This window comes from Erythrolamprus reginae, chromosome 2, assembly GCF_031021105.1.
Source record: "Erythrolamprus reginae isolate rEryReg1 chromosome 2, rEryReg1.hap1, whole genome shotgun sequence".
Lineage (NCBI taxonomy): Eukaryota > Metazoa > Chordata > Lepidosauria > Squamata > Dipsadidae > Erythrolamprus > Erythrolamprus reginae.
This window is the reverse complement of record NC_091951.1, coordinates 166,290,225-166,434,403: the sequence shown is the minus strand read 5'-3', so window position 1 is coordinate 166,434,403 and position 144,179 is coordinate 166,290,225. Positions and strand designations below refer to the sequence as shown.

The 144,179-nt window shown below is 39.6% G+C and overlaps 1 protein-coding gene across 2 annotated transcripts; it reads left to right on the top strand.

Moving 5' to 3' along the window:
* Window positions 1-71,726: 71,726 nt before the first annotated feature.
* Window positions 71,727-143,802, top strand: LOC139161326 (ABC-type organic anion transporter ABCA8-like). 2 transcript variants are annotated; one of them, XM_070740308.1, is made up of 39 exons: window positions 71,727-71,946; window positions 72,588-72,703; window positions 74,798-74,999; window positions 75,887-76,081; window positions 80,759-80,859; window positions 81,267-81,493; window positions 84,238-84,376; window positions 85,042-85,227; window positions 85,542-85,674; window positions 88,767-88,938; window positions 90,607-90,665; window positions 91,184-91,294; window positions 94,427-94,602; window positions 98,283-98,402; window positions 98,834-98,972; window positions 100,115-100,205; window positions 101,603-101,742; window positions 103,895-104,014; window positions 105,106-105,289; window positions 108,951-109,063; window positions 110,206-110,333; window positions 111,511-111,648; window positions 112,624-112,737; window positions 115,884-116,060; window positions 119,838-119,951; window positions 120,651-120,776; window positions 122,099-122,170; window positions 123,070-123,161; window positions 124,710-124,833; window positions 126,144-126,276; window positions 129,630-129,721; window positions 131,388-131,554; window positions 131,825-131,900; window positions 133,427-133,521; window positions 135,074-135,193; window positions 136,123-136,263; window positions 140,278-140,357; window positions 140,706-140,761; window positions 141,428-143,802. In XM_070740308.1, the coding sequence occupies exons 2-39, from the start codon at window positions 72,599-72,601 to the stop codon at window positions 141,503-141,505; spliced, it is 4,836 nt and encodes a 1,611-aa protein (XP_070596409.1). In that variant the 5' UTR covers window positions 71,727-71,946; window positions 72,588-72,598; the 3' UTR covers window positions 141,506-143,802. The 2 variants fall into 2 exon arrangements, with proteins under 2 accessions (XP_070596409.1, XP_070596407.1); XM_070740306.1 differs by having other exon boundaries at window positions 108,900-109,063.
* Window positions 143,803-144,179: the final 377 nt, after the last annotated feature.

The following is a 144,179-nucleotide window of genomic DNA, read 5'->3' as shown; positions in this document are numbered from 1 at the left end:
TGTGTAAATTGGCAGTGAATAGGAACCGAGACGTTCCTGTTGCCCGTCCCAGGCCACCCCAGGCACCTTGTCAGGGCTGTGGGGGCAACCATCTGAGGTCCTCCTGCCCTTCCCGTGATGCAGTGTGTTGGCATTGTGGTGCCAAAGGGCACCTTTCCAGGGTCTGCCGTTCACGCAGAGTTTCTACAGCCACTAGCCGAGAGCAACGGGAGCCCCAGAATTTTATTCCCCGATGGCAGAAAAAATTTCCCTCCAACCGGCGTGAGGATTGCAACGCTATCTATAGTCGGCCACGTTGGGCTACCACTTTCGTGCAGAAGATGTCCAGTTCAGCGGAGAAGATCTTGTTGGAGGTCCAGTTGGGCACTTCGAGGTGCCCTATGCAAGTGGACACTGGATCCGCTCATTCCTTAATTTCCTGGGCAACGTTGAAGCGCTGTTTTCCAGCTGTCAGCAGAGGTCGCCTGTCTCCATGCTCTGTGCAACTCAAAGACTATCAAGGGACACCAATACCTATTGTGGGGGAGGGCCGTTTTCCAGTCCGTTACAAAACTTTCGTGGGCAAGTTGCCTCTTATTGTTATTAATGGGCCTTTCTCTAATCTTTTAGGTTTGGACTGGTTCAAGGCTTTGGGACTCTCTGTGACTGGGGTAAATGCTGTAAATGACATGGGAAGGTTTGAGATTTTGGCGCGGGAGTTTCCTACCGTATTTGATGGTCAGTTGGGCTGTTATAAGGGAACCCCGATATCATTCGGTTTAAACCCACAAGAACCGGCGGTTCGTTTGAAAGCCCGCAGGGTGCCCATTCCCCTCCGGCCGAAAGTTGATGAGGAACTGGACAGACTGATTGCCCAGGGGGTGCTGGAGCCGGTGGATCAGGCTAAATGGGAAACCCCGGTTGTCATTGCATTTAAGGGGGATGGGGGAATCAGGCTGTGTGGGGACTACAAATGTTCCATTAACAAAGCGTTGGCACACCATTCATATCCGTTGCCAGTGGTGCAACAGCTGCTGCACACCTTGGGAAAGGGTCGGGTGTTCGCGAAGCTGGATTTATCCCAGGCTTATCAACAGCTTCCAGTTGACCCCCTGGCTGCAGAGGCGCAGTCAATCATCACCCATCGGGGGGTTTTCAAGTGTCACCGTTTACAATTTGGGGTCTCCATTGCCCCAGGACTATTCCAAGGCCTGATGGAGAGGTTGCTATATGGGCTCGATGGCACGGTGCCATACTTCGATGACGTCCTGGTGTCGGGGAGTTCCACTGACGAGTTGATGGAACGAGTAAGGAAGGTTTTGTCCAAGTTCAGGGACGCGGGGCTTAAGCTAAAGGAAAAAAAATGTGTTTTCGGTGTCCCAAGGGTGGAATTCCTGGGCTTTATTGTTGATGGGAAGGGAATTCACCCCACCCCTGAAAAGACACGGGCGATTAGGGAGGCCCCCAGGCCACGATCCAAGGCTGAGCTACAAGCCTTCTTAGGACTTTTAAATTTTTACGCGATATTCATCCCGCATAAGGCGTCGGTGGCCGAACCTTTGCACCGGCTTTTGGACAAACATGCGAAATGGCACTGGGGAGGAAGGGAGGAATCGGCATTCAATGGGGTCAAGGACTTACTGCTGTCCAATAATGTGCTGGCCCAGTACTCTCCAGGTTTACCCTTAATTTTGACCTGTGATGCTTCACAGCATGGGGTGGGCGCTGTCCTTAGTCACAGGTTGCCCAATGGAGCCGAAGCCCCCCTGGCATTTTTCTCTCGCACATTGGCGCCAGCTGAAAGAAACTATGGTCATATAGACAAAGAGGCGCTGGCACTTATTGCTGGGGTCAAGCGGTTTCACGATTATTTATATGGGAGACAGTTCGAATTGGTCACAGACCACCAACCACTGCTGGGGCTGTTATCAGGATGCCGTCAGAGTCCAGTAGTCCTATCACCAAGGATGTCACGCTGGATCATCTTTCTAGCGAACTATAGTTACACGTTGACCTACAAGCCAGGACGCCACATAGCACACGCTGATGCCCTGAGCAGATGTCCGCTGCCTGATGTTCTCGTCGACCCCGCTCCGACGTGCTCCGTGTTTGCTCTATCTGAGAGCAGGATTCCCATCTCTGCAACTGAAGTGGCTGGAGTGACCGGCCGGGATGCCATTCTATCCCAAATAAGGCAATGGGTATTAAGAGGATGGCCAGCCACAGCCCCTGCCGATATGTTTGTCCCATTTTTTAGATGTCAGTCTGAGCTCTCTGTTGAAAAAGGGGTGGTGCTGCGAGGAAGCAGGGTGGTAATTCCGGAAACCTTGCGGGGCCAGGTGCTGGCAATGTTGCACAGAAGTCACCCAGGCATAGTGCGCATGAAAAGTTTAGCTCGGGACTATGTGTGGTGGCCTGGGTTGGATAAGGAGGTGGAGCTAAGGGTCGCTGGATGTGCAGTTTGCCAGGAAAGTCGCCCTTTCCCTCCTCGAGCCGAGCCGCTGGCATGGGAGCCGCCTGCTGGTCCCTGGGCTCGCATACACATTGACCTAGCCGGTCCCTTTATGGGACAGACCTTCTTGATCGTCGTGGATGCCCATTCGAAGTGGGTGGAGGTTGTCCTGCTCAGATCTACCTGCGCTCAAGCTGTCATAGACGCCCTATTGACTTTATTTGCCACTCATGGGTTCCCCGACCTTCTCGTTTCGGACAACGGTCCCCAGTTCACGGCTGTGCACTTTGAGTCATTCCTGGCATCTGCTGGCATCAGACATGCGTTAAGCTCGCCTTGGCATCCGGCCAGTAATGGCCAGGCGGAACGGGCAGTTAGGTCTGTAAAAGACGCCCTTAAGAGGATGCCACAAGGTTCATGGCAGGAAAGGTTAGCAGATTTGTTGCTAGCGCAACATTCCACCCCGTGCGTGGCTACAGGTAAAACCCCAGCCGAACTGTTGATGGGTCGCAAGCTCCGCATCATTCTTGACAGACTGCACCCTTGGTACTCTCAAACGGTGCAGTGGCCAGTAACCCCAACCCGGCAGGTGAAAATAGGTAACACGGTGTTTGTCAGGGCTTACTCAGGAGGTCTGAATTGGGAAAGGGGAACCGTAAGGAGGGAGCTGGGACCTCGATCTTTTGAAATTGAACTGGAAGATGGAAGGGTTTGGAAGAGGCATTTAGACCAGATCCGGGTGGACAGGGCGAGCGATGGTCAAAGGGAAGGAGAGGAGGAGCAGCCTGGATCGTTTCTAAATCCGTTGCAGCTGCCCGTCAGACTGTCAGGGGAAAACGCATCGTCGGAATCTGTAAGGGGTGAGGAAGTTCGGATTTCAGATGAGGGAATGCAAGAATCAAATTTGGAAAGGATTTCCGAGAAGGCGGGCATGCCCCGGCGCTTAGAGAGAGTGCGCTACAAACCGGCATATTTAAAAGACTATGTATGTGTCAATCAAGGGGTTAGGAGTGCTGTGTTTGCTTAGAAACAGCCGGCCGGTTAGAGCCGTGCGATTGGCGTCCCTATCCAAGGTTCTGATAGGGCGCGTTCCATAGTTACTTTGTAAGCGGGAAAGCTACTGTGTATATGATTGGTTCCTGCCTCAGCCAGGGCTTGCTATATAACTCTGTATGTGTTGTTGGATTTCTTTAAGCCTGTACCTGCCTGTCTGGCATGCATTCCGTATTAAAGTGATCTTTTACACAGGGCCTCCTCTGTTTTAGTTCTGACTAAAGAAAAATAAAGACTGCTAATTCACCAGTTTAGCTATCCTTAAGTATTTTTCAAATAACATGGTTTTAAAGTAAATCTGGATTCCTAATTGCTTGTCCGAAGGCTGCAAAAGGTGATCACATGAATTCCAGGACATTGCAATTGTCATAAATATGAGTCAGGTGCCAAGTGTCTGAATTTTGATCATGTGACCAGGGGGATGCTGCAGTAAACCCCACCCCCAGCCATAACTCACTTTTTTCATTGCTTTTGTAACTTTGAATGGTCACTAAATGAAAAAGTATAAATTGAAGACTACATGTATCAGCTCTGTCCTCAAAAGAACATTTGTGTGTGTGTGTCTCTCTCTCTCTCTCTGTGTGTTTACAAAGGGAAGAAGAACAGAGTGTGTCACTTCTCCTATTTCTCATGATGGAATTGCCAACATTTTCTTTAGTCCTGTTTTTGTAATCCAGCAGTTAAAAAATATGTTTTCCCAGAAATATCTATTTCTCCTCCAAACCAATATTTTATTCCAGTAAAAGTTCCCTTCAGAAACCAAAGCCTAAAAGTTAATAACTTTCTATATCTTTTGTTTTGTTATGAAGTCATGACACCCAAGGAAAAATGACAATCCATCTCAGTTTGAATGACATTCTTTCAGACAGGAGACTTTTAAAAAAATAAAAAAAAACCCCATCACTACTACTTCCCACTGAACGTTTTGGAATAGTTCCTGTTTTCCTCCCTAGGAAAACAAATTCAGACTTGGATGAGCTCTTAATGTCCAAAATGATAAGAGAATGAACAGCTGAGCACAACAGAAACATTTTACAACACAATTTGCTGACTCCCATCAAGCAAAGCTGGGCATGGAAAAGGTCTGTCAGTTGTACAGCTGGCGCATTTTGCTTCTGAGAGTAGCAGAGGGAAGACCTGGTTGGTACCCTTCCAAACAGCCCTGTGGATGTTACGCTAATTTGTATTTTAAATATCTGTATGAGGGCTGCATTTCTGGCCAGTATTCTAAATATGAACTCTAGCCAGGTGACTCACAGGCTTGGAAAGTTTTAGCTAGGGAGTGGGTTGGAAAGGAGAAGAGGAAAAAAAAGAGAGAATTTGGCCTCTGCTTTTATACAAAATGTTGCATGCTTGCTAAAAATACCTCTCTTGTTTATTTCCTAGAACTCAGTTTTAACATTTTTAAATTCTTGGACTGTCTCTTGCCTATGAGATGGGCAGCTACATAAATTAGACCACTAAATAAACTCATCTAAACAGAGATCTGTTCTGCTTAGAATTATGATTATAATTTGGAGAATTTGAAGAATTGTGGGGATACAGGAGCTGATGTTTACCCTATCTGGGTATTGTCTGGATTTAGGTGCCTTATCTGTATCCCCCAGTGAATGGAAGGTGATGGTGTTTTATTCATTTCTTATTTCATTTTAATGCTGTTCAACAGATAACATGCATTGGCACCAAACACACAGATCAGTTAAACAAAGGGAATAAAAATTATAATGATCAATCCTTTCCAAGCCAGTGCTGTTTCACCCTTATTTTAGGCCAAATGCTTCAGCTCACTTCATGAAGTTTCAGATTGTTCATCAGCCCCCAAACATTTATTCCAAGAAAATAATTGGCAGTTCTGTGTTAGCAAATACTTCAGAGGAAAAGGATTTAGGGGTAGTGATTTCTGACAGTCTCAAAATGGGTGAACAGTGCAGTCAGGCGGTAGGGAAAGCAAGTAGGATGCTTGGCTGTATAGCTAGAGGTATAACAAGCAGGAAGAGGGAGATTATGATCCCGCTATATAGAATGCTGGTGAGACCACATTTGGAATACTGTGTTCAGTTCTGGAGACCTCACCTACAAAAAGATATTGACAAAATTGAACGGGTCCAAAGACGGGCTACAAGAATGGTGGAAGGTCTTAAGCATAAAACATATCAGAAAAGACTTAATGAACTCAATCTGTATAGTCTGGAGGACAGAAGGAAAAGGGGGGACATGATCGAAATATTTAAATATATTAAAGGGTTAAATAAGGTCCAGGAGGGAAGTGTTTTTAATAGGAAAGTGAACAAGAACAAGAACAAGACCCGGAAGACGTTTGGAGTTAAAACCTAAAACAACAGGAGTGGACTAACAAGCACCCCGTGGAGGAGAAACCTGAAAAACAACTTAAATAACTTAACAACTGTTTGTGAGCTTTGTGACTGAAAGAAGTTTTGTGACTGAAAGAAACGGTGGAGAATACTAATTTTTGAAAAAAAAAAGAGCCAAACAACGGAGACTGCAGGGACTACGGAATCAGCGGAAACAGCGGTAGTGACGGAGACACGGAGATACGGAGGTTGCTGAGAGATCGGAAAAGGGAGGAAGTGCTCCAGAGTTTAAAGAAGTTTAAAGAATAAACGGTAAAGATCTGAGGTCCACGGCCAAAGGAATAAATAAACAGCAGCGGTGGAGTGTGTTTGGAAGAGACGAAGGAGCCTGCAGAAGCTGTCGAGATAAGTGGGAAGAGTCAAAAGAAGGTGCAGAGAAGAGGAACATTGTGGGAGGAGGAAGTCAGCTTAATTAAGCACTTACTTATATCTCTTCTCTCTCCTCTTTACCTTCCCTAAATCGAAAAAACTGACTAACTGATTTACTAATTAACTTTCTCCCTGATTAACGGATTAACTGATGACTTGCTATTTATAGCGGAAGAAAAAGAAATTTGACCGAACTTTGATTGAACTCTGATTGAACCTTGATTGAACCCTGATTGAACTTTGATATACTGAACCTGAATGTGAACTTAAAAATCTAAGGACGAAGAATTAGGTAAAACCCCACAACAAATAGAAAGGTTGATTATTATTATTTTCTGGATGAATTGAATTCCTATGAAGTGAATGGTATTAACGATACAACGAAATAAGTAATTAATCTGTATTCCTATTTCTATCTCAGCTATAACATATCTACAATATCTATACTTAGAATATATATATTAGCTTAATAATATTAATATTACTATTGAATATATTGAATTACATTGTATGAATTATACTGATCTATTGGAGTAAAGGAAGAGGGGGGGAAAAGGGGGGGAATATAAGAAAAGAACAATAACAATAACAGCTCATCAACAAGTAGCTCAATATTAAAAGTCTAACTGCGCATTATATACCTTAAGTCTAACTATATATTAGACTCATCTGATTCCAAGAAAATATTAGACATTCAAGTTAATAATCAATTAAAAAGATTAAAATGGCAACTTTCCAGAAATATACAAAAAAACCATCTGGCTCTCCCTCAACCCAAAAATCAATAGTTAGCATGTTAGCAACAGAAAAGGCCAGCAGTACTGGTAATATTAGCAACACCCCACAAACAACGCAGGAGACATTAATGGCAATTCAAGAAACAATGCTCAAACTGGAGGAAAAATTAGATAGGAACCATGAGGCAATGAGGGAAGATATGCAAAAAATGGACAATAAAATTGAAATAATCCATCAAATTTTGGAAAAAAATGAAAGGAGAATAGAACAAATTGAAAAGAAAGTAGAACAAAATGACAAAAAAGTAGTAACAATGGATGATAAATTGATGCAATTAAATAGAGAGTTAGAAGAATCAATAATTAATTTTGAGGTCGATAGAGCAGAATTTTATGTCAGATTCCAAAATGTAGAAGAAGAGAAAGAGGAGAATTTAGTAGAGACAATGACAGAAATGATAGCTAATATATTACAAAAAGATAAACAAGATACAGCTAATGGAATAGATGAGATTTACAGGGTGAACATTAACTACGCCCGAAAACATAAGCTTCCTAGGGAAGTACACGTGAGATGTGTAAAAAAGGAGATTAGAAATGAAATATTGAAAATTACAAAAAACGAAGCAATAATTCATAATGGGAAGGAAATCAGAGTTCTTAAGCAAATCCCAAAAAAATTAAGGGACAATCGAAGGGGATACCGACCGTTGGCAGATTTGTTAAATCAAAGTAAAATTACCTTCAGATGGTTAATTCCGGAGGGGATGCTTATCACATGGAAAGGGAAAAAAATAAAAGTAAATAACGAACTAATGGCACAGGAATTTTATGATGAATTAATAGCGGAAGAGAGGGTGGAAACAGGAAGTCAAAAAGAGATAGAAGAACCCCAGGTAGAATCAGATAGCGGGAAAGAAGGAACTTCTAAAGATATAGTACAGGAGGAAGAAAGAATATTGACAAGAGCACAGAAAGAAAACAGGACAAACAGAAGACAAATAAGGAATTAAAGGGGGATGGGAACAGAAATTAAATTAATCTCAAATAATGTAAATGGCTTAAACTCATTTATGAAAAGAAATAGTATATTCAATAAATTACAAAAACAAAATTTAGACATTGTTTGTCTACAGGAAGTACACATTCCACAAAAAAATGAAAAGCAATTAGAAAATGAGAAAATTGGGAAAGTATTTACGTCCTTATCACATAACAAAAAAAGAGGGATTGCAGTTTACGTTAAAAAAGAATTAGATTCAAGAAAAATATATGCAGATAAAAAGGGAAGAACTCTAATCATGACAGTTAAAATTGTTAATGTATTTGTATCATTAGTAGTAATTTATGCACCAAATAAAAATTTAAAAAAATTCTTCTATAACTTGCACCAGAAACTGATTGAATTAGAAGTAGAAGACATTTGCATGATAGGTGACTTTAACGGTATTATCGATCCCATTAAGGATTACAAAAGTGCTAATAAAAATCGATATAAAAAAAGAAAAGTACTGCCAAAAACGTTTGATCAGATGTGTGAAGAATTAAACCTGAGGGATTGTTGGAGAACAAGGAACCAAAATAAAAAAGAATATACATTCTACTCCAATGCGCACCAAAGTTGGTCTAGGATTGATATGGCATGGGTTAATAACAAGATAGGAAACTTAATAAAACGAATTCAAATTGATAAAAACGATTGGGCTGATCATAACCCAATAAAAATTATATGGAATGAGGAGGAGAAAAAAAATAGGAGTTGGAGATTAGATCTACAATTATTAAAAGAACAAGAATATATAGATTGGATTGAAAGAGAAATGAAATTATTTTTAAAAGAAAATAACAATCCAGATACCTCCCTCCAGAATTTATGGGATACAGCAAAAGCCTATCAAAGAGGCTTAACAATAGCCTATAAATCAAGAAAAAACAAGGAAAAAAGACAAAATCAAAAAGAGTGGATATTTAAATTAGGAAAATTAGAAGAAGAATCCCCAAAAGACCCAGGAAACCCAAATATAAGGCAACAAATTATGCTGATAAAACACAAACTAGAATTAATAGAGATAGAAGAAGTAACTAAGAAACTAAGAGAAGTAAAACAAAATCAATTTGAGCACGCAAATAAACCTGGCAGATGGCTATCGTATAAATTGAGGAAAGAAAGAGAGAAGAAATTAATCCAACAATTAACAGATAAAAAAGAAATAACACATTACCAGTTAAAAAGAAAGAAAGAAATTGCATTAGAATACTATAAAGAATTGTATAGTGAAGAAAATATTAAGGAAGAAGATATATTAAAATATTTAGAGACATGTAAAACCAATTTAATAAGTAAAGAAGATAAAGAAATATTAAATAAAGAAATAACAAAAGAAGAATTGGAAAGAACAATTATGAAACAGAATAATAATAAAACACCAGGCCCAGATGGCTTCCCAATTGAATTCTATAAAGCAACATTCCATGTAACGGGAGAATTATTATTAGAAATTTATAATAAAATGTTAACGAACGGAGAATGCCCGGTATCATGGCAAGAAGCTAACATAACGCTGATACATAAAGAAGACACAGATCCAAAGTATATTAAGAATTATAGACCAATATCCCTGTTAAATGTAGACTACAAAATTTATATGGCAATAATAGCAGACAGATTTAAAAAAATATTAAACAAAATAATACACCCTGATCAGAATGGTTTCTTACCTAACAGACAAATTAGAAATAATATAAGAATTACATTAAATATGCTAGAATATTATGAAAGCCATAATGATAAGGAGTTTGCAATGCTATTTCTAGATGCTGAGAAAGCCTTCGATAACCTCAATTGGAACTTTTTCAAAAAATTAATAAATACTATGGATTTAGGAGAGAACTTTGAAAATACAATAAATAAAATATACTCCAAACAAAAGGCAAGGATAATTATAAATGGAGATTTAACCAATACATTCGATATTAAAAAAGGAGTGAGACAAGGCTGTCCACTATCTCCCTTAATATATATAATGTCTATAGAAATACTATTAAACCGAATTAGAGGGGAATCATCAATACAGGGCACCCAAATTAAACAACAAATTTATAAAACACAGGCCTTCGCTGATGATCTGGTCTTCTTCTTAGAGAATCCAGTTAGCTCAATGATATATTTAGTAAAAGAATTAGAGAACTATGGGAAAGTGGCCGGCTTAAAAATAAATAGGAACAAAACTAAAATATTAACCAAGAATTGTAATCAAGATTTAAACAAATTATTAATAAAAGAAACAGGTTTTCAAATAGAAAAGAAAATTAAATATCTAGGGATTTGGTTTACGACAAGGTATTCTTCACTGAAAGAACTAAATTATACAAAATTATTAACAAAAACAAAAGAAGATTTAGAAAAATGGTCAAAGTTAAATCTATCCTTAATGGGAAGGATCAATACAATAAAGTCTAATATACTTCCAAGGTGGCTCTATCTCTTCCAAACAGCACCAATACAACTAAACAAATCGTTCTTTGCTAAAATAAATAAAATATTTTCTAAATTTATCTGGTGCAATAAAAAACCTAGAATAAACATGAAAGCCCTACAAGATTTAAGAACAAGAGGAGGATTCGGTTTACCCAACTTAGAAATATACTACCAAGCCACTAAATTACTATGGATTAAAGAATGGGTCAACCTTGAAAATCCTAGAATTCTAACAATAGAAGGCCACGATATAAATGAAGGATGGCACGCACATTTGTGGGAAAAAGAACACTCAAAACATTCTCACTTTAAACAACACCAAATTCGGAATACACTACTGACACACTGGCGGAAAGTCAGGAAAAAATACTATAATGAAATTCCCAGATGGTTATCCACTCTAGAAGCTCAAATTCATCCAAACATAATAAGCCAAGAACAAAAAATAACCTATGAAGCCCTATTAAACACTAAAGGAAGTCTTAAAACTAGAGAAAGACTTAAAGAGGAAGGTATAGTAATAGATTGGCTTCCATATTACCAAATTCAAAGCAGATATAAAAGGGACTTGGTACAATTTGGAATATGTAACAAACAAAATGAAATAGACAAAATATTGACAGGATCTGACAAAAAATTTATAACTAAAATGTATATTTATCTATTAAACTATGAAAACATTGAAGAAATTGTTAAACCTAACATGATATCTTGGATGACCAACTTTGGATATGCAATTCAGCTAGAAGACTGGGAAAAACTATGGTCAGTTAATTATAAGATGACTTTGTCAACACCATATAAAGAAAATCTTTATAAAATGTTCTTCCGATGGCATTATGCGCCAGCATGCCTAGCCAAAATGAATGTAAACATTAGTAACAAATGTTGGAAGTGTAAAAAAGAAGTGGGAACATACTACCACATATGGTGGCAATGTAACGAAGCAAAAAAATTTTGGATTCAAATTAGGGCATGGATGGAAGAAATATTGGGCTATAAAATTGAAATAAAACCGGAAATGTACTTATTAGGCATAATTAGAGGCAAACATAGCAAAGAAAATTACTACTTAATAAATCACTTACTTACTGCTGCAAGATTAGCATATGCACAAGTCTGGAAACAAGATAAGATTCCAAACAAAGAAACGGTAATTAAAAAAATATTAGACTGCGCCAAATTTAGCAAATTAACATACGAAATTCAAAACCAACAAAATAAGGACTATTACAAAGTGTGGGAAAAAATTTACAACTGGGTGGAAATCAAGAAAAAGGTATAGTAAATAGAATTGTTAAAAAATAAATCTTGTAAATATATTAAGTGTAAATGTTTAATGTTGTATTGTTTGATGTCTAAATGTTTGTAAGTCATATAAAATAAAATAAAAATTATAGATTAAAAAAAAAAAAGAACAAGAACAAGGGGACACAATCTGAAGTTAGTTGGGGGAAAGATCAAAAGCAACATGAGAAAATATTATTTTACTGAAAGAGTAGTAGATCCTTGGAACAAACTTCCAGCAGACGTGGTAGATAAATCCACAGTAACTGAATTTAAACATGCCTGGGATAAACATATATCCATCCTAAGATAAAATACAGAAAATAGTATAAGGGCAGACTAGATGGACCATGAGGTCTTTTTCTGCCATCAGACTTCTATCTTTCTATGTTTCTATAATTTAATTTAATAAATGCTATTTCAACTAAAACTGCTATGAACAACTGAGCACCACACTGACTTCTTGGATAATCAATACTTGTTGGCTACTTTGGAGAATCCTGCCTTAAGAAAACCCAAGCAACTTTTATTTCTAGCCTATTAGCTATCCTGAGAATAAAAATTTAAACACTTAACTTTCTAATAAAACTTTCAAACTTCAACTATTTTCAATTGGAAAAAAAACCTCTTTAAAACTAGTTGAATCCCTCTTAGCAGGGATTTTCTGCACGAAAGTTTATACAGAAGACTTTCCAGGCTTTTTCAGCAGGAAGCCACGCTCTGAAATAAATAAATTGGCAAAGAACTGATAAAAGCTGGTAGGACGTATTTGTACCCCATGTATCACTTTGGTCTGAGGTTCCTGCTGCCTTTGTGTAGCCTGTACAGAAATACAATTCTCCTGTCATTCAGCGAGTTTTCACGAGCCTCTTTTTAAGATTCTGAAAGCACTTGGGTTTGAACACAGCTCTCCTTTTCTTTTTACTTAACCCACAAGCTCCCTCAACTCAACTCTTTACTGTATACGGAAAGTGTTCAATAGTTTGGGAATTCATTAATAATTCTCTTTGGATTTTATTTCCCTCTCATATCATAAGAGGATCACACACAGCAGACATCTTCGCAAAGAGACATTTTGAGGTTTCTAATTCCTTTACAGTGCAAGTATGGAGCTAGATTTCTTGGATTACAATTCCCATCATCCTTAACCAGCATAGCCAAAGGTCAGGAACAATGTTTGATAACATTTGGAGAACCTTTTGCAGTATAATTACTTTGAATGAGTGGCAGAAAAGTCTGAGCATTTAATTCTTAATAACTCTAATGTATCACTCAAGTATACATTCCTTCACTATAAGCACAAAAGTGAATTGCCACATTAAGAATTGCCACATTAAGATTAAATACTTAGACAGAGATTTTTTATTTGCATTTAGAACAGCTGTGTCCCCCATTATGTTCTATAATTATGACATATGCAAGTTCTAAATGGATGCATTACTTCCATTTAAAAAATCACACTGGGAAAACGGAGAACATGCGCTCATTTTCATGAATATCAAATGCAGATCACCATCTGTGCTGTTCACTTCATGCCCATCTTCAAATAAATTGCTTAATTCTGTTTTTCTTTTCTCACCTAGATCTCCTTTTAATTCTCAGTTTAGCTCTTCACCTCTTTAAGCCCATCATTGTCTTTAAAATGACAGCTACATGACTTGCCCATGTAGTATTCTTGGTGGTGACTTGCCTTTCCTCTCTGTGATTTTCCAGCTTTCCAATCTATTCTATGGATCCCATTATCTCACATCCAAATATTAAACAAGTCTTACATCAGTTAGGTTTTTTTTTAAAAAAAAACCCTGAAGTGGCTAAATTACATCATTGCTTACTCATAGCTGTGTGACATGGCATAAGACACACGTATCTTCTCCAATGCATTGTAACCTTCACAATAAAAATTTGGAGAAGGAAAAGAAAAACTCGTAATCAGACAGGCTAAACAATAGGATTGTTGCCTGTTTTGGATGAATTGTGGTGCCCAAAAAGAATTCCTTGGACTGCAAGGAGACCCCCATCAGTCAACCCTACAGGAAATCATCCCTGACGTGGAAGGATCAGTATCTGTCCTTTTGATCTGAAGTGGATGGTCAAATACTTTGCCCACCTAATGAGAAGAGGGGACTCATTGGAAAAGACTCTGATGTTGGAAAAGATTGAAGGCAACGGGGGAATGGGACAGTGGAGAAGGAGGTACAGTGATACCTCTACTTACAAACTTAATTCGTTCCGTAACCAGGTTCTTAAGTAGAAAAATTTGTAAGAAGAAGCAATTTTTCCCTTAGGAATCAATGTAAAAGCAAATAATGTGTGTGATTGGGGAAACCACAGGGAGGGTGGAGGCCCTGTTTCCTCCCAGGAGATTCCTAGACAGGCCCCACAAAGGCTTCTCCTCACCTTTTCTGGCTCTGTTTCCTCCCAGGAGATTCCTAGAGAGGCCCTATGGAGGCTTCTCCCTGTCTTTTCCGGTTACAGTTTCGGAGGCTCAGGTTTGTAAATAGAAAATGGTTCTTGAGAAGAGGCAAAAAAATCTTGAACACCCGGTTCTTATCTGGAAAAGTTCGTAAGTAGAGGCGTTTGTAGGTAGAGGTACCACTGTATTTAGATAGTGTCATTGACCCAATGAGCAGGAATTTGGGCAAGCTCTGGGAGACAATGGAAGACAGTAGAGACTGATGTACTATGATCCATGGGCTCCTGAAGAGTTGGATATGACTTAGCAATTGAGCAAGAACTAGATCAATGCCAACTTTTCTGTGGCATTTCACTAGGCAGTATATAACATTCATTGGTGAATTCCAATAACTTTGTGAGAAAAACTTTCTGATAAATCAGCAGCTTTTACATGACTTGCTTTTTTTAAAGTATCCAATGCTTAATTCCTCACTTAATTTCATGTTTACTGATAATATGGTGACCAGAGGTCTCTTGAGCATTTCTGAAGCCTACCTCTGCTCGGTCAAACCCATGAAGAACTTCTCTCCTTCTGCTCTGTAGAGACCCCTTAATTAATCCAATAAAAAGAATTGAAAATAGGGGTAGAAGCAAGTTTGTTTCAAAGTCCTAGAACCATTTGTGAATATATGCACAGATGGCTACTTGATTACAAACCTCAGGATTTGCTAGAGGATTTAAGAATGCTGGATTCCCCTTTTCTACTAGCTACTATATAAAGGTGAATCTTTGCCCTCTACATCTCCTGGTTGGGAATTTTACTGAGCATTTTTTCTTTGTTCCTTGATGTTTTAGTTGGATTGGCCAGAAGGCTTTGGCAGCACACATGGAATTTTCGATTATGTATGAATATTATTAGTGGAGCTTCTAGTAATTGATGACTCTGGTGCTTCACATGGAATTTGCATTTCTGGAGATTTCATTATGCCAAATGACCCTCAACCTCCCCCCCCCCCCACCACCACAGCTGTGCATTCCTTAAGTGAAACTGGAAGTCCAGCTCCAGTTTGCCTTTTGATATTACCAATACGTTAGCATTGTGCAGTCCACTGAAGGGTTTGGCATTAAGCAGGAAGCCGACTGCCTGTTGGAACCATCTGTTGCTAACTCCCATCCTGGTGTGAAATCCTATCGTTTAATATGTCTAATATTTCAAATATTTGCCTGTTGGCTGGATGCAGATTTTGCATTCTTCACTCTTAAAGTCATTGGGAGCTGCCACTTCCCGGTTTTTTTAAAAAAGGTTTTTGTCAGAACAGCTATTGTTCTAATGTGGGGAAAAGATTGAAGCAACATTTGGGCTGGGCAGCATTTATTCTTGTGTCTGACAAATTTATTTGAAAGATTCAAATGAAATAATTATTCCTTTTGTTTGTTCCTTTTAAATTATGCTTGATTTTATCCAGACTCAGTTTGAAGTTGGGTGGTGCTTCAACTAAAGAAATTGAACAAATTGTTTATGGAATTTGATCAATTTGTACACAAGAGATTTTATTATATCGTTCATAAAGACTATATGTTATAAGGAATGCGTGGTGGCTATGAAAACATGTTTCTCATCTAAAGCGCAAAAATATAACAGATATGAAAAAAACAGTATTCATCATAAACATTTTAAAATATGTAAATCTACCCTATTTCCAGTGAAGGGCTACCAAAATGTTTATTACTAGTGTTGGGCAAACTGAACCTGCACAATTCGGGTCCATACCGAATTTTGTGGTGTTCGGCATGCTGGACCTGAACCCGATTTTTTTTTTTTAATTTGTGCTTCGGTTTGGCATTGGTGCTGAACACTGCAAAAGCCACCGCCCAGATGTCATCTGCTGAGAAGAGGAGGAGGAGCCGGGCGCTGGTGGCAGCAGAGGAAGGCGAACACCGGGGAGCTGTTGGCCGGTTGGGAGGCTGGGAGGGAGGCACAAAAGGAGCTGGGGAATCCCACGAAGAGATTCTGGAGGTGGAGCTTTGATGTCACGTATACCGGCAGGTTGCTAAGGATGCCAAGGTGGGAGGGATTCCTCAGCTCCTTCAAAGGGAGATCTTTTCATGTAAACAAAAAAATATTTTTACCAAAAAGGACGCCGCAGCAGCACCGCAAGCAAAGGGAGGTCCTTTTACATAAAAATAAAAAAAAAATTTATGTGAAAGGACCTCCCTTTGCTTGCGGTGCCGCTGCAGTGTCCTTTTACGTAAAAAATAAAAAAAATACTTTTACATGAAAAGACCTCCCTTTGAAGGAGCTGGGGAATCCCACGAAGAGATTCTGGGGGTGGAGCTTTGACATCATGTATACCGGCAGAAAGTGATCACCTTGGCGTCCTTAGCAACCTCTTCATGGGAGGGATTCCCCAGGTCCTTCAATGGGAGGTCTTTTCATGTAAAAAAAAACATTTTTACGAAAAAGGACACTGCAGCGGCGCTGCAAGCAAAGGGAGGTCTTTTCACGTAAAAATAAAAAAAAATTTTTTACGTGAAAGGATCTCCCTTTGCTTGCGGTGCTGCTGCGGCGTCCTTTTTTGTAAAAATAAAAATAAATAAATCCGAACTTGCTGAACCCGAACACCGTTGGGTTTGCCCATCACTATTTATTACCACACTGTCATCGTGGTAACCCCTGAGATATTGGAATACTGCTATCCTTTCTCCCCTAGTCCTTCTTTTCATTAAACTAGACATACTCAGTTCCTGCAACCGTTCTTCATATGTTTTAGCCTCCAGTCATCCAATAATTTTTGTTGCTCTTCTCTGCACTCTTTCCACATCTTTTTTACATCGTGGCGACCAAAACTAAATGCAGTATTCCAAATGTGGTCTTACCAAGGCATTATAAAGTGGTATTACACTTCATGTGATCTTGATTCTACCCCTCTGTTAATGCAACCTAGAGCTGTGTTGACCTTTTTGGCAGCTGCTGTACACTACTGACTCATATTTAAATGGTTGTCAACTAGGACTCCAAGATCCCTCTCACAGTTGCTTCAATTGAGCAATGTACCACATAAACTGTACCTGTGAATTTTATTTTTCTTGCCTAAGTGTAGAACCTTACTTTTTTTCACCATTGAATTCCATTTTGTTAGATGTTCAAATGCTCAATGTTCAAATCTGTCAAGATCCTTCTGTATCTTAAGCCTATCTTCTGGAGTTTTGGCTGTTCCTGACAGTTTGGTGTCATCTGCAAATTTGATGAGTTCCACATCTATCCCCTTGTCCAAGTCATTGGTGAAGATGTTGAAGAATATTGGGCCTAAAACAGATTCTTGGGATACTCCACTGTATACTTCCCTCCATGTAGATGCAGTTCCATTGAGGACTACACATTGAATGCAGTTGTTTAGCCAGTTATGAATCCATCTGGTGGTGATGCTGTCTAACCCACATTTTTCTACTTTTACTAGTAGTAATTCATGGTCTACTTTATCAAATGCCTTTCTGAAGTCCAAGTAAATTATATTGAAGGTATTCCATTGGTCCACTAATTTTGTCACTTTGTTGAAGAATACAATAAGATTAGTCTGGCATGACCCATGTTGGCTTTTCATTATTATTTTGTTTGCTTCTAGGTGTTTCCCGATTCATTGGTTGATTAATCTTCTCTGGTATTGAGGCCAAACTGATAAGTCTGTAGTTTCCTGAATCCATTTCTTTTGTCAAATATATATTTTTTGCTTTCCTGTCTCTGCAAAACATATTTTGCATCCACTGGTAGATACTTTTCTATTGGGAAGTGAGTGGAAGTAGAGGGTATTAAGGTTTTAAAAAATACAGTGGTACCTCTACCCAAGAACGCCTCTACTTACGAACTTTTCTAGATAAGAACCGGGTGTTCAAGATTTTTTTGCCTCTTCTCAAGAACCATTTTCCACTTACAAACCCGAGCCTCTGCAACTGTAACAGGAAAAGGCAGTGAGAAGCCCCCATAGGGCCTCTCTAGGAATCTCTTGGGAGGAAATAGGGCTGGAAAAGGTGAGGAGAAGCCTCCGTGGGGCCTCTCTAGGAATCTCCTGGGAGGAAACAGGGCCTCCATCCTCCCTGTGGTTTCACCAATTGCACACATTATTTGATTTCACATCTCTCCCTCTCCCTCCCTCCCTCTCTCTCTCTCTCTCTCTATTTATCTGATTGTTATGCCAAAAAAAAGTCATAACACCTGAAAACCGATTTAGCACTATTTCCATACTTTAAAATCTTTGGCTTGTAATTAGAGGTGACTTGGAAAACGTCCACAAGTTCCAAAATTCATTAGCTCTGTGAATTGAAGTCTACAAGCCTTAATGTTGCCACAGTGGAGACTCCTGCCATAGTTCAGAGCAGCTACTGATCTGTGGGCTGAGAAGGCTGATCAGTAAAACAGGAAATCCTTTCCTAAGCTTTACTCACCAGTCTTCACAGATCAAGCTGGTCAGCTGCCTCGGAGGCTCAGCCATCTGTCACAGCTTGCCCTCTCTTTGAACTTCATCCCATCTTTAGCTAAATGATTGGGGAATATTTTCCCATCAGCTGACAATATGTAGTAGGAGGGAAGGGATGCAAACATGGGGAAACCCACTCATCCTTCTCTTTTAACTTCACCCACACAAAGAAAAGCTCCTTTTGCAGACATAGTGACTATGGCAGGACAGGGTTTGACAACAGGGACAGCAAAATTGATACTGGTATAGTTTAATGGTGACTCAACGATGGGTGGAGGGCAATGAATCTTATTCATGCTAAATAGCCATAGCTTATCCATGCTAAAGAGCAAGAACAAAATCCTTAGGGAGGTGGGCAGCATATAAATCAAACTAATAAATAATAAATAAATAACTCAGTCTTCATAAATCTGATGCTCCTCAGAGAATTTAAAATTAAATAACTATTGGCATGCTGACTACAGATATGGGAGAAACCAAGTTGGTGAAGAGTCTCAATCTCCTGGGGAAGACTCTAGACATGAATGTTTACTTACCCTGTTGTGGCTGGTCCTTTGGTTGCACAATGTTGTCTTGTATGCTGTCACCACTACTTTTGTACTTTGCTGTCTCAACGGTTTCCTGCTTTGTACTTTTGAGAGGTTCCCCGGGATTGAAGGGTTGACCTTTCTCAACCCATGTCTGTTTGGCTGACACCTTCTTCTTTGCATTCTCTTTTCTTTCTCCTCGGATATGATTCCGTGAGTTTCTAATTCAATGAGAAGTACATCACAATTAGCAATAACAATTTTAAAAAATATGTAAAATGAGTATTGGGAATTTGTTATCCCTCAGCATCCCTTCTCAAACTTAAGGATCTCTAAAGGTCATAGATTACAGCTCTACAGATTTATTGACCATACTAACTGAAAATTAGGAAATATAAAAGGAAACATCTCAGAGAGTCTAAATAAGAAAAGGTGACACCAGAAATCTATTCAAGCATTCCAGGAATGATTTGAAGATTAAATGTCTGAAAACGACTGGTTTGTATGAATGAACTTGGGTACAAAGAATTCAGCTAAACATGAATATCATGAAAGAAATGGGTCTTTAGTTAAGAGACAGAAATAAACTAATTGTAAAAGTGAAGGATCTAATAAAAGCAGCGCAACATGTGCGGGGGGGGGGTTGGTAATGTTGTAAAACTGCATTTTAAGAGAAGCAAAAAAATACCACATGCAAAAAAGAAAAACATTTTTAAAAAATGCTATAAGAATGATCCTTTCGCTCATATCTCTATTTTATTTTTTTATTCATTCATTCATTCATTCATTCATTCACTTACTTACTTACTTACTTACTTACTTACTTACTTATTTATTTATTTTGTCCAATACACAATAATACACAATGAAGATAATAGAGGACACCTTCGAGGAAATAGAATTAGAGAAAGAATAGAAGAGAGAGTATAGGATAAAATAATCAATGAGAGAATAGAAGAAAGATATAGGGATAGAAGAGAAGATATATGGGATATAGGAGAGACAATAGGACAGGGGCCAGAAGGTACTCTAGTGCTAACAGAATGAATTTTTGAACCCTCAGGTAGATATAGGACTAACTAGATAACATCTGATCTGTTGACTCATCATTTCAGAGATATTTTCTTACCTAAACTGAGAAAACAATGATTACAGGAGAGCAAAAAAAAGCATTGGGAATGGGAACAACTTCCAATTTCTGCTGACTTCCCCATTGACTTCCCTTATTGGAAGCTGGCCCAGAGCCAGTGACGGGCTGCTGCCCCATGGGGCGAGGGGGATGACGACACAGTGGGGGTTGTAAGTTTATGCACTATTTATTGAATACTTAATAGTTTTTTTATTGTCCTTCCTTCTCTAGTACCTTAGTATGATCATTAATTACTTTTAAAATAGGAAATAATTAAATAGTATGTTTTTACCCATAAACGATTTAATCATTATCTAGAACTGAACTTTTATAGCAATTAAAGAAAATTGAGCTACTTGCCTAATCTGTTATCATACTGAACCTTGTGAGTTTAAAATGTTATTGAGCTCCTCAACAAAAAATGCTGCCAAACATTTGTCCTTTTTGTAGCTATTCAAATAATGTGACTTAATCAACTGAAAAAGAGTCCAAGTACCTATTTGAAAACTTATTTTGGTCGGTAAGCCACTCCCACCCTGTCACATGACCTTAAAGCCACCCCTAGTCATATGATTGTCAAGCCACCCCACCTGGTCACATGGCCAGCAAGCCACTCCTACCGAGTCACATGACCTTCAAGCCACACCCACAGTGTGGTAGTAAAAAAATTTGCAGCCCTTCAGTGCCCAGAGCATTGGAAATAATAAACACAGGACCGTGGCTGGCTATGGCAACATGGGGCGTGGTAGCATGGTTGCATGACAGTGGCTATAACTTTGTCAAATTTCAATCCCATGGGAGTAACAGGGCCCAAATTTTGGATGCATTCTGTAAGTTATCCCATTTGATGTGCATTGATTCAAAAATCATTATCATTATGATAGCCTGTTTTGTTAACTGAATATTACAGGCAAACAAACTGGAGAGCTTTAGTAGCAAGTAGATTTCAACTATTGTGTGGTTCTGGATGTTCCACTGTATTTAGCAGTTTGTACTTTTTTATATAGTTTTTTGTTTGCTTGTAATGCTTATCTTTCTAACCTGTCTCCCTCTATTATAGTTTTAATCTAATTTTTTTGGTGTATATATATATATGATAAAATTTTGATTTGAGTTGAGTTGGCATCAAAAAATTTAAAGATTGATTGAGCCTTATTTAATGTTATTTGTATATTATTTATATGAGCAAAAAGAGAGAGAGAGAAAGAGAGAGAGAGAGAGAGAGAGAGAGAGAGAGAGAGAGAGAGAGAGAGGGAGGGAGCAATGTTACTAGTCAATCCCTTTCCTTTGTAATCCCTTGGGCAATCTTTGCAAGTATTTGAAATGTCAGCATTATTTACATCCTTTCTTCAGCCTCAAACAAATTCAGTTCCACCCAGTCAGTGGGTCTTTTTTTTTTGTTGTCCTTGTTTCTGTAATGAAATCAATTAAGACGGAGCCAAACTGGCACAGGGCCACTGAATTCAGTTGGGTTTTAGCAAACCATCCTCTCTTGTGGTGGTTAGTTTAGTTCCATGACACAATTATAAATTTTGGAGGAAATATGTGGTTTCTCTTTGGTACTTTATGATTTGACTTTTTGGCAGAACATTAAAAATGAGGTTTTCTTTTTCCTTTTTTTTCATGCAGTTTCTCCTAATTTATGTAGGCTAGGACCAGATGGTTCTCTTGTATTACAATCAGACATCACAGCCTGAGTGTTGGGTTATTAAAAATAAGATAGACAAATTATAGACACTTTAACTGTGCAATTACTCTGCCTCATTCAAGGACATTTATAGAAGGTGCAGACTTCATATCCTTTTCCTTCAAATCTATCAATAGCAATAGCATTTAGACTTATATACCACTTCACAGTGCTTTACAGTCCTCTCTAAGTGGTTTACAGAGTCAACTTTTGCCCCCTGACAATCTAGGTCCTTCAAATCTATTAAGCAGGAAAAGATGGAATATCTGCACAATTCCTTTTGATGGCTAACACTAGGAGTTAAAAATCAGTTTGGGGCTATTAAATCTTCTGTTTTATTGAATGCTATCATAGCTCCTTATGACATTTGGCAGTTTAATAAACAAACAAATAAAAACATACATTTTGAGAGAGCAACTGTAATTTTAATAGAAATATGATATATGTACTCTATAAAGAGAAAGGGTGATTTGTATATTTGCCGCTGATAAGGAACAACAGTGCCTTGCTCTTTTACTCATATTTAAAGTTACAGTTGAGCATAATTTAAAACCAGAGCAAAGGTCTGGAAATTTGTTGTCCTCAAGATATTCCCAAGATGGAGCTCTCCTTTGCCCAATCAACACTGTCAGTGGCAAGAGATGTTAGACATTTGATCTCAACAATATCTGAAGAACCGTAATCATCTCCATTTTTTAAAATGGAGAGTTCCTTTCCCTATAGAATGACACATAGGGTGGACAAGGGGGGTGACCAAGAGCTGTGGCAACATGGAGTTCCCGTGGTCCGCAGATGATCCCCAAATCCATGTCGCTCGGGGACCTAGTTCAGTTGAAACCAGGTCAGAACTGCCTTGGAGGGGCAGTGAAGAAAAGGGACACTGTTGGGGATCTGGTAGGGGTCAGCATACTCCACAGAGAACCGACTTAGGGCCCTCAACCAGTGGCAATAGAAATCAGCTTGCAAAAGCTGTCCAAGCTGCAGTGGCTGCGAAATGCAAAGATCGATTGTTTTTGAAGTTTGAAGTCACTTGGGAAGAGGAATTAAGGAAAAGTGCAAGAGAGATGTAGAAGGAGATTAAAAGTTGTGCTGGTGAGTTTGCCATATTGAAGATTAGGATTTTTTAAAATCTTAATGGGAACAAAAGGATAGACAAAAAACAAAGATGAAGCAGCTACCTAATATTGAATGTCACAGTGGAAAAACTTTTTAAGAAGGCTGTAAAAGCCCAACTGTTGATAACCTTTAATTTGGGTTATTGATTTAATTTTGAAGTGAATATGTGTTAATAAAATAAAATAAAATAAAACAAAATTAAATATAATATAAAAATTATGAGAAAATAGACGTGTGGAACTGATGGGAGGTGCCACCTGCTGGTTGGATGATTTATTGTCTTTGTGGAGATTTGAACAGCTGTTGGCCTTGGTTCTTGAAAAAGCAAAATAGAATTATCATCTTATCTATTGGAGTTGTGAACTTAGAATGAACTTCTATTTACTCGAAACTTGAAAGTTGAAAGAAAAAAAACTGAAAGAAAAGGATTACTCCAGACTATAAACTGGTAAATGGTAGCTTGGCCAATATGGCCTTAGTAGCTGAGGATCTTACACTGTCTGTTAAGGACTATTTTGCAGACTTACAGAGATGCCTTTTACACTATGAAGAGAAAAATGGAAAAAATGTTGAGAAAGCTCTTGAGTGCAGCAAATATTTTGAAAATATGATTGTAAGTAACAAAAAACAAGAAAATAAAGAGGACTTGAAACAAGAAGAGGAGCAGTTGGAGGAGTAGTTGGAAAATGATAAAGATACAAGGGAAGAAGACTTTAAAGATGGACAGACTAATGAGTACTCTGAGCATTATGATTATACTGAATTTTATGATTATTACACTGGGATTTACAGTGGGGGGAAAAGAATAAGGTGGGGATACATGTATTGGTATAGGCAAAGTAGCAGAGGGAAGGGATCAAGGAGATTTGAATGGATATTTAGGCAATTATTATACATAAAAAAGAAAAAAGAGAGAGGAGAAGAAGTTGGGGGTACAAGGTTACAAGAAAAAAAGAAGGGGAAGTTAAAATTAAGAAAATGAAATCTTAAAGAAAATGGTTGATTAGCATTTGATTATTTTACTATTATTTGACCACTATATAATGATCTTTTTCTTTATTTTTAATTAAATACATTTATGAATATATTATATGTTAATAATTAATATTTTTTGATCTGATGGATGAAGCTTAAAATTCTCAAATACATACTGGTATTACTAGAGGGAAAGAATAATAGCTGAAATGAGTTAATCTTAGGAAATTTGGGACTTTGATTAATGTTTATTGGAAAATATAGTTGTTGATGATGATAATTAATATTGTTATTGATGATCAATACGTTTGTCCTTTAAGAATTTAAATCTAATATTACTATTTTAAAGTAACTAATTTTACAATTAAGTCATAGCCTCAGGAAAGTACTATATTATTATATTTTAGATTGGTATTCATTGGAGCTGTTGAAATAAATTTAAAATGACATAGTGATAATATTAGAGGGGAATATATAATATAATGAATAATGAATGATAGATGACTGATTGCTATTTTATTATTTGATCATTATTTGTTTATTATATAATGAGTTTTTTCCTAACATATAATGGATTATATCTATGAATATATTGGATAGTTATAATTAATATTTTTGATTTGATGGATTAATATAAAAATTGTTAAATACATATTGGCATATTGAGAGGGAAATAATTAGTAATGGATGAAATTACTTAATCTTGAAAAATTTGGGATTTTGAATGACTAATAGTTGATGATAAGAATTAATATTGTCATTGATATTGATTAATTTTATTTAACAGTTAAATTTAACATGTGTATTTAAAAGTAATTAATTATATAATGAAATAATAATTTTGGGAAAATATAATTATATTATAGATTGGTACCAATTGGACTTGTGGAAATAAAGTTAAAATGTCTACAGAGAGGGGCGGCATACAAATTTAATAAATAAATAAATAAATAAATATATCTGAAGCATGAGAAGGGAAGACACACTATAATGAATTAAGCTTTGGAACTGAAAAAATATTTGCCTTCTGCTATATTGTAAAAGACATTAGTTATATATAAGATATAAGATATTTAATATGAATTGACATTTAATTTCTGAAAATAAGTAATTGTTGAATTTTTAGGGGTTTAGAAAAATGAAGGAGGAGTAAAAAATTAAAGGAAATGAATGAAGCACAATGGCTTTGATTTATTAAGCAAGAGAGAATAACTAGCAGAGGAAGTAAATAATATCATTAAAAATTAATTGGAGAATGAAACAATCTGCATAAATCTGGTGACTAATTTAAACAAAGGAGGAAGCATGAGATTAATGATATATACCGAGAGTAATAGATATGAAAAAAGTAATATTAATGATGTTTAGTAAATTATATATGTTTACTAAATTATCCTATATTGTTATGGTTGGCTCTGGGCCAGCTCCTGCTCCAAGGGCTGTGGGGGTTGATGTGGGAGAATCGTCACATTATCAGAGGCCGGTTTTACTGCCAACAGCTTCTGACAGTGAAGCGTCTGTGTCAGGGGAAGATTCTGGAAGTGAAGTAGGATCGATGGAGGAGGTAATTACAGGCAGCCCATTAGCTAATTACCCCATTAGTGAACCATCATCATCATTATCATCGTTAGATGCTGAAGAGGAGGTTCACAGATGTTTGCAGACGCAGGTTGATATCAAGGAAGGAACAACTGCGCAAGTACTATAGGAAATAAGGGAGAACACCTGTAGCTGGTGCTATTAGGCTAATGGGCTGCTGATAAATTGCCAGCATTGTTGCCTCTCGGCGTGGGAGTTTATCCATTTGGTGAGAGAGAGAGAACTGTGGTTGGTTGTTTTTTTTGGAAATATATTTTTATTGATTTTTATATAATGGTTACATAGAAACAAACATAGAACAGTGCACAGTAAACTGTGGTTTACGTCTGGATTTTACATGGACTCTTTGAACTGTTTCAGGATTTTACCAGGACTCTTGGACAAATTTACAGTTAAATTTTGCTTGAGGACTCTTGGGGGGGGGGCGGCTGTGACATCTTTACAGCTGTCTTTTATCTGCTTTGCTTTTGTTTTATGTTTTTCATAGCATTCAAAGCTTTTGGTTTGTGGGAGAGCACTTTGGCTGATTAAAAGCGTGTTTGGATCGTATTTTCCTTTTGATAAACCAACTTTATTTACTTTACAAACGTGTGTGTTTGAATTTCTATTTTGGACTTAATTGGGGGCTCATAACGTGAAGCCCAGCATAACATATATGATGTATGTTTTTTTTTAAATGGCGAGAAAAATAATAAGAAAAAAAATTGTAGATAAAACTATCCACTTAGGAAGGGATTTAGAGGGCATAAGAAGTAGGAAAGAAGGAGAAAAAGGAGAGAGAATAGAAGGGGAGGTAGAAAAGTCTCTCCGAGTCTACGGAGAGGGGCGGCATACAAATCTAATAAATAATAATAATAATAATAATAATAATTATTAAAAAAAGAGGAAGGAAAGAGGAGGAAGGAGAGAGAGTAGAAGGAGAGGCAGAGAAGAAAGGAGGAAGGAGGAGGAGATGATAGGAGGAAAGGGGAGAGAAGGTGTAAGAAAGTAGATACATAGCCACCTGAGATAGAAAGAGGGGAGTGGAGAGAGGGAAGATTGAGATGGATTGAATAATAAAATTAAAATTGGACTGCAACTTAGCTTACAGTATACTGTATTGTCCTATTGTTTTTAAGCAACAATATATGTATATGATTTCTATGGAAGGTATATGTGATGAGTGTTACCTATGTATATGATATGGAGGAAAAAATAAAAAACTTTTACTGGAGAATGACACATAATTTAATTTAATTTATTAGATTTGTATGCCGCCCCTCTCCGAGGACTTGGAGCGGCTCACAACATAGCCCCTTCTTAAGGTAACTCCTCCAGTTTTGTACATCTTATAATATGGAAAAGTACTCAAATATGTATGTGGTACTGTATATTTCATAAGTAGAATTATGAATTATACATTGAAGTTTCCTAATTGACCTTTTATCATGAAGAATGTAACACATGGAATAGGTTTCATTTTATAAATAATTGTTTCTGTACTCAACTCAACTCAACTCAACATATTATGCAGGGAGAAAGTTGCTGTGAGCACAAATTGATAAATGCATTGGACAGCAGAGACTTTAGGTTAAATCCCAGTTCAATTACAGAGTCACTTGATAACGCTGACCATGTCATCATTTTTCAGCCTCAATTACCAATCTATCAAATGGGAATAATTATGGTCTAGCTTAGAGGCATTTTGTGAAGATGAATTATACAGAGTCATAGAGTGCTGGGCTCTATAGTGGATAATAACTGTCATGGAGTAAAATATGTAAAACAATAAACTCTTCCGTTTATAGTAACACTGGAGTATTGAGTAATGAAATAAATGACATTTGGAATTTGAATTTATTTCCTATTTAATTTTTATATATGTGTTTTTAAAAAATGATAACATAATTATTAGTGTGGTCTAACATTATCCTAAAGTATGGAAAGATATTTGGGCAAATGAAAATGAAACTTAAATTGTAACACCACAGAATGATATAAATCAGTGAAATAATCTCCGTATCTCTAAATTTCTTAAAGATGTATGTCTCGATTGCTTTCCTTGGGGGGGGGGGGGGGGGAATGAAAATATGATTAATGAACTGCAAATGTGATGCTGCTAGATTTATTTAGATTCTTTTGAAATCATTATATCCAGAGAGAACTTGATACCTATTTTATGGAAGATTTAAAGAATTCACATTGACTTTGGACATGTCTGTGAAATGTATTTTCTTCTTATCCTCATATAAGAAAGGAATGGGAATTGAACAAAAGTTTAATTTGCCAAAGAAGCTTCACTGAAAACAGGAATCAATTTCTCTTTGCCTTTTGAAGGAAACATTTTCCTTCCTTCCTTCCTCCCTCCCTCCCTTCCTCCCTCCCTCCCTCCCTTCCTCCCTTCCTCTCTCCCTCTCTCCCTCTCTCCCTCCCTCTCTCCCTCCCTCCCCTCCTCCTTCCCTCCCTCCCCTATACTGACTTTGTACTATGTAAACATATGGTACTATTGTTAATTTTGTGGAAAAGAACACAAAGATGTTAGAATAATAGGTCTTAAATTTAGTGAAACTACACATGTGACATTTTGTTTGTTTTCAGAAGTGGAATACTCTTATATAAATAAACAGGTAGGAATTGGAACTTGAAAATACAGATGTTCCAAATGTTACTGAAGCATCTTGATAGCCCATTTGGAGCTTCTCCTTTGAGTCAAATGTAGTTAACAAATAGATGATTACTTCAGTAAAGAATTTAAAAAGCTATTCTCAGCACCTATGTATGATTTAAATATTCTACAAGCTAAATAATGTTATTTTGCTGAATTCAGGTGTATTTTCCTATTAGATAGCTTGACTGGATTTATTCTTTATCATTTGCATCTAGAGACAGAGGAGAACAAAATTAATTTAATATAAATGACCAATCACAGCTAAGTTGGAAGGACAATTTAATTTTGCAGTTTTCTTATGCATTATGAATATAATAGTCATAAACTCTAAGGGAACTCATGAGAATTCTATCACTATCAAAATAAAAGAGTCATCATCTGGTTACATAATTTTTCACTGGGGCTGCCCTATGATGGGAATATAGCAGCCATACCATAAAAGGAACTTAATATAGAAGATGGTTGAATTTTGCTGAGAATTTTTCCAGCATGATGGGATTTTCTGGCAATTTTCTTTCTGGGACCTTCTCCTGCATTCTCCCAAAAGCTGTCCCTAAAGGCTAATGTATGTAGCAGGATAGAGACAGTAATAATCTTCCCATGTCAAGTACAGTATCTCTGGCCCCAATCCAAGGCATGCAATAGTGCAGTGTTTTTCAACCAGTGTGCCGTGGCACACTAGTGTGCCGCAAGACATGGTCAGGTGTGCCGCGAAGCTCAACAAGAGAGAGAAAGAGGGAGAGTGAAAGAAAGAAAGAGAGAAAGAGAGAGAGAGAAAGGGAGGGAGGGAAGGAAGGAGGGAGAGAGAAAGAGAGCAAAAAAGAGAGGAAGGAAGGAAGAGAGAAAGAGGGATGGAGAGAGGAAGGAAGAGAAAGGGAGAGTGAAAGAAAGCAAGAGAGAGAGAGAAAGAAAGCAAGAGAGAGAGAAAGAGAGGGAGGGAAGGAGGGAGAGAGCAAAAAAGAGAGGAAGGAAGGAAGAGAGAAAGAAAGGGATGGAGAGAGAGGAAGGAAGGAAGAGAGAGAAAGAGGGAGAGAAATAGAGTGAAAGGGAGGAAGAGAGAGAATTTTTTTGTCCAAACTTTTTTTAGCCCCCCCCATTCCCCCCCTGCTCAATGTGCCCCATGATTTTGTATATGTAAAAAATGTGCCGCAGCTCAAAAAAGGTTGAAAACCACTGCAATAGTGGAACTGATATTTGAAAATAAACATACTTGAAATGTGAAAATGCTGGTGGATTTTTTAAGTTCCATCTTTTTTCCTGCCCAAAGTTTCTCAACACTTTCGCTTCTGAGGTGCAGAGTTTGGCCTTTCGGTCAGACGGATCATTGAAGACGAAGGAATCCGACCCAAACATGAGGTGTTGGACACCAAAGAACAAAGTAAAGGAAGCTTCACTTGTATTTCCTGCAAAGAAGACCAGAGTATACAGATTAAGATATCTTAGATGGTCATCTGGTTTTCAATATGAGGACAAATTTGTTTACTCTCTTTTAAAATTGCTCTGTATGCCAAAGCCAGTCTGGACATTTGGCTGATTATGCGACCAATCTTAATTAATAATAATAATTAATACTAAGTTAATAACAACAACAACAACAACAACAAAAAGCTCAAGAACAAGCACTACCAACTAATGTCATGAAAACAAAGATACAAAAATAGAAACATAGAAACATAGAAACATAGAAGTCTGACGGCAGAAAAAGACCTCATGGTCCATCTAGTCTGCCCTTATACTATTTTCTGTATTTTATCTTAGGATGGATATATGTTTATCCCAGGCATGTTTAAATTCAGTTACTGTGGATTTATCTACCACATCTGCTGGAAGTTTGTTCCAAGGATCTACTACTCTTTCAGTAAAATAATATTTTCTCATGTTGCTTTTGATCTTTCCCCCAACTATCCACTGACAATCCAAACTGTTGACTTTGCAACGAGAAAGTTGAAACTGTTTCACACTTAATATGTGAGTGCATCAAAATCTTGCAAACAGATTACAAAGTTAGACATGATCGAGTTGCTAAAGTCCACTGGTCATTATGTAAAAAATATGACATACCTGTATCAGAAAAGTCATGGGAACACAAAGAGAAAAAGGTTACTGAAAATGAGATGGTGATGATCTTGTGGGATTTCCAAATACAGATAGATCGTAATTTATTACATAATACATCAGATACCATAGTTGTTAAGGGCCAAAGAGTACAGTTTATTGATATCGCTGTACCAGGAGATGCCAGAGTCGAAGAAAAAGAACTGGAAAAAATTACGAAATATCGCAATCTGTCTATAGAAACTACATGGCAATGGATGAAACAAGTAACAGTGATACCCATGTTCATCTGGGCACTTAGTACCATGTACAAGAATTTCACAAAACACATCCAGAAATTGCAGCTTCCTGCAATAATACCAGTGGAACTGCAAATCGCACATCAAACATTTTAAGTAGATACTTGGTTGAAACCTAGGACGCTGGCAGCAACCTGTATCAATCATTAGCACCAGTCAGTGATATTTATGATGCATTTTTAAATGTCCAGTTGACTGAGATTCATGTTTAATGAATAAAGAAATCATAATCACAATCACAATCATTGAATGTTGACGTATCTGGAGACAGCAGACTAGAAGAGAAAATCACAATATAAAAACTCGAAAATAAAATAGAATAATTGTGTCAAAGGAAAACAAAGGTAGTATCAATCGTAATAGGCTCCTTGAGTGCAACCCCAAAACATCGGGAGTACCATTAAACATCATTAGCATTAGGGTCGGTCAATTGCAAAGGGTAGGTTTACTTGGAACATGTTATATCCTGTGCTTATACCTTTAATAAACAAGGCCCTTGGGAAGGACTTGGTAGATGGATAAAAATGCCAAATCCAGTCTAAACATCTGGCTGATTATGTGATGAACCATAATAATAATTTGTAGAATTAGTTTGTTTCAACCATTCTATTGAAAACACTGACAGCCTGTAACAGAACTTTAAAAGTAAGAAATAAGGCATTTTAAAATTGAAACCGTAACTAAAGACATTTCACTAATAGCTGTTTTGGGAAAAAAAGAGGGAAATCTGTTAGTCAAAAACCTTGAGCATTAATTAAATAATAAAAAAACCTAAATCAAAATGTCCTCAGCTGTCACAAAATTTAAAATGACAAAATAACATAGCAGAACTTTAAAAATCACTGTGTTTTTACACAAGAGTTCATGAGAGTGCAGCAATTTTAATATAGAAAATATAGAACAAAAATATAGAAAACAAATTACAGAAAAAAATACCAGGGATTGAACTGTGGAGTTCTTTGTGCTTTCTGAGCTTGCTTGCTTGCTTTATTATTATTATTATTATTATTATTATTATTATTATTATTATTATTATTATTATTTAGATTTCTATGCTGCCCTTCTCGAGGCGACTCAGGGCGGCGTACAACATTATAAATGAAACAATATGTAAAGAAATCTAAATTACTATAAAATTATACAAATTACTAAAACATATTACAAACCCTATACACAGTCATGCACATTCATCCAATTCAATCATACATAGTATTGGCCGGAGACAATCTTATCACTCATGGCCCCCATGCCCACCGGCAGAGGTAGGTCTTAAGAGCTTTATGAAAGACCAGGAGGGAGGGGGTGGTACATATCTCTGGAAGGAGTTCGTTCCAGAGGGCCAGGGCTGCCGATTGTTTGCTTGCCGATGTTTTATTATCTAAGTAATATAATCATTGTGGGATAAGATTGTTGGTCTTATTTTTGGCCCTATGACATTGTATGAAATTGCATAATTGACTCAAAAATTCTGATTATGCTTTTCTAGAAAACATTGAAATAAAATTTTTGGTTTGGCATTATACACACACACACACATACACACACACACACGGGATTTGCTGTTCTGTTTAAGAAAAGTAACAAATCTTATGTTCCCGGGTCACCCTGACCCGGACCGAAAACTCTTCATTTGCAGTGCTTATGTTTGGTCTTTTTGAAAGCTTTTTTCACTTGGAAAGTAGTCTGAACATTTCTGCACACAATGATATGAAAATTGAAATGAAAAAAGTAAATCTTATTGGTTTATTTTGCGGATATAATGCACGCCCCCCCTGTTTTTGTGAAATTTTTTTCAATTTATGGATAGTTTTGCTTGCAAAATGCATTCTATTTTACTAAAGTTGGTATGGGATTGGTAGCTTGAACATTTCTGAACATAATGATATGAAAATTGAACTGGAAAAATTGATGCATATTGGTTTATTTTGTTGATGAAATGCACGCCCCCCCCGTTTTTTTAAAATAGTCTTCACTTTATGGATAGTTTTGCTAGCAAAATACATTCTATTTTACTAAAGTTGGTGTGGGATTGGTAGCTTGAACATTTCTGAACATAATGATATGAAAATTGAACTGGAAAAATTGATGCATATTGGTTTATTTTGCACATAAAGTATGCCTCAATTATTTCAATTTATATAAAAATTATGCTGTTAATTTCAAACTTACATACTTTTTTTTAGTAAAATGGATTTGTTTCATAAAATTAGTTCTCTGGCTACAATGTTGTTGATTTTCAAAAGGATATTCCAAATATTTCTAGACAAATATGTATAAACAGTGACAATAATGGCAAACAGCAAGGCCGAGGGGGGGGTGGCCCATTTGTGGCAAAAATAAACCAATAAGAACCATTTTTTTCAGTTCATTTATATTTTTCTTATATTCAGAAATGTTCAATTTAGTATATCAAACCTTTTGGGGGGAAATTCCTTAGGGATTTGTAGCCTTAAAAAATAGAAATTGACACGAAATTAAAAAAGGATGGGGGGAGGGGCTTTTTGATCAAAATAAAAATATAAGTCTCAATTTTTCCAGTTCAATTTTCATATCATTATGTTCATAAATGTTCAAACTAGTTTTCCAGTTGAAAAAGTTTTCAAAAAGATCAAATTCAAGTACCTAAAAAAAATATTTGTGGTCCGGTCACATACGAACAGAAACAGATTCAAAGTTATGATTTTTTTTTGCCCAGAAAACAATTAGCCACCACCCCAAAAATATTTTTTGATGATCAGCATTGTTAAATTGAGTAAATGAATGCCTAAGATTTTAAAGAATATTTCGGATTTGGAGCATAAAAAAATAAAAAGTGAAAATGGTTGCAAGCAGCCAAGGGGGGGGGAGGCCTTATTTCTGATGTTAAAAAACCAATAAGAATCATTTTTTTCAGTTCCTTTATATTTTTCTTATATTCAGAAATGTTCAAGCTACCAATCCCACACCAACTTTAGTAAAATAGAATGCATTTTGCAAGCAAAACTATCCATAAATTGAAAATTTTTTCACAAAAACGGGGGGGGGGCGTGCATTATATCCGCAAAATAAACCAATAAGATTTACTTTTTTCATTTCAATTTTCATATCATTGTGTGCAGAAATGTTCAGACTACTTTCCAAGTGAAAAAAGCTTTCAAAAAGACCAAACATAAGCACTGCAAATGAAGAGTTTTCGGTCCGGGTCAGGGTGACCCAGGAACATAAGATTTGTAACTTTTTTTGCCCAGCAAAAACTAAGCCCCCCACCCCCCCAAAAAAAATTCTCATAGAGAGAACCCCTGAAATGATGAACCAGCATGAAATTTCAAGTTTCAGATATGCAGGGAAAATTTTTTACAGGGACTCAAACTTGGCTTCGGGTCACATACGACCCGAACAGAACAGCAGGGTTAAGAACTGAAATGTATGGTAGAAATTTGAACTTGGCTTGGATCCTATTGATCCAATTCTGATCAATCAAAAATCAATTTCAACAATTCACTTCTTTACAACGTTTCTATATATTTTAAAATATATTTTCTATATCCCGTTGTAAGCCGCCCAGAGTCCTTCAGGAGTTGGGCGGCATAGAAATACAATAAATTTAATTTAATTTAATTGACAAATAGACTTCAAAATAGCAAAAACCATGTTTGGTAGAGGAAGATACAAACTGAGTTCACATACTGCAGTATACTATGATTTTATGTATAAAATATTTGATTAATGCATCACAATAAGTCATTAAACCAGGCTGTTTTTTTTGTTTGTAATGGAAGAATCTAAAATCCTTGGAGCAAAACTGCCTTATGTCAGCATCTACCAGAGGAGAGGAAGAAAATATTTTTGAAAAACTATTGCTTGTACAGTAATGGTGAATTAGTCTTTTTTAGGGCGGAGCACTCAGAAAATACATAGTACTGATCAATATTTAATTGAAGTTAGAACGTTTTCTTTCAGGATTAATGGATAAAGGGCTAGAAAAGAGCCATGGAAAATTATTTCAGAATTTGATTACAACAGCAAGTTTACTTTATGCCTGGAGATTAAAGGATCCAATCCTACTCACTGGAATGGTGAAGTTGACAGATTTTGCTGAAATGGATAAATTAACTTTTTTGATTAGAGGAAAGACATTACCAGCATTTATTGCTGATTGGAAGCTTCTTATGTCTTTTTGTATAAAAATGAAGAAAATGAATTTGTGACATAGTTTGATGATTAGACAGATTATTTTTAAAAAAAAGAGTAGTATGGTGTAACCTCTCTCTCCAGGGAGGTTAAAATATATTTATGTTTATAACTGGTATGAGGCTTATCAGAAGCTATTTCTTTATACTTTTTCTTTTGTTTGTTCTTTCCCTTCTCATGCATCTTTTACTTTTTTCTTTGTTTTCTTTTTTCTTTCTAACTTTCTACTGTTTGGTTTACTTTCTTGTGTTAAAATTTTAATTGTGGGGTACTTAGTGCTCTCTTGAGCTTGGTCGTTTTCTTACAGATATTTCATTACCAAAGTAGGTAGCTAATAGGGAGTCGGATTTGCTCTCACTTTATATTCTAAGTCTAGAATATTAATATTAATGGAAATGTATAAAAACTCAGTCATAGTGTAGGGACTATGAATTTTCTTCTCCAGAAAGAGAGAATTTCTATAAGTTTTCCTAACCAATGAATTTTTTTCTCCTTTTCTCTACAGGAGGAAGACTTCCAACAACGAAAGCCACTGCCCTCCGGGGTATTGCTCTCCGACTCTTCAATCCCTGAGAGGCCACTGCTCTCCGGAGTATTGCCTTGAGGACAGGGATCGCCAAAAAGTACGGCGTTATGGCGTTTTTGTCCACGTTCCATGGCATTCAAAGATACTTCACCAGAAGAGCACTTCACTCCTCCACTCGAAACAGAATACCCTACGAAAATAGACTATCTATCCTGGGTCTTGAAAGCTTAGAACTGCGGCGCCTAAAACACAATCTAAGTATTGCCCACAAGATCATATGCTGCAATGTCCTTCCGGTCAACGACTACTTCAGCTTCAACCACAACAACATAAGAGCACACAACAGATTCAAACTTAATATTAACCGCTCCAAACTTGACTGTAAAAAATATGACTTTAACAATCGAGTTGTCGAAGCGTGGAACTCATTACTGGACTCAATAGTGTCAACTCCCAACCCCCAACATTTCTCCCTTAGACTCTCCACGATTGACCTCTCCAGGTTCCTAAGAGGCCAGTAAGGGGCGTATATAAGTGCACTGATGTGCCTATCGTCCCCTGTCCAATTGCCTTTCCTTATATCATATATCATATATATTCTCTCCTTATTTCTCTCTCTCTATATATATATATATAGAAACATAGAAACATAGAAGACTGACAGCAGAAAAAGACCCCATGGTCCATCTAGTCTGCCCTTTTACTATTTCCTGTATTTTATCTTACAATGGATATATGTTTATCCCAGGCATGTTTAAATTCGGTTACTGTGGATTTACCAACCACGTCTGCTGGAAGTTTGTATATATATATATATATACTGTATATAATATATATATATATCATATATATTCTCTCCCTATCTCTTATATCATATATATTCTCTCCCTCCCATCTACTTCTCTTCTTTTTCACTTTCTATCTTTATATATATTACTTAATGTCTATTCTCTTCCATATGTATTGTATATTGGACAAAGAATATATATATATATATATATATATATATATATATATATATATATATATATATATATATACATACACACACACACACACACACACAATATGTAAAGCCCACTCCCTATTACCATTGATGATGTTACTTAGTTTGGTAATGAAATATCTACAAGAAAACCACCAAACTCGGAGAGGACCAATAGCAATAGCATTTAGACTTATATACCACTTCACAGTGCTTTACAGCCCTCTCTAAACAGTTTACAGAGAGTAATCATATTTCCCCCAACAATCTGGGTCCTCATTTACTGACCTTGAAATGATGGAAGATTGAGTCAACCTTGAAGGATCAAGGATTCTACATTTCAATCTTGAGTTATAAATATTCTCTTTTAAAGTATTTAATTATGTGTATGTATAATACCTACCATGTTTCCCCCAAAAAACACGTCTTATATTTTTGAACCCTGAAATAAGCACTTGGCCTTATTGCAATTCATTCAAAAGCCCGACTGGATTTATTATCAGGGGATGTCTTATTTTGGGGGAAACAGGGTGTTCCCAAGGAATGCAGAAATGCCAATCTCAGTGTACAGTGTATAATATCAAGAGCTCTGTCACTTCATCTCCACTGACAATTATTGACTTCCGTAAACTTTTCCCTGTCCAAATTTAAATTTTTAAACAATAGTAACTGAAACAACAAAACACTCTTCACTCATTTCCTATTTTCTCCCACAAGATCCAGATCCAAAGATCCTGCTATTTACTAAGCTATTGTTGTGCATTGAACTCACCAGTTTTTTTTCAACATTAACTGGATTCAGTTGAAAAGCTCCATAAGAGTAAGCAAGGTGCTTGGATGATCATTAATGGAAAACTATTGGAAAGATATATCAGTTTTTTTCCAGTTTTTACAAGCTTAAGCCTCTGGACCAACAGACACTTCCTAGTCTATCTGACAATTGATTGGAAACTTCCGGAACCTTCCCAGCAAGCTTCTGTGATGTAGCATTAATTAGCATGATGTATTCTTCTACGATGCTTCTATAATTTTATAGTTCAGTGCAGATTTGAACATACAACATAAATGTGGGTGCCAAAGCATATATTTAGGAAAAACCCACTTATTACGGAAAAGCAATTTCTGTATATGATCTATCTCTTAGTGCCATTTTTTTGGTGTATATTCTAGTTTGAGGTATCTAAATATATGCTGCACATCTCTTTTAACATGTCTGACAAGCCAAATGTACATCTGCTTTACTCAACTATATTCAGAATATTATTCTAACTATATCAACTTACATTGACATCGTAATAAAGCCAAGTTGATTAGAATTTAAAGAGATCTTTTTACATGATGTCTTTAGTTCTAGAGAGAAGATGCATAGGTAGAATCTACTTGGTGGATGTATGCTAAGGAATAAAGCTCAAAATACACTAGCATTATAATGTTACAATCTATGATATGTCAAGTAGTTTAAAATTTCATGACCAAAGGATATACAAAAGCTCACCTATTTTGAAGTATGTAATAAATAAAATCTAGACTTTACAATTTGGGGGAGGGGCAATATAGCCTGCATGATAAATCATTGAAGTATATATGAAATTATTTTGTTAATGGAAAAAAGCATGTATGAATTCATATACTTGAGATAAATTATAGTCTAGTGTATAATTAATATAATATAGACACAAGAACAGTTTTTTTCCGAACGCCATCACTCTACTAAACAAATAATTCCCTCAACACTGTCAGACTTTCTACTAAATCTGCACTTCTATTCTACTAGTTTTTCTCATCATTCCTTTCACCCATTTCCTCCCATGTTGACTGTATGACTGTAACTTGTTGCTTATATCCTAAGATTTTTATTAATATTGCTTCTTCATTGCTTATTTGACCCCTATGACAATCATTTAGTGTTGTACCACATGATTCTTGACAAATGTATATTTTATTTTATGTACGCTGAGAGCATATGCACCAAGATAAATTCCTTGAGTGTCCAATCACACTTGGCCAATAAAAATTCTATTCTATTCTATTCTATTCTATATAAATATAGTGACTTTAATGCTAATATAATGCTAATATCTGTATATACTATTATTAATTTAATTTTAGTTGATTTTCTTCTGTACTTACTATTGTGTTTTCTTTTTAAAAGTGGAAAATTAATAAAATATTAAAAAAGAAAAGAAAGCTCACCTATGTTTCATCAACTGCAGTTATCAAATGGATACACCATAAATCATGGTATAGGGATACAGTCCCTATAAAAAGTGCCATGCTGTTTCAGATTGCTTTGCTCTTTTAATGTCTCACAACACAGTAGAGCCTACACTATTGATTTAATATTGAAATTGAATAAGCCATAAACCACAGTATAATGCTATAAATATGGGGGAAGGTGGGAACTCCTGCGGCTATTTTAGATTTGCATATTTGTATTTAAAATCTGGTTGGGATTTGGGATTCAGCCAATTCATGCCGGTTCAGCTGAACCAATTGTTAATTTTTTAGGTAGTTTGGCAAACTGGTTGATCCTACCACTGGCTGACCTGCCCCACCCACTGGGAATTGTAATTCAGGGTGGGGAGGCTGCAGGGGCATGATTGGAAGCCACACTGATCAACTGGGAGGCGATGAATGGACTGGCTGTGCTAAGCAACGTGTGCATATGTTCTTCTGGCACCCGAGGAAAGAAAGATTAACCATCACTGATCTAGATCCTTAACAAAGTGAAGGTCATCTGCTAGATCAATGCCACCTACCTTGACATTCTGATTACATTTACCAATATGTAAGACAGAGCATTTATTAATCATAATTTAAGTTGCCAAATATCTATCTATCTATCTATCTATCTATCTATCTATCTATCTATCTATCTATCTATCTATCTATCTATCTATCTATCATCTATCTATCTATCTATCTATCATCTATCTATCTATCTATCTATCTATCTATCTATCTATCTATCTATCTATCTATCTATCTATCTATCTATCTATTAGATTTGTATGCCGCCCCTCTCCAAGGACTCGGAGCGGCTTCCAACAAACAGTACAGTCTACAAATCCAATATTAAAAACAGAACACATTAAGAAACCCTTATTAAAAAACAATCGTACAATTCAACAAACCATTCATAAAGCAGGACAGCCGGTGGAATCAATTTCCCCATGCCTGGAGGCATAGGTGGGTTTTCAGGAGTTTCCGGAAGGCAAGGAGGGTGGGGGCAGTCCTAATTTCCAGGGGGAGCTGATTCCAGAGGGCCAGGGCCGCCACAGATTAGGCTCTTCCCCTGGGTCCCGCCAACCAACATTGTTTTGTCGACGGAACCCAGAGAAAGCCAACGCTGTGGTGATTCAGACACATAGTCGAGATCACTTTGCAAATCAACAGAATTATCTGTAGAATTAAATAATTTTATGTCGTTGGTAAAAAGAACGCAATTGCTTTTCAATTGATCATATAAATTGTTGATATAGAGCAAAAAAAGCACAGGACCTACAATGCTGCCTTGCAGAACACCACTGTTAGTTGATGCAGGGTTAGGCAGCGAATTCCCTATTTGGACTTTCTGCAGCCTGTTACACAGGAAAGCAGCAATCCATTTGAGGAAAGGTCCAGAAATGACATAAGAGCTTAATTTCAGCAGCAGTTTATGTACTACTGTATTATGGAAATAATGTAAATAAATGTTAATCTTAGAGTAAGAGTTTGATATTTTTTAACTTTGTTTGTACAGTGGTACCTCTATATAAGAACGCCTCTACTTAAGAACTTTTCTAGATAAGAAATGTGTTCAAGATTTTTTTGTCTCTTCTTAAGAAACATTTTCTACTTAAGAACCCGAGCTCGGAAAAATTTCCCAGGAAATTTGAGAGCATCACGAAGGCCCGGCCAGTTTCCTGCCATTCCCCCTTTAATCCTGGCCATCTCGGGCTTTTCTCGGCTGCCAGAGGAGCCTTTTGGTGGTGCTCCCCCTCTCACCCGCCTGGGTTTCTCTCTCTGGTGCACTGTATGGAAGGCAGCCTCGTGCCGTGTGTATGGGAGGCACGTGCTTCTCCTCGCCGCCTCAGAGTCTCTCTCTTTTTTTTTAAGCCTTAAAGTTTTGGATTTTTTTTAATTCCCCTCACCTCACCTTCTTTTTTCAGCAGTGACTGTCCTCCTCTTCTTCTTCCTTCTCCCACGCAATTTCCGAGTTTTTATTTATTTCCTAATGGGTTTGCTTTTACATTGATTCGTATGGGAAAAATTGCTTCTACTTACAAACCTTTCTAATTAAGAACCTGGTCACGGAATGAATTAAGTTCTTAAGTAGAGGTACCACTGTACCAAAGAAAATTGGAAGTTGTTCTTTTTCGGTTTTCCTTCTTTTCTTCTTTTGTACTTTCACTCTTTTTCTTTCCAGAGCCTTTTCTTTCTTTTTTTCAAATCTGTTTTTATTTGTTTATCCCTTTGTATTTTTTTGATGTATGTAGGATCAAATACTCAGTCAATATAGTTCTACATTCCTTATGTACAAAACTCATATCAAAATTTAGAATGAAATCCACTGGAAGCCATCCCATAAAAGGCAGATCTGAGTTCCTCTAACTAAAAAGTGTTACACATCGTCTACAAAAATATTTTTTTGCAATCTTCTCAGTTGACCTTCTACTTTTCTGAATCATTTTTTGTTCTGATTTAAAAAATGTATAACTTTTTTCTGTAGCAGGTATAGTTTCCATGGAGCAGCATCATTATTATAAGGTATAGGAAATATACTAGCGACCTTAAGAAAACAGTAACACTAGCGTACAAAAAATACTTTTTGTAATAATTGCGGTTGACCTACTTTTCTGAATCATTTTTTTGTTCTGATTTCAAAAATGTATATAGTTTTTCTGTAGCAGGTATAGTTTCCACAAAGCAGCATCATTATTATAAGGTGTAGGAAATATACTGGCAACATTAAGAAAACAGTAAATACCACCTACATTGAAAATGTAGTAATGTAGAAATAACGTAATAACAAAAATGCTTCTATATCAGAATGTTTATGTGATAGAGCAACACTAAGCATGTATTTGGAATCAGCACATCAAACTCCATAAAACAGACATATTACCTTAGCTTACTTTTTTGTGTTGACCAGTGTTATTTGTAGCTCAGGGTTGAACTTTGGGGTCCCTGGTTTTCTCTAGTTTGATGGTTTTAGGTAACATCAGTAATATTAGAAGGCGATAAAGTTTTCTCTTATTTTCATATACTAGTGGCTTATTCTGTCAGTAAGGGCAATATTCCCTCTAAGCTGTGCAGCACGCTGTGGCGCAGGCAAATCCCAAAGATGGCACAGCATTTTCCAAGCCCGCCCAAAGGAGCCGGTGCTGTTTCTCCTTGCCCGACAGCTGATCCACCCCTCCCAAGCTGTTGGCAGGGGAGAAATCCCTGGCTTCTCTGGCTCTGTCTGGGGCTGCCATCACATGATGATGAAGGCCAACCCCCTCACGCTGATCAAGGCCACCCCACGGGCTTTTCAAGCTCTGGATACACAGAACGCTGAGGGACACCCTTCCACTTTCCCTCAGCTGCCGCTGCGCACCCCGTATCACTTGCCCAGCAGAGGGTGTTTCTCGCAGGGTACCTGACGGCACCACCCCCAGTTTGGATGGGAGAGGCTAGTCACCACTGGCATCTGAAACGCCCTCCACCGAGCAAGTGACATGGGGCATGCAGCGGCAGCTGAGGAAAAGCAAAAGGACATCCCTAGGTGCTCTGTGTATCCAGAGCTTGGGAAAGCCTGTGGGATGGCCTTGATCAGCGTGGGAGGGCTGGCCTCCCTCAGCCCCCACCCCAATCCTGCAGCCCAAGAGAAAGCAAAAGGGAGATCAAAGCGGGAGAAAAACAGAAAAGTAGGTGAGAGAAATAATAAAAAATAAGAAATGAGAGCAAAAAGGGAGGAGAAAAAAATGAGAGAGGGAAGGGGGGAGGGAGAAGTACACATAAATGAGAAAGACCTGGAGGGAAAGAAAAAGAGAGGGAAAAGAGGGAAAAGAGGGAAAAGAGAGAGAGAGAAGTGGAGAGAAAGAAAGAAAGAAAGGGAAAAAGAAGGAGGGAAAGAGAGAAGTGGAGAGGAAGGAAGGAAGGAGGAAGAATGAAATGAAGGGAGGGACAGAGGAAAGAAAGAGGGGGTGGTGTAAATTTTTTCCCCTCTCAACATACATTCAAACAATAGAGTGTACCATCTAATTTTCCATGAATAAAATGCAGTATTTTTTAAATAACTAATATCAATCATCAAAAAAGTTGCAAAAGTTTTTTTTCTAATTTTGTCATTTAGTTGCATACATTTTCTTTTAATTAAATTCCCTCTTTAATGTTCCTTCAAAAAGTACAACACCAATTATATTTCTAAATTATTAACCATTATGCCAAAGTGCTTCCTTCTTTCTTTATACATTTTTCTGTAAACCAAGAAAACCTTGTATAGCCAATCAGATGTTAACAAAAGAAAATTAAAAATAAAACATAAACATATAAAAATTTCAGACTTCTTCCCCCCTCTAAATAGTACATTTACCAAATCCCAAATTTAAAATTATTTCAGCCCATCTAACATTTAGCCCATTAATACTTATCTACATTTCTTACTCAATTATTAATCTTAAATTTCAGTCAATTTGAGAAAAGAAAAAAGGGAAAAAATTCTAAATATTTTCTATTTTCAATCAATTAAAAATCATTAATATCATTAATCTCCCCAACAATTCTAAATTCAATTACATTTATGCATTAATCCAAATCAGTATCACCTACTACATATCTTATTATAATCAATACTTCTAACTTTATCAAAACAGATCAGCAATTCATAAATTCATATATCTAAATAGAAAAAAATAATTAAAGTTAAAAAAGAGCAAACAAAACAATACTCCAAGCTTAATCAACCCTTCTCAAACTCCAATTTCTTTAATCTAAGCAGAACTTTGAACCAAACCCTTTCTTTTTTCTTTTTTTGTATCCCCTTTTAATCCCCTTTTCCATTTTATTCTTTCTATTCTTCCTTCTGGGAAGGAAGGACTTTGTTAGAAAAATAAAGGGGTTATTGGATCAAACTTTGGACACTTGACAACGTAGTTATGATGGTGGCAATGTCCCAGGGTTATGTGAACATCTTTTGGGATCTTCTGGCAAGCAACTGCAGGGATTCACTTAACGACTGTGGCAAGAAAGGTGGTAAAGTGAGGCAGAACTCACTTAATAACTGTCTTACTCAGGAGATAGAAACGTTGGCCTCCATTGGGGTCTGTCTTACCAGTGCACTCTTTTAGAAGCAAATCAGCAATCAGGAGTCCATTTTGAAGCTCCACAGAAAACATCTAGGGGGGAAGGCAGGTTGTCCTCGACTTACAATGGTTCATTTACTGACCGTTCAAAGTTGCAACAGCCCTGAAAAAAGTGACTTATGCACCCTTTTCACACTTAGGACCTTCGCAGCAGCCCGATGATTGCAGGATCAAAACTTTGCTGCCGTTTCATATTTATGACCGTTGCTGTGTGTCCTGAGGTCACGTGATTCCCTTTTGTTTCTAACCGATCCACGACCAGACATGAAAATGTGCCACTCAGACATTATACTTTTCCGCCCACACCAAACAAAAATTAGAAGTGACATTGCGTAAGTATGGGGTTGGATTAGAAGACCTCCAAGGTCCCTTCCAACTCTGTTATCCTGTCTCTCAGTGTTGATCAGTTGGTTCACAAACAGTGTTTTGATTGGTGCCAGGTCTCTACAGACTTAGGGCAGAGATCCAGTTGTTAAATTATCCCACCACTAGCTTATTGCATCTATACTGTTTACAAATGTGCAGTAAAAAATATAGATCAACCATGGATCTCTTCGGCAGTTTTGGTAGGACTTGGATTCTAAGACTGGATGGCTGTGGAAATTTGCAACAGAGGAACAATTCATTTTGCTACTCGGTATTTAAAAGCATTAGCATATATTTAATGCAAAGCTCAATACTCTGCACATATTATATTTAATATGTTCAAATACTATGATACTGTCAGGCTTTATTTCCCATTTTCATTGCTACATTTGTAAAAGATGTATGTCTTATGCTAAACAGTCTTTTCTTTTTCATTCTCAGACAGCATCTCAGCATGTAGGATAAATACTAATTATTCTGCCAATCTATTTTCATCTTTGCAGACATAATGAATGTTTGTCAAATGCTTTGAAGCTGAAAAGAAGATATGTTCCAGGCTGTAGTTATTTCATGAAAGTGGTTCGCAATGAACTCTGACCCCTAAAACTAAGGAAAGCAGAATTTATTTAATTCTGGAGTTTGGCACCATGTTTTAAGATTAATTCCATAAAACATTTTTCAGGCAATAATGGCTTTAATAAACATGTGATGTGTAGGAACCTGAAATCATATATTGGTATGTCAATGGCCTTGCAAATCTAAATCCAGTACTACCCATAGCTTCCCAGTTTCTCGTCCAGCATCTTAGCCACCACACCATCTTTTTTCATTTTTTTATGCAACACCCTTTATTAGGAAATTCATCTGACAATCACTTTTCCCCTGTAAACTGTCTTTCTCTCTTTTTCTTGATATATCATCATCATCACATTGTAGGACAGCAAAATAACAGAGTTGGAAGGGATCTTGGAGGTCTTCAGGAACCTTCTACTCAAACAGAACACCTTATATGACATTTCCATTTAATATGTGTTAACTGAGTTACATAATCTATTCAGGATTTCCTTGGGTGTTAAAGTCAGTTAATATCTAGAAGAGGACTGTTGTCCAACACTAATGCCACATACCACATATTTCTGTTTGTAAGTTTGTACATTTATTTTCTTGTCATTTTACTGGCAATATTTAGGGTATTACCATTTACTTTAATCTCTCTTTTAATTAATTCTCTCACTTGAATCTTGCCTCCAGGCTTAAGATTCCTCCATATCTTGTCTCTGCAGGTGTGATGGAATGTAGTTAAGGAGGAGGATTCCTAGGCGGGAGAGGCTGCATTCCAAAAGAATAGGAGGCAACTCAGTCCAGATGTAATGTGAGAGAAAGAGGAGGAAGACAGCACCTCCCTAACAGTTCACAAAGAATATCGTAGATGCAGACAGCAATAGCAGAGTCTTTAATCTGGCAAGATTTTATCTATGGATGTGAAGAACTCATTTTGGAAGAATCACCTGGACCTGAGAGCAGGACATTAAATATAATACTGAATTTAATAGAGTTATTTTTTCAAAGGTGATGAAAGCTAGGCAAAGTGGTATCTTGTGTATTTTATGGTGTTTGATAATTTGTTGAATGACTTTGATTTGTTTGCCGCCCATCTTTCTATGAGGTGACTTATTTCTCCTGCTCTTTTTTGTCTCTTGACAACTCCTTATACTTTTTTTCCTTCTGAATGTCTTTGGTTACTCTTCATCTTCCTCTAACAAAAATAGCCTTCCCATAAAAAAATAAAAATAACAATTGAGGTACATGCATCTGCATCCAGGCCAGTTGAATGTCCACATCAACCTCAAAAGCAATTTTAATCTGGTGTTGTCTTTGGCTGCTCTAGCGTGACCCATCCCATTGTGGAAATCCCCCCCCCCCCCCCAGTGTTGATGTTCTTAACATTTCAGAGAATAGATTGCAGCATTTATGTTTATGCTGTATATTGAAGAATCAAATCCAGGAAAGCCAACAGACTATAAAAACCTTTGACACCCTGAAATTAAAGTATATTCCCTTTGCTGCCCACGTTTTAAATGTCAGTATGCTCCTATTCACTCTCCACACGCTTTTCATTGCTAATGGAAATCATATGTTTGACCATGGTAAAAGAACCTTGGCAACTAAACAATGCTAGGGCATGAAAACGGAGCAGTGAGTCAATGGATGTTCAGATCTGTTGGTGCAGAGTATTATGTCAAAATAAGCTTGATCTGCTCTGATACAGCCACGGTGTATGGGCTGGCCAAGCAAGAGGGAAAGAATCTAATCTAAGAAAAGGAGATGGGAAAAAGAATAATGAAAATTAAGTGATATAAAAAGCAGGCTTTATATTTTGGTTAGGTGAGGGTGAGACCACCCCTGTCAGCTGCCACTTCACACTTGAGCTTCTCAACCATTCACTATTAGCTGCCATGAACTCAAGAGGAACTGGATGGGAGGGGGAATGCTTCGAAGAAAACAAAACTTCACTGTTTCTCTCCAAGATGAGCTTCAAGGACAACTGGCTGAGATACAGCTGCATACCAAACTTATATCTGAAGTGACAGTTCTGAAAACCTCTTGTTTGTATTTCATTGGACATGGGAGCCCAATAAAGGGTGATTAAGGGAGGGAAAAGTTAGACTTGGGTACTTTGGTGCACAATTCTCAGTTCTGGCTATGCTTTATTGTAATTCACTTGACTTTTAGTAAACCATAAATTTCTCAATAAATGGAGTTAAGTATGGTTCTTACTTAAAGGTTCAAGCTGAGGCAGGTCTGACACTGACTGAGGTGGAAGTGTTAAGCTGTCCTAATTGTAGGTTGTTAGTCTTGAAAGTTTCCGATGCATTCGTTGTGACCTCAATGCAAAGTCATCCTAATGAGAAGTCCCACCCTTGGACTTCTCAGAATCTCCTCAGTATTTCTTGTCCTCTCGCCAACCCTCCAATCCCACATCCACAAAAAAAGAAATGGGCGTGCCCAGTGGAGCCCAACATGACATGGTATAAAACCAAACCACAGATTGAACTCAGCAACCTGAAGGGGAATTAAAGGAAGATTTTAATATAGCGCCCTAATTTGACATCTGGACGAACTGGCAACAAACAAATGTTAGGTTTGCATTGAAAGGAAAAGCTAGCACTGAATCAAATGCCCTACTTATTGCCATAAAAGGTCAAATATCTGTCAATAAATTTGAAATGTTTGCCTTCTGAGGTAGATTTCAAAGGAATGACAAACTCCATTCAGTTAAGATTGTGCAATGATCACAAAATTAAATTGCAGGAAATAATGGCAGAAGGTCTAGCCCTCAATCCTTGTAATGACAGATATTTGGGATTATAGAACAATATTATAATTTTGACAAACTGGACAAAAAACAATATGATTTATTAATAGACATCATCATTCCACATCCCAGGCCAAAGTAAACAGAGTATCAGTAATTTGTCCAATGGATTAATTAATCAGGTAATCTTTATTCTGAAAAACTTCAGACATAAAAGAATGCCAAATTTGTGACTTTGTGTTAAAGTTTCATGATATTTTAAAAATTTAGGTACATACAGTAGATATCAAATAAAATGCAAATATATTGGCTATTAGCATGTAACAAATGGAAGCAAGAGTAAGAAAAAATGTCCTAATTGTAGATTATTGGTACTGAAAGTTTAAGATGTATTCAGATACTGCCCTTATAATATAATCACCCAATTCACTACAGGTAGTCCTTGAGCTGTGAATTTTCTTTTCTGGTATTTTCTGAGGTGTAAATATTTTTTTTATTTTTTAACACAGTATTTTCTAGTTGGTTATCTATAAGTCCCAATTAAAAAAAATGGTGGTTTCACCTGAATATTAATGTTTAGAATTCTTTGTATCATATGTATTTGTATTCAATATTTTGTTGCTTTTTTTTCAAACTCACACTGCATGGTAAAATGATTCTTCAGGTTTTTCACATTTTCAGTGATGATTATAAGTACCATTATATCTTAGATAATTTCTCTGGGGTCATATAACAATGGACCTTGGGCCATGTCCTTGATCTACCATCCTAAATTATTACACATGGTTCAATTCCCCCCCCCCCGAAAATAAGACCCTATCTTATATTTTTTTGAAGCCCAATATAAGAGCTTGGCTTTATTTTCAGGGGAGGGGATTTTATTTTCCCCCCTCCTCCCATACCAGTATGACATGGGGAGAGTCGAGCAGCCCCTCATGCCAACTTTCCCAATGGTCACAGCTGGCTATTCCACCATTCATGAAACAGCTGATTTAGGGTGCCACTCAGCTTGCCACCTCCAGCAAGCATGCAATGCTGTTCAGTGGTTGAGATTTTGAACTAAGATAGAGAGAAGTATGAGAAGAAAAATAATAAAAATGAATCATGTGTTTCAGCCACACAGTGACATTCACAGATTCAACAAAAGCATTAGTGGCAGTGAGGGACTACCAAAAATTTTACTACCACACTATGGGCGTGGCTTATGCAGGACACCCTACATTTTCTTTCAGGGCAAATTGGGTGCTCTGGGGTGGAGTTCCATTTTTGCTACCCCACTGCGTTCCTCACCGTCCGGGCAGTAGCCCACCCCAGATTAGTGGGTATGGAATGTTGCAAGTAAACAAGACAGTTGAAGACAAAAAAAGAGACATTAAAAGGATAGCTGAGGTATTGTGAAGAAGATGCATAGAAGCTAGTACACTATGAAGGTTTACTAGAGAGACCTACAAGAAAGACCAGTTGAAGAATGGAAAAGAGACATGGCAAGGCAAAGTATTATATGATCAGCACATAAAAAATAGCAGACAAGGCAGATAACAACAAGCCCTGACAAAGTAGCGACAATGATGCATTGGAAGATCTGCAAGAGATATAATTTGCCTGCAAATAAGAACAGCTGAAACCATAAAATAGAAATAGTCATAGAAAATGAGGAAGCTAAACTGCTCTGGAACTTTAGAACTTAAACCGACAAGCACCTGCGATATAATACTCCTGACTTAACAATTGTCAATGACAAAATATGGATAGTGGAAATTGCAGCTCTTTATAATTTCACAAAGGATATATTGAATATGTTATATATATATCAAAGAGACAGCATATCACTGGATTTTCGGCTGATAAGAAAAGTTGATATGAAGAATATGCCTTTTTTATGGTTCATTTTAAATAACTTCATAAAAATCTGATTAGTTTTAAGAGGGCATCAAAAACATTTATAAACTGAAATACTGGTAGGTTTATTGTGCTTTATTATGGTTAAAATGCTCAAATTTGGATTTTACTTTTTTATTAAACTGCACGTGCACTGTGCCTTAATACTTGACATTTACTCGTTGACTTCATGTACTGTGGCAGGAACATATTTCATAACTAAATGTTCAGGGGGGAAAATAATTGACTATTTATACTTATAACCAGAAGAGGGAGCTCCAATATAAGGAATTGCTTTAAAATGTTAAAGGATAAAATAAATACCAGCACCCCCTCCACACAAAAAAATATATTGGAATATATTAAATCAGATAATGAACAATGCCAAGAGCGGATGGGAAGAAGCTACAGGAGACCAATAGTCATAAAAATAGACCAATGCAAAGAAAGGTTTTCCATACATCAGCATCTTGAATTGCTCCCAGAAAATCACACAGCAGAAGGTCATATAGGCTTCCCAAGGCATTGTAACTGTAAAGCAGTGTTTTTCAACCTTTTTTCTTCAGGGGAACCCTTTGGTGTTGTCAGATTTCTGGCGGAACCCTGGTTGAAAAACACTGCATTATGCCGTACATCTTGAAGCTGAAACCTGCCTTGCCTTCTTATTAAGTCGCGGAACTTCTGGCTGGCCCTTGCGGAACCTGGTTGAAAAACACTGCTGTAAGTCAACTGTTAACTAATGCAACTCACAAAGTGGAGGTGTTACAGGAACATATTGTGGCATGCCCATAACTGCACATATTGCCACATTCTAGACCAACTGAAGACTCCAGGGGACCTTCAAGGACATCCCCACAGAGAATACATGACAAAAAGCCACAAAGTTCCCAAGCTGCGGATGACTGCCCAAACAAATAAGAACTACTAATGCACAGGAAGAATCTCTGCAAAGCTTTTCTGACCACAGCTGCCATCTGTTCCTCATTCAAAAGCTCAGAGTTAAGAAGGATCCTTGAATTGTGTATCCGTTCCCTCTGATGACCTGCAACTTCATTCAGAACTAATATAGCTCAGCATTACTGTGTTGATTTTATAGTTGACTCCCATGCAGAGGAACATTCTTAGAAATATAGCAAGAAGTAAGCTTAGTAAAGGGATGCAGTGGCTCAGTGGCTAAGATGCTGAACTTGTCGATCAGAAGGTCAGCAGTTCAGCAGTTTGAATCTCTAGCAGTTTGAATCTCTCACTAATGGAGTGAGCTCCCATTACGTCTCCTAACTTCTGTGAACCCAGCAGTTCAAAAGTACGTAAAAAATGCAAGTGGAAAAATAGGGACCACTTTGGTGGGAAGGTAACAGCGCTCTGTGCGCCTTCAGTGTTTAGTCATGTCAACCATGGAGATGTCTTTGGACAGTGCTGGCTCTTCGGCTTAGAAACGGATATGAGCACCACCCCTAGAGCCAGAAACGACTAGCAGGCATATGAGGGTGAACCTTTACCTTTTAACCTTAGTAACCTAGCAAGAATTTATTGGTTGCTTTCTTTTTGGTGCTTCCTCCTATTCCTTTAGCTCTAGTTATGTTTTAAGTTTAAGTCTAAGTCTAAGTTTAATTGGATTTGTATGCCACCCCTCTCCGAGGACTCGAGGCAGCTCACAGCATATACAAAGACACAATAGTACAATTAATCCAATTAATATATATAAAAAATCTTTAAAAATTCTAACTTTAAAAACTTTCATTAACATTCATTCAATACATCACACTAAAAACATTCGTTGGTCAGGGGGACGATCTAATAACCCCAGGCCTGGTGACAAAGATGAGTTTTTAAGCTCTTTTGGAAGTCAAGGAGGGTGGGGGCAGTGTGAATCTCCGTGGAGAGCTGATTCCAGAGGGCCGGGGTTCCTACAGAGAAGGCTCTTCCCCTAGGTCCCGCCAGCTGACATTGTTTGGTCGATGGGACCCTAAGGAGACCAACTCTGTGGGACCTCAGAGATAGGATTCAAACTTGCAGTGTAACTTTGTGACATGTTTCCCCTCCTCTTCACTAAAATGGGGGGAGGGCATGACCAGAGCATGATGCACCCGGCCTGTGGACTGCAAGTTTGGCACCCCTGCTTTAGAGCAATATTACAATTAGGGTTACAAATAATGTGTACATTCTGAGAGTTCTAGGAGAGGTTTTTATTTCTCCTTCTCCAAGGGTTTAATTATCCAGAATCCATTTGCATTCATAATTGTGCCTAACAGAACAGGGAGAAGAAACCTGGCTACCAATCTAATCTGTAACCTTGGAATTTGCTCCTATGAGAATCAGAAGAAAACAGACGAGTGCTAGTACAGCAGTACCTTGCTACCAGTGAAGGGCTACCAAAATTTTTACTACCACAATGTGGGCGTGGCTTATGCAGGACGCCCTGCATTTTCTTTCAACATCTTTCAGTGCAAATTGGGTGCTCTGGGGTGGAGCTCCATTTTCGCTATGCCACTGCATTTCCCCTAGTCCGGACAGTAGCCCACCCCTGCTTGCTACTCATTGAATTAGATACTCAACACATTTTGACATGAAAATTTTGTCCCAGTACTTATTGTTCATTTGATACTCAATGTACAAGCTAGAGCTTTTTGATGTCAGCTGCCTTGTGGCTCATTATATTATTCCTCATGGGTATTCCTTATTTTTGGTGCTTCCCAGAACCAAAATGAGTATGGAGGTATCAGTGTATCCTACTGTTAGTGTTTTCATTCTGCACCATCTTGTCGATCTGGAAATGCAGTTGAATATATGAGAGGAATTCTTTTTTGTGTCAATTGCATTTTTAGAAGTGTAAATTATGTTAAATCTGGTCCAGTTAGAAAATCTATATAACAGCCCTGCCCATTACAGAAAACTCAGAACATCCCTGAATACACTTTAAAAATAATTGATAGGATGAAAAATTATATAAAAGTGCATGTGTTTTATTCAGGGATTTTTTAAAAAAATCTTTATTTGCTTGGGCAAATCTTTGCTTAACCATTCAAAAGAATTCCAAATATGGCTTTTAAAATCACAAATATGGCTTTTAATATCTGAAAAGTGTTCGGAAACTCCAGATCGTGCAGAATGCAGCTGCGAGAGCAATCATGGGCTTCCCTAAGTATGCCCATGTTACACCAACACTCCGCAGTCTGCATTGGTTGCCGATCAGTTTCCAGTCACAATTCAAAGTGTTGGTTATGACCTATAAAGCCCTTCATGGCATCGGACCAGAACACCTCCAGGACCACCTTCTGCCGCACGAATCCCAGCGACCAGTTAGGTCCCACAGAGTTGGCCTTCTCCGGGTCCCGTCGACTAAACAATGTCATTTGGCAGGACCCAGGGGAAGAGCCTTCTCTGTGGCAGCCCCGACCCTCTGGAACCAACTCCCCCCAGAGATCAGAATTGCCCCCACCCTCCTCGCCTTTCGTAAGCTTCTTAAAACCCACCTCTGTCGTCAGGCATGGGGGAATTGAGATATTCCCTTCCCCTTAGGCCTATACAATTTATGCATGGTATGTTTGTGTGTATGTTCAGTTTTTTAAATAAGGGTCTTTTAATTATTTTAAATATTAGATTTGTTATATGTTGTTTCATTATTGTTGTTAGCCGCCCCGAGTCTACGGAGAGGGGCGGCATTCAAATCAAATCAAATCAAATCAAATCAAATCAAATCAAATCAAATCAAATCAAATCAAATCAAATCAAATCAAATCAAATCAAATCAAATCAAATCAAATCAAATCAAATCAAATCAAATCAAATCAAATCAAATCAAATCCATGTATAAAGATAATTTATATGCTGAAACCTACTGCACAATCTAAAGGCAACATGAAAAAGCTTCAGCTGAGTGTTTTTATGTCATTTTGTTTTCATATTGCTGGAAAACATAAAAGAAAGGCAGGCTATAAATAATTTAATTGAACAAATAAACAGTACTTTTCCATCCACTGTCCAGATATCATCGGTAGGGGTCAGACTATGAAAAGCCTTTGAAAATGCAGCCTTATTGAAATAATGCAAAACTCAGTAGCAAGAGCCAATTTTATATAATATTAGAAATTGTTCCTCTTCCAAGTAACTTAAAACATGAACAAATCCCTTATGATTTTTTGGGGAATTTTTGCCTTCAAAATGAAAAATAAATGCAGCTTTTCACGAATGAATGTGTTATCCAAGGACAATTGAAGAAACACTGGTTTTTTTTAATGGACGTGCACTAGGGAACTGGTCTAAACTTCAGGACAGAACATTCTTTCTTCATGACCTTTCAGCCAATGCAGCAAAACTGTGAAGTTCATAACCCCATATAAATTCTTTTTTTTTGTGTTCCTTCTCTTCTTGACTTCCCTTTTTGAAGAGAAACCATTCATCAGAAACCTTTTGTGTGACTTCTGAATTGAATGAAGAGTTTAGAAGTTTTACCTCCAAAAGCAGAAAAGAAAGAAGAAAAAGCTAGCAGTTTTGGGCTCAAACTAAACTGACTTTAGAACACCGCTTTGGACTTCCAAAGTGATGCACAATCCATCTACAGGAAACTAATGGTGTCATGTCTTGAATCACATAAATGTAGAGGGGCGCGGGCTTAATTGTGCTTCATAATGCCAGCACTATAGTTGAAAGCATAGTTAAGAAATTGCAAATAATGTAATTTAAGATATATAATCTTAAAGTAAAAATTATAGGTACACATTATAGATAGTCCTTGATTTATGACCATAATTGAGCCCAGCATTTATGTTGTTAAATGAAACATTTGTTAAGTGAATTTTATCCCATTTTATGACTTTTCTTCCTACTGTTGTTAAGTGAATCAATGCAATTGATAAGTTAGTAACCTGGTTGTTAAGTGAATCTGACTTCCTCATTGGCTTTGCTAGTCAGAAGTTGGCAAAAGTTGATCACCTGATCCTGGGATACTGCAACCACCATAAATAGGAGTCCATTGCCAAGCACATGAATTTTGATCACATGACCAAGGGGGATGATGCAATGGTTATAAGTGTGAAAAATGGTCATAAGTAACTTTTGTCAGTGCTGTTTTAACTTTGAATAGTCAATAAATGGATTTTTATAAGACAAGGACTACCTGTATATATAAGCACTAAAATAATTTTGAAGGGTAAATTTAAAGGGGTTTGTACTTAGGAGCCAGGTATCAGTACTATAGAATCAATGGGTGGTTCTTACTTACCTTGCTGCTGGTTCACTGCGTGGGCATGCCTCATGGGTGCACATGCGGAGTGAAAGAGTGAAAGAAGGGAGTGAGGGAGGAAAGAAGGGAGAAAGGAGAAGGAAAGCAAGAAATGGAGGGAAAGAAAGAAAGAAAGAAAGAAAGGGGGAAGGGACAGGAACAGAGGAAGGAAGGAAGGAAGGAAACTTATGAAAGGGGAGAGTAAGAGAGGAAGGACTGGGGCAAGGTGGGGGGTGGGGGTCTTCCTTAACCCCCATTTCTTTGGTGGGGCTAAGAGGCCTGCCCAGCAGGGCTGATGTGTTGCGGAAGGTCTTGTTGAGGGAGACCAGTGGAGCCCCCCCCGCTCCCATCCCCAGGGAAGGGGGTTCTGGCATCACTGCCACTGGCTTTGGAAAGAAGCCCCCGGCCTCTTCAGGGGGTGGAGGGAGGGGTCCATAGCACAGGGCTGGACAATGGCTGAAGACAGTTGACTGCAGCTTTCAGAATTCCTCAGCCAGGAATATGAAGAAGACAGTTTGAAAATTTAAAAGGGAAGGAAGGAAGGAAGGAAGGAAGGAGGGACGGAGGGAGGGAAGGAAGGAGGGAGGGAAAAGAAAAAGAAGAGAAAAAAGGAAAGAAAGAAAAAGAAGAAAGAAAGAAAGAGGAAGGAAGGAAGGAAGGGGAAAAAAACCAAAAGAGAAAAAAAAGAAAAAGGGAAGGAAGGAAGGAAGGAAGAAGGGAGGGGGGCCCCAGACACTTAGGCTGTATGGGGCCCCAAAATTCCTGATGGCGGCCCTGCCCATGGAATTCCCTATTGGGATTCCCCACCTCCTTTCCAGCCTCCAGATCGGCTGAAAACGCCTCCACCGATCGCAAAAATGGCGCTCTGCCGAGTGGCGCCACCTGGCTGTAACCTTCTGAAACAGCTGGGCGCTTCTCGGCAGCCTCCGGAACCCAAACCAGAACCCGAACTTCCGGGTTCGGGTTCGGGAGAACGCTGAGAAGCCCCCCTGCTGTTTAAGAAGGTGACAGGCGGGCGGCGGCGCCCAGTGGAGCACCATTTTGCGATCTGCGGTGGGTTTGTAAGGCGAAAAAAGTTTGTAAGAAGAGGCAAAAATTTTCTGAACCCCGGGTTCATATCTCGAAGTGTTCATATCACAAGGGCTTCGTATCACGAGGTACCACTGTACACGTGAGTCATTTGCTTTTGAAATATACACAAACCTCAAAGTAGGATTAATTTAAAAATGAACATTTGCAAATGCCTATGTTACATTTTTTCCTCCAACATTTCCCCCCATCTCTACCTAATCACTGAACCCTTCATTTCAAATGTACAATGAACATTCCCTTTTTTAAAAAAAAACTAGGCATACAAAGCATCTAGGTGTGCATTTGCACATACATGTTGAGTAGATTCGCTTGGTTTTGGAAAAAGACATGTCTGGATGGATAAATATAAATAATAGTAAATTGATCAGAACAATATAACAGGAAGAAATATAAACATGACAATAAAAATACCATAAAAATGAACACTGGAATATGAAATTTAAAAGATGGATGGAGGGGGACCAGGAAGATAGGCATAGCAACAGAAGTTTATTCCTCCCGATTTGGACTGGTTCGCCCGAATTGGTAGCAATCCACTGCTGACATCATGCTGATGTCATATAACCGGTTTGGTCACTGCCAGTCCAGAGGGCGCTGCCATCTTTTAAAATTTGTTTTAAAATTGTAATTATTTTTATTATTTTTCTTCTGAGCATGTGCAAAAGACCAGGAAGGATGTCTTCGTGACATCAAAGCTCCTCCCATGGAATTCCCCATTGGGATTCCCCACCTCCTTTCCAGCCTCCAGATCAGCCGAAAACGCCGCCGCCGATTGCAAAAACGGCGCTCCACCGAGCGGCGCCGCCCGGCTGTAACCTTCTGAAACAGCTGGATGTTTCTCGGCGGCCTCCGGAAACGGAACCCGAACCCAAACCTGAACTTCTGGGTTCGGGTTTGGGAGAACGCCGAGAAGCCCCCCTGCTGTTTAAGAAGGTGACAGGTGGGCAGCGGTGCTTCTCGGTGGCCTCCCGAACCCGAAAATGTATAATTAGCAGACTGCCTTTCTACAAGTTGGAATTAATCATGTAAATTAGTACTGTGATTTGGCTGCAAAATATTTTGGTGAAAAAGGAAGTCCATTACCTCTTTAGATTTATTTACTTATAGTACATTTTAATATCTTAGAGACAATTTGTTCCCTCAAATATAAACAAAGTCTGCATTTTTGGATCTTTGTTCTCTATTCTATTTTCATCCAAAATCTCTTTAAAACCTCAGTACAAAATGCAGAACTTAAATGATACAGTGCCTTAATTCAGGATTAATCTAGAATAGTATACAAAATTTCACTCCTTGTCAGTGCTAGTAATGGAAAACAAGCTTTTTAATAATTTTGCAAGGTAGATTTATACTTTCGCACTATCATTCCCTATGTCTTGCATATAATTTCTTTTAGCCTGAAACAGAAAATTATTTAGAATTACTAGTTTGGTGAGAAAGCTGCTTCTAGTTACAAATCATTGTTGCCTGACAGTGCCTTGGGCTTGTTTGTTTTTAAGTTTGTTTTAATACTGCAAGCTGTCCTGCAAGTGAAACTGCCATTCATTACTATTGAAGGATACAGGCTGAGCTGGAAAGCAGAGTAAAACATGTTATAAGTTTGGAGTCATTGTATTTTGCCACAAGAGACCCAGATCCAGCCCTCTGTGAATTCAGTTAGTTCTTATGTACAGATAGTAATAATAAACTCTTGTGTCCTTTGAACTGAATGAATGCTCCTAGTCATTTGTATCGGCCAATACATTTTCAGAATGTATTCTACCATAATCAAACATTTTCTTTGATTGGACTGGACTATTCTGGTGTTTCTCCCTCAGTGAATAATCAGAGATTATTTGATTAGTCCACCCAAGTGCTTGATGGGTTCTCTTGATTTTCCAAGGATGTTTAAGGAATTTCCAGATATTCTAATGGCAGTTTAATTTGAAGCCTTAGTTACCTCTTGTAATGAGCAAGTGACAACAGCCTGAGTAGGATTGTTCCTGAGTAACCTATGATGTTCATTGCTCCTAGGTGTATCTATGTTTGAGTTGGTTTATTTTGCTCCATGAAATGAAGTAGCAGAAGAAATACCAAAAGTACACAGAAGATTTGAGAGGTAAGATACATTTGCATGTCTTAATCTTTTCTAATTAATTTTCTTTCCTCAAATTCAAAAAGGATTTGCTCTAAAATAGAAGTTTTTTGCTGTCTTTTAGTATGAAATTTAATTCAGGAATCAGCCTTAACAATGCTTTGTACAGATAATCCATGCTTGGATGTTCGTGATAGCACTTTGTTGGCATTGTTGCAATTTCTTGTCTAAGAAGTTTCAAAATTACAAAAAGTATAAACTGCTGGAAGATTGTTTTTAAAAAGGCAGTAGAATCTTATACAAAAATATTATTTTTATATAAGATTTCATATTTTTGGTGAAAATGCTGAAATCTTGTAATATGTTGAATATAAGCACTAATATTTCATGAATATTTTTTGGATGTCCAGAAGGAATCAAACATTATTGAGATTTGACTAACCTTACAAAGCTCCAGCATTTAAAAACGTTAATACTTGAATGGACCCAAGCTTTTAGGTGACATGATATGACGGAATCTGACACCGGAAAAGATTGCTGGCAAACATGTAACTTCCTCTGGGGAAAAAAAATCCTAAGTTTCTTTTTAATGGGGAGTACACAAACTTCATGCAGTTTCACAAGGTCCAGAGGATTCAACAGGTTCTGACCAGTTAAATTGACTTATAAATTTATTTCTTTGTAACCATGCTGGTATTAGTAACCAGGGCTGCTGATAGGCCAGTATTACTGCTACTGGCGTCAGGGGCCTGACCAAATTGAAAAATGGGGGGGCGGTTTTGGCCCGCCACCATGTGCCAGCCTCCTGGCACCTGCAGCAGTCATTGTGCCACTGTTCCCTGTAGGCTGCGCACACCTGCGCAGCGCACCCCAAAACGCCCCCCATGCACCCTTTTCCAAGGGTGTGCATGGAGCCGCCCCCGCCTCTAGCCCCCTCGCGCCCCTGGCTACTCACCGCTGCCCCCACCCACCCGCCCGATCCGCCTCTCTTTCTCCTCCGCTTCCCGCCTTGGAGTGCGGCTCCTCCCGCAGCAGGAACGCCCGCCCTGCCGCTCTTGCAGTCCCTTCGCCGAGAGTGCTTTAAGCCCGGGCTCTCAGCAAGGGGGCTGCAGGAGAGGCGGGGCAGGCATTCTCACAGCGGGGGCCGGCGAAGGTGATTTTCAATGTCGGGCACACGGGCCGGCGCACACTCTCCCCATCCCCCTGCCAGCCAACCCGGAACATTCAAAGTAAGAAAAACCTTCGCCGGCGAAGGTTTTTCTTACTTTGAATGTTATGGGCAGGCTGACAGGGGGATGGGGAAAGCGCACGCCGGCCCGCGTGCCTGACATTGAAAATCGCCTTCGCCGGCCTCCGGAGAACGAGAGAGAGTGAGAGCGACAGAGCAAGATAGAGCGAAAGTGAGAGAGGGGGGGGAGAGAAAGAGATAGCAAGAGAGAGAGAACGAGAGAGAGAAAGAAAACAAGAGAGGGAAAGTGAGAAAGAGAGAGCGAGAGCAAGAGGGGGAGAGATAGAGAAAGAGGGAGAGAGATAAAGAAAGAGAGAGGGAGAAAGAAAGAAAGAAAGAGAGAGAGATGAGAGAGGAAGGAAGAGAGTGAGAGAGGAAGAAAGCAAGAGAGAGAAAGAGAGAGAAAGAAAGAAAGAAAGAGATGAGAGAGGATGGAAGAGAGTGAGAGAGAGGAAGAAAGCAAGATAGAGAAAGAGAGAAAGAAAGAAAGAGAGAGAGAGATGAGTGAGGAAGGAAGAGAGTGAGAGAGAGGAAGAAAGAGAGAGAGAAGAGTGGAAGGAAGAGAGAGAGAGAGAGAAATGATAGAAAAAATGGGAGAAAAAAAGAGAAATGAGGAAATGATTCTTATGGGAAAAATTACTTCTACTTACAAACTTTTCTACTTAAGAACCTGGTAACAGAACAAATTAAGTTCTTAAGTAGGGGTATCACTATAGTTGTTGGTCTCCTTAGTCACTCCTCTCCTCATTTGGACAAGTGTGGGGTTGACTTGGTTCTCATGGGAGAATTCTTTGTTATGTCTGTGAAACCTCCCATTTATTCTTCCCCTCCCCCCCAAGAATGTTTGGCAACTATGAAGCAGCAAAGGAAAAAGAACAAAGTGGCTTCAGCCACGTTCAATTCAGAATTGACAGGTGCCTTCTGGTATGGGAGCTGACACTGAATCTTATCATTTTACATATCTCATCATTTAGACCTATTTGTGTGTGACATCTTTCCAACACCTGTAGAGAACAAAGAAAATGACCTTGATACGGAAATGCAAAATCAGTTGTCAGTGCGATGAGGGCTAAAACATATCTTAAATAGAATAGAATAGAATAGAATTTTATTGGCCAACTGTGATTGGACACACAAGGAATTTGTCTTGGTGCATATGCTCTCAGCGTACATAAAAGAAAAACATACATTTGTCAAGAATCATGTGTTACAACACTTAGTGATTATCAAATCCCCAACAGACAGAAAGATTTGGAAGAGGCACAAACAGCTCCCTAATTCACTGGACTATAAGTAATAGAAAGTACAATATAACTAGGCTTAGAAGATTCTGTTTATTAAATTAACCTTCAGATTCATCCCACACAGGAACCATCAGCAGGAAGAAATCCTCAAAGAACGAGAGCAGCTCATCGGGGAGATGATGCTCCCCCGTTGCCTGCTTGCCAGCTGCTCTCCTTCCTGGAGGATTTCTTACCACTCCTGGCCTGGACTTACCGGGGTGCCTCTGGCGCAGCTCTGTCCTAAGCTAATTACAGGAGGAAAGGAAGGATTTGGGCCTGTGATGAGGGCAATGAGCAAAGTGAGCAGCATTATATAAAACCAACCGTCTTCAATGGGGGATTTTAACACTCTGATGACATTTATTTATTTATTTATTTATTTATTTATTTCTTGCTTGCTTGCTTGCTTGCTTGCTTGCTTGCTTGCTTGCTTGCTTGCTTGCTTGCTTGCTTGCTTGCTTGCTTGCTTGCTTGCTTGCTTGCTTGCTTGCTTGCTTGCTTGCTTGCTTGCTTGCTTGCTTGATTGCTTGATTGATTGTTAGAGTTGGAAGGGACCATGCGGGTCATCAAGTCCAACCCCCTGCCTAAGCAGGAACCCTATAGCATCTCAGCCAAATGGCAGTCCAATTTCCTCTTAAAAATGTCCAGAGTATTGGAGTTCACAATGTCCGCTGGTAGTTAGTAGATGACTAATGAAAGCTTAGTTAATTTTAGTTGTTTTTAACAAATTTTAAATGTTTTGGAGATCACAATGGCTGTTGCCTCTTCATTTATATATCCCCTAAACCTTTCAGTCCCAGAAAGTGGCTAAAAATGCCCTTCTCCTGTTTTGCAGTCATATATGCACCATTTTCCTTGCCTCCTTCCCATTTATATTTGGTTTTCTACTCTGAAAACAAAAGGAAGGGAGGGGTATGGGGAGGGGGGGGGGAAGAAGGATCCAGGAGTAGGAAGGGAAGGGATTGGGAAGAATGAGTATGTACACAAGAATGAGTATGAACAACATTTTTGCAAAACTATACATTGGGGCAATATGAGGCACCCCTTGACTTGTGTTTCATTGAGTTGTCCATGCCCACTCAGTAAGATCACCACCAAGCTTCACCTCATAAGTCACATGACCATGGAGCCACTTTCACCCAGTCACATGACTATGAAGCCACTCCTACAAAATTAAGCTGCACCCACAAAATTAAATCATGCCCACAGGGTGGTAGTAAAAATATTTAAGAGTTTTTCAATTCAATAATGCAGCTAATAGTAAGCTATGGCTTTTTTATTTAACTGCCTGCTGGAGTTGCATTCAAACATGAAAATCATGATTTAATGAAACTTTGAGGGTAATCTGTGGAATCTGAATGGCTGTTAAATAATTCACTATATTTGTGTAACTGAAATAAATGCACTAAAATACTGATTTAGTGGACATTATTCTATGAAACACAATTCAATCACAATTCAAAATTTCCTAAAATACCTACCTTGAACTTCCACCCATGTGGTTTATCAGTAGAAATTGCCTAAGTATAGCAATGAATGTTTGACAGTGGATGTAGTAATAAAATAAGGTAGCAAGGTAAGGTTAGCATGTTCAAGACAAAATGATTTTTGGAAGCGGTTAAAGAGCTAGCCTAGAAACCAAGATAGTGATATCTTAGTCATGAAAGTCAGCTGTCCACTCACTCTGAATAAACTCAATTGGATCAATCACTCTCAATAAGCCCAATTCTTTGTAAGGAAAATAGGAAGAAGTGGAGTATTAGGTATGTTCACCATCTTGAGATATTTATCAAAGTGATATAAGTAGGGAACAAAGGAAGAAAGAAAGAAAGAAAGAAAGAAAGAAAGAAAGAAGCAAGCAAGCAAGCAAGCAAGCAAGCAAGCAAGCAAGCAAGCAAGCAAACAAACAAACAAACAAACAAACAGTTTCTTTGAAAATTATAAGTATTGAAAATTATAAGTAATGAACCACAAGACAAGGTAATAATACTGGGCTTCTATAGAAGTTCATTTACAGTGGTCTTGCAATCATCTGGAAGTAGAGTCATGGCCACTAGATTTCTTTTCTTTTCTTATAGGCTCAAAATGTTTTACTGCTTATCCAAGTACCTGTGTTGCCTCGAAAATAAGACCCTGTCTTATAGTTTTTTGAACCCTGAAATAAGTTCATTGACACATACTCAAAATCCTGATTGGGGTTATTATTAAGGGAAGTCTTATTTTGGGGAAAATAGGGTACTTTCATCAGTTCTACTTGGATAAGTAGCGAAATGTTTTGAACCAACAAGAAAAGAAATCGGGTTGCCTTGACTCAACTTCCAGAGAACTCTACCTAGATCACTGAGAATCTTCATTGCTCTCTCGTTCAACACTCTGGGTTTAATTTCTTTATTAGATTGAGTTAGACAAATTAGCTTATAAATGATCACGTTTGAAGTACTGCAGCAAAGGGTGAAGCACTTGATAGCATCTCTAATATTGCTGTCCAGTGAGTTCTAGAGAACTTTGCAGAAATGAGTATGTTTCACGGATGCTGGCATTTTTCCTAGCAGATTACTAAACTATTGTAACCACTTGAGTCTGTTTATTTACTGATTTCATTTGGAGACCACACAACTTCCACAAGTTCCTTAGGGGAGGTTACTGTAGGGACAGAGAAGCAGAAAACCAAATAATTAAAACATACATATGTGTCTGGAAGAGGGAAACATCCAAACATACCAAATCTGCAAAAACTAAGAGACTTGGCATCCATGCTAACTTCAGGCTTGGGAGCACAGCTGTATTTTTAATTACTTCCACAACAGCTGTACTGGAACCATATGAATCTTTGCCCACTCACACCTCATTATTTGTTGTTCCAGATTATCCATTGCAGATGTTTTAGTTCCATATACAGTAATAGTTTGCATTGCAGCATTGGGTGAAGAAGTAAAACATGGACAATTCAGTAGAGGCTCTACTGTTAAATATTGAGCAGTTTGGTCCCAGCTTCCTATGAGTCTCTTGAGCAGAAAAATCTTCCATAATAAAATGTGCAATCTGAACAAAGACCTAAGCTACCATAGTTTCAAAATTATGGGGAGGTATCATTTCAAGGATATGGGTAGAGAAAGCCATAGGTAGTGCATGCACAGGGGAAGAAAAGCAAATTGGTTTTCAAGCAAATCTTAAATCAAGGAGATATAAGTGATGTAAGTTTTTGTACAGTGCTTCAATCTTGAGCAATAGAGCCTTTCTTTGGAACAGGAAAATAAAAATAAAAAATAAGTTAATAACTTGATGTAGTGTGAAATCCCTCTTCTAGACACCGAATTGGAAAGATTTAATTGTAACCATGAAGTGACTAAATCTCTTTCTAAACACTTTCTGCAAATATCTTAATGTTTTTTAAAATGTAAAATACATGTATATGGAAACTGATTTTCCCTGTCATTTCTGCAATCTCCTGTCTGCTTTAAGCAGCACGTACTGATCTGTACTGCAATATTTGAACGTTTTGCAACTGCGAGGAAAGTATTTGTTTTTGTTTATGAAAAAATAAAGAGATTTAAATGAAGCAGAAGTTGAATCATGTGCCATTCTTTTAAATATAGCCAAACAAATTTCTGACATCTCTGGAATAGCAATCTAAACAGTGTCTCTTGAATTGATTTCTGTCTTCTGAACAGGCTGCTTGTACTGTCATTTCCTGATGTACTGTATAAGGGTACAGCTTCTGTGACATCAAAGCCTTAAACTAAAAAGGGTCCTATGCTAGAACAATCTCTGATTGTTGTCTGACCATCTGGTTATTTGGACATAACCTTCTTTGAAGCATCCTCATATCATTCACTTCTGTGCTTGCTACATGGAATGATGGCATTCCGATTAGAGTGGGCATACTTAATTCACCAAAATGTACTCTACAGTATTTCAATATAGCCTGGGCTGAAGAATAAATAATCAATGGAGTTATACCTTACTTCCTATTCCTTAAATATATATACACTAAATTAATCTAATTTTTACTGAGAGTAATTTTGACTAAGCACAACAAATCATGCATCTGACCTTTTTTTCTCAGTAATTAGGCATCATTTTAAATTTTATTTATTCAAATTTATATTGGTACCTATCCTACCTTAGTGAGTCTGAGTGGCTAACAACTTTTTGTTGCTGCTCAGCCACTCAGTTGATTCTGACTTTATATGATGAACATCTGCTTGCCAGTAAGCATGAAGAACTTCAGCTCCTCATCAACAGAGTCACAGAAATATCAGAAAAATATGAATTTTATTTATTTATTTATGTATTCATTTGTCCAATACATAAATACATAGGAAGAAAATAGACATGTGATAATATAAAAAGAGGGTGAAGGTGAACTTAGAGGAGAGGATATATGAAAGGAACAGAATATATAAGATAGGTGAAAAAAAGGTAAGACAATTGGACAGGGGACGAAAGGCACACCAGTGCACTTATGTACGCCCCTTACTGGCCTCTTAAGAACCTGGAGAGGTCAATCGTGGAGAGTCTAAGGGAGAAGTGTTGGGGGTTAGGGGTTGACACAATTGAGTCCGGTAGTGAGTTCCAAGCTTCGATAACTCGATTGTTGAAATCATATTTTTTACAGTCAAGTTTGGCGCGGTTCATATTAAGTTTGAATCTGTTGCTTGCTCTTGTGTTATTGTGGTTGAAGCTGAAGTAGTCATTGACTGGTAAGACATTGGAGCATATGATCTTGTGGGCAATGCTCAGATCGTGTTTTAGGCGTCGTAGTTCTAGGCTTTCTAGGCCTAGGATTGTTAGTCTATTTTCGTAGGATATTCTGTTTCGAGTGGAGGAGTGAAGGGCTCTTCTGGTGAAATATCTTTGGACATTTTCAAGGGTGTTGATGTCTGAGATATGGTATGGGTTCCAGACAGATGAGCAGTAGTCTAGGATGGGTCTGGCAAAAGTTTTATAGGCTCTTATGAGTAGGGTGAGGTTGCCTGAGCAGAAGCTTAACATCTCAAAAATCAAGATCATGGTCATAAGCAAACAACCTGTTACCACTGATAAATTAGGAAGGAATACCACTAGAAAAAGTCCAAAAGATCATATAGCTCAGTTCTAATTCAACTGAAAGCTGAAGTAGAGACAATGATAGCAAAAGCTTGAACAGCATTCTACAAAATGAAAAATGTCTTCTGCAGTCACATCATAAGCCTAAGATTGAAAATCAGGCTTCTCAAATGTTACATCTTTTCTCTCCACCTCTATGAAGTAGAGTTGATTTCTGACAGAAAACCATTTGAAGAGATTAGAAGCCCCTAGCTTGTATTTTGTGTTCTGATTTTTTTTTTTGCTAATGTTTATGACAGAGCAATTGTTGGTTGATATTTGGAGTTGCCAATTGTTGACCATTCTGACAGATAGTCAAGGTTTTTGCCGAAGAGACGGAGTAACGACACGGACACAAGAGCTGGATTTAAACTTGGGTCATTTTTATTAATAACAAATTAGCATAATTTATTTAATTAAATTAGCATAAATTAGCATAAATCAACATGCTTAACTATGACCCAAAACAGTGGACCTGCAGGGTCAAACAAATACTTCCGGGGCGGAAATGACGTAGCCATCAACATTCCTGGGCAACTATGGGCGTAGCTCGATGCTAGTCCAGGTGAGGGACCTCTCCCTCACCTGAGACCCTGCCATGCACTCGCATGAGGGGGGTCCCGCCGGCTCACCCCTACCCGGGGACTTCAATGTGCAGGACCCAAAGACAGGTTCCCCCCAACTGCTCAGGTAGCACCCCACCATGAGCTTGGAGAGAACCTGTCAATCATCCCCAAAGATGCCCAAGGGAGAACGCGCAGTTGCTAACCACCACCCAGATTTCCGCCCCTAACCTGCCACGGAGCGGGGGTCAGATCTCTATCTTGGCCCCCTGACTCCCCCCTCTATCTGCGCCAGCTCACGCAGAGACCGCTGCAGGTCCTGTAAGAAAATGGCGTTCCCCTGTTCTGACAGGTGAACGCCATCGGCCCGGTAAAGCCACGGCCAATCTATAGTGATGAGGGGATGGGCCACTACAACCCCACCTAATTCCCTGACTGTTTTGCCCAGGGCCTTATTTACTCTACGCCTGACCCAGTGAATGGCCCTAAGGGAAATGGCGTCCCTCCACACGATCCTTGGGAGGATCTCTGACCACACCACTTGTGTGGTTGGCCACACCGTGCGAAGCCACCGCAGGTCTTCGCGCGCCTGGATGATCAACGGTAGACCACCAAGCAGGCATAGGTCATTGCCATCGAGGTGCAAGACCAGCCATCTGGGTGCGGCTATGGGATGCCGCCCACCCAGTCCCATCTGAGCGCGACCCTGGGTAGCCGCCCGCCCAGTAGCACCGGGTACAGCCCTGGGATGCTGTCCGCCCAGCAACGTCGGTAGGAGCCCCTCCCACCACATACCTCTCCGGCCCATCCAAACAACATAGACCCACCGTCCCAATGACAACTGGGTCCCGATGGCACTTCTGGCTGCTGAGCGGCCGGCCCAAAATACCATGCTGTGGCCACACAGCAGCGCCGTCGGTTTCTGATTGGCATGGGGACCTGGAAGAGGACACACACAGAGAGGTTACCTAGCCTAAGCCCTGCCTAGAATCCTCAGCGGGCCTAACATAACCCAAATATGCCGCTGACCGCCAGCGGCCTATCTCCCGAATCCGATGGGCCGGGAAACCAGAAAGTGCCGCGCTAGTGGCGGCGCCGATACGGAACGAATGCGTGCCATATCCGGCAGGATCCATGCCTACCTGAGCCATTGCCTTAGACACTAACGCCCAGAATTGATAACGGGTCAGAGGGGTACCGTCCTGATGTTTAAAAAGGTACCCTTGCCCTGACCCCCGCAAGCCACAAAATTGCTGCAAAGCAGCCACCGGGCACACAGACTGGTCGGTGGCAGCACTAAGCTCTATTCTGACCCCTCTGTGTAACTGATCTGTCTTGGAATGTCTCACCAAAAGGGAGACACCCCCCTGCCTAAAGGCTAGATCAGCGAACTGGAAGGCACGGAGCGATGAGTCAGCCTGCGAGGAGGCCATTGCCTCGTTGACCCTAAGGGCCCCAAAAAACATGACATAAGTCACTGCCCTAAAAAGACGGGCCTCGTACAGAGAGGCACACAGACTGTCCAAGGCCTGATTAATCAAGGACAGCTGCTGAACCGTCAGGGCCTGACGAGTGTCAGAAGGGATCCCCTGTCACTCCCTCACCCAGCCTTCCAGCATCTTCCGAATGCAGAAGTCACCAGAAAAATCTCTAAACCCCCCCGCCTTGGACAGAAAGGCGAGGCCGGCTAACCTGGACCTAATAGTCCTAACTGAAAGGCCACGCTGCCTCAGCAGGACACAAAATTCAGCCAGGTGCTCAACTGGGGCAGGCCAACTCTGGGGGTAACCCTTACCCTGCCTGAAATCCCCAAACTCCTTACCTGCACGCTGGTAAGCCCGCAAGGTACCCGGTGCTACCGAAAGGGCGATCGCCCTGGAGGCCTCGTCTCTCCAATGCTCGGGAGCCCGCCGAGGCTCCAAAGGTGGACTGGGAATACCTCTGGCGACTCTCGGGCCCACAGGGCCAGGGTCCAAAACCTGGACAACTGACCATGGGACAAGGCGTCAGCCACCCCGTTATCTAGCCCAGGGACATGCCTAGCCAAAAACAATGCGTTTAGGGACAAGGACCTGTGCACAAAATGGCAGACAAGCCGCATGACCCTGTCACTCTTAGGGGACAGGGCGTTTACAACATGGACAACCGCTAGGTTGTCGCACCAAAAGTGCACCGTCTTGTCCCTAAACTGCTCACCCCAAAGCTCTAAGGCCACTATCAAGGGGAAAAGCTCCAAAAATGTCAAATCCTTAACCAATGAAGAGGCACTCCATTCCGGAGGCCACACCGACCAGCACCACTGGTCACCTAGCACTACCCCAAAACCCCAAGTCCACGCAGCATCGGAGCAGAGCTGCAACTCAGCTTCCAAAAGAAGCTCGTGCCTCCAAAAAGACAACCCATTAAAGTGGTCAAAAAACTCCCGCCACACGCAGAGGTCAGCCCTGACCCCTGCACATAAGCGGGTACGATGGTGGGGCAAACTTAGCCCCCTCATCGAATCATACAACCGTCTAGAAAAAGCCCTGCCTGGCACCACTACCCGACAGGCAAAATTAAGGATCCCGGCCAGTTCCTGGAGCTGCCGAAGAGTGACCTTCCTGCAGCCCAGGACCGCCTCAAGCTTGCCCCTGATTTTAACCAACTTGTCCAGGGGCAATCTAGAAGATTGCTCCTCTGAGTCCAATTCAATACCGAGGAAGGTAATCTTGGTGGCAGGGCCTTCGGTCTTCTCAGAGGCTAAAGGCACCCCCAACTGAGCACAAAGAGCTTCGAAGTCCCGCATCAGAGCAAAACATTGCTCCAAGTGCGCAGGCCCTGCCAACAAGAAATCATCAAGGTAGTGAACGACCGAGCCCAGACCACTGCGCCTCCTGAGCACCCACTCCAAGAAGGTGCTAAAACTCTCAAAAAGAGAGCATGAGACAGAGCATCCCATCGGCAACGCCCTGTCCACATAAAAACCACCTTCGAAATGGAAGCCCAGAAGCTCGAAGTCATCTGGGTGTATGGGGAGGAGCCGGAATGCCGACTTAATGTCACATTTACCCATAAGGGCTCCAACCCCACACTTCCTAACCATGGTCACGGCCGCATCAAAGGATGCATACCGCACCGAACAAAGTTCGTCAGGAATGAAATCATTCACCGACTCCCCTTTTGGAAAAGACAGGTGGTGAATCAACCTAAATTCACCACTTGCCTTTTTGGGGACCACCCCCAAGGGGGACACTCTAAGATTCGGAAAGGGCGGCTCTGGGAAAGGCCCGAGGACCCTGCCCTCGGCCACTTCCTTCCGAATCTTAGCCCTAACGATGTCCTCATGTCCGACAACCGATCTAAGGTTATCGGACATGAAAGCTTTCCTAACACCCACATAAGGGATCCTGAATCCCTCAGAAAAACCCAGCAAGAGAGCAGCAGCTCGCGAGCGAGGGTGGTAGTCGACCAACCAACCCTCAAGCACTGTTACATCAATTGGGCTGGGCCCCTTTTCCCCCAGCTGATGGGGGAGGCTTTCCTGGACCCCCACCCTTCTTTTCTGCCCCCTTCTTGGGGCGGGGGCACACCGAAGCTGCATGGGACCCCCCACAATTCCCGCAGGCATGCTTATACTTGCAAAAGGGACGAAAACACGCCCCTTTCGCAGCAAACTCATGACAAGCAGGTGAGGCCCCCTTGCCAGCTACACCAGGAGTCACCTTGGTTGGCGTGGCCACCACCGGCTCCTCCTCCATAAAATGCCCGCTATCGGTCCGTTCGCACCCCTCTTTACCGGACATATGCGTGGCCCGGAACCATAGGTCCGGTACCACCATATCCCAAGGCAAGTTGGGCTCTACAGCCATCCTCATCCGGAAACCCTTATCATAATGGCGCCATATGGTGCCCTTATACTCAAAATTGGCCCTGGCGATTAGATCGATATATTTAAGCATAGCAGAGGCCATAGCAGGCTGCCTCTGAATCACCACCGACGCATACGTCAGAAAAGCGTACAGCCATGAGCTGAAGCACTTGGTGACTTTTGTCTTCTTGGGCTTTTCCCCAGGGACTAGATCTTTCTCCTGCTTAGGGACCTCTCTGTTCAGAAGCGAAAAGAGGTCCACGTACTCCCCCTTCCAGATTGCTTCCTTCACGGACAGGTGGAGATGATACCCAAGAGGGGTGGCCGGCAACCCGCACGGAATGGCCCCCGCCTTAATGCTGGCGAATGGGTCCCACACCGTGTTGGCCCCCAAACCTAATACCCCTAGCCCCTGGGGATAGGCCATCAAAGGGAGCGGGGGCATAATGGCAGGGGCTGGCGGGACCCAACCCCCCATCCCGGGCACCCCGGGAACCCCTGCTACCCCCGGCCCGGGCGGTGGCACCGTACTGGATGCCGGCGGCCCCACCGGAGGGACCGGCGGCGACCAGACCTGCCCGCATGTGCCCGCCGGGGACCCCATAAAACTAACCCCACTCCCCAAACCCGACGGGGGAAAACCCGCCCCGGGCAAGGGGAGAAATGGAGGGGATGTAGTGTGCGGTGCAGTCTCACCTGGCCCGTACGGGGTTGAAGACATCCAGGGGGGCCCCATCGACGCAGGGCCCGGAAAATTCGCCATTCGCCCGGACTGGGCCGTCTGCCCGGTATGGGCCATCTGCCCGGTATGGGCCATCTGCCCGGCCTGGGCTGCTGCTGGATCCCTTCCCAACGCCGCCGGTACTGGCACGAGGGGCCCCCCGGGGCCCGAGCTGCTCCGCCACTGCTCTAGCTCGTCCAGCCTCTCCAAAATCCTGGCCCAAGAAAGAGCAGGAGAAACATCGGGTTGAGGGTCTGAGGGCAAAAGACCCACCACCCCCTCTAAAGGGACCACCCCAGGAGGCCCCTCCATACTGGCCCGAGCCCGGGCAGAGGGCCTAAGAGTCCTCCTAGGCTGCCCAGCTGGCAGGGCCGGCGGGGCCGGCGGGGCCGTAGGGGCCCGAGCTTGCCTCTTCTTGGGGGCCATCCCCAATCCACAAATAATGGACACACAAGCCCACCCGAACCAAGAGCCTTAAGCCAAGGGGCCTAAGCCGGGGGTCCCAGCAGGCCACTCCTCCCCCCCAACAGTGGCACGAAGTCGCCCTGTACCCCCTTACCCTGCAGGGCCCTGCAGGGTAACTAATCCCTGTAGGGACTGTCACAAGCCCCCCCCCACTTGAAGGAGGGAAGCGCTAGGCCGCGCTTCACACGCCGCCCCCCCCACGTCACCCCCGGTCCCGGGGGAATCTGGGGCCCTCCAACCACAGGCAGAGCCCAGCTGATGCTGGCTCCGCAGAAAGCAGGCTCCTGAAGCAGAGGATCCAACGAAGGCCTTCTCGCCCTGGACAAAATGGCGGCCGCAACACGAGGCCACCACAAAATGGCCGCCAGGAGCAGAACTCAGCCGAGTGTCTGCTCTTGCTGCCGATCCGGGGCGAAAAGGCTTGGCCCTGGGCCTGCCAGCCCTTAAATAGGGCCAGCAAGCCCCGCCCAGACCGAGCAGCACGTCAGGCCTCGTAGGCCTGATTTTCGGCCGAAATCTCGTCTCGCGAGATTTCGGCCGAAAACAAGATGGCGGCCGCCATAAGGGAGTCCGGTGTCTGCCCGGCCCTTCGGCAAACGCTGCCGGGCCGGTAAGTCGACCGGCGCTATTTTGTAGGGTAGCAACCTTGTTGGTGGTGTTGAATAGTTTTACATCATCAGCAAAGCTTAATCATTAATTTTTACATCATCAGGAAGCTTAAATATTTGATTAAGATCAAATGATCTTAACAACAACAACAACAACAACAATAATAATAATTGAATGATCTTAGTCTTATTTTCAGATTTGTGTTTTAAAAATGCATATTTTTCCGCTAGATGCAGAAAAAAATATAAATGTTAAAAAGTACTTTGTCTCTCTCAAACTGAGATACAGCTGTGTCAACACTGATGAAATCCTCAAAAGAAAGAAATCTGTTTAGCTGATAGGCAGAGGGAAAATGGGAGGAGAGAAATAAGGTCACCAAAGTATTGTGAAAAACTCTGCCTTTTTTTGCTGTGTAAATGAATTGAAGAATGAAGGCATGAAAAAAATAGTAAACTGTTGTAGCTTGTTTCCCCCAAACAAATCACATTCCTGATGGACTTTGGTTTGATTCTGTAGCTGTCTAATTTCTTTCCTCCATTTCTTGCTCAAATTGTTTAAGGTAAGCATTTTTACTTTCTCCTGACTGCATTAAAACAATAATCCTGTTATGCAGAATACTATTTAGATTTCAAGCATTATGCAATTTAACACATTGAAAGCTACTATAAATTTAGTTTGACTCAATCCCCATATGCCTTGCCTGGATTTAGCTTGTTGAAGTGGATCCTGCTTCTGAGTAAAAGTGTGTCAGATAAAATTAAGTTAAAAGAAAGATATTTAACGAAGTTTCTTAGAACATTGTATTGTTTCTTTTTCATTGGCACTCTAAAGATTATGGACAAATTGCTTTCTGCATTATTAATATAGATTTCTACTTGGACGGCTGGAAATGCTACTAAGTTCAGTGGAGTGGATGGGAATTCTATACAGAGAATTTATTTTTAAAATGTTTTTGGTCTATCTATTCTATTGTATTTGGCTAAGGAAAAAGTGGCATGCTCAAATACTCTTGGTCAAATAATTCTAAGTCAAAACCCTGCATGACGTTAACCTTTATTGATCTGTTTAGGAAATAAATAGATGCACAGAACATGACCCCATAAGCAAGGAAAGGAGGGGGATTGTAATGTTTAACCTGTCCCTCTCACTACAGCTTGCTTGATGTTAAAATTTCTTAGTGGATTTCTTTTTTATTTCAAGCAAGCCTTACCATGCAGACAGAGTATGTACGAAAAAGAAGCTTGTTCCAACAGACTGCTGCGCTCCTGTGGAAAAACATAATTCTGAAATGGAGGATGAGAATGCAGAGTTTTCAGGCAAGTGCCAAGCAGCCACTTTCACTTCTGTGAAAACAACCCCTGTTTCCTCACCCCCCTGCTACTCCCCACCGATATTGCTTTTCTTCAGGTTTCCTTTCTCTCTATCTAAATGTGAGAAAGTTGTGAGTGTGATGCAAAAATTGGACTACAAAGAATTTGTGTTGTGCTTATTTTACAACTTGATGAATAACACTGGTTTTGGAAACAGGGGAAGGTACTCATGTTTTTGTGTTTTTCGGTTCTCTATCAGCAACAGGCTGTGCTAATGGCCTGTGACATCTCAAGAACTTTTCAGGCAAGCTAAGGGAACAGAGTAAGATGGCACGGGATCAGCTTCAGCTTAGAGACAGACAACAATAATTGTCTGTGTTCTGCTTTGGGCCCACTGAATTGGAACCAACAAGCCTCCACGAACACAGGAATTAATCCAAACACTTTATATATATATATATATATATATATATATGAAGGTACTTTGTACAGACAAAAGCAGACTTTACAATTCATGTTGGTGGAGGCCCCGCTCGAACTGGCTGGGAGATAACAGATGGCAGCCAGCCAATTAGCACATTCTTTCTTTTAGTTAAAGTTCGTACATCACTCACATAACCTCACAGATCTCCAGATTTATTTTCATTCTCATTCTCTGGCAACTCTGCATACCTTTTAAAGGAGCCCCGGCAATTTCTAAGCATGGCAATTCTGGAACTTCAGATATGAATGTTTCTCCATGACGAACATTTCAGAGCCACGCCTCTTTACCCAGAAACCCTCCCTTAAATACAGACTGGGCGTGGTCAGTAGAGCTATGACTGCCTAGACTTTTCCCATAGACTATTTTCTAAAACTTTCCAAATAAAGCTGTTCCTGTCTGCTTCTAACCCTTCTGACCCAGTCATCTAACAGGGGCTCCTGTTCCTCAATGTTCTCCCCCACCTCTGAGTCAGACATTACTATCCTTGGGGTTTCTACAGTCTCTGGAGTTTCCTCAGGTTCCACCTCTCCCTCCCTCTCACTCTCTGATTCATCTGGCAAGAACACTGGCCTAGGATATCAAGACAGGCCCAGATCCAGGGTACAAAGGCAGAAGTAGGGGGAAAAAAACAATTGGTACACAAAAAGGCCAATAAATATGTTTAAGAAAGGACAAATTAAGGAATCTTTAACTTCTTGCTAAATCAATTTTAGCAACTTCCTTGAGTTGCTAACAATTCTTGTTATAACCAAAAAAAGTGCACACACCATCCATTTAAATGCTTTCCTTTTTATACAATACAGTGTTCCCTCAATTTTCACGGGGGATGCGTTCCAAGACCGCCTGCGAAAGTTGAATTTCCGCGAAGTAGAGATGTGGAAGTAAATACATTATTTTTGGCTACGAACAGTATCACAAGCCATCCCTTAACACTTTAAACTCCTAAATTACAATTTCCCATTCTCTTAGCAACCATTTAGATTATTACTCACCATGTTTATTTATTAAAGTTTATTTAAAAAAATATTTATTAAAGGCGGACGTCATCGGGTGGGAAAAACCATGGTATAGGGAAAAAAACCGCAAAGTATTTTTTAATTAATATTTTTGAAAAACCGTGGTATAGACTTTTCGAGAAGTTCGAACCCACGAAAATCGAGGGAACATTGTGTAGGAAAAATGGAGTTTTTTGAAGACTAATTTTTTCAGCCTCAAATTAAAATTGTAACATTCTAGGAAAATGGGTGTCTCTAAAAGCTGGGTTTTTTAGTTTCCTCCCATCTGCCATACACCCACCTGCTGAATTCATGATGCCTTTTGGGTTAAGAATGAATGTGTGGCTAAACAGAGCTTCCTCACTGTCATTATAATTTCTCCCCGTGCATAGTTTATATGTGTTTCTGTAGGGAGAGATGCCAATAGGCACAAATACAGGCACATATATGCATGATATGAGAGTGTGCATGTATTCAACATCCTAGATTCTCTATTGCTATATTTTCATTAGAGTCAATCCCCAATGATACTCCTATGGTTCAAAATAGAATTGCCTTGCAGCGATCATTCCAAATTTCTGTAATGGGTGTTAATAACTTGGACTTATTTCATATTTCTAGGAATGGTTTTCTACCCTGCTTCTCCTCAGTATAATACTGTTACAAACATATGGGTATTTATATGAGGATGTTGGTGAAATACCTCATGCCTTCCTTGGAAAACCTTCATTTAATATTACGGGAGTTAAAATTTTGTATACTCCAAATACAAAGATGTCAAGAGAAATAATGAAGAAAATAGAAACTATCTCTCCTCTAAAAGGTATAAAGTATCTGTTAAAAAGTTTTCAAAGACTTCAATGCATACTAATTTCAGCTAGGCTCATTTTGATTTAGTTTGGCAATTATATCGTCCAATGCTGTTGAAACAGCCCATCAATTTAGACAAAGTGGCAAGAGAGCCAGTTAGGTCTAATGGTTAAGGCACCAGACTAAAAACCAGGGGACTCTGAGTTTTAGTCCTGCTTTAGGCATGAAACTGTCTGGGTGACTTTGGGCCAGTCACTCTTTCTCTCAGTCCAACACGCCTCACAGGTTAGTGTTGTGGGGAAAATAGGAGGAGAAAAAACAATTAGATATGTTTGCTTCCTTGAGTAACTTTTAAAAATAATAAAGGCAGAATAAAAAACAAATAAATACCACTGGTATATGAATTTTGACTGGGTTCGTATATCATGTTACCTGTGGCTTGTCTGTGATATTCTTTATATATTATGATCAAGTGATTTTGTATAACCTGACAATAAAACCTGTTTTCAGATAACTATGGCCCTGTTTTTTTTTAATGTGAGAAGCAAAAATTAAACAACCTGGAGGGTGGATTATAGACTAGTATGATGGGTCAATCCAGCCAATACGTTATGCATGGAGATATGTTTGAGATCAAGGTAACTTTCAAATAGATGAATGAAAAGCTTTGTGGGAACCTTTCAATCCTGCATTTTTGCTTATTTAACTTAGGTATCAACAGAGTTCAGCTTACAAAATTAAATATTAGTCTATTTTTTAAATATTATTTTGGCCAATTTTTGGAAATAACCCTTGAAATGGTTAACTGATACAAAAAAATAAAACATCAGCATGCAAAGACATTTCTTTTTCCCTGTCCTACAAAGGATTTAACTTACTAACATGATTTCTATGCTAAAGGTATTGAGACAAAAGTGATGGAAGATGAAAAGGTCATGAAAGATGAGAAGGACATGGCAGATGAGAAGAACATGGAATCTGGGTATGACAACTTCTTAGATATTATTGGAGTTGTATTCCAAGACGAAATGTCCTATCGACTCCGATTTCCTACCTACAGAACAGTTTTACCACACAAAGGACTTGCTGTTATAGGTAATTCAAGATGGCTGTGTTTCATTCCAGACTTTCATATATCCAGTGTTTTTCATGCTTGGCAACTTTATGATATATATATCATATATCTTTTCTTCCTTTCATATATCTTCTCCTCTACTTTTATATCTTTTCTTTATATATAATACCTCATGTCTATCCTCTTCAATATGTATTGTGTATTGGATTAAATAAATAAATAAATAAATAAATAAACAAACAAATAAATTATTTATTTATTTATTTATCAATAATAAAAACAATGTACAATAACTAATCTAATTTTTAAAAATATCTAAAAAACCCATTATTTAAAAAAGACATACACACAAACATACCATACATAAACTATATAGGCCAGGGGGAGATGTCTCAATTCCCCCATGCCTGATAGCAGAGATGGGTTTTAAGGAGTTTACAAAAGACAAGGAGGGTGGGGGCGATCCTAATTTCAAGGGGGAGCTGGTTCCAGAGGGTCAGGCTGCCACAGAGAAGGCTCTTCCCCTGGGTCTTGCCAGATGACATTGTTTAGTTGATGGGACCTGGAGAAGGCCAATTCTGTGGGACCTAACTGGTCACTGGGATTCGTGCAGCAGAAGGCGGTCCCAGAGATATTCTGGTCCGATGCCATGAAGGGCTTTATAGGTCATAAAAAAACACTTTGAATTGTGCCCGGAAATTGATCGGCAACCAATGCAGACTGTGGAGTGTTGGTGTGACATGGGCATATCTTGGAAAGCCCATGATTGCTCTCGCAGCTGCATTCTGCACGATCTGAAGTTTCCGAACACTTTTCAAAGGTAGCCCCATGTAGAGAGCATTACAGTAGTCGAGCCTCGAGGTGATGAGGGCATGAGTGACTGTGAGCAGTGAGTCCCAGTCCAGATAGGGCCGCAACTGGTGCACCAGGCGAACCTGGGCAAACGCCCCCCTCGCCACAGCTGAAAGATGGTTCTCTAATGTGAGCTGTGGATCGAGGAGGACGCCCAAGTTGCGGACTCTCTCTGAGGGGGTCAATAATTCCCCCCCCAGGGTGATGGATGGACAGATGGAATTGTCCTTGGGAGGTAAAACCCACAGCTACTCCGTCTTATCAGGGTTGAGTCTCAGTCTGTTGACACCTATCCAGACCCTAACAGCCTCCAGGTACCAGCACATCACTTCCACTGCTTCGTTGACTGGACATGGGGTGGAGATGTACAACTGGGTATCATCAGTGTACTGATGGTACCTCACCCCATGCCCCTAGATGATCTTGCCTTGTGGTTTCATGTAGATATTAAATAGCAGGGGGGAGAGGACTGACCCCTGAGGCACCCCACAAGGGAGAAGCCTAGAGGTCAACCTCTGACCCCCCCAGTAACACCAACTGTGACTGACTGGAGAGGTAGGAGGAGAACCACTGAAGGACAGTGCCTCCCACTCCCAACCCCTCCAGCTGGCGCAGAAGGATACCATGGTCAATGGTATCGAAAGCCACTGAGAGGTGGAGAAGCACCAGGACAGAGGATAAACCCCTGTCCCGGGCCTGCCAGAGATCATCCATCAACGTGACCAAAGCAGTTTCCATGCTGTAGCTGGGCCTGAATCATGACTGCTGAGGGCCTAGATAATAGGCTTCTTCCAAGGACCGCTGGAGCTGGAGTGCCACCACCTTCTCAACAACCTTCCCCATAAAGGGGAGGTTGGAGACTGGACGATAGTTGTTGAGAATGGCTGGGTCCAGGGAAGGCTTCTTGAGGAGGGGGCGCACTAGTGTCTCCTTGTAGGGAGCCGTAAAGGACCCCTGCCCCAAAGAACCATTGACAATCAACTGGACCCAGCTCCATGTCACCACCCTGCTGGCCGAAACCAGCCAGGAGGGACACGAATCCAGTAACCATATGGTGGAACTCACAGCTCCAATGGCCTTGTCCACTTCATCAAGTGTCACCAGATCAAACTCTTCCCAGACAGATGGACAAGTAGGGGGCCCTATTCACCTCGACTGACTCATTGTCAGTCGACTCTGTTATCCAATCGGAGTCGAGGTCCGCCCAGATCTGAGCGACTTTATCAGTGAAAAATGTGTTAAAAATGTGTTAAAATCCTTGGTTAAGAAGGGAGCTGGACACCCTAAGCAGAGCGGCTGGGCAAGATTCTGCTGCTGCAATCAAGGTGGCATGATACGTGCATCTTGCCGCCTTGAGCGCCACTTTGTAAGTCTTAATATGAGCTCTTACAAGTGTTCGATTGGATTCAGACTTACTCTTCCTCCATCGCTTCTCTAGACTTCTCTTCTGGCATTTCAACTCTCAGAGGTCCTTGTTGAACCATGGAGCTCTACGGAGTCTAGTACTGTGGAGAGGTCACAATGGCACAATCTGGTCAAGAGCCTCCGCTGCAGTCTTGTTCCAGGTCTCAGCAAGAGACTTTGCCGAACTGTGGACGAATGCATCTGGAATAACCCCAAGCTCCCTCTGAAAGCCCTCTGGGTCCATCAGGCATCTGGGGTGGAACCACCTAGTTGGTTCTGCCTCTCTGGGTGGAAGGATTGGAGCCAGGAAGTCAAGCTGCAATAGAAAATGGTCTGACCATGACAAAGGCAACACTTCTAAACTCCTTAGTCTCAGACCATTGCTCAATTGCTCAGAGAGGAATACCATGTCGGGTGCATGCCCCCCCTCATGAGTCGGACCCTGTACTACTTGAGTCAGGTCCATGGCTGTCATGGTGGCCATGAACTCCTGCACTAGCCCAGAGATTTCACCGAGTGATGGTAGGTTAAAGTCCCCCAAGACAATAAGTCTGGGGAACCCCACTGCCAGCCCGGCTACCTCCTCGAGCAGCACAGGCAGGGCTGTTGACATGTAGCTGGGAGGCAGGTACATGAGCAACAAGCCCACCTGAACCCCTAAGTCCAACTTCACCAGGAGGGACTCAGAACCTGCAATCTCTGGAGCAACAAGTCTACAAAGGCAAAGGCTCTCCCTGGCTATAATAGCCACTCCTACCCCCCTTCCCTGGGGTCGAGCTGATGCCATACCTGAAACCCAGCTGGGCAAATTTCAGAGAGAGGAACTCCTCTCTCTGGGCCCAGCCAGGTTTCAATCACACATGCCAGGTCGGCCTCCCTATCCAGGATCAAATCTCGGATGAGGAGAGCTTTATTTACCACCGACCTGACATTGAGTAGCAGCAACCTGAGCCCAGGGCCAGAATTACACTCATCGCCAGTTGAGCTCACGGAGCCAGAAGAAGGGATCATTATTAAGCAATGATCCCTCCTTCCCTTGGAACAGCTAGCTCACCTGTATGGAATCCACTCCAAAACAAATGGAGAGGATCTGTAAATAAAGCTCTGCTAACTTGACTCTATCGGCAAGATCTCAGATTGGGTGGCTTATAAAACTTGCACCAAATCTTGGTACAGTGGTACCTCGGTTCTCGACCACAATTCATTTCGGAAGTGTGGTTGAGAACCAATTTGGTCGAGAACTGAATTAATTTATCCCATAGGAAATAATGGAAATGGATTTAGTTAGTTCCCAGCCCCTGTTGACTAGCTGGGAACCAATTAAATATATTTCCTCTATTTCCTATGGGATAAAGATCTGAGGGGATGGGGTGAGAGGGAGTGGGAGTCAGAATCCGACACGCCCCTCCTGGCCGCCTGCTTAACAGCCTCCCAGTCTCTATCATCTAACCGCTCCAAGCTGCAGGAAGGGTAGGGGTGGCTGCAATGCGGGCAGCTTCGGAAGGCCCCTTTCCTCAACGGTTTGTTTTGTTACCTCTAGGCAGCTGCACCAACCTTTTCCTTCCCAGCAGTGGTGGTGGCTTCCCTTTGAGAAGCAGCAGCGCCAGGAACATCACGTGATGAAGGGAAGCTGCCAGAGCTGCCGGAGGCAGGAAGGAAAAAGTTGGTGCAACTGCCTAGAGGTAACAAAATGAACCACTGAAGACAGGAACTTTTGCAAAGTTGCCTTGGTCAAACATTTCGGATAATAAACAAAATTTTCTGTGCCTGTTCAGTATCCGAATGTTTGTTCAGATACTGAAGCAAATTTTTGCAGAAAATTTTGTTCGGTATCCGAAATGTACGATAACCAAGGCATTCGAGAACCAAGGTATTTGTATGTTTCTTCAGTGTGTGCATTGTTCTTTCATCATTATTATTATTGGTCTCTGTTTGTTTTTAAATATTTTTGTATATCACCTTTTTAGTTGTCTTATTAATTGGAATGACAGTGATAATAATGTGTAAATACTGATTGGAAGGCAGGAGCTAGTTTGTTGTCTGGCAAGAAATTAATGTTTGTCAAAGGAACTAAAAATGGCTAAGAACACATTTCTGCCCATCTTTTTAAAATGAACTTGGGAATTGCATATGTCAGGAAAAACATAAAAGTAAATTGAATGTGGTACCAATAGGTTAAGCACATAAGTAATCAGTGGCCCATATACTCTTTATAATAACGGATGGTCCTGTTTCAGAAATCTATTCCTTAGAGTTAATTATTTATTTTCTTGGTTTGCTCTTGAATTTAACTTAGAGTCTTCAAACCAAGGAACAGTTTGAATGGAAAGAAGAATTGGAAACAGCCCCACTTTCTTCTTGACTTTAGATAGGAGGATGTGTTATGCTGAGTATTGTTCAAAATGTGGGTGAGTTAAGTCTGCTTCTCTTCTTTTTTGTAGATGCATGTCTCAACTTTTCCTCAATTTATTGTGAAAATCCGACGTATTGGACTCAAGGCTTTGTCTCACTGCAATCTTGCATCGACAGTGCACTTATTGAAGTAAGTAAAAAGTAAAAAGGATAGGGCTCACTTTTAACTGCAGCAGTGGCAGTGACATTTGGCCAGTTTGGTTTGAATGACTTCTCTGTTCCTTTAATTATATATTTTGATTTACTGGGCTGCTCTTTATCCTACTCATTGTCTCTGGATCTCCCTAGGCTGTAGAATAGAGCTCATTCTAATCTACTCAGAGTATACTCAAGTGCTTTCCTTTTCCTAAGTATGTGCTCTTCCTGATTCCAGTATTAGATCATTGTTAGCTTCCTCTATTAGGTCAACAATTTTATATACACACACACTTTTAAGTAATTCAATCCTTTTTTCCCCTTTATAATGTAGTTTTCCAGGTGCCATGGAAAATTACCTGTGGAATAAGTTATCAGTAATTTCAATGTCTTTTCTTTCAGAGGATCACCAATCGCTCTGTTTGGGAAGAAATGACTTCTATCAATGGCATCCGTATGAAATCACCTTCTATTACAGTGGGACTTGAAATAGAAAACGGCCTGTTCCTTTGGTCCCTGTCCCTGTGTTTTGCTCCATTTATGTATTTCTTGGCACTAACTCTTACAAGAGAGAAACGGAAATTAAAGGTGGTGATGAAGACAATGGGACTACGAGATGCAGCATTCTGGTGAGCTATGAAATTGGCTCCTTTTCTCAGATGGACCCAACAGGTTTTAAAGAAATAGATGAATCTCTGAAATAGCATGTGCAGGAAGCAGAGGTGAGCTGGAGAACAATTCAGCACTTTATTAGCAGGTCAGCTTCAGTAACTGGCTGCTAGCAGCAGAAAGGGCAGCGCCGGACTTACCCGGCAGGCAGGCTTTGCTGGAGGGACCGGGAGACATGGTCCCTCATGGCGGCCGCCATTTTGGATCCCGGGCGAAGTCTCGCGATGCGAGACTTCGCTCGGGAGATCAGGGCCTGATTGGCCAGGCCCTGATTGGTCCGGGCGGGGCCTGCTTGCCCTATATAAGGGCGAGCAGGCCCGGGGCTCTTCCTTTTCGCCCGGATTGCTGTAGCTGTGCAGACACCCGCCCGCCCTCCACTATTTCGCAGTGTGCTTAGGGGTCGCCCTTAGGGGGCCGAATGGGAATTTTTTGCAGTTCTGCCTCTTAGCAGAGCTGTTTTTTCGCCCATTCCACACTGGGGTGATGGATGTGCGGTTAGGGGGTGCTTGCTTTTATTAGGTTAATTGGCTTACCTTTGGTCATTTGGGTAGGCAGGTTAGGGGCGGAAATCTGGGGTGGTTTAGCAACCGCGCGTTCTCCCTTGGGCATCTTTGGGGATGATTGACAGGTTCTCCGCAAGCTCATGGAGGGAGTTTCTGCCTGAGCAGCTGGGGGGAACCTGTCTTTGGGTCCTGCACCTTTAATTCCCGGATTCCGGTTAGCCGGTGGGACCCCCCTCATGCACAGCATGGCAGGGTCGCAGGTGACGGCCTGGCCCTCACCTGGACTTGCATCGAGATACGCCCATGAGTTGCCCAGGAATGTTTGTTGGCATAACGTCATTTCCGCCCCGGAAGTAGTTGTTTGACCCTGCAGGTCCAGTTCCGGGTCATAGTTGATTATGCTAATTTATGCAAAGTATTTGAATAAATTATGCAAATTTTATGTTAATAAAAATGACCCAATTTAAATCCAGCTCTGGTGTCCGTGTCGTTACTCCGTCTCTCCAGCAAAGCCGCTTTTAAGGGTCTTCCTGTTGCTCAGCCATGCCAGCCAGAAAGCTCAGCACAGAATTTAATGAAGCTCTGATCATGGAGCTGGTGCTGTAAATAGTTCTACTTCCTTTGGGCAGGTATGTTTTTAAGGATGGGGCTGGAAGAGGTATAATGTCACTTGGGTCTACTCCAAAAATGGATCCTCTGCTCATTTGAAAAAACTGCTTCTAGCCAGCAAGGACTGACCAAATTCTAGGTCACTTGGATCAATTTTGGCAGGACCAGCACTCCAGCCCAATAGTATTCTAGATGTCACTCTTCTGCTTAACAAAAGGGATGCCAAAATTTGAAAGTCATGGAACTGTTATTTAGAGTCCTTTCATTGACCAAAAAAAAAAAAAGTTTTCAGAAAAGTCAATAAGTCCTCTCTCTGAATAGCAAAAGAAAAACCCCCACAAAATGTATCATCTTATGTGGATCTTCTTTGATTACATCTGCCAAAGACTCTGCAATCTGGGAAGAATTGAGGGAGACATCTGTTTTATCTGTACACTGGCACCTCTACTTAAGAACGCCTCTACTTAAGAACTTTTCTAGATAAGAACTGGGTGTTCAAGATTTTTTTACTTCTACTTAAGAACCATTTTCTACTTAAGAACCCAAGCTTTGAAACATTTCCCAGGAAATCTGAGAGCAGCACGAAGGCCCGGCCAGTTTCCTGCCATTCCCCTTTAATCCCGGCCATCTGGGCTGCCAGAGGAGCCTTTTGGTGACGTTTTAGGAGGCTTTGGCAGTCCAGAGTGAACAAAGCATTTTCCTTTCTCTGGGCACTTGGACAGGAAATAAACCTCTGCCAGCGCCCAGAAAAAAGAAACGTTCCCTTTGCTCTGGGCAGTCAAGGAGTCACCACAGTGAAGGAAAGGTGATGGATACAAAGCAAGTGAGCAAGAGGAGAGGGGAGCCCGTCAGTATGGGAAGGAAGAGGCAGCAGATAGCAGCAGGAGCAGCCAGTGTATGGGTGGCAGTGTATGGGAAGAAGCCTCGCGCCGGCAGTGTATTAGAGGCGCTTGCTCCTCCTTGCCACCTCAGAGTCCCTCTTTTTGTTTTTTTAAGACTTAAAGTTTTGGATTTTTTTATTCCCCTCCCCTTACCTTCTTCCTTCGGCAGCAACTCTCCTCCTCCTCTTCTTCTTCCTTCTCCTCCCACCCAAATTCCAAGTTTTTATTTCTTTCATAATGGGTTTGCACGCATTATTTGCTTTTACATTTTCCTATGGGAAAAATAGCTTCTACTTAAGAACCTGGTCAGGGAACGAATTAAGTTCTTAAGTAGAGGTAGCACTGTATTTGGAAGAGTCATCCTTTTCTCCTTGGTGTTAGACAGCTAATTCATTTAAAGAAAATAATAATAATTTTTTTTTTTGTCATTCCTTGAATTGATGTAGGCAAGGAGTCATGGGAAGGCTATCAAAGGCCTCCACTCTTCTTCATATTTGGCTACTGTTCCTAACCAAACATGATTGCCAAATGCCATTTAATGATAAAAGCCTCAGTTTTACTGAACAAGAGATGCCTCTCCTGCAATCATTTTTTCCCCTCCTGCAGGCTAGGACCATAATATTGAGTTTAACTGGAGAGGTAATTTAGGGGAGGTGGATAAAAATCAGATAAATGTTGTCAAGAAGGTTAACAATGTCTTTTTCTTCATAGGCTCTCCTGGGGTTTGCTCTACACCTTGTACATCTTAATTCCAGGCATGATGCTGACATTTTGTCTGAAAGATATGTTATTTCACCTAAGCAGCAGTTCTGTCTTATTTGTCCTGATTTTCCTTTATGGCATTTCATCTGTAAGTCTTGGGCCTTCCTTTTCTCAATTAAAGTGATATGTTTGATGCAATAAAAAAATTTCTTCTGCTGGAGGACATGTTAAGAATCTTTTAAAAGATTAAATTAAAACATTTATTTCTCAAATGTTCTCTCTTTTTAATCAAGCACCCAAACATGGGACTAGTTTAAGGGATCCTGGAAATACCGGTTCAATGAAAGCATATCTGGACAGATTATTCCCTTTAGCAGACAGCTCTTTTTTCTGGTTAGATGAAAGATAGGAAAAAGCATAGCTCTCTATTTTGTATTCATTGACATGTATTTGATAACCCGAATGGAACCTTTCCAGAGAATATTGAAAATGGCTACATCATTTGTTTCTGGATAAAATGTTTTATAGGCAATTATTCATGTGCGGCTGCTTTTTCGGTTTCTGGCACTCGTGTGAAGACCAGCTGGCCCATGTGCTGGAACCTTGAAGAGCAACAGGCAATGGCTCCGCATGCCTGGACATATGGCTCTGTGTGCCCCTTCCGGCATAGGTTCTCCATCACAGATCTACTGCAACAATTTATCTTTTTAATGTAGGGTGCAACAATTACATATAAATACAGAACAATAATTCAATCATTATATCTTGCATATTTGTAGCAACTGTACTAACTGGCAATTTCTTCTGTCACAGATATGTTTCTGTTTCATGTTGAGCTCTCTCCTAAAGAAACCCAGAACCACTAGCTTTGCTGTCTTCATCTTGACTTTTTGTTTGGGAGCCCTCAACCTTACTATGACAATCAAGTTGATACCTCCAAGTTTGGAGTTGATTTTGTGCATCTTCTGTCCATTTGCTTTAGGTGCTGGGTTTTCAAAGGTAAAGTATTTTACTTCAAAATTCTATCTTCCTAATCAACTAACAGGAAAAACATCTGACACTCACTCTGGCAACTTATGTATTTCTCTTCCAAATATATTTTGATAGGAACACATAGCATAGTAAATGTGGACACAAAATAGCAACCCATCTCATTCTTCCTTCATCCTGCTTAGACCCATGCCTCCAAGAGGGTTAGAATAGGATCACTAGTTTAACTTAATAAACAGTTAATTTCATTTCAATTCTTTGTTCTTTCCTATGAATATTTGATTTACCAAAAAAACCCCAACCCCTTTGTTGTTTTCATGCAGATTTTCTATTTTCAAAAATATGGGAGGACCTTTTATTTTAATGACTTAATGTTGGAACCGTATGGTTATTGCTTGCTTATTGACAGCCTCTTATACATGCTGCTGGCTTTCTATTTTGATAAGGTTGTGCCTGGTAAGTATATTACTGAGAATATATTATAGTTTGCAAGTTTATTTTCATTATCTCGGAATCATTTTTGAATTAGGAATAAACTGTAATTGGCCTGAAAAAAGGCAAAAAATAACAAAGTTGAGATAGCAAGTATTCCATCTTTCTTAAGTTGAAGTTGACTGAAATTCATCTGAAGCTCCTAATACAACAATCTTGTTCACATACCATGCATACATATATGAGCTGTAGACGGTTTTAAAGAAATCAGTAGTATGCAAAGCATAGAAATGGTGTAAAGTAGAGAAGCAAATGAAATTAGAGGTGAATGACGAGAGAAGGTAAAGTTTCCTTTTGTTTTCTAAATCTCAGTCATTTCTTGGAGCTCATCTTCACATTTTTGTGTTGCAATTCCATTCCCATTTATTTTTCCTACATAACTAATAATTCCAATGCATTGGTTTCATACAAATCAGTCACTTTGCATTCGATTCACAAATATTTAGCATCCATCCATTCTGAGTCTTTTAGGTTCTTTTTTCATCATTAACACGTTTACACTGCATTTATGTTTCTCCTGACATATCAAGCTCCCACTTACTTCAACAGAATTGGAAGAACTTGCTTTTATACTTAGCAATTTCTGCTTTTCTTGACAAGCATCTTCACAACAGAATTATTCCACCCAATACTTTTCTACCAACATTTGCACATCTTAAAATATTTCCATTCATGTTCCTAAAGATAAATAAGGCAATGGGTCCAGATGGCATCCACCCCAGAGTTCTTAAATTGCTATCCCCCTGACTGATTTGTTTAACCAATCCCTTTTAACAGGAGATGTTCCTGATGATTGGAGAATGGCCAGTGTTGTGCCTATCCACAAGAAGGGCAGTAGAGAAGAAGCTGCTAACTACAGGCCAGTTAGCTTGACATCAATTGTAGTTAAAATGATGGAGACTGTACTCCAAAAGAGGATAAATCAGCATCTAAAAACCAATAACTTATTGGATCCAAACCAGTATGGCTTTACAGAAGGCAAATCATGTCAGACTAATCTCATTGATTTCTTTGACTATGTCACAAAGGTGTTGGATGAAGGTGGTGCTGTGGATATTGCCTATCTGGACTTCAGCAAAGTCTTTGATACGGTTCCACATAAAGAGCTGATAGATAAATTAGTGAAGATTGGATTTAATCCCTGGATAGTTCAGTGGATTTGCAGCTGGCTGAATCTTAGGTATCAGATGGTTAATGGCGAGTATTCTGAGCAGAGACTGGTTACAAGTTGTGTGCCACAAGGGTCTGTTCTGGGTCCTATTCTTTTTAATATGTTTGTGAGTGACATGGGGAAGGTTTGCCTATTTGCCGTTGACTCTAAAGTGTGCAATAGGGTTGATATTTCTGGACGCATCTGTAATATGGCAAACGATTTAGCTTTATTAGATGTGGTCAAAGCATGAAAACTGCAGTTTAATGTTTCGAAATGTAAAATAATACACTTGGGGAAAAGGAATCCTCAATCTGAGTACAGTGATCTCTCGGTTAGCGCGGGGGTTACGTTCCAAGACCTCCCGCGCTAACCGATTTCCGCGTTATATTGGATGCGGAAGTAAAACCACCATCTGCGCATGTGCGCCATTTTTTTCATGGCCGCACATGCGCAGATGGTGGAGTTTGCGTGTGGGCGGCGGGGAAGACCAAGGGGAGGTTCCTTCAGCCGCCCAACAGCTGATCTGCTCCGCAGCGCGGAAGCAGCGAGGAGCCGAAGATGGGGTAAAGGCAAAGGGGAAACCCCATCTTCGGCTCCTCGCTGCTGCCGCGCTGCGGAGCGGATCAGGTGTTGGGCGGCTGAAGGAACTGAATGTCCCTTGGTCTTCCCGCTTGCCGCTTGCCAGTCCACACACGCCCCCCTGGATGAGCCGGCCACAGGGGCGAGGGGTGGGGATGAAGGGGCAGGACTTCCCGGGCGGAAGGCATGCTCGGCTCTGCCGCTCCAGCCCCTTTCGGCCGAGCAGCCAGGGAAGTCGAGCCAGGCGTGGCGGCGGCCTGCGCCGATGTTCCCCGCTGCGACGGAAGGCAGTCGCTTGGCTAGGGAGGCTCGGCCGAAAGCGGCTGGAGCGGCAGAGCCGAGCACGCCTTCCGCCCGGGAAGTCCTGCCCCTTCATCCCCACCCCTCGCCCCTGTGGTCGGCGGGAATGAAAGGGCAGGACTCCCTGGGTGGAAGGCGTGCTCGGCTCTGCCGCTCCAGCCGCTTTCGGCCGAGCCTCCCTAGCCAAGCGACTGCCTTCCGTCGCAGCGGGGAACATCGGCGCAGGCCGCCGCCACGCCTGGCTCGACTTCCCTGGCTGCTTGGCCGGGGAGGCTCGGCCGAAAGCGGCTGGAGCCGAGCACGCCTTCCACCCAGCGATTGTTCCGCTGCCGCCAGCATGGCCTGGCTGGCAGCGGAAAATGTAACGGAGCCCACGGGGGATTCGCCTTCCTCCCACCCGCAGCCGAGACTGATTGTGGGCTCCTTCGCAACCTCGGAGAGCTTCTGGGGCAGGGAGGAAAGCGAATGCCACGGGGCTGGGCTCGGCTCCCCCCCTTACCAGCCCCGCCGCGGAAGGCTCCATTCTGTTCCCTGCCAGCCCGATTGAGCGGCCGGCGGTCTCCATTCAGGGAACAGAATAAAAAAAAATTTTTTTTAAAAAAAATTTTTTTTTTTAAAAAAAAAATTTTTTTTAAATAATATTTTAATATTTTATTTTTTAAATAATATTTTTTGAAAAACCGCGTTGCAGCGTTTCGCGCTAATCGAGAACGCGCAAGTCGAGGGACCACTGTATTGCATTGGCAGTTCTGTGTTAGCAAAAACTTAGAGAAGGATTTAAGGATAGCGATTTCTGACAGTCTCAAAATGGGTGAACAGTGTAGTCAGGTAGTAGGAAAAGCAAGTAGAATGCTTGGTTGCATAGCTAGAGGTATAACAAGCAGGAAGAGGGAGATTGTGATGGCACTGTATAGAGCACTGGTGAGACCACATTTGACCACCTACAAAAAGATATTGATAAAATTGAAATGATTTACAGTTATTTTGGATTTATGACAACTTGCTGTTTGTAAAATACTTTCAGACAAATATGGGGTTCCTTATCCTCCACTGTTTTTCTTGAAGAAGACCTATTGGTGTAAGCCAAAAATCCCCTATACTGGGAATGCTCCTACAACTGAACGGAGTCATGGGAGTATTTTCAGTGACAATGTAGAGCCTGTGCCTCCTGAATTTGAAGGGAAGGAAGCCATAAGGTAAGCGTCATTGAATCTGGATACTCAATAGTATCAGCATATTGTAAACTTGTTTTACTTATAGGTTCTGTTCTCAGAGGACATTAGGGGAGATTCATTTAGGGGTAGGCTGCTGGGAGTTTGGAGGGGCTCAGGAGAACCTCTAGCTAAGGCTCTGTGCAGTTCAGGGAACCCCCAAATCCCATTCCTGGCTGGCCCTGCCCACTTCTTCCCTCTCCTCCCTGGAGTCCCCCTGTTGCCTGTTTTGGATGTAGGTAAGTGCAGGGTGTGTGTGTGTGTATGCTTGGGGAGTGTATTGGACTAAATAAATAAATAAATAAATAAATAAATAAATAAATAAATAAATAAATAAATAAATAAATAAATAAATAAATAAATAAATAAATAAATAAATAAATAAATAAATAAATAAATAAATAAATAAATAAATAAATAAATAAATAAATAAATAAATAAACAAACAAACAAACAAACAAACAAACAAACAAACAAACAAACAAACAAACAAATAAATAAATAAATAAATAAAAACAAACAAACAGGACTACCAGAAGTTCAGGTCTGTTTCCGGCCTCCAAAGCCCGAGGAAGCCTTTTTTGCCTCAAGGAGCCCAAGGAGGGCAAAAACGCCCCTTTACCATGGTGCAGAAGGTTGAATAGGCCACGCTTTCCAAGACCACACACAGCCAGCAACCAGGTAGAGAATCCCTTGCTAAAGGTTTTGAAGCCCACACCTGGATTCATTCATAAGGAGAAAATAATTTGCTGTAAGAAATACACTTCTGTTGCAACAAATATGCCTTTTGTTCTGCCTGAATCCCAGAAATAACGAGGTAAGGTGACTGTAATTTAACTTGAAACCTTTAATGAAAGCTTGAACGAGGAACAGCACAACAGAAACCCAAACAAAACCGCTCAGAACAGAATCACCTCAGCCGAGTCTGACAGTGCAATTTAAATGCAGCTGTCAATGCGACAGTCAATGAGTGGCCAAGGTTTTCCCAATCAGCAGCTGAGCTGATTCTAACTATTTAGTGGCTGCAGTGGCAGCTAGTAAAGTCCTGAAGGGACATAATAGCTTTGGCTTATGACCATCTGTTCATCAACCATTCCAAGTTGTGACAGTGCTGAATGAGGGGAACGTATGACCAGCCCTTGCAGTTGTGGCTCTTATGACACCTCTGAAGTCACACAATCACAATTTCGCCACTTGATAATCATTATGATGGTTGCAGCATGTCAAGGTCATATGAATGCCATTTCCACCCTCCCCAATGGCTTCTTATAAATGGCTTACTTTTCCATTGCTTTTTTCCCTATCTGGTTGTGTGTTCTCTGTTATGCCAACTCTCAGTTTCCGCCTGGTCTGCTTGCTTGATGTTACATGAGGTCCTCACTTAATGACCCATAAAGTCCTTAGCGATGTGCTACCCTAGCCTGACGTCTACTTGCATTGTCTTTTATTATATTTTTATGTTATATTTTTGTATTTATTTTATTAGATGTATTAGGCATATACCAGAGGAAAATGAATCCCATGTTTAATATTTACAATGATATATTGAATGCTAAATTAATATTCTCCAATTTCAATGTGATATTTTGAATGATTCTGAAATTTGTAAGAAGAATCTCATAATGTACTGACAAATATTTCACTATTTTTTAGACTTAATAACATTAAAAAAATATATAAAATGAAAAGCACAGAAACAGAAGCTTTGAAAGGTAAGCTACCTGCACTTTAGAATGTATATTATTGCTTTAATTCTATGAAATAGGACAGAAATTGCACAAGTACAGGCATTTCTGCTCTCCTTCTTGTAGGAAAAGCTTCCTGAGATGCTTTAAATTTAAGAATTACATTTAAGTAACTTTCAAAGGTTATCTTTCTGACCAGTCTCCAGGGCTTTTACACCTTCATCTCTACATGTTCCATCAGCCTCCTGGGCTCTCGTTGAAAAAGGAAAGGCAAATTGATTTTTAATTTCCTCCCATATCTTGATAGGAAGTCCTGAGGAAAATTGGTTGCTTGAATGTGTTTATGTTTATTAGATTTGTATGCCGCCCCTCTCCGAAGACTCGGGGCGGAATGCCAGCAAAAAGAAATAAAATGACTGACAGTAGAATCAGTAGCAATTATAAAATTCAGGATAAAAAATATGACGAATTTGATGTTTTCTCCTGTTAGATGCCTCAATGGATCATTTAATATATACAGTAAACATGACTTCTTTATATATTAGGATTGTCCTTGGATATTTATGAAGGTCAGATCACTACAATACTTGGTCATAGCACATCTGGAAAAACCACATTACTAAACATCCTCAGTGGACTTTCCAAACCATCTGATGGTAAGAATCAAAACTTTAAAGTGAATTCAAATTCCAGTAGAATCTCGAAATATGTTTACAAAAGTGCAGCCCTGTTGGATCTGATCATGGTCCAGTCTGGTCCCATTTCCTGTTTTTCATATTTTGTTTGTTTATTTGTTTGTTTATTTGTTTGTTTATTATGTATGTATGTATGTATGTATGTATGTATTTATTTATTTATTTATTTATTTATTTATTGGATTTCTATGCCGCCCCTCTCCACAGCACAACTAGGTGTCTTGTAAAAACTGCAATATTGTTGTTCTCTAGTGAAGTATCATCTATAAATTGTTATGACTAATAAGTAGTTTTATTTTCCATGAAGTTGTAAAACTCAATTTTGAAGTTTTCAAAGGTCAAAGTTTCTTTAACATAAGATTGTAATTTTATTATATTTTCCTATATATTTTAAACTTTACATATTAGGCAGTAATTATTTTAATTTATTTACATCAATTTGTAATTTGAACAACACAGTGCTAGTTAAATACAGATAGTCCTTGACTTATAACAGTTCATTTATTGACCATTCAAAGTTACTGCAATGAAAAAAGTGACATATGTCCATTTTTCACACTTTTGACTCTTACAGCATCCCCATGGTCATGTGATTTACATTTGGATGTTTGACAACTGGTTCAGGTTTATGCTGGTAGCAGTGGTCATGTGGTCACCTTTTTTTGACCTTTTGACAAGCAAAGTCAATAGTGGAGTCAGATTCACTTGACAACCGTGTTATAATTTAACAACTGCAGTGATTCACTTAATAACTCTGGCAAGAAAAGTTGTAAAATGGTGCAAAACCCACTTTAAAATTTCTTACTTAGCAACATAAATTTTGGGTTCAGTTTTGGTCAAGGACTATCTGTATTATTTTAGTACCGACATGACATTTTTCCAACATGCAGATTTATATTGGTGTCTTTTTGAAAAATGTTTAGCTATTTTCTTCTCAGTAGTCTTTAAAGGAGAGCTAGTTCGATGCACTGGTTAAGGCTCAATAGAAATCGGAAGACTATGACTTGTAGTCTTACCTCAAATAGTGGGGTGCACCACCCTGGGGGAGGCAGAACAATGCCAGGGGGTGAGTGTGAACCCAGAGAACATGTGTGGTCCCTCTCAATGGATCCCCCTGGAAGGGGAGTGTTTTCCCAGTTGCACGCTGCTCCAAGTCCAGAAGAGAAGGAGGCCAGGCGAGGCAGGGCGGCTGCATGGCCTCTTGTTGTTCTTGGTGGATGTCACATTAGCCATGAAAGGCATGGCAAAACTGCTGCTGGACAAGGAGGAGCATTCTCTACAGCTGGGAGAAAGCTTTGAAAGGTATCCTAAAGCCTCCTTCCACAGCATTTGCTGTGAGCGCCTGGCAGAGGTGGCGCTTATGGGCCCGGTGGGCATTCCCAAAACATCGGCTTGATTAAACTGGCCTGGCCCCATGTCAACAGAGGGTCCTAACCACATTAGCTTATGCCTGTCTAATCAAAAACATGCTCCACTGAGTTCAGTGGGACTTACACCCAGGTACGTGGGTACAGCAGCTTTCCCCAGCCAATAGTTTGCGTGTAGCTTATAATAAGTAAAATAATAAATATTAACATTAAAATTCCATTGGGGCCCAGCCAATGGAAACTAAACTAAAATTCCATTAGTTGGGGAGGCGTGAAATGTTTACTTCTTCCTGGGAGCAGGGGGCATAACAGAAAATAATTGAAAAGCACTTCCTTAGTCACCAGGTCGGTGACTATGGTCCAGCCACGTCTTCTCAGCCCCAGCAAGGAGGCAAGGGCAAATCACTTCTGAAACTTTACCAAGAAAAGTGCAAAGACCAGTCAAGGGGTCACCAGGAGTCAATCCTGAATTTAAGGTCCCACTGTTTTAAGTGCAGCTCCAAGCATATGTTAGGTGATTAAGGGATGAGTAATGAAAACTAGAGAATACTTCTTGAGGAATGGCATCACCTGGTGCAGCAGGGAAGCTGGAGAATGCTCCCAGACTGCAGTATAGATCAGCCCTTGTTGGGTATGTGTGTGTCTGACAATCCCCTTTAATACTAAGTTTAAAACTAGCCTTAAGGAGACAGTCACTAATAGTATATATTATAATAAATTGAATAAACAACAGAAACACCTACTTGAAATGTAGGCTTTTAATTTCATTTAATTTTTATTTATTTTGTCAAGTATGTATATGAATACAAAGTATAAATATCAATATGAATATATAAAAAGGATGGTTTGTGTTATGAGTATTCCCTGTCAGCCTCAGGAAGTGTCAGATTCGGAGGAGGACGAGGATTTAAGAGAGTTATTGGAGAGCAGTGGGGATGAGGACGTAGGAGAAAATGAGTTTGACTTTAGCATGTAAAGCAGTTCATATTCAGAGAGTGGGGGTGGGATAGTTGACAGCCCCTGGGTGAACCTGAGATTTAGGAGATTCACAAAAAGAAGGGAGGAGATATTTGGGGAAATTTTTTGAATCTGCAATTTAGAATTGTGTAAATCAACCCATGCGTCATTTCCTGAAATGTATTAGAAATGAAGCCGCTTTTGTTCAAACTGTATGTTGGAATATGGTGGCATTCCTCGCTTCCTAAAAGTAAGCTTTTGATATAAGATGGTAAACTGTGCAAATTTAGATTAGAAATGACTCAGAGATAAGCCACTAGCAAGGAGGCTCTTCTCTGCTAATTAGAAAGAATTATAGCTTGGCAAACTCAGCTCATTAGATTTGGAGTGTGCCTTCACATAGCAGCATTGTAACCATGGTGATCTTTCCAGTGTAAGAAAAGAAATAAAGATTTACTAGTTTTAAAATCAAAGCCTTGAAAAGAGAGTTTTTGGAGTCACTTCATGTAGAACAAGACCAGGAATGGGATGAAGTCAACAGTAGACAGTTTAAGGTTAACATTTTGGAGGTTTGGGGAAGTAATACAGAGTCAGGAATGTATTCCAGGCATTGCCTACTCTGTTGCTAAAGTCAAATTTTTTTGCAATCAAGTTTAGAGTGGTTTACATTAAGTTTGTTATACTATTGTATAATTCATAATGTACTAAAGTAATAGCCTATTTAATTGGAAAATTCTCTATGTAATCTTTTTTACTAATACTAATGCAGGTTTTGCATCAATATTCAAGTACAATGTATGTGAAAAGGAACATATGGAAAAAATTTGGGAAATAAGTGCTATCTGTCCACAATGGAATATTCAATTTGAATTTTTAACAGTGAAAGAAAACTTAACGACATTTGCTAAAATAAAAGGGATACCATCCAGTACTATAGAAAAAGAGGTAATAATGGATTCAGTTATATTCTGTTGTCTTGCACAGATTTCTGTTGCAAAGGCGATTATGTTCTACATTTTCCCCTTTTTACTTCTTTCATTGTAGGACCTCACTGCTTTAGATTTGATCACATTATTCTCCTCTGATTGTATTTACTCAGTCCATTATACAAAAGTTCACTTATGCTTTGGAATTAATAGGACAAATGTGTTGATAATCAACTTAATTTCAACCGGGGAAGTCAGGAAAGTCAGGCAGTTCATATGAGTATAAAGATTTATTATAAGTTTAAGCTCTCTACAAGAATCTGACCAACTAACAGTCAAGGGAAATGAATGGGAGAGGCATTCAAGGTGGGCTGGACTTGGATCTCTTGCGGGCACACAGGGACTAGTTACTTATGAAGCGTTTGATTCTTTCCTTGGGCTCAGACTCATTATCTCCTACACTTAATTGCTTGATAAATATTTAAAACTTATTTATTTTATTTACCATCCAAATTCCACAAAGCCCCATTTGAAAAACACCCTGTAATAGACCATTTATCTGCCAATTGGATCAGGGTTTGTCAGCCAATTGAGAGGTAGTGTAGAAAAGAGATGATTTCTTGAGCAATGTTTTGTCCAAGTTGGAAATATCTCTTTGGGATGAGCAGAGCTGCCTCATGTTAAAGAGTCCTCTCTCTCTCTGGATTTGCAGTTTACATTACAATGTAATTTACCCCAAAGATAGCTAACTAGTAGCAAGTTAATATACAGTATACAGATAGATCATACCAAGCAAGCAGGTGAGCACCTGATTGCTAGTTTAACGTTTTGCTCTTAGTTAGAGCAACATAAGAGCTGAATAAGTAAGTAACCTTTATCCTAGATACACAGAGAGTAGAGCAGGTAACCTTTAAACTCAAATAGAGCATAAAAATAGGAGGTTGGGTCAATATAAGATAAGTTCTCCGTATCATTGGCAATAATTGATAACCTACAGGTAGACTGCTACTTCCACAGCAATGAAAATAAGATGAACAAGCCAAAGCTTATTTTTAAACTCTGGGAAAGAAGCCAAAAGAACTCTGAAGTGAAAAAAATGTGGTAGAATATAATTTGGATTCTTCAGGAAAAGGATGTGCAAACTATGGCCATGTAAATTTTAGGTATATGGTCTGTCTGAACAAGTACAAAAGACTAAACTTTCAGCATTTGATATTGATTTACGATGAAATATTATTTACCTGTTGGGAGATGAATACAACTGAAAACATCCAAGCTAAATAGTCAACAAAATTTCAAAATGTTTCAGAGATGAGCAGCAACATAAATAAGATCCAAACATACATTAAAAACTGAGTATATAAAATATATGGACTGCCTGTCTGTTTCTTTCATTCAGTTAAGAGATTGAATTTCTAGGTAAGAAATGCAAAATACCCGAATAAAACACAGTTTATTTTCTATTCTAGTAGTCACATGTCATAGCCAAGAATTGATATGATGTGGACCAATTTGGAACTATTCAGTGATTATGCAAATAATAGATATTGAAACGGGTACCTGGGCAGATCACAATCCCATGATGGTTAAATGGAGAGGGAAAAGAAAAATGACAATATGGACCTTAAACCAGGAAATTTTACAAGAAAAAGAATTTCAAATATATTTTGAAAAAGAAATAGAAAAGGAGGCACACCTCTACAGATACTACGGGTTACTGCTAAAGTTTGCATAAGAGGCCTAACCATGACATATACTATTCTGCCGGACTCTATGGTATGAGTCTCCCGAAAATTCAAGGGTACAAATTTCAGACACACACACACTTGAAAGTTCAAAAACAATGTTCTTTATCACAAAAATTCAAAAGAAACAAAGCACCAATGTTCCCTCTAACACACACAGCGTGCTGGGGCGCGGGGGAAAACCAAGCTCAGCCCAGAGTTTTCCATGCCAGCGCAATGGAGGCAACGCCCCATAGGCTCTAAGCCCTGCCCGGCTTCTCCGGCTCTGTTGCTGCATGCTGCTTCCCCAGGCAGCCTTGACGTCAGCGGGCCCCTATGCTGTGTGTGTGGGGGGGGGGGGCGTGCAAGCCCCTTGCCTCCACCACCTCCTCTTCCACCGCCCAGCTGCCTGAGCCCGTTTACAAGGGGCTGGTGGAAGAGCCGATGTCGTTTTTACTTCCCCCCCCTACCCTTAGCAAAAGCGACATCGGGTCTTCCACCAGCCCCTTGTAAATGGGCTCAGGCAGCAGGGTGGTGGAAGAGGAGGTGGTGGAAGCAAGGGGATTGCACGCGCGCCCTCCTGGCACAAGGCGAGCACTGCAGTCAGGGCAGCAGGGGCCCCCTGATGTCAAGACCTGCGACGGTCAGCAAAGCTGTGAGGGAGTCTCAAAAGTCTCCTGAGGGGGTTTAAAGCAGGGCCTGGAAGATTGCCCCTCCCCCCGGCCGCATTTTGAAATGGAGAATGCGAGTTCTCCGTTCTGAGTGCTGAGACAATGGGAGGAGTTGTGAAACTTCGGAGAGAGGGGTGGGGGTTGGAGAGGGAGGATGAAGCTTCGGAGAGGGAAGTATTATTATTAACCCAGGTGACAAGAATAACAGAGAGCAGAGAGGCAGCACTGATAAAGGTTATACATTGAAGGTAAATTGTAATGTTAGATTGAAAATAATAACACAATAATAAAAGCTTTGTTAAGACTATAAGATTGCAGGAAGAAACTGTTTCAATAAACAATTATTAGAATTAGGGATATTTCACTCAGGGAAGGATAAAGAAAGGAGAGGAAATAGGAAGGTAGGAATAGATAGAGGGTGGAGAGCAGTGTTCCCTCTAATTTTTTTTTGGGGTGGGCGGAAAAGTATAGTGTCTGAGCGGCAGTCCCTTCGGGACTGGGCGGCCCAGAAATATTAAATAAATAAATAAATGAATGAATGAATGAATGAATGAATGAATGAATGAACGAACGAACGAACGAACAAACGAACAAACGAACGAACGAACGAACGAACGAACAAACAAACAAACAAACAAACAAACAAACAAACAAACAAACAAACAAAAACAAACAAAAAACCCATCCTGTTTTGCCTCAGAGAATTTCAAAATAAAATACTGTACTGTGTGTCTATAACAGTGAGCTCATAATAGGGCAACTCTATCAATATCAAAATGCCACTTAAATAGTTGAGCTAGTTTCAAACTAGATTTTGATTTTCTTTCTCTCTTCCTTACTCCCATTCTTTTTCTTTCTCTTTTCCTTCCTCTCTTTTTTCTATCTGTTTCTCTCTCTCCCTCTCTCTCTCCTTCCCTCTCACTCTTTCCCTCTCGGCTTCTGGGCAGGTTTGAAAAACTCTGAGTTGATGATGATTTTTAAGTGAGCGATTGCTCACTGCTCAGCTTAGAGGGAACTATGGTGGAGAGGATAGAGAAGGAAGGGGGAGAGAAATTCAAAGAAAGTAGATGGGAGAGGAAAAGAGGAAGGGAAAGGAGGGTTGAGTGAAAAGATAATGAAAGTTCAGATAGGCAGACATTGATAGTAATGATTTAGATTGAAGCCAAAGCAAAGTATTCTTGGTGATTCTTTATTATGCTTTGTTTACAGTGATGTAACTATTTGGTGTATGGAGGAAAAAAATAAAAATAAAAAAAACTTGTAAAAAAGAACTACAAAATAATTACAATTTATATATTTTACAGGTTGAAAAATTGTTAACACTCTTGGACATCAAGGCCATCCAAAACACCCAAGCTAGCCATTTAAGTGGTGGACAGAAACGAAAATTATCTCTTGGGATTACATTTTTAGGAGAGCCACAGGTAAACCCACTATTAGGCAAAAAGTCCTGTTGTACATATTCCATTAAGTATGTGTGTGTGTATGTGTACACACACACACACTTATATACTTATATATACTTAAAAAGAATACAGTGCTTTCATCCTTACTGATGACTTGCGTAGATAGTAACCATGGAAATGCTTGATTTTGATATGGTTTCTCTTTCTTTCAGCTTTAGCATCTCAACCCCTTTCCTAATATTTTCTTGACTTTTGCAAGTTAAATGAAATTTGCAATAATTTTAATAGAATTATTTTCTATTATAAAAATAAAATCTTTTAAATGCCATTTCAAAAGCCATAAAATTTTGCAATATTCTTCTGTTTTCATAATGAGAAACTGTACATCAACAATGAATGCTATGTAAACTTTTAATGTGTTGAATTAAGATATCAAATGCCTACTCTAGGTATTATTATTAGATGAGCCAACTTCTGGATTGGATCCGTATTCTAGACACCAAGTGTGGTCTCTCCTGAATGAACGCAAAGCAGATCGAGTCATTTTATTCACTACTCAGTTCATGGATGAAGCTGATATCCTTTCTGGTGAGCAGACCTCACACTGAAGTAGATCAGAACGTAGGAACCAAGAGAAACTATAGAAATATTACTTATTGTAATTTTATTTCTTCAACTACCATTTTTCTCCTTCTATTCTCATCGATCAGAAAGGTATTTTATTCAATTGCACTAAATCAGATTACCCATGTAACTTCTTAAATCAAGTCACACATATAACACACACTATGCATCAGTCTGTTTCTCCTGCCAATTTCAGGATTTTCATGCATTGCAGCTGTTCCTCTGTCCCCTACTAAGCCCATTGAAGCTCGTCATTGTTACTTCCTTTCTTGTTCCTTGCATATTGGTTTTTCTATCTGCAAATATTTCCTGCCTGCCTGCCTGCCTGCCTGCCTCTCTACCTATTTACCTACCTACCTACCTACCTACCTACCTACATACATACATACATACATACTCATCTATCTATCCATCTATCCATCTATCCATCTATCCATCTATCCATCTATCCATCTATCCATCTATCCATCTATCCATCTATCCATCTATCCATCTATCCATCCATCCATCCATCCATCCATCCATCCATCCATCTATCCATCTATCCATCTATCCATCTATCTATCCCTCCTATTGCCCAGCCCCCCTGAGATGGATTCAACTCAAAAAGAATATCTCCAAAGCAGTGAAGGGCTAACAAAATTTTTACTACCACACTGTGGGTGTGGCTTATGCAAGACACCCTGCATATTCTTTCAACATCTTTCAGTGCAAATTGGGTGCTCTGGGGTGGAGCTCCATTTTTGCTAACCCACTGTGTTCCCCCCCCCCCAATCCGGGCAGCAGCTCCCCTGCTCCTAAGTCATTCCATCTCTATGATTCTATTTCCATTCCCAATTCAATGAAATCTCAAATAAAAACATTTGGATGTGGATATGTAAAAGTTACCATTTTAGCCACTGTTGGCTCATCATATCTTAAAGGTGCATGCTAGCTTCTCTACTTTTAGTTTGCTCATTTTCCATGTAAGTAAGAATTAGAATCCTATGCCAATCACTATGCCAAACCAGTGCTTTATTTTCTGCACTGACTCCACTAAATCTCCAACAACTGTTATTATCAAATGAGATAAACTAAAAAAAAAATGCTGTTTGCTCTTTATGTAGACAGGAAAGCTATTATCTCACATGGGAGGCTGCAATGTGTTGGTTCATCCCTGTTCTTGAAGAAAAAATGGGGCATTGGCTACCATTTAAGGTACTATTAATATGTTAGTGTTATGAATATATATATATATATATATATATATATTGTAGTTTAAAAGATTAACATTAATTTTATGCTGGAATATTTAATCCATTCTTTCAGTCCTTCATTTGTTACAGACACATAAGGCAATTTAACTAAATGCAAATCTCAAAAATGGGGAAAAGTAATATTGAACCATATTAAGAATAAAAATAGTGAAATAATAAATATATTTAAATGCATGCTTAAATTGTAATCAAGAAAGACACTGAGAAGCATAAGTTTGATCCACTGAAAAACATTAGAACTAGAAGTGAGTGGAAGAGGTTTTAGAACAGATAATGCATCATTAACCTGTGGGCATTCATTATTATAACATATGGTGGTGGTGGTCCTTAATTTTGATGTTTTTTTTAAAAGAAATAGATGAATTTATGGAGGAAAGGTCTACTAAGAGCTATTAATTCTAAACATTCAATCTTGCCTCCAAATATCATTGGGGAAAGAACAATATTTGGCCGTACACTTACTGATTGCAAAACTCCTAGAAGCCTCTGATTAGGTATTATGGGAAACAAAATACTGGACTATCGATCCAACATGATTACACATTTCTTAAAATTAATGTAAGATGAGTCATTATTTAAAATTATTTTAAGAATCCAGTATTTTTGAATTCCAATATAAATATACTTTAACATACCCTGCCTTAAAGGTGAAATGATGAAAATAAGTTTTATGATCTACTTTCATATTTGCGAAATGTTTTGAGAAAGGTATATCACATATACTCCAACCAAATCTGCTTTAAAGTGCATTTGAAAGGAAAAGATTTTTATATGCTATTGTTTTAATTAAATATAAAGGAAGGCACATTTGTGAGACAATAGCTATAGCCTATTTTATTTAAAAATTGTTTTAATTGTAGCAAGTCAACTCTAATATCACCACTAAGATACTTCATGGACGCATGAGATAAGCTGAAATCTATTTTTAGTTGAAAGGGTTCAATGAATACTCTGAATAAATTGGACATTGCTCTGGACTAGGGGTGAAATTCAATTTTTTCCCATACCGATTCTGTCGGTGTGGCTTGGTGGGTGTGGCAGGGGAAGGATACTGCAAAATCTCCATTCCTTCCTCACTCCAGGGGAAGGATACTGCAAAATTCCCATTCCCTCCTCACTCCTGGGGGAAAGGATACTGCAAAATCTCCATTCCTTCCCTACTCCAGAGGAAGGATACTGCAATATCCCCATTCCCACCCCACTCTGGGGCCAGCCAGAGGTGGTAATTGCCAGTTCTCAGTACTACTCAAAAATTTTGCTACCATTTCTCCAGAACCTGTTAGAACCTGCTGAATTTCACCTCTCCTCTGGTACTAAATTTTTGTTTAATATCAATAGGATGCATATAAATGATTTTTGTGACTTTGAGAGGATAACATCACTGGTCAAACACCACATCCCTGCTGCGAAAAAATCAGGACAACGTGAGAATGAGCTGAGCTATACCCTGCCTTTACAAAATGTGGATACGTTTTCAGGTAAATTTCAAGCTGTATAAACAAAATGAATTTAACTGTTTTTTCTTAAAGATCCCAAATAGTTGAGATCATATGAACCACCCTTTCCTGGATAAGAGAGGAAGATTGAAATGAAACCAGATAAAATTTGGTATTGCCCTATGTTCATTCCTTTGAGGAACATACAAATTAAAACATAATAAAAACCATTTAAAAATCAAGTTTGTAATTAACATTTAATAGTAACCACATGATAATGGAGAACCAGATAATTTAATAAACTGCTCTATAATAAAGAACGTATAAGATAGATCTTTTGCAGACCAAAGCCATTATAATCACAATTCTCATTGATTAATTAATAAAAGGCCCCTCACCCATATTGAATGTAAATTTGTTATAAGTAACTGTTCTGTTGAGCTCTCTGGTAGAATCCTCCCAAAAATGCACAGATACAATTTCAGACACACACACATTTGAAAGTTCAAAACAATGTTCTTTATAATGAAAATTCACTTAAACCAAGCTCTCTTTTGGTATAGCAAAGAGCACTGGTCTCCAAACAAACTGGTAATTTGTACAAGTCCTTATCAGTTCTGTGATACTTAGCTTGCAGCTGTGAGGCAATTCACAGTCCTTCTTCTTTCACAAAGTGAAACACACTTTGCTCTGGTTTAGTTTCAAAGCGGGGAAAAATCAGCACACAAAAGGTCAAAGTCAGTAAAGCAGTCATGAAACACAACGATCAGATAATCCTCCACAATGGCCAAACCCACAGGCTGCTATTTATAGCAGCCTCACTAATTACCACAGCCCCACCCAACCACAGGTGGCCTCATTTTCTTTGATAATAATCTCTCAGTTGTTGTTGCCTATGCATCGCTCTCCTCATGCGTGGCTGTATCATTAACTCTTGTTCTGAATCCAAGGAGGAGCTAGATAATTGATCTCCCTCTGAGCTGTCTGCCACACTCTCCTCCTCCCTGTCACTCATGTCTTCTTGGTCAGAGGAGCCTTCATCAGCAGATTCCACTGGGGGCAAAACAGGCCTGCAGCATGTGGATGTCTCCCTCACATCCACAGTCCTTGGGGCAGGAGCTGGGCCAGAGCTAACCACAACAGTAACCATGCAATTAATTTATAATATGGCGAATTCAAAATATTTTTGTGTTGGAGTATATTTTTCTTTTTTATCAATTTATATACTATGGTTATAGAGAACAATGTTTTATTGCACTGTTAGAGAATATATATTTATTATTCATTATTTTAAATTATACACACACACATTATAAGCAAAAATATGTTACACATATAAAATATAGTTTGTTGGCTATAAAAATTTAACTGCCTTGGATATGGCCTCTGGGGGGGCTGAGAGGCAAAAGGGAAGCAGTACGCTCCCTCTCATAGTTGGGTATACCAGGGTGATTCGACAGAGAAAAAAACCATATACCTCCTGAGACAGGAGGACCTCGGTTTATTCTCAAGCTGTTTAAATTAATATGTATCTTCCAAATACTGTACTTTTTAGTGATCTACTGATATAAATTTGCTTTGGAAGGAATGAATATATTAAAGAATACAATGATTTCAATGGATTTTCTTTTAAAAATGCTTGCATATTATCTAATATCCATTTCACAATCCTTTGATGAAGTTTCTGTGCTAAATTAACCAACATACTTCTTATTAAATTTGTCTGCTTTTTATATAATCACATAATACCATTGTCCATTAATTAGTAAATAAAAACTTCCATTATATTTTAAATCTCTTTTTCTGTCCTGGGCAGCTTTTCAAGATACAGTGTTATCTTTTGGTTTACAAACAATCACTTTATAAACAAAAAAATAGTATTTTTTTTAAAAAATATTCTGTAGGTAGAGTGAAATAAACCAGATTTTTTAAAATGAACTTTGCCTTTATTAGATTGATTGTTTTTATGTTTCTGAAATGGTGTTACTTTGGATACATTGATTAATTTTCTCAATCATATTACAACTGGTTTTTCATAGGCTCAGGAAGTAAACATTAAAAGCAAATCTTAAGAACAATTCACCTAACATTTCACTTTTTTTCAATTAAATGAAATTACACAAAGTTCCAATCCTTTCCTTTAAGTTGAAAGGATATGTCAATAGGTATGTGTTTTCTCTTACCCAATACATAGATTTGTTCCGTGATATGGATCTTCAGACAGACCTAGGGGTCATTAATTATGGAGTTACCATGACGACTCTGGAAGATGTCTTCTTGAGGCTAGAAGGAAATGAAAATATGAGGGAAGAAGGTAGAGTATTGTTTTCAGTATTATATTATTTTCAGGCTTCCTGCTGAGGAAAGTGTGTATTTGGACTGATAACTGTCTGAAAACCCAAGGAAGGTGCTAGACTGGGGTTCGGTAACCTGCGGCTCTGGAGCTGCATATGGCTGTTTGGGACTTCTGCCCTGGTTCCCTCTCATGGCAGAGGGATAAAAGGCCCATTATCCTGTTGTGGCAGTGGAATGGTTGGAGCCTTTGCGCATCCCTGCACTTGCCTTTGGGCAGCAAGAGCATTCCCCCCTGGAGATTTGCTGTTGCCACCAGCAAAGACTTCTGAGAGAGAATGGAGGGGGTGGATCTTGCTGGCTGGGGGCCAATCCCCCAAGCCTGGCCTTCCTCCTCCTTTGTCAGCGGAGCCAAGAGAAAGAAGAAGGTGGCGTTGGGAAGTGCTCCCTTCCCCTGCCGAGTGCCAAACACAACAGCCCTGCAGGGAGGAAGACCCAATACCCCCTCAAGCCTGCCCACTGCTCTTACAGCACCTTGCACTTCACAATGGGGGAGATTGGATTCCCTCCTCCTCCTGGAGCCCATTCCCTGCCCCACTTGCCCCTGGCAGCACTCTCTCTTCCCCCTCTCTCTCAGAGTGGAGAGATGAAATAAAGAGTGGGAGGAGAGGGGGGAAGAGAGAGAGAGCTATGAGAGACGAGCAAGAGGAAGATAGAGACGGTGAAAGAGGTGAGAGGGAGATGAGAGAGGGAAAAGGACACAGAGAGGGAGATACCTATTTCCCATAGAAAACATGGGGAGCCAAAAAACCTGAGTAGGTATGTCTGGGGCAGGGGGTTTCGTGTGAGTTGGTGGGAATGAGTGACATCAAGTTGACCATGCCCACCTAGGTTTTGTGATTCCCAGTGTTTTGTTTTCTGTGGGAAAGGGGCCCAAGTGACTCTTGGAGTGTTTAAGGTTGCAGGTTCCTGTGCTAGACTGATCTTTCAGTAACAGGTGATATAGCCAATAGGAAGAATAGGATGTGGGAAGAGGAAAGAGCAAGCATGGATAAGCAAGATTTTCCTTCAGTTGAAATTAAAATAATGGTTTGACTTTGAAAATGCTTTTAGATTATGGAATTCTTCATGGAGGGGAAGCGGCAGGAAAGGATGAAACGGAACAGGATAAACTGATGCTCTCAGACACGGGAAAGGTGACCATGAAAGGCACAGAGCTCTGGAGACAACAAGTTTATGCCATTGCAAGAATGCACTTTCTAAGCCTCAAGAGAGAGGGCAAAATATGGGGAGCCTTGTGAGTGTCTTTTTAAAAAATAATTTATCAATTTTATCTTTATTGCAAAAAGACTAGTATGGAAGACTAGATCATAGGCTCTTATCACAGAGTAAATTTGCCTCCATTAACCTTGAATAAGCTAAAGAAAAAACAGGTCTTAGTAACCCTTCAAAGTTGCAAACTGAGAAGTTAATGATATTTCGCATTTCTCCTTCCAAGTTTGGAAAGAGAAAAATGATCTCAGATGGGGTGCATTAATCAATGGTTCCAGCTACAATGGTACCTCTACTTACAAATTTAATTCATTCTGTAACCAGGTTCTTAAGTAGAAAATTTTGTAAGAAGGAGCAATTTTTCCCATAGGAATCAATGTAAAAGCAAATAATGCGTGCAATTGGGGAAACCACAGGGAGGGTGGAGGCACTGTTTCCTTCCAGGAGATTCCTAGAAAGGTCCCACAGAGGCTTTTCCCTGCCTTTTCTACTTATAGTTTCGGAGGCTTGGGTGTGTAAGTGGAAAATGGTTCTTGAGGCAAAAAAATCTTGAACACCCGGTACTTGTCTAGAAAAGTTTGTAAGTAGAGTTTGTAGGTAGAGGTACCATTGTATTTCATTCCCCTTGCTATGCTTCCAAACTATCCCAGCACTTACTCTACCCCAGCCAAGAGCTGGCATATTTATATTGCTTCTTTGAAATTGAAAAACAACCCCACAATATGAATAAACATAATGCCTAACAGACATCTGGAAACTAGCCCTTATCAAAAAACGTATCCCAGCCAGAAAAACTAAAACCAGACCCAGAACAACATAGGACACCACCACCAATCACCCTCACCAGACCGAAACCCACACCCACCCTACAGACCAAATACAACTACCATCCAGAAGCCAAACCACAGCAGAGCCTCCAACTGCTGCACCCCTCTCTGACACGCATGCAAAGCAAACTAACACACACCAGAACACAAACTCACAGCCAAACCCAAACCTAGGTTGTTACACCACAGATATACATTACAAAACAGCTGACTAATTTGCAGGCTCCAACTACACAGGATATCACCCCTAATCTGCAAACATCAACTAATCAGCATGCATCAGTTGCATCAATTACTCAAGGTGTTACCCCACCAACTAACCAGGAAGTTTCAACACAGCTTGCAGCAGCTGAGCCAGCATGCCACACCCATCCACCAGTATTTATAGAGGGAAGGCAGCTCAGATCACACTTTGTTCACCCTAGGACAAAGCCAAAAGCACCAGCCTGAAGATGATGAGTGTGACCTCGTTGAAATGTTACCAGGAATCTCTGAAACTTACATGGGAAGAAACCCGAATATGCAAAGACCTTCATATCTGTACCCATGAAAATCTATGAAAACAAATAAACATAGAGATAGAGATAGAGATAGAGATATAGATTATTATGATGATTCTGTGCTTCTGTGATTTCTGGTTCTGGTTTCTGCTATATATTGATATTGATATATCGATAAACTGATATTGATATTGATATTTATATTGATATCGATATATATAGATTATTATGATGATTCTGTGCTTCTGTGATTTCTGGTTCTGGTTTCTGCTGCATGGGTATTGCATACATGCATCATGCTTAATTAATTAATTAATTTTACTGTATATAAAGAAGTTTCTTTTATAAACAAATCCTGCTGACTTCTTTACTTTTGTGTTAGTTGGATTTCTGCAAGTTCTAACACAAAGTCAATGATTACATCAGATTCACTTAACAAATGTATAACTATCTGAATAGCGGCCATGATTCATTTAAAAACTATAGGAAGAAAGGTTTCTTAAAAACATATCAGGGTAATGTTGTTTCAATAGCTGACCAGCTGCTCTAATGTTATAATAATAATAATAATTATTATTATTATTTATTAGATTTGTATGCCGCCCTTCTTCGCAGACTCGGGGCGGCTCACAGCAATAATAAAAACAATGTATAACAAATCTAATAATTAAAAGTCACTAAAAACCCCTTATTAAAAAGCAAAACATACATACAAACATACCATGCATAAACTGTATAGGCCTGGGGGAGATGTCTCAATTCCCCCATGCCTAGCGGCAGAGGTGGGTTTTAAGAAGTTTACAAAAGACAAGGAGGGTGGGTTCCAGAGGGTCGGGGCTGCCAGAGAGAAGGCTCTTCCCCTGGGTCCCACCAGATGACATTGTTTAGTCGACGGGACCCTGAGAAGGCCAACTATTTGGGACCTAACCGGTCGCTGGGATTCATGTGGTGGAAGGCAGTCTCGGAGATATTCTGGCCCGATGCCATGAAGGGCTTTATAGGTCATAATCAACACTTTGAATTGTGACCGGAAACTGATCGGCAACCAATGCAGACTGCGGAGTGTTGGTGTGACATGGGCATACCTAGGGAAGCCCATGATTGCTCTTGCAGCTGCAATGTAACGATGATGGAATGGTAGTAATGAATCAGCAGGGTTATTTGACTGTTACCACTTTAAGAGACTGTATTATAAGAGAGGCCCTCTCCATGTGTGCTTCTGTGCTATAGTTGATGATTGATTGCCTGACTTTGCCTAGTATGTGTATGTACACTGCTCAAAATAAATAAATAAAGGGAACACTTAACACAATATAACACCAAGTAAATCAAATTTCTGTGAAATTAAACGGTCCACTTAGGAAGCAACACTAATTGAGAATCAATTTCACATGCTTTTGTGCACATTCAACTTTGTACAGAACAAAGTATTCAATGAGAATATTTCATTCATTCAGATCTAGGATGTGGTATTTGAGTGTTCCCTTTATTTTTTGAGCAGTATATATATTCATTGTACATAAACCACTACATGTTTACTGTATTTTGCTCCTGGGTTGTCTCAAAATAGTCACACTGTGTGAAATCTGACAAAACATTTTAAAACTTCGATATACCGTATTTTTCAGAGTATAAAATGCACCTCCCACCCTCAAAGTGGCTGAAAATTTGGGTGCATCTTATGGTCCGAATGTAGCTTTTTCAGTCCCCGTCCCCCCCAGCCCTAATGAGGTGCTAATGATCTTCCCAGCTTTCAGGATTTTTTCATTACTACTCTGAAGGGGTTTTTTAGCCCTATGTCTTTGCAGACTTGTTTTCATTGCTATCCCCCCCCCCAAAAAAAAAGTTTGTTTCAGCCCTAACAAGGTGGTAACAACCTTCCCAACTTGGAATATTTTTTCATTCTTTCTTGAAATGTTTTCCCCCAGCCCTAAGTCTCTGCAGGCTTGGTTTCATTGCTATTCCATCTGAACAAGATTTTTTTTCCTAGCCCTAACCAAGGGATAAATTGATCTGCTGAAGCTGACCAGACTAAATACCTGATAGGTAGATTTTTTCCTCTATTTTCCTCCCCCAAAACTAAGGTACATCTTATACTCCAGTGTATCTTATACTCAGAAAAATACAGTAAATAGGAATCTTTATGGATGACTGAAGTTGCTCTCCAGTCCTTCAAGAATTCTGATAACACACTTCATTCATTATCAAATGTTTCTGCTCTATAATGCCTAATGTTATAAATGCAATAGAATGGAACTAATCAAACATCACTTTTCTCCTATGCTTAATAAGAATTTCATTATCCTAGGCTACTACTTACTACAGTTTTGTTATCACCTTATATTTTCCAACTTGCAAGCTATGCTATTTGGTCGAATCTTCACTATGAAGAGATTCATCCTGGGCTTTATTTTGAGCCAGGGAAACAGTTTTTCAAAGGGACATCAGGACTTCTGGTCCTTAATAATACAGGTAAGAATGCAAAACAAAATTTGAAACATTGATAGTTTTATGATATTCCTAATTGGGGTTCAATTCTGTTGGCTCCTAAATTGGCTTGAGAACTTTCGCCTGAACATGAGCTGAACTTAAAACTGCTGAAGAATAAAGTCAGAGATTTGTGAGATAGTTGGTGCCTTAATGATTCTTTATATTTAACTTCAGAATGCAAGAGTAAGACCTAGTAGAATTCTAAGCTGAACCATCTCTGTTCATACGCATTGCTAAATAATACTACTTTTAAGAACATTGGGCACAGTCTTATTTTTAAATAATCTGACTGGAGAAAATCAGGATGAATCCAAGTGGTTTATGCTTGGAGATCCAATCCCTTTCTACCAGCCAAAGAATGAAAAGGCAAAAAAGAGGATACCTGAACTATAGCACAAAGTTTAACTCGGGTACAGTACAATAAATCTAAAAGGAGAGTCCCTCCCATTCCTTTGCTGAGCTAGGATACATTTTGATCCAAAACAGTTTCAACCATGTTTTAGCAATTTAGAATTCAGCAGTTTGTTGGCTTAAAATATCTACAATACATAAGTACCACAATTTATGAGTTTCAAATTGGGAAATTGGGAATCTCTGCCCTTAGTACTAGTTTGCAAAACACAAATTTAAAAAAAGAGGAGCAGAAAATGTGTATACTGCAATAAAGGGCTAGTTCATTGAGCAAATTGTGCAATCTCCCTTATTCTTAAAATGCATTTGGAAACCAGCATATCATTCATAAAACCATTCATACCATTCATAAAATACTGTATTAAGCAATATGGCCAATTGAATAATTAGAAACCTTTCTAAAATTGTTCCTTCTAAAGTTGTGTATCTTATAATGATTGGCTCTCTCAGCATATTTAAGTTCCTAGAGATGATACCTACTGAATTATATTATCATAAAATCAGTGTGTAAAAAATGTACCTTTATATGAGCTTCATTAAGGAGGATTATGCTGGCTGAGAAATTTCATTCAGCAATGTTTGGAGACCAATATTTTTCCATCCTAATGGCTTTACAGATATAATTTCATTTAAATTATGTACTGTTCATTGTTTGGATGCTCTCTTCCTTGATTGCTCTGCAAATTCATTTTATCATTTTTATTCTTTTCCAGGTGAAAAAATTGATAATTTTATCCAGGCACTGAAAAGTCAAAACATCCTGATGGACGTCATCTCTGGTGACATAGTCAGTGACCAGCTGGTTCACAATGGAGCCATAAAAGTAGACCTTGAAAACAAGGTAACTGTCAGCTCTGAAATTGTTCTGTCCCCCACCCCTTTTCCATTTCTGTAGTTTTCTATTAGGGATTCTTTCACATGGCTTCGGGCTTGACAAAGCTTGGGAACAAAGGGGGGGGAGGAGTTGTACCTAAAACAAACTGGTTCATTCCTGGGGAAAATGAAAGTTTCAGTTTTATTGAGGTTGAAAGCCTGGAAAAATTCAGAATCGGCTTTCCACCAGTTAATGCTAAAATGTTGTCTCCTACTTTAAATAAAAGCTGTTCTTTGAGAATCAGCTTTGGAGTTTGGTATTGAAATGGAGCCATTACTCAGAATCTTGACAGTAATTATAAGTTCTTTTCCACCTTTCTGAGAATTTATCAAGGGATTTAATATAACTGCCTGAAGAGATGATAACTTCTCTTCAAGAAAACCCTGTGGTACTTTAGTAGAGTCATAATAACACAAAAGAAAAGGAAGACTAATTTTGGTCCATAATCGAAAATGGACCCCAAATCCTAGAGAAATACTAAAGAACAGTAATAGTAACAAGAGTAATAAAAGTATATAGTATTTCTACTAGAGATGCAAACAATATTGTATAAATCAGTGGTGGGTTTTTCTTTTCTTCACTGTCGGTTCACTCCTTCATGCGCCAGATTCAGGGGCATTTTGGGGGCGTAACAGGTCTGGGTCACTGCTGGTTCTAGTGACCCAGGCCACCAAATGAATTTTAATTTTACTATGTTAAAATGTGTTTTATTTTTTAATTGACCAAGTGGTTTGGTTTGCATTCTAAAAAAAGACATAGCATACATATGTCAGAGGTACACAATATATGGTCCACAGTGAATGGCCAGAGTAACTGCTAAATTAAATTTTTTAAAAATATTCCATAAGGAGAAAAGTATAAAATATTTCTGTAAGTACATAAAGTATAAAATAATTATACTCTTACTAGTTTCTCCTGGTCCTGCTTAACTCTTTGTAATAATCCCACATACTTTGGGAGGAAATTAAGATCTCAGTTCAAAGGCCAAATTAGATCTTAGTTTTAAAAAGGTGCATTCATATTTTTTGCCATTTTTCAAATTATAAAAAAAATAAGTTAAGTTTGCAATTATGTAAATTATATTCTTTAGAACTGTTTTTCTTATTTTGGGTCCCTTGTGTTCTGACTTTTTGTCTTGGTTCAGAAATACAGGTTCACGCTTATGTGCCACATGGAGATAACTAACTGCTATCCTGTGCTTGTCAACACCATCAGTAATGCATTTTTGCATATGTTTAATTCTACTGCCCATCTTCGAACTTGGAATCATGTATATTTCGGAGTAAGTGACACAGAGGAATATCAAATGAATGTTTTTTTGTGTGTACAGGAAGCATCAGGGAAAATATTCCTGTTTACTTTTCAGTATAATCTATTCATAGTTTTCAGGATATTATATAAAGCTAAAAGAAGCATCAGTTGTGGGAGTGCTTAAAATGTTCAAGGAATATCTCCTGCAATGTTGTCCCATCTCTAGTCATTCATGGGGAAGTTGAATTTTATGCAATCAATGAGATTGCATTCCTGATGAATGTTGTTTTAATGACAGAATCGTATGTGGTTGAAAGAAGAGTCATGTGACACAGCTACAATAGTATTTATGTTAAGGCTGATAGAATTCAACAAAGTTACTCCTGAACCAAGAGAGCATAGTGTGTCTCTTACAAAAATAAATTGATTTTACAATATAATGCACTTTCCAGTTAACATATTCATAAGTACTTGTTTGCTCTCAGTCCATTAAATCCTGTTGCTACATTTTGGGCTTTGCAGAATAATACATCTGAGTTCTCAGTTTTGAAATTTAGGTTAAATTTGGCAAGCACAACTTCTTCAACTATCATAAGCATGGTTCCCACTCAGTTCTTGTACAATTGCCGCAATGAAAAAAAAAGTCAAGAAGCATCATTAAAATCATTTGCACCCCAAACAGAAAATATCCTTTTACCAATAAAGGAGAATATTTGTAGCTCAGGGTTGAAATGCAGGGTTTCTGGTATTCTCTGAGTTTGGTTGTTTTCTTGAAGACAATTTTTTGCCATACACACACACATACACACAGAGATATATGTATGTATATGTCTATATACTGCTCAAAAAAGTAAAGGCAACACTTAAACAACAGAATATAACTCCAAGTAAATCAAATTTCTGTGAATATTATTATTCACGGAAGAATTATTATTATTATTAATAACTATTATATTATGACATTTTATCACAATGGAATTAAAACATACTTTAATTTATTCCTCAGAATTTTTTAAAGTCTTACTTCTGGATCTTTGTGCAACTTTACATGACTGCGGCCTCAGTTTTGTTACCTGCTTTTCCAGCACAATTTGCAATGCGAAGCAATCAAGATTACATGGTAAAATAATTATATTTCTTTGATTTTTTTCAAAGTTTTTTGAAGATGTGCCTATATTGGAAGTACAAGTGTGACATCTGAAAATGACAGCAGGAGGATGTTAAAAGGCTCTGTCAACTGCCACAGGTGGACAGTATCTGTAATCAGATTTTATCTCTCATTAATCATTATAGCTATGAAGCCATCGTTGACTTGGAGACTTTGGCCTGCCACACTTTATGCTTCGGAACGTATTCCTGCTGTGGGAACTTGGGAGGGGCTGTTGCATAAGGAATGTAGAGATGTAACCATAACAAATTACTTCTAGATTCTCAAGGTCATCCTTCGTTCAGTACCTTCCCAGAAACTGATGGGAGTAACGGACACATTGGCAGAAGATGACTGGTCAAAGTATTGATCTTGTGGTTTGGGGAGCAATGGAATGAACTGGGTGAAGAAATCTTCATAGCTTTAGATTTGGGTTTGTCAGAGATGTGCCAACATACATGTAGCTACATGTAACAACATGTAGCTATGTTAATAAATTGGAACTTTGAGGAATGCTATGTCTTGGACTCCGACTTAATTTTGGATTCTATTTGGAACCCTGACATGGCTTTTTAAATATCATTGAAATTTTCTTGACTTTGTGCTGATGTTAACTAATACAAATGTATTATTTAAAAAAAAATAGATTGGATTTCAAGGTTGCCCGAACTCAAAAAAAATAACCCTTTGGGTAGCTTACAATATTTAAAATAACGCATACATAATTTCAAAAATTTAAAACTACATAAGTAATGCTTGAGGGAAATCATGAAGGGTATCAAAATATGTTAAACCCAGCCATGGGAATAGAGTCTGATCCTGAAAGACTTCCAGAACATTTGAAGAGAAAAAGCCATATGTATTTCTGAGAGAATGCTCTTCTAGAATTTCATTAACATACCATGATGATGGCAAATTGATGATATGCAAATAGTGACATTATCATGCCAATGTAACTAGATATTTGAGGCAAGTGTGAAGGTTTTGCTGTATATGTCCTTTGCCCTTCTTTTATTTGTTTGTTTGTTTATTTATTTATTTATTTATTCATTCATTTAAAATTAAAATTTAAAATTTAATTTATGGTCTGCCCAACTCCTTCCAGACTGTGGGTGGCATACAAAATCTAAAAACAATCTAAAAACAGTTAAAAAACATAGATAAAATAAAAGCCATTCATATCTTTTTCAGACAGATCTGGGACCATTGCTCGAAGGCCCCAGGCCTGCCATCAGAGACAGACTTTCACAACTTTCCTCAGGGCCAGTAGGGTGGGGCCAGTACAAACTTCCAGGGCTAGCTGGTTCCAGAGAGCCAGTGCCACCACAGAGAAGGCCTTCCCACGCAGCCCCGCCAACTGACACTGTCTAGTCGAAGGGACCCAGAGAAAGCCAATCCTGTGAGCCCTAATCATTCGTTGGCAGCTCTATGCAGAAGGCGGTCATACCATAACTATTAAATTAAAACGTGATGCAACACTGAAAAAAAATTACATCTTACATTAAGAATCAATGCACAATTTACAAAAGAAAAGATTTTGTAACAAGATTTTAGGGGACTTAAGACTATAAAAAGGAGCTTATATCTAAAAATGTAAGGAACAAGTTTATCCAGAAAGGTCACTGGTAAAACGAGTAATATGTCAGAAACTGTCTGCATGTAGTGTTTTTGTCCTCCATCCTCTTCTTACTCTGAGTGCAATTTATTGGGGGAAAACAGTCATCCGTCATCAGATCCAAAGTAAAGGTGTGAAGGGAATCTACACAGTGCAACAAGTCTTTCTCTTAAGAGCTTGGCTGCTGCTGATGTTGAGGAGGAGGAGGGTGTTTAATGAAGATGCCAAGGCATTCTACACAGGCTGTGATTATATATATCCCCAAACACCCAACACTTTACACTTAGATTATCTACAGTTGACCTATCCAGATTCCCAAGAGGTCAGTAAGGGGCAAGTACAAGTGCACTAGAGTGCCTTCCGCCCCCTGTCCTATTACTCTCCTATATCTCCTATACCTTTCTTCTATTCTTAAATCTCTTCTTCTACTCTTTCATTGATATGTTCTATGATTATATCTTCTTTTCTATTATTTCTTAGATATATTTTACTATGAGTATCTCCTCTATAACCTTCATCATGTATTTTACTATGTGTATATATATATATACCCACTAAAACCCTCATTGTGTATTGGACAAAATAAATAAATAAATAAAAAATAAAAATATAGAAAAAAATACCTATTAGGAGTCAGCCCTTTTTGAGTTTTATCCTAAGCAAGAGCGACCTTTACTAGATAAAAGACCTTTAACTTTTCTTCTACAATATTAAACAATGGTTATAAGTAACAAAGTGTCTTGGTATGACAATATTTGTGAAAAAGAAAGAAATGAGAGAGGAAAGAGGGGCATTCAGATTTGTAAGACACGGTTACTACAACTTTAAATAGTAGTGGCCTACAAAACTTTCATTTTCTAGGTGGGTTGGCCTTGAAAGGCTGTTGGCTTTCTTCTGATATATCAACATACTGATGAAAGTTGTGGAATGGAAGAAAGAAGTAGTATTGTATTTATGTCACACTCATGAATTGAATTTTTGCAGACCTTTAATTAAATAGTTCAGTCATTACAGTGATACATTGTCTTACGAATGAGGTTTGTAAGGTGAAAAGTTTGTAAGACGAAACAATGTTTCTCATTGGAATCAATGGAAAAGCGATTAATGCGTGCAAGCCCAAAATTCACCTCTTTTGTCAGCCGAAGCGCCCGTTTTTGCACTGCTGGAATTCCCCTGCTGGGATTTCCCTGCAGCATCCCAAAAACGTGGAAGTCCAGAGGTGGGGTTTCCCATGGAGGGGAGCCTCAGGGGAATCCCAGCAGCGCAAAGATGGGTGCTTCGCTGGCAACGGATGGTCCTGAGGTGGGGTTTCCCAATGAGGGGAGCCTTCGCCTGGCAACAGGGGCATCCCAGCGGCGGCGGTGAGTTCGTAAGGTGAAATAGTTCAGAAGAAAAGGCAAAAAAATCTTAAACCCTGGGTTCGTATCTCGAAAAGTTCGTATTACGAGGGGTTCGTAAGACGAGGTATCACTATATTTGGTAATTTTATTCCCTTTTTTTCTAGATAAGAACTCGCTCCCAGCTGCGGATTGCAGGACTTTTTCCTTCTGCCTACTGGTGTGGACAAGCTCTGGTGGATATGCCCTTGCATTGCATTCTACTTCTTTTAGTTCTTTGGCCATGGTTTTTAAAAATAGGAAATGTAGAGCCTCAATTTATGGCCAGCTTGATTTTCTGCTTGGTAATTGAATTTCATTCATTTTTAACATGTGATTTTTAGTCATCTTTCACATTTACAATTTTTAATGACAAGAATTCACATCTTTTTATAATAATCAGAATACAGGTAGTCCTCAAATAACAAAGTTACAGTGGTAATGAAAAAAGTGACTTATGACCAGAGGTGGGCATGAGGTGGAACGGCATTCCTTGCATAGGTCTGGCAAAAATGGACCTGCACGTGCAGGTCCATAACGGGCGGCCGTGCACACACCGTGCATATGGGATTTGGCTTCTGCACACATGCAGAAGCTGAATCTCGCTGCCCCAGCCAGCAGCAACAGCCGCACCTGCCAACAAGCCGTAGGAGTCCAGGGAGGTTGCACCAGGACAATTTCCACACAGGATAAGCTCTGCAGCCTTTCCCAGGACAACGCCAATCTGGCAACGGGAGCAAGAAGAACAGGAAGAGGATCTGAAACTTTGTAGTGGCATGCTGAGTGGAGCCAGGCTGCCCTGCCTTCTTAAAGAGAAGCGGGTGGTTTAAGAAGGTGGGGCCAGCCCTGTTCTGCTCAGCAACTCACTACAAAGTTTCAGATCCCCTTCCCATTCTTCCTGCCCCCACTCAGCCCCACTCAGCTCGGTTGCCCCACTTTCTGTGCAGAGCCATAGCTGGGGAGGCTGATCCTTCTGCTAGATAAAATGGTAAAAAAGATAAAAAAGCCAGGTAAAAATGGGGGTGGGGGCGCAAGCTCAGAGAGGAAGATGTGGAACAGGTCCACGGCTCTCTTTGGCCTCCTGCAAGCTGAGGGGACCACCATTGCAAGCGGGAAATGGGTCTCAGTTCCTGCCGCCTTGGGACACCTGCTTGGTTATTTAGCTCAGCATTAAACAGGCCACGAAGTCTGGGGTGATGGTTGGTTTGTGCCTGGTTTGTGCGTCCTTCCCCAATTCAGTTTTAGCGCAAGGCGGAGGGTGGGCGCCTCACTATTATTTTTGCCTCCATCCAGACCACCCAATCCTCATGCACACCACGCACAAACCAGCCATCGCCCCAGACTTTGTGGGCCTCCCTGCTGAGCCAAGCAGCCAAGTGGGTGCTCCAAGGGGGAGGGAACCAAGGCCCACCACATGCTTGCAATGGCACCTCCCCTCAGCTTCCAGGAGACCAGAGAGAGACGTGGACCTTGTCTGTCTGCCTCTCTGAGCTTGCGTTGGCTGCTGCTGTTGCTGGAGCTTCGCTTGGCATTTTCTTGCTTCTGCTGTGGAAGCAACGAAATGCTGAGTGAAGCAACAGCGACAGCCAGCCCAAGGTTCGCTGCATGGCTGTGCTCTTCTACGCTGCAGCAGGCATCTCAGGCCGTGGCGATGGGGTGGGTGAGTGAGTCACCCCATCGCCACAGTGAGAGATGCCTGCTGTGGCATAGGAGAGCACAGCTGCGCGGCCGGAGCTGGGGGGGAGGCACCGCTTTCCAATTGCTTGACATTTCCTTGCTTCAGTGCATTTGCAGAAGCAAGGAAATGCCAAAAATTGGCAAAATGGTGTGCGCACTTCAGCCTCTGCGCATGCACAGGAAGCTGAAGGATGCACACACTTCCTCCCCCACTGGAGCATTCCAGTAGGGCCGTGCATAGCTGCCTTTTACTGCTTATGACCATTTTTCACACTTTACAATCCTTACAGGTTCCCATGGTCACGTGATCAAAATGTGGATGCTCAGCAACCGATTCATATTTATGGTTGCAGTATCCAGAGGTCATGTGATCACCTTTTATGACCTTCTGATAAGCAAAATCAATGGGGACCTCATTTAATTTAACTCATTTAACAACCGTGTTGCTAGCTTAATAACTGCAGTGTTTCACCTAACAACTGTTGCAAAAAAAAAGGTAATAAAAACTCACTTAAAAAATTTCTCACTTAGCCACAGAAATTTGAGGCTCAATGGTGGGTATATGTTGAGGACTATTTGTAGTTTGTTCTACAGACTTTGAATAATATGTGTTTAATCACCAACAGTCTGAAAAAGCCACTCCCCAACAGTGAACTAGAAATAAACCGGCAGATAAACCAGTTCATCACCTTTAGAAGACAGTGGTGGTTAATGGCCAGTGAGGTTTGGGGGGCTGGTGACCATAAGTGAAGCCAAATGCAAACTTAGATTTGGAAATATCTTGGAAATAAACAAAGTTCATTAGGAAAGAAATTGGTTGTTTCCACTAACGTACAAGCTGACTAAAACAATCAGAGGATTTAGGGGAGGGGTTTTTGCTGGACCATTCACCACCACAAAAGCATTCATTTAGACCTATGGCCATAGCCTTGCTCAAACTCTCTACCACCAGCAAGAAAGATAAGAAGTAGTCCGCAACAGAAGATCACAATCAGAACTGGAATTCTGGCCGCTAAGCAATGCAGTCAGTAGGAGAGACCTCACATGACAGGACCCAATTTCCCAAACATTTTACCTTGGTTGTTAAAGGAGTCACATGGTGATTAAGTGAATCTGGTTTCCCCAATTGACTTTGCTTATCAGAAGCTGGCTGAGAAGGTTCCAAATCATGCAGGGGAATGCAATAATTATAAATTTGAATTGATTGTCAAACATCTAAATTGCAATCATAGGACAGATGGGGGTGGGGTGAGGATCATAACTTTGGGGATAGATCATGTCACTTTTTCTGAGGCCATTGTTAAATAGGTGGTTGTATATCGAAAACTACCTGTAAGGAAAGCAAAATTAAATTGAATTGGTCAATGTGGTATATCATTCCTACTGATTCATATCATATAATGAGGAAAGAATAATAAAGAATATAAAACTTTGCAAAAACATTGCCGGGTATTAGGCATAGCTTTTGCAGAAATAAAAGGAAATACATTGATTCAAAATAGTATATATTAACGGACCTTCTATTGACATAGAATAAGATCACTTTTTATTTTGCTAAAGTTCTTTTCCTTGATGCTGCAAAGATTTTGACAATCTTTCTTTCAAGGGTGTGGATTTTCTCTGATGGGAATGATTCAGGGTTGATAACCAAGCTTTGTAATGCACATATAAATAGCTACTAATTGTTTTACAATGAATTACTTTCACTCAACCAAAATACTTGCTATGTCAGCTTGGTAAACAAGTTCCTTATACTTAAAGCATTGTATGAAATCATAGTAGTACCTCTAGATACGAGCTGCTCCACATGCGAGTATTCCAAGTTACGAGCCGAGACGCGAGCAAAATTTCTGTTCGACACCCGAGCTCAAATTTGGGATACAAGTCGAGCTTCCACTAGGTGGCGCAAGAATTCCTTGCTTCAAGTTACCTCCGCGCGAAAAACAAAGTCTAAAGGCATTCGTTCGAGATGCGAGTTGATCGACATACGAGCTCGGGTCTGGAACGAATTAGACTCGTATGTCGAGATACCACTGTATTGTAAAAAAGACAGTTTGGTATAGTGTTTACGATACCAGGCTGGAAATTGGGAGATTCTGAGTTCTAGTACTGTTTTAGGCAAAAACCAGTTAGATGACCTTGCGTCCGTCACTTTCTCTCAACTCTAAGAAGGAAAAGCACTTCTGAAAAACCTTGCCAAGAATACTGTAGGGACTTGTCCAGGCAAGACTCAAACATGATCCGCCCAGAGTCCAATTGGAGTTGGGTGGCAGATAAATCCCATAAATAAATGATTGAAGAGAATTAAAAAAACATCACTATGAGCTATTAAAATGAAATATTTTTTTTTGCTTTTTTTGGTAAGACATTAGCCAATTGTTAATACAAAGCTTTCTTCTGCGCAGGTGGCATTTTTCATTGGTTACAGCATGTCGATTGTTTTATTCCTATACATCATCGCCTTCATATTTCGCAAAAAAAAGCATACTGCCAGTTTTTGGTCGATCACCTCTATTTTAGTAAGTATATGCCCAATGTATCCATATGCCAGGGGCCGCTTCTTAGCAAGGGGATGGTTGGAGGCAGCTTGATGTATTCTTGGTTGACAACTATGTGGCCTGCAAGATTGTATGGCCACACTGCTGGCCAGAAAGGCTCCAGTTGGGAGAATCAAGTAGAAGGTGGAATCGGTCTTTCAAAAGTGGACTTGTATGGTCTGCATTGGGGCTTTAAAAGAAGGCTAACTATTGCACCATTCTGTTGCCACTTACTGCTATGTACCAGGCATGTAGCTGCAATCACTGTTTCCAAGGGAGACAGATTGGTTTTGTGGAACAGAATTTTTGCTGTTTGGTGTATGATGGTTATAGACAGGCAGAGAAATAGCCTTGGAGCAAACAAGTTCTAGGAAGAGAGATAGTATTAAGAAGAGACTCAGGCTGACTCCAGTCTGTTTCCTTGGGGTATAAGCAAGAGGGCAGAAAAAGCATAATCAGTCTTGGAAGATTCTGTAACTTATAGAAGAAAAAAAAAAGGGAAACACTAGAAGAAAATTAGTCGTTGACTCATGGATAGCAATGATGAAATGGAAAAGCTAGGGTAGTTTAATTGAAATCACCATATAATGTGTCAAGTCAAGGCAGAGGTTATAGAAAAGAAAATTTGGTAAAGTGACTTCATTTGTGAAAAAGTATTAAAATATTTTCCTTTCATTTTAGGTCATGCTGTTTTTCTCCACAGTATATATGATGACAAGGTCAATTTCAGAGGACTACATAAGACACCTCTTAAGTTTTTTTCTTCCTATGTTTCCAGTTACAGCTTTTATAATATATTTTACAATTGTAAGTGCAATATCATAGCCTCTTATGAAAATTAGACCTGAGAATAAACAGCTTTTCATCCACTCAGTTTGTATAGGAAATACAATAATCCGGTAAAAAAAAGTTCTCTGAATTTTTCACAGGAAGCAGAACTTCTCCAACAATTTCTCAAGAGAAGGACTGTCTCTTCCCAAAACTAAATTTTTTTTTTTCCTTCAAAGTGAATTCTAGAAAAAACATTTTTCTTTCTTTCTTTTTGGGAGCTCTGTTTCAGTTGGTTCCTTTTGCCTCATTGGATGCAGGGCAGTGGACAGTTAGACAAAGCAATGTTGTAAGCCAACCTCAAGTTTAAATGGGTGTCAACTCCAGTCATAATCCCATTTGCTTAAGTCTATGTAGAGAATGGGCTCGAAAGCCCAAAAGAATGGGTCAATCTTAGTATAAAAGAGATGGGAGATTTGCACCCTATCTGACCAAATATCTCAAGTCCCAGACTTAGTTCTGAGTTCTGCTAAAGTTTTATCAATCCCCAAAATATCAATCCCCCACAGGTTCTTCTTTGAACTAATAATAACCAGATTCATTCAGACTCCATAGACACATAATACTGGAAGGTTGGTTGAATTTTTGGATCTGTTCAATGGCTGGAGGAAACTGGCTTTACAAAACAAAGCTACCTCTCCACTTCCCTCACAAAAGAATCCTAAATTATTAACAGCTTCATCTATTTTAAAAACGGATTCTATAGTTCCCAAACTACGTTCTATTTTAACTATTATTTTATGGGCACTTAAACTATACTATATTCTTTGAAGTCCAATTTTACCATATGTTTCTATCATTCCATTCTTTATTTCTATAATGTTTGTTTATTCCTGACCTCTCTATTTTTGTTTTCACCTTCATATTGTAGTCATTTTCTATTAAGCTGTTTTCACCTATGCCCTTTTACTTTTTGTTTTCACCTATATCCCTGTGGTCACTGACTATAAAGCTATACATTTTTTCTCCAGAATTCATTCTCTCTCTCACCTCTCTCTCTCTCTCTTATTTTTTCTAAAGTTCTTTTCTATTTCTGTTTGGACAAAATGTCTTAGCTCCCCACCGCCACCACTTTTTCCTCTTATTTATTCCCAGCTGGGCTTCTTGATGCTTGTCCTTTTCCAAATCTTGACTCGGTCTGAGGGACACAATATATTTTCCCTCAGGCCAGGCCAGAAGGAGGAGGGGAGAAGCACAAGGATTTAGAATTTGGAATTTGCTCCGGCAGTCTGCCCTTTCTTGGATGAAATAGAAATACAGATAATAACTGTCCTTTTTTATTCCTTCGGCTTTTTAAATAGCTGCTGGAAGGCCGTCACTTTGATAACCATCATGTTTCAAATGAGACACATCTCTTTATATCTACTTTCATGGTGAGAACTGAATGTATTTATTTATAGTACCAGGGCCCATGTTTGTATATATACACAGATCTTCAATGGAATGGTTTTTGTTATTGGGAATAGATTTTGCATTATTTCTTTAGCCCTCCTGAGGCATTAGGAAAATAATAATATTCACTATGAGAGCGAGGTGAGGGGCTTGCTACAAACCATAAAATTCCACCTGTGAATTCCCTCAAAAGACACCCACCCACTTGTATAGCATTAATGTGAGATGGAGGGGAAGAGTTTTGGCCTAGACTTCAGTATATGGCCATTGCCAAAACAAAGGCAGACATTAATAGTATACAGTACACTGCCCACCTTTTAAGTGACACCACAAAATACATTATACTAACAGACTTGAAATTTTGGGCTTAGACAATTTGGAATTTCACCATCTTTGATCCAACCTAAGCGTAGTACGTAAAATTATCTGCCACAATGTCCTACCTGTCAATAAATACTTCCGCTTCAATCGCTACAATACTGAGCACATAATGGATACAAATTTGTGGTAAACTGCCGAACTTGATTGCAGAAAATATCACTTCAGTAACAGAATCGTCAATGCCTGGAATACTTTGACTTTGTGGTTTCCTCCCCAACTTCCTCAAAACGTTACCCTTAGACTGTCTACTGTCGACCTCACCCATTCCTAAGTGGTCTTTCAGGGGTGTGCATAAGCGCACCAGCATGCCTACCGTCTCTGTCGTAATGTAATTTATGACTCTGGTGGAGAGAATCACAATTTGGATTGAACAGAAACATAATGTGAATTGAAGATTATTCTGATTCCTGCTGAACCAGTCAGAACATTGTTCTGTATAATCTGTATAACCACACTGCTGGATATATGATTGTAATTTTCTATTTTTGCTTGTATTTAGCCCTACTTGCATTGTATAATCCTCATATTTTTACTACGTTATCTTGTGATGAAATATGACCAGACAGTTATGAAAAGAGATCCCATTTTTAGGTTTGTATATATTGTAATAGGCATGCAGTGTGTTATGGATATGTTCATTAGTTGGATGAAAGCAATTATATTAATAATAAAGTTGATTGCATGCCATCAAGCTGGAGTCAACTCTTAGTGGCCACATAGATTTTCTTCATGACAGTCTTTCCTAACCTTGTCCTTCATGCTTTCTAATGCTGCAGCCATTTCTACTATCATTGAGTCCATCCATCTTGCTACTGGTTACTTCTATTTCCTTATATCAACTATCTCTCCTAAGTGTTGTGTGCCTCATAAAGAAAGCAATGGAAACAAAATCAAAAGGTACAATTTACTATAGGTAGTCTTTGACTTACAACAGTTCGCTTAGTGACCATTTGAAGTTACAACAACACTGAAAACAAATGAATTATGACAATTTTTCATTCTTATGATTGTTGCAGCATCCCCATGGCCATGTGATTTACATTTGGATGCCTGACAACTGACTCACATTTATGACAGTTGCGGTGTCCTGGGGTCATGTGGAGTTGCAGGTTGCACGCAGTACGGGCGGGATTGGCGATCTATTAGAGTAAATGGAATTGCGCATGCATCTCTGTACCCCTGATGTGTGCTCTTGTGTGCCTGTGTGAGATTTGGCTTCTGTGCATGCTCTGGAAATGAAATCTCACACAAGGACACTCTTGTGTGTGAAATTTCACCCATTTCCAGTGGGGTTTTTTGCTTCCGTACATGCGTGGAAGCATAAATATCTGCAAAAATCACCAAAACCGTGCTCTCACATGCGTCTTCAGACAAGATTTGGCTTCTAGCATATGTGCAGAAGTCAAATCTCATGCTGAAATGCTGGTCGCCGATCGCGTTCCGGGAGCGGGGTGAAGAGTAAGCCCCTCCTGGTCATATGATCCACTTTTGCAACCTTCTGACAAGCAAAGTCAATGGGGAAGTCAGATTTACTTAACAACCATGTTACTAATTTAACAAATGCAGTGATTCGCTTAAGAAATGTGGCAAGAAAAGTTGTATGATGGGGCAAAACTCAATTAAAAATTTCTTACTTAGCAACATAAATTTTGGGCTCAATTGTGCTTGTAAATTGAAGACTACCTGTAGTAGATCCATCCTGGTTGGTGGAACACCTTCTAGGACAATAAATGCCAACTTGTTGCCACTATCAAGTAGTCATTTATGGCAGCTCAATGAGGGAGAAAGCCAAAAGGCCCACAAAATGTGATTCTGTCTGTGGGGAGAGGTGGGTGGAAGGCCAGTTATAATCTGGGAAGAAGTAGGTGACAAAATGTCCTCAATTTCTTGCAGACACAGGTGCCAGAAATCGCCTAATGTGTCAGGTTTGTTCCCTTTCTAAGGTCTTTCCCATGATCATTTTTGTTGAGGGATTTTTCTCATTTAATCTCAAAAGCTCTGAACCTTCCGCAACCTTCCAAATTGTGATAGTAATAGTATACTTTATTGATTAGTCAGTTGACCATATCAGAGCCTTCCTAATTTAAATTACCCTTTATTCTTTGAGATTAAATCACTTGCTATATCTTTGCCCCCTAGGATTTCTCCACAAAGAAAAAGAACCCATCAGAATCCCGAAGAGCTCAGTCAAGCAGATGACAGAGATGTCCTAGATGAAAGGACCAGAGCTCATAGTGCACTGGCTTCTGTCAATGAAGAAGAGGTATAGCATAACTATTGGGCTTTTCTTATTTTGAAACAAAATGTATAACTTGTTCTAAGAACATATTTGATTTACTCATGAAATATAACTAAATGCACAAACCTGCATAGCATCTTACCTAAAACCTTTTACACTGCAAATATACAGTATATTTATCTTAAGGCTATTGAGGCACTATTGAAATAAGAAAACACAAGAGTTCAAAAATGCTCAGATTGTATTTGGAAAGAAATTACTATGTCCTATGTTTTGGGTCATCTGGATAGGCAGGACTAGGCACTGAGAAGGGTATGGGTATAAGCTGAATTTTCCCCAAAGAGATGCTTTTGATTTGTGCTGGTGTTTGATGATGAAAGATTCCAATTCTTAAAATGGACACATGCTGGTGGAGGCCAAAGATATAGATAAAAGATAGATAATAATGTGGTAAGCAGACAATGGGAAAGCTCTGTCTGGACACACTGGAAATCAGATCCAGGTAGATATAAGTTCAACTACAATCAGGGGTGAAATGTTCCCAGTTCAGGTGTGCCTGCAGGTTATCGGAGAGCCAGTCGCGATGACACTGCCATTTGGCTTCTTTGCTTTGCACATGCTTTGCTTTGCGCATGGACAGAATGCTTTGTACATGCGCAGAGGTTAAAAGAACCCAAATGGTGGTATCTGGACAGTATCGCGATCAGCTCTCCGACGACTGGCAGGCACACCCAAACCAGGAGTATTTTACCCCTGGCTACAATGGCATATTCTCAGAGGTGAGATGCTATAGGTTCCCCCAAACTATTAGTAACAAATACTTCTGGTTCTCGGAACCAGTATTTAAAATTCTTTTTAAAAGCAAAAAAAAAGTTTCCCACGATCACATAGCACAGCTGATTGTCACAGCTGATTAACCTTTTAAAACTTCTACTTGTGATTTCGTAAACTACTCAAGACTCATTTATACCGCCAGGCATGGGGGAGTTGAGATATTCCTTCCCCCTAGGCCATTATAAGTTATGCATGGTATGTCTGTGTGTATGTTTGGTTTTATAATAAGGGTTTTTAGTTGTTTTATTATTGGATTGTCACATGCTGTTTTTATCATTGTTGTTAGTCGCCCCGAGTCTACTGAGAGGGGCGGCATACAAATCCAATAAATTATTATTATTATTGTTATTATTGTTATTATTGTTATTATTATTATTATTATTATTATTATTATTATTATTATTATTATTTACCAAAAGAGATGGCCTCATATGTAGAACAACTATGACTGCAAAATGGCTGTGTGTATATAGTGTAACCAATATATTTTCTCTACTTAGAAACCAGTGATCATTGTCCATGACTTGCGCAAGGAATACAAACATGGGAAGGCTTGTTCCTCTTCTTGCTTCAAGAAGAAGAAGGAAGAAAAAAAAGTGGCTACCAGAAACGTCTCATTTTGTGTTAAAAAAGGTTTGATTGGAATGAACAGCATTCTTAACTCAGTCTCTGTTATAAATCTAGTATAGTCATTGCTCAGCAAACATTGGGAGAAGAATTGTGGGGTTTGAAACACCAATGTCAAATTAGGGACAGTAATGCTCAGAATTCCACCAAGCAAATGATCTGTAAGGGTAGATTAAATGTGACATATTTCCCATCAGATTCTATTATTGAACCACAGAATTCAGTTAAACTGTTATCCGATTAAGGTCAAACAATACAGCACCAGAGTATATTCTGTGAATATAGCACACAGTAGACAATAAGGCTGGATCTTGTATCTAGTATGGTTTTCTCTTGCTTCAGTGTATGAAGATAGTTAATGCCCATCCATAAAATTCATTGGAAAGAAGAAAGTTTTTTACTTATTTTTAATGCAAACTTAAGTAATAGAATATAGTTCATCCTCAACTTACCACCACAATTCAGCCCAAAATTTCTGTTACTAAACAAAACAGTTAAATAAGTTTTGACCCAATTTATTACCTTTCTTGCCATAGTTAGTAAGTGAATCGCTGCAGTTGTTAAGTTAGTATCATGGTTGTAAAGTGAATCTGGCTTCCCCTTTGACTTTGCTTTTTTGCCAAAGGTGATCACATGACTCTGGGGAGTAGTAATCATCATAAATACGATCCAAGTGCCAAACATTCAAGTTTTGATCACATGACCATGGGGATGCTGTAACAGTGATCAGTGTGAAAAAAAACTTAACAACTGCAGCGATTCACTTACTAACTATGGCAAGATAGGTCACTTTTTTCAGTGCAATTATAACTTTGAACAGTTACTAAATGAATGTTGTAAGTCATTGTAATAAGTAAGTACTGTAAGAACTGTAATAAGTACTCCAAAAAGAAAAATAAGGAAATAAGTACTCCATGAAATTTTCATTTCTAAGCCTTCTATCGAGGTTTCAATCCAATCCAACAGCAACATATACATATTTTTATCTATTTTAGAATGGAGCTGGGATGGTGAGACTCTGAGCTTTTTGCTATTACCTTCTCAAATATCCTAACTGATTTATCATATCTATCTGATATATTAAAGTGAATAACTTAAAATAAAATAAAAATAACCAAGGCAAATATAGAATATCTTTCATTTTCTCTCTTATAATATACTAGTGTGCATGTAAGTGGAAGCAAGGCTGTTTTGTTAAAGAGGTACATCCATGTGGTATGTATGTCAAACCTCAAGAAGCAATGGAATTTTCTTTTTCTTTCCGCCTCCTGGATGTTTTTCCTCAATCTTTACAACAGGAAGTTGAATGAATTGTGCAAGTTGGGAATGCGGTGGGAGGCTACAACCACCAGAAGAGAACAAATTCATTCTTGAACAGTTCTTTTCCAGTAACATATGAGTACTGTATCTCTTTGCCTTGAGATTTTATTGATTGATATTTTGAATACAACTCAAAATGTTACTCCAATACTCATTAAATTGATAGTGTAATAAATCAGTTGGTATTCTTATGAGTTTCTATTGAGTTCTTATTAATTCATTCCTTAACAGTTTTGGGAAGAGTTTGATCTGGTGACACCTGATGAAGTGGACAAGGCCATTGGAGCTGTGAGTTCCATCACCTGCTTACTGGATCCATGTCCCTCCTGGCTGGTCTCGGCCAGCAGGGAGGTGACATGGAGCTGGGTCCAGGAGATTGTCAATGCTTCCTTGGGGAGGGGGTTTGTTCCAGTTCCTTATAAGGGGGCGCTTCTGCGCCCCCTCCTCAAGAAGCTTTCCCTGGACCCAGCCATTCTCAACAACTATCGTCCAGTCTCCAACCTTCCCTTTATGGGAAAGGTTGTTAAGAAGGTGGTGGCTCTCCAGCTCCAGCGGTCCTTGGAAGAAGCCGATTATCTAGGCCCTGAACAGTCGGGTTTCAGGCCTGGCTACAGCATGGAAACTGCTTTGGTTGCATTGATGGATAATCTCTGGCAGGCCCGGGAAAGGGGTTTATCCTTTGTCCTGGTGCTTCTTGACCTCTCAGCGGCTTTCGATACCATCAACCATGGTATCCTTCTGCACCGGCTGGAGGGGCTGGCAGTGGGAGGTACTGCCCTTCAGTGGTTCTCGTCCTACCTCTCTGATCGGTCGCAGTCTGTGTTAGTGGGAGGTCAGAGGTCGACCTCTAGGTCTCTCCCTTGTGGGTTGCCTCAGGAGTTGGTCATCTCCCCCCTGCTATTTAATATCTACATGAAACCGCTGGGTGAGATCCTCCAAGGGCATGGGCTGAGGTATCGTCAGTACGCTGATGATAACCAGCTGTACATCTCCACCCCATGTCCAGTCAAGGAAGCAGTTGAAGTGATGTGCCAGTGCCTGGAGGCTGTTAGGATCTGGATGGGTGTCAACAGACTCAAACTCAACCCTGATAAAACAGAGTGGCTGTGGGTTTTGCCTCCCAAGGACAATTCCATCTCTCCATCCATTACCCTGGGGGGGAATTATTGACCCCCTCAGGGAGGGTCCTCAACTTGGGTGTCCTCCTCGATCCACAGCTTACATTAGAGAACCATCCTCCAGCTATGGCAAGGGGGTGTTTTCCCAGGTTTGCCTGGTGTGCCAGTTGCGAACCTACCTGGACCAGGAGTCACTGCTCATAGTCACTCATGCCCTCATCACCTCGAGGTTCAACTACTGTAATGCTCTCTACATGGGGCTACCTTTGAAGAGTGTTCAGAAACTTCAGATCATGCAGAATGCAGCTGCGAGAGCACTCATGGGCTTCCCTAGGTATGCCCATGTTACACCAACACTCTGCAGTCTGCATTGGTTGCCGATCAGTTTCCGGTCACAATTCAAAGTGTTGGTTATGACCTATAAAGCCCTTCATGGCATCGGACCAGAATATTTCCAGGACTGCCTTCTGCCGCACGAATCCCAGCGACCAATTAGGTCCCACAGAGTTGGTCTTCTCCGGGTCCCGTCGATGAAACAATGTCATCTGGCGGGGCCCAGGGGAAGAGCCTTCTCTGTGGCAGCCCCAACCCTCTGGAACCAACTCCCTCCGGAGATCAGAACTGCCCCCACCCTCCTTGCCTTTCGCAAACTCCTAAAAACCCATCTCTGCCGTCAGGCATGGGGAAATTGATTCCCCTGGGCCATTTCATTTTATGTATGGTTTGTTTGGAATGCATGACTGTTTTTATAATAAGGGTTTTAAACTGTCCTTTTTTAACCATTAGATTTGTACTATGTATTGTTGTTGTAAGCCGCTCCAAGTCTTCGGAGAGGGGCGGCATACAAATCTAATAAATAATAATAAATAATAATAATAAGTTAACTTGGCTCTATTTTAATGGAAATATTTTATTTCGTAGGAGAAGTTTTAGGGCTTCTGGGACCCAATGGAGCTGGTAAAAGTACAACAATTAACCTGATAACAGGAGAAACAGACCCAAGTGCAGGGCAGGTAAATGTAATTTTAATCATTTTAACAAGAAATAACTTGCAGATAATAGCTTCTATAATTCTTCCAGCTGATGTCATAGCATCTGGAGGGTTTTTTTCTGTGTAACAAAGTAATGTATTGTGTCTGTATTTTGTTTTTGATTTCCCCTGATGTGATATCTTTGTATGTGAATATGCCTATATAGGGGAGAGGAGTAGGTAGGCATCATATATTTTGTCAGACTTGTCAGTGATCCAGCCAGTACACAAACAAATAATTCAGCAAGATTCATTATATAGAAGAAACTACTTTATATACAATAATATAAAACATGATGCATGTATACAATACCCATGCAACTCTTGCAATATGGAAGAAGATGTATTAGCTAATACAAGCACCCACATGCTCCTTGTATACAGAACAGCTAAGCCACGTCCAGGCTCCAAGACGTCTGGCATGGCTCAGACAACAAAACTTGTGTCTCAGTCACCAAATATCTCCCATTGGCTGACTTGTTGCTATGCCTATTCCAGCTCATGAAATACCCTGACATATTTCTCTCTGATCAAGAGGAAGGATGGTGTATGTGGCTAAGAATGGAGCAGATGGCAACATTCAGTTGTTTAAATAAAGCCTTTTTTTAAATCTTAAAAAATATATATACAGTAGTCCCTCACCTATCACTGGTGTTACGTTCCAGACCTGGTCGCGATAGGTGAAATCCGTGATGGGGAATTTATCGACTGATAGTACTTATTTAAGTATTTATATTGTAATTGTTTGGTAAGTTTTCATTGTTTTAAGTGTTTATAAATCCTTCCCACACAGTATTTATTTTAGATTTTACATTATTTAAATACAGTATTTACAATTTTAGATTTTTTTTTTAAAAAAAAACTTGCCGATCGAGTTCGGCGGGCTGTTTAAATCTGCCGATCGGCTTCCTCAGAAACCTGCAATGAAGTGAAGCCACAGTAGGTGAAGCGCAGTATAGCGAGGGACTACTGTATTCCAAAAATTTCAAGATTTGAAATTAATTCATAGAGCAAATTGATAATCTGTTCAATCTCTCTGGTTTTTAAAATGAAGGCAATTCAAAACAAAAACAAAGTTGTTGCCCAATTCACTCACCCACTTGGAGGTTTTTCTATTTGAAATGTTGCTTTCTTTGTTTCCTCCCTGCCTCCCTCCCTCCCTCCTTTCCTTATGAAAAAAGATCAATGGGTGGCCAAGACCAGAAGCCATTTCATATTTTCTATATCATTGAATTGGAAAGAACAAAAAGTAAAGCTTGAGAATGTCTTGCTCTTCCTCCTATTTATTGTAAAACCTATTTAATTTAGGAGAATAAAGAAAATGAAATAATATTAAACTAGTACATTAGAAAGCTATGTTAAAGTATTAAAATATTAAACTTAATTCTTTAATTTAAAAAAATCTTTTGAAGTTTCATATGTTGTTCATCATATCTTTTTCTCTGGTTAATAGCTGCAGTTTGAGATTAAGTGTAGCCCTATGGCATGCTATGCCTCTTCATCTTTCCTGAACTTGGTTCTGAGTGCACTATTTTGGTATAGAATACTTGCATTTCATGTGTATTCTTTGTCACCTCACTGATATTTCAAAATATATTCTCACATTGAACAAAAACAAATGAGATACATATGTTATCTATTTGGAACAGGTGCAGATTAAAGGAGCTGATGGAGCTGTGGCAGGGGAAAATATGGCTCTTGGCTACTGCCCTCAGGAGAATGCACTCTGGTCCAACCTGACCATGAAAGAACATTTGGAGATTTTTGCAGCTGTAAAAGGGATCAGGAAAGATGATGCTATTATGGCCATTAATCGGTATGGACAAAGAATCCTGTTTAATAATTAGATCCCTGCCACCAGATTTGTTATTAATAGAAGTCAGTTGTACATTCAAAACTGAAATATATTAATTGTTATAAGTTATTAAGTGGTTATTTTTAGTTTTGATTATTCTGTTTTGGTTATTGAACATCACAATTAAAATTTCACATATGATCCAATATTATAATGGAATGTCTTTTATTTTCTTAATATGTTTATCATTGGAGAATATATCAAACATTGTAAACTCCGTTTTGTTTTTAGAATATCTCAAGCTCTAGAATTCCGAGGGCATTTAAAGAAGACAATAAAGACTTTAGGAGCTGGATTAACCAGAAAAGTAAGTTCAACATTTTGTTATTCTGGTACTAAGGACAAATTCTAAACATTTGGTAGCAGCATCAAAAACAATTGAGTTGCTGTTCATTGTTATTTCCCCCTTATTTCTCTCGGCCATTCTACTGCTTGATATTTTGCATTGTGTGATCTCTTTTTGAGTGTGAAAAAGTCCAGGCTATGTTGGTGCTGTTTGAAAGCAAATTTCAATAAGATGGTAGCAAAGAGAGAATGCCTAATACAGTAGGGTGGCACTAATGGCATGGACAGCCATGCTTGGAACCCGCATTCCATGAACCTGGAAACCTGGATTCAGTCTTTCTTAAGCACCAAACCTTTTATGACACAATTGCCTTATATTTTGCTTGGAAATATTACACTTTTTAATCTGTTGGACAGTGGGAATAATGAGATGAGCTGTTGGACTGCAGACCATCCAGTCAAACAATACTGACATATTAAACATTGACTTTGCTTAACACATGTTCTGTTGTGCATACTATGCAATTAAAAATTATTGATTGGGAAATTATCCTCTAGTATGCTCAAAAATCCATTCTTATATGTTAATGTTTAACTTGATTCATGCACGCTGTAAAATATTTCAAACTTTGGTATATTTCTGTAGGAGCATCAGAATATTAGTGTAATCCCAAATTAAACATGGCAGGAAATGTGACATATTTCATTATTTTGTTTTGTCAAGGTGATTTCAGGTGTCCAGAACAAACTGTGAAAGATGATGAATGTTAATATTATGATTTAATAGAGTGCTGAGACATAATTAACATTTTTAATTTCTTGGTGCTGATTATGTGTTTTCAACGTAAGGTATCTGCATTCATTATTGATAAAAACTTTATTCATCCTGGTCCACGATGATTTCATGTAAAACTAACAAGATCTTTTGACATTTTCTGGTTGGTTGATTGAAGTCTACTGAACATATTAGCAGTCTTTTTTTCTAACATATTCCTATCAAGGATGGGTTCCTACTTAACTTGTTGGTTCGCATTGCAGTATTTTGCGCGCACACGCATGCTCTGTTCACATGTGTGCATATTCCGTCATCCAATTTGACTTCCACGCATGCTCAATAGCTGGAATCAGCCGAAACACAGCTGAGGAATTGATCATCTGTGCTTTAGGTGAAGGAATAAAGTTAAGTATTAACCCAGGGACAGGTGAGAGGGCTCTTTTTCAAGCTGCTGAAGAGGGAAAACCATCATAAAACAGAAAAATTCATCCAAAAAATCATGAAAAAAGATGGTGGTGCCCATGGACCAGCACTGACTGAACCAGATCCATGATGCCATCGCCACATCACCAATGGGTCGTTAGCATTTCAGTTGATCTGGTCCAAACTGGGAAGAACCCACCCCTAATTCCCATGGAGCTTTACACATTCAAAAACGTATGGTTATAGAGCATTTCATAAATACCTTTTTAAAATTATGTCTTCACATTTCTGTTTTGTGTTTGCATGAAATATTGTGATTTCTAAGATAACATTCCTTTTCTACATTTTAGCTCTGCTTTGCTCTGAGCATGTTGGGTAATCCCACTCTGATGCTTTTGGATGAACCAACCACAGGCCTGGATCCAAAAGGGAAGCGCCAGGTGTGGTAAGTGACTCAGGGATTTACTCTTTAGAATAGAAATTGCACTCATAAAAAAGACAAATATCCATTCTCCCCATTTCTCTACTTCCTTTTTCTTTTAATTCTATTGTGTAGGATGGTGAGATTTTCTACAAATAATATCTATATCCTATGACTAAACATTACTTCTTACACCTGAATACAGAGAAAGCATCTAAAAATATTGCAAGAGAAAATACTTCCCATTCATACCTCTAGAACATGGGTATTAAACTCGACCATCTCACACAATGTATTGTGACGTATCATGATATTTTTAACATTTGCAGAGCTGAGGTGGGTGTGGCTACACCTGATGCATCCAGCCTATGGGTTGCCAGTTTGCCAGGTGTACCTCAGCCCCTGTTAGAAAATATTATGTTCCTAACCTCCTTTACTGTGAAAACATGTGGACTACATATCTCAATCAGGGCAAATTAATAGATGCAATTTACATTGACTTCTGTAAAGCCTTTGACTCAGTGGTTCATGACAAACTACTTCTAAAACTCAAATCCTATGGCATCTTAGGATTCCTCCTTAGTTGGATAACTGTGTTCCTATCAAACAGACAACAAGTTGTCAAAATAGGGAGGGCCATGTCTAATCCTGTTCTGGTTAAGAGCGGTGTGCCCAAGGCAGTGTACTTGGACCTACCCTCTTCATATTCTATATAAATGACCTTTGCAATCATATTAGAAGCAACTGCATTCTCTTCACCAACAATGTAAAACTTTTCGACACCGTCGATAACCCTCCAGAAAGACCTTGACTTTGCGTCTGAATGGTCAAACATCTGGCAGCTCCAAATCTCAACCAAAAAAATGCTCTGTCCTACACATTGGCAAAAATAATCAGAACACCAAATACAAGCTGAATAAACAAGACCTTATAGACAATAAAATACCTTGGAATACTCATATCAAATAACCTACAGTAAGTGTGAAACCCCACTGCAACAAGACCACCAACAAGGCTTCAAGAGTTGTTAACCTAATCCTACTTAGCTTTTGCTCTGGTAATCTCACACTACTAATCAGAGCATACAAAACTTTCACCAGACCAATCCTTTAATACAGCTCATCTGTCTGGAACCCACACTGCATTTCAGACATAAACACTCTAGAAAATTTCCAGAGATATTTTAGTAGAAGACTAAAACTACCTACCCACCTACCTACCCACCTCCAAGCAAGGCCAACTCCCAATCAACCAAGACTAGGGATGCACACCCCTTACTTCCTCATCATCAACCACTCCTAACATTAAATGTAAACTAATAAACTCAAGAAGCATTACTAACAAAATACCTGAGCTCCTTACCTTACTAAAAACTGCCAAATATGACATCATATTTATATGCAAAACATGGTTAAAAGTATCTCTCCCCAACTCCATTATTACAATTAATGACTACCATGTTTTCTGATCTGATCATGAAACCCGAAGAGGAGGTGGAGTTGCAATGTTCTTTTAAAAAATCACTCAACCTAAAGAAAATCCAAGTTAAATTTCCTCAGCCATTTGTTGTCAACAGGAGAGCAATTCACACTATGCTGCAGGAGAAGGAGGAAGGAGTCATTTTGACAACTCACCACATGGAGGAAGTAGAGGTGTTGTGTGATCGAGTAGCTATCATGGTGTCTGGACAACTCAGGTGGGTTTCTTTAAATGTTACACCTATGTAACAGACTATCTAAATAGAGAAAGTATAGATAAAACCCAAATAGAGAATTGCATGAAGCAAAGTGAATGAAGTAAATGATAGTTCTTGTTTTTAATTCAAGGAAGCTTGTTTTCTTCCGTTGGTGATATCAATATGTTTTCTAGTAGCAATTGCTTAAGTAGCAATTTTCTATTTCCAAGTGGATTGTGAGGACACAAAGACAAATGCTAAAACTGAATGAGTTTCATGGGAGTTCGGATGATTCCACAATAGACTAGAGAAGATATCATAGATATTACACAAATACCACATCACATAGAGCAAAATCATATATGGGCAATGGTAACAGATGTCCTATGCATGTTTGATACAGATAGCAGGTGCTCTAGTGGGTTTTTTTGTTATGGGCAAAGAACTTCCACATGAACAAGTGCCCAAACTGGGCCAAAGTATGCCTTCACCTTGAATAATAATTACTTAAGTAAAGCCACTTCCCATATGGGCAAAATTCATGATTGATTGGAATTGGGATAGCCCACAAGATCCAATGACTTCATTTGAATGCATGGAAAAGGGCAGCTCCATGAAATACTAGTGGAAATAAACTACATTTCAAAATAGGATTCACAAATACCATCAGTGTCACACCCCAACCCTGGCAGCAGCCATTTAGTTGCCCATGATCTGCTTGTTGGAAGTCAGGAAGAAGTGGGAAAGAGCTAATTGCTGAACACAACCCATAATTGTTGCTTAACAATGGCAACAGGGAGTATAGAAATTGCTGTACTAAGCAATAAGGTCAGATGGCATCATGCTTTACAACCATATTTCTTAGCAATAGAAATTCCAGTCCCAATGCCTGCTGTTAAGCCAGAACTATCTACGTCTGAACGGTATATGATAATCCTTTCTTTCTGCAGGTGCCTTGGTTCAATTCAGTATTTGAAAAGCAAATTTGGGAAAAATTACTTGTTGCAAATAAAAGTAAAGGGAGTAGAACAAGGAGAACTTGTGAATACTGAGATTCTAAAGATTTTCCCACAAGCAGCACGTCAAGAAAGGTAACATCTCTGCACAAATTTTAAAAATGTTTTAATTCTTCCTTATTAATTAGTACATTCTATATTATGACTTTTTTTAAACTTTTTTTTGCTTTTGGGATCTGTCAAATTAACCAGCTGAATATTGCTTTCATCTATTGCCTTTGATTAAGGAGCCAATTCAGCCTGATTTATTTGGCTTTAGTGTGCATTTTCTAAGCTGAATTTAGACTCTCACATGAAGCTGTTTCCTGAAATTACTATCAACTACTATATATTAGGAGAGTTTTAAGTAAATGGAAGTGTAAATGTTCCTTTCTGTCAAACTCACATTAAATAGGAAGTTTTAATATTGTGGAAAACTCATTTACCTGGGCACTGTTATGACCCAGGTGGTCACGGTTAGGCATACCTCCAGAGAGTTCTCTATTTCTCTTGGGAGTGGTTTAACAAAATGGCCCTCCGCCAACCAGTAAGGCTCCACCAGAGGTGGGTTGCAATTACCATCACAATGATGTACTCATTCAATCCAAACATGTGATTTTGCTTCTATGCATGCACAGGAAGTAAAGAATTGCTGAAATCACACATGCACATTTGTCCCCTTGTGAGATTTCTCTTCCATGCATGCACAGGAAGCAAAATAAAGTGAACAATTTTTATAAAAAGATGGCGCCACACGACGGACCAGTGAAGACTGCACCGGAGTCATCATGTGCACATTGCGCAATTCATGGGCTGCTACCAGAACAGAGCTCCGGGGCATACCAGTAGCCGCCCCGAGTCTTCGGAGAGGGGCGGCATAGAAATCTAAGTAATAAATAAATAAATAAATAAACCTACCCCTAGCCACTCCACCCTCAGTCTCCCAAACAACAGCCCCTAGATTACCTGGCAAGTCCACAAACAAACGTCCAGGCATAAAACAAAGGCCTAGCTACCCATTCACCTAAAACAAAGGCAGCTTCAAAGGCAAAGACTTCATGGCTCAGGCAAAACAAAATCAGTTCCCAAAGCAGGGCGAAGCAGTCTCAAAGCAAGGCAAAAGCACTCCTCAAGAGCAAGGCAAAAAGGTCAGAATCAAAGCCTGGAGAATGCAATTTAAAAAACCCAACATTTGTTCCTGGCAAAAGCCTTTCCTTACAGCATCTCCTTAAATTCAACTCTCCTATATTTTCAGCACTTTATAATCCTGCACTTTATAAATTTATTAATTTTTGATAATGTTATTCTTTTAAGACCTTAAGAATAATTTAGTGTAATTTGGTATTCTAGTTTTAAGCTAATTTGATGTTTATATTAATTATTAATAAGATTTTATATAGAGTTTTTAGTTATTTATGTTTTTTTTAATTTTGTGTTTTAATAATCAATTCAATCTATATTTTAATTAAATTATTGGGGGGGTTAATTAATGAATAATTGGGGTGAGTTTGGGAACATATATGGAATGAATGACTGGGATGGATGGGATAGATGGGCTGGGGGGGAATATTGCATGGATGAGATGAATGGAAATCATATGACTGATATAATTGGCCTACCTGACGCTGGAGAGGCAGGAGGGGAGGGGGCATCTATCTCTGGGGTGGAAGAGGGTCGGAATATCCCGGTGTTGCTGGGGAGAGGCAGATATGGCGGGGGCCACGGAGTTAGCCGTTCCAGGGGAACGAGGGATCATTGCTTAATAACGATCCCTTGTTCTGTCTCCGTGAGCTCAATCTTGGGCACTGGTGATGAGTGTAATTCTGGCCCTGGGCTCAGGTTGCTGCTGCTCAATGCCAGGTCGGTGGTAAATAAAGCTCTCCTCATCCAGGATTTGATCCTGGATGGGGAGGCCGACCTGGCATGTATTACTGAAACCGGGCTGGGCCCAGAGGGAGGAGTTCCTCTCTCTGAAATTTGCCCAGCTGGGTTTCAGATATGGCATCAACCTCGACCCCAGGGAAGGGGGGGAGGAGTGGCTATTATAGCCAGGGAGAGCCTTTGCCTACGTAGACTCATTGCTCTAGAGATTGCGGGTTGCAAGTCTCTCTTGATGAAGTTGGACTTAGGGGTTCAGGTGGGCTTGTTTCTCACGTACCTGCCTCCCAGCTGCACGTCAAAAGCCCTGCCTGTGCTGCTCGAGGAGGTAGCCGGGTTGGCGGTGGAGTTCCCCGGACTTATTGTCTTGGGGGACTTCAACCTGCCATCACTCGGTGAAGCCTCTGGACTGGCACAGGAGTTCATGGCCACCATGACAGCCATGGACCTGACTCAAGTAGTACAGGGTCCAACTCACGAGGGAGGGCACGCACCCGACATGGTATTCCTCTCTGAGCAATTGAGAAATGGTCTGAGACTAAGGGGCTTAGAAGCATTGCCTTTGTCATTTTCTACTACGGCTTGATTTCCTGGCTCCAATCCTACCCCGCAGGGAGGCGGAACCGATTAAGTTGTTCCGCCCTAGACGCCTGATGGACCCAGAGGGCTTTCAGACAGCACTTGGGGTTATTCCAGATGCACTCATCCACAATTCGGCGGAGTCTCTTGCGGAGGCCTGGAACAAGGCTGCAGCGGAGGCTCTTGATCGGATTGCGCCTTTGCGACCTCTCCGTGGTATTCCTCTCTGAGCAATTGAGAAATGGTCTGAGACTAAGGGGCTTAGAAGCATTGCCTTTGTCATGGTAGGAGCATTTCCTACTACGGCTTGATTTCCTGGCTCCAATCTTGACCGGATTGCGCCTTTGCGACCTCTCCGTGGCGCTAGACCCCGTAGAGCTCCATGGTTCAACAAGGAGCTCCGGGAGTTGAAACACCAGAAGAGACGTCTAGAGAAGCGATGGAGGAAGAGTAAGTCTGAATCTGATCGAACACTTGTAAGAGCTTTTATTAAGACTTACAAAGTGGCGCTCAAGGCGGCAAGATGCGCGTATCATGCTGCCTTGATTGCATCAGCGGAATCCCGCCCCCAGAGATTAGAACTGCCCCTACCCTCCTTGCCTTTCGCAAACTCCTTAAAACCCACCTTTGTCGTCAGGCATGGGGGAACTGAGATATCTCCCCTGGGCCTATATAATTTATGTATGGTATGTTTGTAGGTATGTCTGCTTAAAAATGTGGTTTTTTAACTGTTTTAAATTTTAAATTGTAAATTATTAGATTTGTCAGAAACTGTTTTTATTGTGTTGTGAGCCACCCCGAGTCTACGGAGAGGGGCGGCATACAAATCTAATAAATAATAATAATAATAATAATAATAATAATAATAATAATAATAAATCATCTCTGGAGCTCTGCCATTCCTCTGCTCTGCTGCCTGCCCTTTCCATCTCCTCCCCTCTTCCTTGGTCAGCCTTCACCCTCTCTTCCTCCCTGCCTACTCTTCCAAAACCCAAGGGATCCAGGACTGCCTTCTTTTCATCCTCTGCTCATTCCTCATGGGCCATAGAGACTGCACTATCTCCCGCTGTAGGCCCAGGTTCCCACGCCTCCTCTGCCTCAGACCCCACTCTGACGGGGCCGTGACAGTTACAAAGGGATGTCATGTGTATCTTGTATGCAGATATTTTCCCAAATAAACAGTCATAACTGTGCCCCCAAAATATTGTATGGATTTATTCCTTATATTCCCTTCTATGCCAACTTTTCTTATTCTATACAAGTTGCCTTGGTTACTCTCTGTTAGCATTTTGTGTTAATTTAATAACTAATGAGTTAATAACTAAATGAGCTGAGATGGTGCAGTTGGTAGAGTGCAGTACTGCAGGCCACTAAAGCTGACTGCTAGATCTGCACGTCAGCGGTTCAAATCTCAACACTGGCTCAAGGTTGACTCAGCCTTCTCAGCCTCAGGTGGGTAAAATGAGGACCCGGATTGTGGAGGCGATATGCTGGCTCCATTAAAAAGCGCTATTGCTAACATATTATAAGCCCCCCTGAGTCTAAGGAGAAGGGCGGCATAGAAAATTGAATGAATGAATGAAGCAACCAACGGACAAACAAACAAACAAACAAACAAACAAACAAATAATGCTTGGTTTCCCTTGTTCTTAGGATATCCACTTTGTTGGCCTATAAGATCCCAATGGAAGATGCCCTGCCTCTCTCTAGAGCCTTTTCCATGCTAGAAGATGGTAGGTTGGAATAAATGTTGCAGCAATTTGTGAGGGCCTGCAGACTGCCTGGCAGTTAGGTCAGGGGCAAATTTTTTGGCTGTCAATTTCAACTACCCATAATGAACAGTCTTCAGTGTGAGTTTCCAAAAAAGGGTAATCAAAAAGAGTAATTTTCCTTGTCAAAAGCATACTTTGGATAAGGCACTTAGTTAACTCCTAAAAATCTGTCTAGATGCTATCACACTGAGTAAAGAGATATATGTTGGATAGAAAAAGTAATTATGCAAAGAGGATGGAAAGCAAATTATCACTCGGGTTAGGGGTAAATCAACCAGCTATAACTGATTCTCTATTTTATTTACACAGCTAAACAACGCTTCAGCCTTGAAGAGTACAGCTTTTCTTTGAACACTTTGGAACAGGTAATGGTTGAGATAGTCAAATAATATATTTGTAGAACATACTAGAATAAAAAAGGCTGGTCTATAGGATATTTTGACTATTTGGGAGCAGGAGATGACTGAAATACTTGTGAGACTTATTTTAAATTTTTAAAAGGCCAAGGGGAAAAGTAGCTACTCAAAAAGTATTTTAAACTAGCAGCCTTCTCTAGGTTAAGGGAAGATCTTAAGACCTATGGTACCTTTTTAGCAAAAAAAACATCAGATGCATGCTGGGGGGAAAACAAAATATTTTAATGCTTTAACTTTGCATAGATAAATTTACATTTGTGTTTCCACTCCAAGCTAAACACAGCCATAAAATGCTATAATCCATTATGCAATAATTTTATATTCTCAGATGTACCCAGTGAAGGGCTACCAAAACTTTTACTACCACACTATGGCTGTGGCTTATGCAGGATGCCCTGCATTTTCTTTCAACATCTTTCAGTGCAAATTGGGTGCTCAGGAGTGGAGCTCTATTTTTGCTACCCCACTGCATCCCGGGTCCCCCCCCCCCGGTCTGGGCAGCAGTCCACCCCTGAATGTACCTAGATAGAAACTAGAATCAATGCTAGCAGTTTATAAAGCTAATGTAGTGTATGTACAATTCCTTTATAGTTATTGATTTATTGCATTGTTCAGGTATTCCTGGAACTGTGTAAAGAACATGAGAGAGATTATTTTGAATTGGCCCCAACTTTTGAATGGAGAGAACTGTAGCACCAACAAGATAGTTGAAAGACTAATCAACAACCAAGGGGAACACCAGTTTCTTCATCCAGCAAAAATGAAGGACAAATACGTAAAAACACTCTAGGGAATGTTGCGTCTGGACATCCGATGGATAAAAGATATTCTATAGTCTTCTGTATGTTTAACAAGTACAATATGTCTAGTTGTCTGTTAGATTAACCCTCATCTTGATCGTGTCTAGAGATATAGCATTTCTGAAAATTTCACGAGAGGCAAAATGAAAGTTTCTGCACTATTTTGTTTTTCATGAGAAAAACTGGAAATGGAAATATATATATTTAATATATGTATTATTTATAGCCTAGCACACAAACATGTATAGATGGTATATTTTTCTCACAATGTGTTAATATTTTTAATTCAGATAACAATTCAATGTATGCCCAGTGTTTATTGGGTGGATATATAAACAGCCATACTCTAGATATATGCTCTATATTCCATACTCTAAATATTGCTGCCAACCTCATCTCCCATTTTAAGAAATAGTAATATAGCTGATCCAATTAACTGTTGTACATATATAATCACATATTGTTTGCTAATCTGCTTCTTGTGAAATGAGATGAGCAGGCTTTTTAATAAGAGAAATCCCCATGTGCCATTGTTAAACAATTAATTTGGCAGGCAAAAAATATACTGTTCTATCTAAGGGATTATTTTATGTTGCCTTTATAGATTTAAAACCAGCCTTTGATTCCATTCTCTGTGACATATCTTGGAAAAAATCTGAAAAGATCTCAATTGACTAAACAGCTGGAAGTGGATGTTTCGCTTCAGATTACAAGTAATAATAGGGACAATTTTCTTCCCCATCCTATGGAAGGGAGGACTTAAGGAAGGCTGCATATTTACATAGACTTTGCCTAATTTCTATATTTTATATTAGGAATTATCAAAATAGAGCATTACTGACTTAAAGCAGTTTTGTCACACACACACACACACACACACACACACACACACACACACACACACATATTATAATATATATATTAGCACTGACTGGGTAGAAGATACTATGTGCTTTAGCTCTTTGTAAGGAGAACAGTCTGTTGATAAATTACCAGAAGACAAAGTTACAGTTTTCAAAGTACTAAGCACACACAAATTTGGTAATTAAAAGAGACAATATTCATGTAAAAAATGACTGCATTTATACAAGAAACACAGTAACTCAAGCAACTAAATAGCTATGCTCAATATTTTAGTACAGTTTAGAGAGAGGGTATTATTCCAATTGTTTTACATGTGGTTGTAATTTTTATGGGGATAGAGATATCTAAAAATACCAAAAACAAAGAGAGCAATATAAAATGTTAAAAGGATTTAATTTTTCATTCCTACTTGTTCTGTCTGGGTTCCCCCAGACCTCAACACCAACTGGAAAAAACAGCCAGACACTCTGGTAAAAGCAAAAGTACTTTATAGCTTACAAAATAAACACAGAGGAAAACATGTTCTTCCCAACAGACAGGCTATAAGACTTTACAGCAGAGTCTTGATGTCCAGACAATACAGCAAGCTTCTTGCTGGCACACCCACCCCAAGGTTTCAGTAGTCAAAGGCACAAACCAGGATTCCAAGACGCCAAAGTTCACAGCCAGGTCCCAGGACTCCCAAAGATAATACTCCACAAGCCAGGAAGGGTGGGTCTGCCTTTTAGCCTTTCCAGAGAGCACCACACCCAAACCCAGCTGTTGCCTCTTTAGTGCTGAAAGTACCTAGCCAATTGGTCCCTTCGCTGTGTAGCTCTTCTCTGTCGCAGATCAATTATGGCTTGTGCATTTTCCTCTAAGGAATCCAGGCTGCTTGCTGGGGGGGACTCTGGCTGTCCTCCCTCCTCCTCAGCCTGGGATTCCTCCTCCTCGTCTGCCTGCCCCTCCTGTTCCTCATCCTCCCCCTCTGAGCTGGAAACCGACAGAAGATCAGCCGTTCCCTGAGGGGCCTCAGACGGAACCACAACACTACTAAGCACAAAAAAACCCATGACTCCCCTTTCTACATATCAAGCACTACTATTAATCTCATCATGACTGTATGACTGTAACATTTTTGCTTGTATCCTTATAATTTATATTGACTGGTTCCTAATATGATTGGATTGCTTATTTGTACCTGGACTATCATTAAGTGTACAGTACCTTATGATTCTTGATGAACTTATCTTTTCTTTTATGTACATTGACGGCATGTGCACCAAGACAAATTCATTGTGCATTCAATCATACTTGGCCAATAAAATTCAATTAAGTTCTATTCTATATATTTTGAAATCAAAGCCCTATAGCTCACTTTGGTCTCCTATCTGCATTATTTGAGAGCAAATTCAGCCATGTTGCTGGTGAAAGTTGTTTCTAGTCCTCCATCAAATATATTGCATACATACCTTTAATATGCTCCCAATACAAGATGGGTGATATTTTTGTTGAGAGAGAAATTTACAGCCAAATTTACTCTTTCCCTATTAGATCATAAAGACTTAAATACAGATAATCATGAAAGGTTTTATTGGATGGCAAGTTTATAATAATATTGAACTCTTAGTGATGTATCATTACTGAACATTATATGGAAAATAACTTGTTTAATAGCTACCATGTATGTTATTGAAGTACTTCAGGATTGTTTCTTTAAACAT

Coding starts and splice junctions, on each gene's coding strand:
- LOC139161326 (XM_070740306.1), top strand. CDS start 72,599: ATGCAGACAGAGTATGTACGAAAAAGAAGCTTGTTCCAACAGACTGCT. Junction 122,171..123,069: donor TCTTTATATCTACTTTCATG/GTGAGAACTGAA, acceptor GCTTGTATTTAG/CCCTACTTGCATTGTATAAT. Junction 123,162..124,709: donor AAAAGAGATCCCATTTTTAG/GTTTGTATATAT, acceptor TTTGCCCCCTAG/GATTTCTCCACAAAGAAAAA.